This window comes from Diceros bicornis, chromosome 12 (assembly GCF_020826845.1).
Source record: "Diceros bicornis minor isolate mBicDic1 chromosome 12, mDicBic1.mat.cur, whole genome shotgun sequence".
In the NCBI taxonomy this organism is placed as follows: Eukaryota; Metazoa; Chordata; class Mammalia; order Perissodactyla; family Rhinocerotidae; genus Diceros; species Diceros bicornis.
The window spans coordinates 78,067,874-78,212,052 of NC_080751.1; the positions used below are offsets into that span (position 1 = coordinate 78,067,874).

The following is a 144,179-nucleotide window of genomic DNA, read 5'->3' on the forward strand; positions in this document are numbered from 1 at the left end:
CTCTACTTTGTACGTGGGATGCCTCCACAGCATGGCTGATGAGTGGAATAGGTCCAGGCCCGGGATCCGAACCTGCAAACCCGGGCCGCTGAAGCGGAGCACGCAGAACTTTAACCACCTAGCCACAGGGCCAGCCCCCAAAGGCATATTTTAAATTAGGTTATCTAGATGGATGAGATATAAAATCACTACTTAAGGATACATGATTTTTTAAATTTTATTTATTTCTTTGTTCCCCCCAAAGCCCCAGTAGATAGTTGCATGTCATAGCTGCACATCCTTCCAGTTGCTGTATGTGGGACGCGGCCTCAGCATGGCCGGAGAAGGGGTGCGTCGGTGTGCGCCTGGGATCCAAATCCAGGCCGCCAGCAGCGGAGCGCGCGCACTTAACCGCTAAGCTACCGGGCCGGCCCGAGGATACATGATTTGTCATTCAACAAACACACAGAAGAAAGAAAGAAACATAAGAAAAGAACAGAGAAATGGAGAGAAACAAGAAAGACATGAGGAGCAAGAAAAGAAAGAGTAGACAAGAAGGAGGGAAGAACGTAACGAGGAAGGGAAGAAATTTTCCCTCAGAGCCCTGCCCTCGCTGGAGCTGGTAGTGCAGAGACCAGGGAAACAGCCCCGTCAGGAGAGAGCTGGAGCTCCAGCAGACGTCACAGGGGCTGCAGGGCAGTGTGGTAACGCATCAAAAGGCTGAAAACAGACTCTACATACATATATTTAATGTTAATTATTAAAGTTGTTTTAATAGCAAAAGTTGTATACTATGATAAGTCAAATTTTTATAGATAATTATCTAAAATGAAAGGAAATTTGAACTTATCTTGAATTTTCATCTTTTATTGGAAGAGATCGCTTTTTAAAATGTGAAATAAGAATTTCACCCTCAAATATCTTCAAAAGTATAAGAGGAGAGAAGAAAGACATGAATTCAAGAAAATGGATATAAATTCATACGCATCTACCACAATCTTTTAAAGAACATCTTGGGAAAACATAACAACTATTTCAAGAATGATAGCATTTTTTGATAAAAATCCCATATATTATTAACAAAGACATAACAGTAGGATCATTACTTTCGTAATCCAAATGAAAAATAGAAACTAATACCAAAAGGCAAATTAACTCAATAGCTAGAGGCACTATTACAGAGAAAAAGAAAGTCGGTGAACGTTACGCCATGACACATAACGAATAAAAACATACACTCAGGAAACAGAGAAAAACATTTCAAAGCTAAATTTGATTACAACTCACTATTGATAAAAAGAAAAAAGTGATACTGAGCTTATATTAAATCAGATTTGATATGTCCATATATTCTATGATGACGCTAAGTAACGATGACCAATATTTTACTATTCTTATTTTTAAAACCTAGATAAATTTGGTATGAATTCATTGCAGCATTACAGACTTGCTCACCAGGTATAATAAATCATCTATTACAGAGCTGAAAATGCCTAGAAACAGAAATCTACTTTATGTATGTTTACCTTAATATGATATTATTATATCCACTTGTATTTCTCATACCACTTATATTACAATATGATGTTATTATCTCCACTTATATTCCCACCTCTCTGAAATGTCTAACGAGCAAAGGTGTAACCAACAGTTGTAAGTCCAGCGTTGGGTCTTGACCTGGCTCATCAAATAAAGCTAAATCTAAGCGACACGACTAAGGTATGAACATTTTTACAGATTAACATTGCCTTTTAGCAGGCTGCATCCAACAGCACACTGAAAGAATTATGCACCATACAAGGATTATACAAAGTAGGATTTATCTCAGGAATGCAAGAGTAGTTCGATATAAGAAAATCTATCTTTGTAGTACACCACATTAAGAGAATGAAGAAAAACACACACACACGATCACCTCAATAGATGCAGAAAAACCATTTGATAAAATTCAACACCCTTTCAAGATTAGGAAAAAACTCAGCAAACTAGGAATAGAAGAGAACTTCTTTAATGTGATACAGAGCAACTGAAAATCTCACAGCTAACATCGTACTTAACAGTGAAAGACTAAAATCTTTCCCCCTAAGATAAGGAACAAACAAGGATGCCCACTTCCACACTGCTATTCAACATAGTACTAGAAGTCCTAGCCAGAGAAATTAGGCAAGAGAGAGAAATAAAAGGCATTAAAGTGGAAAGGAAGAAGTAAAACTATCTCTATTTGGAGATGACATGATTCTATAAAGAGAAAAATCCCACAGAATCCATGCCAAAAACAAACTAACTAACACTAGAGCTAACAAATCCAGCAAAGTTGCAGGATACAAGATCAACACAAAAATCAGTTGTGTTTCTATACACCAGCATTAAATATTCTGAAAGGAAATTAAGAAAACAATTCCATTTACAATAGCATCCAAAACAAAAGAAATTTAACCAAGAAAGTAAAAGACTTGTGCACTGATACTGCGAACCATTGCTGAGAGAAATCAAATGGGTCACGGAAAGACAGCCTGTGTTTATGGACTGGGAGACAATGTGGTTAATACAGCAATGCTTCCAAAGTGGCCTACAGATTCGGAGCAACCCTTATCCAAGTTCTAACAGTCTGTCTTTGCAGAAATGGGAAAGCTGATCCTCAAATTCATATGCAACTGTGAGGTGCCCGAAATAGCCAAAACAATCTTGAAAAAGGAAAACAAAGTAGGAGGACTCACACTTCCCGGTTTGAAAACTCACTATAGAGCATGTTCGAATTCACCTTCCTGCTAGCACTTATTCATGACCCCAAAGTCAACACTTGCAGTGCTTGCTTTCAGGGTTATTCGTGGACGTGTGCAGAGTGGTGCAAGATTGAGTCGTCCGAGGCCCGTGTCCCAGCTGAGGTCAGACGAGGCCACGCTCTGCCTTCTTGTTCTGTCCTGTCCACAGGGGTGCTGTTTTTAGTGCCACACTTTGCGCATTTTTGTGCCCTTTGTTGGTGACTATGCTGTTTTAAATGGCCCCCCAGTGTAGTGCTGAAGTGCTGTCTAGGGTTTCTAAGCTCAAGAAGGCAAAGTCCGTGATGAAATAAGCCTCACATACAAATTCGAACATCCTTGTCATGAGCATCTATATTTTGTTTTCATTAATTTTTAGTTTCACTCTTTATTTTTATAAAAGTTATTCATGCACAGAGGCAACCGTCTGTTCCTCTTTCAGCTAACACCTTTGTACAATAACTCCACCATTTCTGTACCACATGCTTGACTGGATACTTGTGAATTTTTCAGATCAGGCAGGTTCTACTGTGTTCCCACTGCTGCCCCGTTGGGACCAGCCCACTTCCTCTCCTCCAGGCTCCCGCAAGAGCTCCCCATCTTCCTCAAATAGCTCTCTTGTAATTCGGGTTAGGTTAATATTCAGCATTCACATTTCTGTGACTGCAAATTCAATTGGCATAAGACATGTGATAAACTATGAGTCTGTTTTTTAAAGAAGATTCTGTCGTCTCTAGAGTTAATAATTGCCTTGTTTTTTATTTTGTTGTTATTCAAGTAATACAGCACTAAATCTTCTCTCAAGTCTTTCAGATATGTCAAGTTTTCTCCCAATTTCTTCTTCTTGGAGACAGAACTATCCACACTGGAATCCTCAAAACTGGATGCACAAATGCCGTTCTGGGGTCGCCTCATCCACCATCCTGGGAACGCCTTCTCCTCTCCTGCATGCCTGCTTCCTTCTTTCTTGGTTTTCCTCTCCCAGTTTGGTGAACGACGTGCTCCTTCCTTAGAAAGGGCAATTAGGAGGCAAATATCTAATATCTGAAAATATCTATATTCCACTCTAAATTTTGATTGACAGTTGGAGTGGATATGGAACTTCAAGGTGGACCTCGTTGCTCATGAGAACTTGGGCTGCCTCCTGCCCTCACTGCTGCTCTGTGGGAGGTAACAGTCCCATCGTTGGTCTTCTGGGCGGTGTCTCGGGGTCTTCAGCTTCCCCACTGTCCTGAAATTTCCCAGTGTTATGCTTTGGTCTGGTTGGATTTTTATCCATTGTGCTGGCCCTCGGTTTTTTCTTTCAATCTGGAAAGTCGTGTCTTTTAGTTCTGGAAATTTGGTCTTTAATTATTTCAATGATTTCCTTCCCTTTCATTCCTCTTCCTCTGACCCTGGAATTCTGATTTAGTGACATAATGACCCTCCAGGACTAGTTGTCTGAGTTTCACGTTTTTCCTGTCATTTTTTCATCTCTTTGTCTTTTAGCTCTAGCTTCCAAAAGATATCCTTAACAGTATCTTCTGACTCTTTTACTGAGTTTCAACTTTTAGTTGTGTATTTTTTAATGTCTAAGGGTTCACTGTAGTCCTCTGAATGTTTCTGCCTAGTAACATATTGTTCTCCTTTGATGGTTCTGATACCATCTCTAACCTCTCTCAAGAGGTTATTGGTTATTTTCTGTTTTCTTCTGCTTGCAAAGTTTTCACATTTGTGTATTTGCTTGTTGTCTATTTGTTCTCTATCTTTCCTGCTAGAAAGTTTTCTAATATGCCTGGTGACTGCTGGTGTTCTTTCATCATTAAGAGACAAGTATTAAACATAGAACACCCCATTCTGTGCCATCCACCACCCCTGCGGTGGACCCAGACCTGTCCAGTCCTTCAGAGCAGAGCGCAGATTTGTTGCAGTCACTAATAAGGGCTCTGAGTTCCAGAACATTGTTCCTCTAGGGTCATCTCCAGGGCTAGCTAGGAAAAACACATACCTGCCCACTTTCGTCCTCAGGAGTGAAGACGCCCTGAGAGGCAGGCAGCCTGTCATTAAACACGTCCAAGGACAGCTTTACTCCCCCTGAGGCCATCTTCCAGTTAAAGCCACCGTCAGTGAGCCCCAGACTCTTCTAACCCAGTGTAACACGATGGAGCGCACAGCTTCTCTTACTAAAGAAGAAAAGATACAAGTTTAACCATTCACTGTATAGAGAATGGGCATAGTGGGAGAGAGGAGGGAGCCTGAGGGCCCTGAACATCTGATAAGGCTCAGGAGAACTGAAAATACCTGCTTTCCCTCCTTTAAGAGGAACCAGGCAGCTTGCCCCAGGCACTCACACCACCTGCAGGGAGATGCTGCCAACTGGGAGACTTAGATGCCCAGTCTGTTTCAAAGGAAATAAAATAAGAAATTGCCTAATTTTATATAAAACTCAATATGCACACAAAGACATGAGGAGTTTTGGAATCACGGCTGGGAGGAACATCCCTCAGAATTCACCATATAAGTATGGATCACCGTATGCTGTCTGGAGGTCATTTTGCCCAAGGACTGGCAGTGACCATGCTGCCCTTTGTTCAGAGCGCAGTGAGGGAGGCGTGTCAGTCCCAAAGCGCAGGGGTGCTGGCGTTCAGCACAGCCAGCTGAGAGCTACAGATTGTGTATCCAAAGCAATTATATTTTTAAACATGTTCAAAGTTATTTTTAACCTTTTATAGTCCATTCTGGTTTTCACTGTTCAGAGACTATTTTAAATGTTTTCTGTCTTTATTCAGTTTGGAAATGCAGACAAGGACACTCACTGCAAATTGTGAATGAAAGAGAAAGGGCCACCACCGTGAGGAGAGGAGCCTGTGGGGACAAGAGGGCGGGGGCAGGCTCCCCTTGACAAGCCCCCCCACCCACCTGGGACCCTCTGCCAGTGGCCGTCCTGGCAGATGTCTCACCTTGGCTGTGACCCTTGGTGTCCTGTTTCCACACTGTCTCAGGCACGGGCGACACCTTTATTTGCACCTATAGTAAGTACGTCATGTGAACGTGCCTCAGAGCCGTGGATGCTGTGTGCTCGTGCCTCCTTTCTTGCCCTGCACTCCATCTGGCTCATGGACTGCTGAGTCTCCATGCACTTCCTGTGTGTGCACCTGTGTGGTTCGTGAGCCCGGCCGCCTCTGCGGTTATTCCAGGCTCCCTGGAACCTCCTCACCACGGAGCATCCACTCCTGGCTCTCTGATTCAATGACAACAGAGAGGTCCTTTCTTCTCCTGGAAGTTCTTTAGGAGCAGTCCCAGGCGCATCTCCTCTCCCTGTGATACCGCATTCGCCCTGGATCCCTTCCTCTGAAGGAAGGTACCCTTCCCCCAGGTGACCAGTCGCCCTTCCGTGATGTAGCTTCCATCCTTTCAGTGATTCTGTTCAGAGTCAGCTGAAGGAAGACGCTGTGGGCTTCGACATAACAATGGTGTGTGGAGAGGGGATGAAGGAGAAAGACAGTGGAAAGCTTAGGGAGGAGGAGGGAGGGGGCAGAACAGAGGTGAATCCTACCAGTTCACTGGGGTGGGGGAGTTGACCGACTAATGGAGAGCAGGATGGAAACTGGTAGTGTGGAAGAGTCTGGAAAGTGGATGTGAATATGAAAGCAGGGTTGGTCTGACTCCGTTGCTATGATTTAGAAGAATTGAGATTTGACAGGTTCAGCTGAGGATTGTTTTACTTTAAAGAATAAGAACCACACGAAAAGTGTCATATTTGAACCTCCTCCAGAAGAGCACATCAGATATCAGGGGCACCCATTTTGGTTGTGTGTATATTTCCGTGTCTAAGTCTAAAATAGATGTTTTATTTCTTTTTCTTTTTATTTTTTGTTGTTTTTGAGGGTCTTTTTTTTTAATTGAGGTAAAATTTCCATGCAGTCAAATTCACAGATCTCAAGGGTACATTTTTAAAGTCTTTATTTTTTAGAGCAGTTTTAGATTTACAACAAACTGGAGGGAGATACAGAGATTTCCTATGCACCCCTTGTCCCCTCCCACGCCCAGCCTCCCCATTATCAACATCCCCACAGAGTGGGACATGTGTTACCAAGGATGAACCTGCACTGACATGTCATTATCACCCAAAGTCCATGGTTTCCACTACAGTTCAGACTTGGTGTACACTCTGTGGGTTTGGACGAATGTGTAAGGATATGATTCCACCCTTATGGTATCATCCAGAGCAGTTCACTGCCCTGAAAGTCCTCTGTGCTCCACCCGTTCATCCCTCACCCGCCACCCGCGCCCCCGGCAACCACCTACTTTTTATCGTCTTCATAGTTGTGTTAAGGTGTCCACAGGGCCATGCTTCCTCTGAAGCCTGGAGGGCAGAATCTGCTTCCTTGCCTTTTCGGGTTTGGGGAGGTGGTCCTCACTCTGTGGCTCATGCCCTGCAGCACACGGCCTCCCTCCTCTGCTCCCACCGTCACGTCACCTTCTTCTCTTCTGTCTTCAAACCTCCCTTTGCCTCCTTCTTCTAGGACACCTGTGATTACATTCAAGGCCCATTCAGATAGTCCAGGATGATCTCACATTTGAAGATACTTAACGTATTCACTTTGGCAAAGTCCCTCTTCCATACAAAATAACATCCACAGGCCTAGGGATTAGGACTTGGATATCTTCAGGGGCCATCATTCAGCTACCACACCAGTCAAGATGTAGAAACTTTCCCATCATTCCAGAAAGTTCCATCACACTCCTATCAAGAATGGACACCAACCCTCACAGGCACCACTGCTGTGGTTCTATCCAGGTGGATCGCCTGCTCTTAAGCTTCACGTGAAGGGAATCACGCAATGCCCGCTCTCCTGCGCCTGCGTCCTTCCAGTCAATACGACATTTTTCAGACTTATCTCTACTGTTGTGTACATCAGTAGTTCATTCATTTTTACTGCTGAATAGTATCCCTTGGATGATTGTATCATATTTTTTAAATCTGTCTTCCTGTTGACAGGTATTTGGATTGTTTACAGCCTTCGATGATTATGAGCAAAGCTGCCACAGACATTCTCAGACAAATCTCTTTGTGGACGGGTTTTTTTCATACATTTTGGGGTAAACACCAGAGTTGTATCGCTGAGTCGTGTAGTCAATGTATTTTTACCTTGTAAGGAACTGCTGGACAGTTTTCCAAAGTGGTTGAACCATTCACACTCCCTCCAGCAACATATGAAAGTTTAAGTTGCTCCCCAAACACCTCAGCATTTGGTGTGGTTGAATTTTTAATTTTAGCAAAATGGTATCACACTGTGACATTAGTTTACGTTCCCTGATAGCTATTTTTGGGCACCTTTTCATGTTTTTATTGGACACTGAACATTTTCTTTAGTGGAATGTCTGTATAAATCATTGAATTGCTTTTTTTTTGGTTATATATTTTTTAATTGATTGGTTGGAGTGGTTTATATATTCTGTTTACAAGTCCTTTGTGAGATATATGTATTATGAATATTTTCTCCTAGTCTATGACTTGCCTTTGCATTTTCTTAATTATATGTTTTAAAGAGATTTTTAAATTTTGATGCAGTTTTATTTTCCAATTTTTTCTTTATAAGCTAGTGCTCTTTTTGTTTTCTTTAAGAAAACACGTCAGCTTTCCTATACTGATTGCACAGTATATCTTTTTCCATCCTTTTACTTTCAACCCATTTTTCACATGTAAAATCTCTTGTAGGCAGTATATAGTAAGTCTTGCTTTCCATTTAGTCTATATAGATGATCTCTGCATTTTAATTGGAATACTTCGCCTATTTACACATAACATAATCACTGATATGGTTGGATTTACATCTTGGAACCCTAAGACTGCAGTGCCAATGAGGCTAAGCTATCCTGAACAATGGGAAAGCAGACGGACCAAGAACTAAAGAACCCCAGCTGAGAACCAGCTAGTCCCCGGCCACCAGCAGACCTGCCAACTGTCCACAGATGAAGGAGAGCCCTCAGAGATTGGCTGAACTATCCCAAACCAGAAGAACCCCAAAGCTGACCCACAGAACTGTGAACTAAATAAATGCTATTGTTTTAACTACTACGTTTTGAAGCCGTCTGTTTCACAGCCAAAACCAACTGATACGCTGTCTCACCAACTGCACTTTAGTTCATCGACTGCTCCAGCTATACCTTCCTCTACCTGTCCCATCTCTAAGTTAGTCCAAATATTTCTTTGCCTGACGCTTTTCCCATGTTATATTTCTGTAGAAAATCTGTTAAGCCCACTTCTGGCTAAACAAACAGACAAACAAACAAAAGCTTTTTGCTAAATTTCATTTGGTAGATGATTTCATTTGAATATGTTCAACTTGTGAGATCTCCTCATCTTCAAGAGATGTCATATTTTCTTGAATCATCCCAAATCACCCACCTAAACTTTCATTTTAATCATTAGGAGTCTTATTTTCTCCTTTAACATATTTACTCATTCTTGACCTTTTCCCTTCTTTCAAAAACAGAGAGATCTTCAATAGTCTATCAATTAGATTACTTTCTCTAGACAGCGAAAATCTCACCCATGCCTAATATTGAATGCTATTATTGAATCAGTATATAGGCAGGGGCTATAATGTCCCTATGAAAAATTAGTGTGCTAAAAATCAAAATAGAAGGAAATATCTGTATATTTATATATAGTTATCCTGAGGTTGCTCTAGCAGAGAATGAAAATGTCCCAGGGAAGGAATGGGACCCCTTAAAATATTGCTGGTCATTAACCCACAAATATTCTAAATATAATGAGCTTGTGCATATATCTCATGGGTACCCCATCATCAATATGTATATCTGATGGAAAATATTAACTCTCAAGCTCACTTCTGTCATACAGCTGAAGCAGGAAATGAACCTGAACTTTGCCACAACTTGTGAAGAGGGCACTAAACTGGGGTCACATGTTGTCAATGCTTATAGGAGTTTCTATGCCCTTACTGATTTCAAGGGGAAAAAGAAGATTTTGCACATAAATATTTTTAACAGTTCATGTATAAATAAAAAAGAAACAAAAATTTCAATTTAGTAACATTTTGGAGCCCCAGAGTCATTTTCTAATGTAAAATTCAGGCTTGCTAAGAAACAACTCTGGAGACTAGAATATTAGGTACTGCTGTTGGTTAAACTATATTTGTTTTCGTGCCCTCACATTCTCAAAGCACAATGTTTTATTTATGGGAACTCTATATAAGACTTGGAAAATTGAACAAAAACAAACAGATATGTTTGGCCTTTTTGGCTGAAAGTTCAAAACTTACCAGCTCAACAACGTGTAGGATCTCCTGCAACAACATCAGGGTAGACGTGGCAGAGGTAGGGGACACGCGCCATCTTCACTCCTCTTTGGGCCATAAAATTGTTGTCTTGGACCTGACATAGTTAGAGCTCCAGCTTCAGCAGAAGGTGTCCCAACGGTGTGGAAAATAATATTTCTGGCTTCTAGGTCCTGAACGTACAAACCATAAAATGTGGAACATCTGGAACCATTGAGTTGTGCCTTACAAGAGAGAGGTGGAGGAGGTGATGAGGCCTCTGAGCTCTCTCTCCATCCTTCTTCTCTTCGTGATAGCTGCTGGGCATAACCAGGGGACGTCAGGACTCAAGCCAGAGTCAGCAACCGGAGAGTGGCTCTCATATGAACCTTCATGGATTCTGCTCTGGGGGTTCTAATTATTTATGCAACCTTGGGAAGTCTGGAGACCTGCCTACACAGGCCGAAGGTAGTCACACTTTCCCCTGGATGTGTAGAGCCAGCTTGCACCATGTTTAGTCTCATCCTAGGAACAAAGCTACAACACTCCTGGAGAGCGTGAGAACCCACAGCCGGCCAACGACAAAGGCCACAAAGGAAACAAAAGCTGACGTAAAGCCAGGGGTTCCAGGGGCAGGCGGTGTCCCGAGCTGAGCAGGCACAGCTCTTCAGGAATTCCGTTTCTGTTCACTCTTCTCTGAACACCTTCTCTGCCTCCACTTCCTTTTAAGATTCAGGGACAGCAGTTGACATAACAGACAGTGTGAGTGAGGGGAAACGCAGAGGAGAGAAACAAAATCACTCTATCCTGCACTGGAATCCCCACAAGTTTCTGAAATAAGACGGCTTTTTCACTCTGCACTCACTCCTGATTCGTGCCGCAGCAGCCGCGTCCTGTGTTAGCACAGGAACCACCGAGAGGCCAGAGCTCCGCTCCTCCCCCACTGAAACTCCGCGTGCCCCTAGGACTCAAGAAAACCCTGGTCCAAAGAAATAGGCTGGAGGTTCTTGGGGTCCCTGTGGCTCTGCAGGTCTCTGTCCTCAGATGCTGCGCGCACGCCCTGCCTCAGGGCGCAGGAGGCAGCCTGCGAGGAGCCAGAGCCTGTTGGTGGACAGCTCTGATGGCCCTTCCGCCCAAACCGCTCCGCACAGGTCCACACCGAGCTACGACAGAGGCCGTCGCCGTCTCTAGGACGCTGGGCTGAGGAATCGCCTCACACGTTCTTCCCACGAGGTACCGAGGACAGCTTGTGGACAAGAACCTGAGAATTCTGACTGGACTTCACGGGAATCCACTCATGAGCCTCCCTAAAAAGTGGGCCGGGGATGAAACATCAGAGGACCCACAGAGAGCGGGAGGTGGGGGGGGACACGGACACACGACCTCCGAGCGACCCCCTGATGGTGGGTGTGGGGAGGTGTCTGCACCCCCGTGCATGGCTCAGAGAAGATGAGCAGGGTCTTCAGACGACACATGGAGCGGGTACTCATGGTCCCCCAGCCGAGATGCTGTCTCCCTGGGGCTGATAATCCCCTTCAAAACAGCCTCGTAAAGCAATTCCCTCCAACTGGAGAATCCCCTAGTTCTCACCCGTTTCCCAAAGAAGCAGCCTGTTTTTCTTTCCTCTTTGCCTCATGGGATCTCAGAATCCAGCTCAGATGCCAAACTCCCTCCTCCACGGGCTGTCCCAGGACTGGGCACTCTGGATCAGCTGCACCCCTGGCGGACCTCTTCATCCTTCTAAGACGGTGTTGATGACAGCCAGTCCTTGAATGGGCTCCTTCTCCCCACAAACCTGCCGGGTCCACGGCCCACCTCCCAGGGCTCTCTGGCTGCTTCCTGCGAGAGAGCAAGGTGTCACGAAGACACCTTCCCTTGTAAAGGGGCAGTTTTTGTACTGGTCTTATCATTTCAGATCTGAAATAAATCTATTTTAATGTTTAAAAATCAATACTATTTTAGATGCTTAATATATTTTAAAATTTCTTTTATGACACAGTATCAGCCTGACTGAGAAACACCACTCTGAGTTACGCTGGAAAGAGGATTAATTACCACTAACTGTGCTCCTTACGTAGACACTGAGTTAATCATTCTGTCCTTTGTGAGTGGTGTAAGTGCATGTGTTACTTGAATGAAACTTTCATAGAACTTCTTTTAGCTTATCTGTTTAAATATTGTAGATAAATACAAGAAAACGTTCTACCAAAAGTATGCATTATACAACCCATGATATTCCTCACCTAAAGCTTCAGCCACAGGTAATCCCATGGGTGCACAGGGATTTAGGCTCTGGAAGCTGTGCCACTGGGGGGAGTTCACCCAGCCTTGATGGGTGTCTACATGACCAGCACCAAGCACAAAGGGAAGCAAAGTAGGATCGCATCCACAAGGTTCAGATCCCACGTCTACACTGCAGGATGGAGCGTTCTCCATGCGTTAGCTCAACAGAGTGAAGAAAACATCTTCCTGTCAGGAAACAAATTCGCTGTCAAGGAGAGGAAGAGCCAGCACGTAGAACAAGTTTGTAGGTTTGCGCTTCCGGATTCTCCTCCTGTCTCTTGCTTTCAGTCCTGCTCTGACCCTCTCTCAGCAATGCGTGGGGTTCCTAACTGACCAGTTAGCAGAAGGACATCTCTGTGAGGGAGCCACGCATTCAGTTGTCTGTGGGGACTGGCTCTCATCTCACCTGCTTCTTCCTAAAAGCTGAACTTTGTTTGTCAAGCCCTGCTGGAACCACAGGAAAGGAGAGAGGAAAAGCTGGCAGATTCTGACATTTCAAACACGGCAACTTCTGCACCAGACTCACTTTTGAGGAAGGTGTGTCCAAAAATAATCCCAAGTGACCAGTGACCAGCACGCACTAGCTGGACCTAAACAGGCAGATGGGGTGCAGACTCCACACTGCAGACAGGAACGGGGGCGGGCTGAGTGGCTCTCCGCGGGCGAAGCACGGTCCTAGGGTGGAACCTCCCCAGAGACACAGCCGGGGATGATGGGAGGGCACCCGGTCCACTTCCCTCAGGGAAGACCACGGAGGTCTGCTCGTCCTGGGAACACACGCAGCAGCCCCAGGCCCCGGGGACCAGCCCTGAGCAGAGAAACGGGAAGTCGAAGCAATTACTGTGCTTTCGTTTCTTTATTTTATGTAATTGTGAACGGGAAAAGGGAAAGAGCCACCCAAGTTTATACAAAAGACTTGGGATTCCTATTATTCAAGGGTCTGTAAACTCCTTTTTCTCTCTTTTATGAAAAAAACATTAATCAAACTTTTAAAAGAGGCTCGTGATGTGGAATTCAAAAGGGACAAAGGTTTGGTAAAAAAGAACTGGTCACCGCACCTCCGCATGTGCCCCAGCCACACCCCCACAGTGACCTGGGCGCTGCGTCCTGCATCTTCCTCCCAGCTGGTCTGCTCTGCTGAGCCTTAAATCCCACAGCAGCACCCTTGGTCCCCGGCTCTGGCCTGAGCAATGTGAATCAGGATTTCCCACCTAGACTCTAGTTTTTAAAAACTTAAACGTTTTCTTCCTCTGTGATCTCCTCCTTCACCACGCGGTTGAGAACTTCTGAACAAGATGGAGCTGGCGACCTCGGCCGCATTTGATGAACAGCTCAGTCCCATTGCTCAGTGCCCTTGGAGAACAACTTCTTCAGGATGCTTGAAGCGCCAAGCCTAATCTAAAACAAACCCCCAAATTTTAATCACCCTTTCGTAATTAGCACGCGCCGTATTGATTGCATGTGTCCAAAAGCAGAGCAAGCATGAAGAGGCTGCATTCTGTGGGTCAAATCAGGCGTGCTGGATCAGGGCAGGGGCGGGGCTGGCCTCTCGCCAACCTCGCTGCAAACACAGTGCGGCTGTTTATATCTTGGTGATTTTTCTGTCACTTGCTAAGCCACCGTGGGGAAGATGAAGAATCCTCGCACTGGTGGTGCCTAAGTGATCTGGCCAGACGCCAAGAAAGTGGCCCAGGGACCACCACGCAAAGCTAGCCGTGCAATTTTGCCTTTATTTGGGCACCAGAGGAAGAAAGAAAATGAGCAAGTAAGACGAATGGAAGCTAAGAATATCCTTCTTGATGAAAAACTCACATTTCTTTTTGAATTTGGGTGGCTAAGGGCTTTATCCTTACATTGTGGTGTGATGAAAGAAAACTCCTGTGAGCTCTGCAGCGTCCTGGTCCGTGTTCACTAACACTCTGGGCAGCTGTCTTCCATTACGAGCAGCATGCCTATGTGGCACAGGCTCGTCTAATCAGCGTTCATTGACCAAGACATGACGAGTGCCAGACGCTGGGCCAGCCCCACCCTTCCACGGGCCACGCTCCTCAAGAGCAATGTGAAATGAGAGAGCTGGTCCTAATGGTCCACTGTGACCAGTCAGTTCTTTTTTTTAAGTGGAGAGGGGATCAGTATTTTATTATTTCTGCTCCTTGAAACAAGCTCCTCTTTTTGGCTGACATTAGATTCTATAGGGATCTGGTTGTTGTTCTGTTCTGAAAACAATATAAAAATTAGATTTCTTAGTCTTTTTTTCCCTCATTATCACTATTACAGCATGACTAACATTTCAAATTTATGCATTGCTAAACTTGAAGGTTTATCTCTTGTGAAACAAAGCCGATAAGTTTCAAGGCAATAAGAAACCTGAATCTTAGAGGATAAGAAGCCAAAAAAATTTTTCTTTCACAAAGATAGAAAACCCTTTTGCCAAAATAACAGAGACAAGTTCTCCTGAAACTGACACGGGTGTGGGTGCCAATCAGATGCAATTTGCTATCATCTCTGACTCATTAAACATTTCCCATGCAAGTGTCGAATTAAAAGAAAACATGATGGAGACAATGCAGAGGTGTTGCTGAGAAGCTGGGTGTGGGGACCTGAGGAGGACTGCCAGATGAAAACGAAGATTCCGTTCAGCAATTGGAGACGCTGGAGCAGTCAACGTAGCCGCTCGCAGCCACCGTAGCCGCTGCGTGTCTGCTGAGGTTCCTTCCTCCGTTCGCACCTGCACCGTCCCATCTGCAGCCTCAGGGGCCCGGCCAGGATAGCAGTCAGGAACCTCGTAGCTGGAGATGCCCTCTGGACTCTCTTGGGTCCCAGAACTCTCTACAGAATCCCTGCCACTCGCAGGGCTGGTGGTGACAGGTCCTGATTTTTATTCCATCACCATAAATGTGTTAATCAAATGAAAGCCTCAAACTCTTCTCTCCTGTGTGGGTTGACAGCTCTGACTATACAACAGAAAGTAATTTAGTTGAAAAGTGAAAAATACCATTTGCTTGGGTGAATGGTGAGTCATCAAACTACCCCAGGGAATCTGCATAGAGCATGAATGGGTCCTGAGAGCTTCTAATCTTGCTGTCTTGTTTCACAGTGGAGGGCTCAGAGGCCAAGGAGGGAAAGTCAAGAGGCCAGGGTCATAAGCTAACTGGTGGCAGCTGGGACCGAGACGCGGTCCGGTGTGGTCACCTGCACGGGGCCGCCGTCCCCGCACGGAGGCGGACGGGCTGGGTCTCTTCCCTCAGTGCCCGGAGCTCCGTCCCCAGGACACTCTCACCTGGCGTGTCTCAGTTGAACAAGTTCTTTTCTCACTGTTCAGGAGGAAAAGTAAATCTCCTTTCCATCGTTTCAGCGAGATGGAGCCGTGACGGGTGGTTTAGGAACGTGCGGGGTTTCTTCTTCCTGGGTTGAGTTTCCTACAAGGCTCTCAGACCAGGGTGGGCATAAAGGGAACCACTCCTGGAGCACCAGCCATCCCCACTCCATAAATATCTGCTCAGCAATGAGTCAAAAACCCATTTGAACTCTATTAGATAATATGAGAAGCATGCGCCCTAATTTAGATGTTAAGCATCCATTCACTATGATGCGGGAAACACTGGTCCCCAAGACAGATACAAAAGTTTTGAGCATTTGGTATCTGTTTGGTAAGCACTTGCTGGTAGTCCCAACCAAAGAGAACCTTGCTTTTGGAATATTAACTGCTGTTTTGATTAATTAAGCCCTTCTGAATAATCTTTCTGTGATAACCATTATAACTCTATTTAAATAGCTTTTTATATTAGGGTAGCACTTTCAATACCACTATGTAAGTGGTTTTGATTTGGAAAGAATTAAAAGCCTAAAAATTTCCACTCTTGGTCATTAAACTGAGTAAAGGCATTGATTCAATCATTCAGAAACATTTATGGGGTGTCTACTACATTTCAAGTATTCAGCTAAACAACCAGAGTATCCAAAGAAAACAAAAAAGATGTATTCTTGCTCTTACCATGCTTACAATCTAGAGGGAAGAACCGGCTGGCTTTTCTGATTTCGGACTTTATCGAATGTTTTCGTCATTCAGTCCCACCCTGCGGGCACTCATCTGATGGCACACAGGAGCGCTGCGTCCGCTGATACTGCGTCCACTGTGGAACACAGACCAACCCGAAGACCACAGGGAGGAGCTGGAAATACGTGCCCACAGACCCCCACCCACACACGCCCGGGCTCACTGCCGCATCAGAGACCGCTGGCCAGGGCGGCAGCCTGCGCCCGGTTGGTGGAGCCCTGGGGCAGAAACTCAGAGTAATGTTCACTATTGAAGGCATTGGGTGACCTCAGTTTTATGTGAAAAAATAATCGTTTTTCCTTCTTTCTCCTCTCCTCAACTCCAAGATATCCTTTTCATAAAGCCCAAGGGGAAAAATCAAATAAATGTTAAACAAATGCACTTTGGAATAAAAGCTAAAAACTGAAGCCAAAGGGACACCTCGGGCGCGACTCGTGGAGGCAGTCCCGGGGGCAGAGAGATGTCCCCAACACCCAGAGAAGCTTCGTCCCACAGGCAGGAAGGGGCAAAGGCCGCAGATGCACAGGCCATCGGGAGGAGGAGCGAGGGCGGCTGCCCCAGGCCCAGCGGTGGGTGGCCTGCCCTGGGCAGGGCTGGGCCTTGGGCTGCCGACAGAGCCCTCAATGTGTTTTCAATTTGGGGAACAGAAATGCACATAAAAGCTGTAAATAAATGTGGCCTTGCCCTCTCCACAGAGCAGACCCCGTCTCTGGACACCCTTCACAGTGAACAGCGGCTGTGTCACGAGATTTCCAGGGAGAAGCAGGTTTGACCTGGCTACAGACCAGTGAAATAAAAGCCTGAAGATTCGGTCACTTGAGCCTGGTGACAGAGGAGGTAAGGGGACCTCTCCCGCTCCTGCCAAGTGTACAGAACCGTCTGTCCTCCCCCAGAGCCAGGCCTCCCGCACACCGTGTAATCTTTCTGTTTTCCTTGGACTCACTTAAGTGGGGGATTGCTGCTCAGGGTGAACTACACTAAATACTACTCTCAATAACGACCCTCCCAGGATGAACAAACGCTGGAAAAGCCCACAGGCTGACAAGCCCCTAAACTGAACATGGTCTAAGTGGAGATCACCCTCCCCCACAATTTCTTTTTTTCCATCTGAATTAAAATCCAGATGTTTTGCAAGCACAAAAGATCTGTGTTGGTCCTCTGGTCAGAAAGTGACCCGGCCGACAGTGTGAGCCCCCAGATAGCGGCCATGAGACGTCCACACTGTGGCCGAGCAGCACTGTCTCTGCACAAAGGCTGGGCTCGCTCTGAAAGGCAGCTGTGTACATGGCACCAGCACTCTGTGACAGCTTCCTGGACAAACCCGTCTCGCACCTTTTTTGTTCTGTGTGGTTACACTCAGGATTAAATTTCAGTTCTGCCGCTTGGTCCTTAGTGGGGCCTGGGGACGTTCTCGAGGCTCTCAGACTGGATTTCTGTCTGTAAGTGGGGAGCCCGCAGCCCCGCCTCGGATTGAAACCCCCCCGAATCCCTTCGCCGCTCTCGCCTGGCTTCGCTTTCCTCCAGGCGTTGGATCGTCTGACACACGATGTGTTTTACCTCGTCCGTATGTCTGCCGTCAACGTCCTCTCACTAGAGTGTAAGCTCTGTGAGAACAGGGTTTTCTCCATTTGATCGTCCCCATGTCTCCACACCTAGGACACTGCCTGTCACGTGACAGGTCCTCAGCAGATGTTTGTTGACCGAATGGACGCGCGCTCCTAGCTTAGTGCGGCTCCTGGCACGCAGTGCTCGCCTGCTAACGCCAGCAGTTGAGGAACTGCAGGAGTTCAGCCCTCGGAGGAGCCCTCACAGGGGCGAGACCTCCCTCCATGTCCTGCAGAGTCTGTGCCATTTGGTTTGCACCCATTGTGCCTTGACTCACACAGTCACATCTACCTGGGACATTTGTCTTTATTCTCTAAGTCTACCTCCTGCATCACAGGCTCAAGCGGTTAACGGGAAGCTGAGGTGCCCTGGCCGCTGGCTCCCTCCCAGGACCACCTCCCTGAGCTCTCTCTCTCAGGGCTCAGGGTCCTCAGATGAAGGCAGTGACTTAAACACCAGAAAGGGGTAGACTTCAGTCTGCAGCTGACACTGTACTTGCTGCCTCGTTCCCCACGTGTCTGATCCCTTCTGTTGATGGAGAACCACTGGGCCTTCTTGCGCACTGCAGCAGGGGGCTGATGAGGAAGGAGGGAAAGAGGATCTGTCTGCTCAGACCTCCGGCCGGGCCCCTGCCCGAGCTCACCTCTCACTCCTGCCCCTCCCGCCCCCAGTGGCTGTGGACACGCTGGAGCCCGCCCAGCATCCTGGGAGCACCTGCATGCGCACCTCTCCCCAGGTGCGGCCCCCACTGCCACCCCACCCACCACATCTGAGGAAACACTCCGTTCTCTGTGTTGTGGAGGTTTATTCTAAGTGTATTCTTCAACAATCATTTCCTGGGAAACCAGCAAGAAAAGAAGATAAATCGATGTGTTCGTCTGGCCATCTTAAACCCCAAAGCCACACAATTGGTTTCTCTAAATTGTATTATCACTTTTAAAATAATTCTCTCTTTATTCTTTCATTCTCTCTTTCTAGATAGATAGATACAGGTATACAAATATATCCAGTCAGGACAAATACATATATATTTATATCTATTATATTTCTACCATCTCATACCTTTAACGAGTTACTTTTCTGCTTAAACTAAGCAGAGTCTACTCTCTTGTTTGTAACTAGGAATGAAGAACGATATTCTCTGTACGTGAAACTCTTATCACACATTTATAGAGTAGCTTCTACACAGAACGTTGGAGCATATTTCACAAAATGTGCTCTGTAACCACTAGTGTCAAATGAATTCAGAGAGCTTTAAAACAGACTATATATATACACATACAGAGTCTTCCTTACTGGAGATATATATGTAGAGAGAGATCTATAGATAGAGACAGAGACAGAGATAGACGCTTCTTTACTGAATTGAAGTCCCTGTTGATGGGAGCAATATTTTACTCTCTTTCCTATCATTTTTCGTTGACGTAGGCATCCCCTGGCATACTTGTGTGAAAAATGAAGAGCTCTGGGCCTCGCCAGACACTGGATTCAGCCATTCTGGGCAGGCCCAGAAATCTGCATTTTAAAGCTCCCCCAATTCATCTGGTATAGTGGTTACAGAGCAGGGTTTGTGAAATATGCTCCAATGTTCTGTGTAGAAGCTCCTCTGTAAATACTCTTTAACTGTTTTACATTAAAAAAATACCGTTCTTTGTTCCCACTTACAAACAAGAGAGTAGACTGTAGCTGGTTTAAGCAGAAAAGTAACTCATCACAGGTCTGAGATGATAGGAGTACCTCCAAGGGAGACAGAGCTGGACTCCAGGCTGCATCAAGCAATCGCAGGGTCTCTTTTAAAAGGTGCCACTGCCGCAGGCCACTTGGCGTCTGGGAGGCCGGCCTGGGCACCAGAAGCGTCTCCCCTGCCCCTCCCCAGGTGGATCCACCCTGCCCAACGGAAAGCAGAGGTCGCACACCTGCAGTTGGCGCCCGGGAAACACAAGACGGACGAGGGTACTCAGAGGCCTCACAACCACAAGGGGTAAAGGTGGCCGTGGGAATCTAAAATAATGCCCCGTGACACTCCCCTCAGTGTCCAGAGATCTTGAACCATGTAGAACAACTGACATGCGCTCTGAACCATGACTGCAATCACTGCTCCTTTAAAGGGGTGTAGTTATCCGAAGATTTCATCAAGTTCGGTGAGAAACATGTCAGTCAAAAGACAGCCACTCGCCATAGTGTTAAATGTGTATTGGGTTAATCTACGGGAAAAAACAGCCTGACAAATCATAGAAACCATTCGTTGCTAAATTACGATAAAATGCGTCTGTTTACCAGCATCACCAGCCATCTCTTTAGTAAGACTGAAGGAAATAAAGCTGAACACTTTGAAGTGGTTAGAACTTTGACAAAAATGTAAAGAATTTTTAAAAATATCTTCTTAGAGGCATATTTTATTTCATGGGTGTAATAACTTTGGGTCATTAACTATGAGAGGTGTACTAAAAATATGCAAAGCTGTAGCATAGAGGCCAAACAGATCAACGTGGTCACATAAGTGCTGTGAATTCAGGAAGGCGTGTCACTTGGGAATACGGGAGTCATAATTTAAAATAGGTAGTCCTTGAGTATAGTCACCCAATTCGTTGTTTACATTGAGATTTTAAATCACTGGCTCAAGATTTCCAGGTTTGAACTGATATTGATACTGCCAATGTGTATCAATCAACTAGAAGATCCATTCTTAAGACTAACCCTGGCTGTTTCTAATCCACTCAAGGGAGATCTCTCCATTCTCTCATTGTGGTGGGGGAGGGAAACACTTCTGCTGAGAACAGAATGCTTTCTGTAACTGCTGGCGCTCCGAAATAAAACTGGGAAGTGAAGCAATGCCTCACTCCGGACCACTGAACTTGGCACGTTTCCGAGGGAATGAATTCACTTTGTCAAACCCACAGAGTTATAGCAGGTCAATTATTAGTGACAGTAATAAATGCACTTTTCATTTTACTATTTTGAAATTTTTATGGAATCGTTTAAGATGTCCTAGCCTATAGTAGAGAAAAAATCTTGTACATCAAAGACACATTCTTCAATTAAATGGTCAATCTCATTCAACATGGATTTTCAATCAGATTTGCATCCATGCCTGCTGAGGAAAAATACTGATCTCTGGATAAGCAAGGAATTTCCAGTAGAAACCAGGATCAAAATAAATGAGTTATGTTTTATTTAAACATGTATAAAAGATTCTGGAGTTTATGCTAGAGAGAGACAGAAAGAGCAGGAGAGACACGGAGAGAGAGACAGAGCCGTATCTGTCTCTCTCTTTATGTGAAACGTGTGAAAACAGACCATCAGGGACTCTCCAACTATTAGGAGGCAAGTGGAGTAGGGGGGAGAGCCCTGATTTATTCTCTATAAATAGAAATTGTGTATTTCTTTTACAGCAAAAATGTATCTTTATGTTACCGGTACTATGTAACAAAATATAAAAAAATACTATGTCATACTATACTTTTAGATATATATTAGTGAAGGTTAGCCAGTGACACAGCACAATAAATAACTGTTTATACTGTAAAAAAAAAAAATCAGGAGGCAAAAAAAAATAAAAGTCCCGTGGTCAGCAGAAAGACTGAAGTTGATGCTAATTAAAGCTCCATTAACAGAAAGGATAAATTAACAGAGTGATTACCATAGCAACAAAGGGAGTCTAAGGGTATCAGAGTACCCTGCATCAAAAACAGGTAACATCGTAGCTTGTGCAATAAATTTATCTTGATAATTCATTGCACAGACTAGCACCTGATAGCATACTACCCCATCTTGGAAAGCCTGGGCCGTACAGGACCAATGCATTTTTCATAAATCACATTAAGAAATAAACTAACAGAAAATACTAAATACATATAAGACAGATTAATTTTGTTGACCACCAGTTGGCACTTGGATTTCCCAGACAACCTCAGCTTGAAAACTCATTCACTTCACCTAATACCAGGGATGACTGACCCCAAGGAAGCACGGAGACCTGGGGAGAATTGGCTCTGGATCAGTCTCCCTGACCCAGAGCTCAGTCTCCAAAGCTCCCATTCACTCCAGCAAAGGCTCTTCCAAAGTGGCTTTGGCTTTCATCTTTGCCTTGTGTCACTTCTGTGAGAGGCACAGACCCCTCATCCATCTTTTACCCAGTTGGTACCCAAAAACACCATTATCCACTCAGATACTGAACTCTTGTTCTTTGTATAAAATAAGCCTGTATTCCCATCTTGTTTACATGGTTGCCTTCAAAAAGTCAGCATGAGAAGCTATAAAGCACAGTGGAGGGAGTGCTGGAGAATATATCCAAAGCCTTGAATCTTGGCCTTGATTCTGCTACTTAATAAGCTGTGTGATCTTAAGGAACTGAACTTCTCTGAATACACCCTAGAAAGGTGAGAGCATGAGAACAGATCAGTTATTTCCAACCTTTATTAAGCAGTGAAACACTTCTAATTTTTTTCTAAGTGTAATATTAAGTGGAAGCCCAATTTAAAAATGAAAGTAGAGTTGTTCTAGATTCAGTAAGGGTTGGGGACCTAGTGGTCTAGTCGTTAAGATTCATGCTCTCACCACCACGGCCCCAGTTCTTTTCCTGGTCAAGTATCCACACCACTGTCTGTCAGTTTTCATACTGTGGTGGCTGTGTGTTGCTGTGATGCTGAAAGCTGTGCCACTGGGATTTCCAATACCGGCAGGGTCACCCATGGTGGACAGGTTTCAGCAGAGCTTCCAGACTAGACAGACCAGGAAGAAGGACCTGGCCATCCACTTGCAAAAAAATTGGTCATGAAAACCCTATGAATAGCAGCAGAGCACTGTCTGATAGAGCACCAGAAGGTGAGAGGATGATGCAAAAAGACTGGGCAGGGTTCCCTCTGCTGTCCACAGGCTCCCTAGGAGTCAATGCTCAGACCTCCCAGGAAATCATGGAGCTCCCTAGAGGTCTTGAAACATGGCATTAGTTCCAATGCAATATTCTATGGTTGTATCAATTAACTCAACAACAAGATAAATAAATGGAGATTTTCACACACAGACTTGTCAAGCACAAAAATCCTGCTGTCTATAAAATGGAGATGCCTCAGTTCTTGAAAAAAGACAAAAGATGAGAGCAGGTTGTGATTTCTATGGGGAACAACCTAGATTAGTATTGATAGTAGCAGCCGTAGATCACAGCAATTGCTTGAGTGGCAGGTTGGTTCACCGATACATTAAAGGAATACGCATTAAGTTTGAATTTGGTTACATGGACCAGGAAACCCAACTTGCAGTGGCTTGACCAAATAGAGAATTATTTTTTGCATAAAACAAGCCAGCCCTAGTTAGGCAACCTAGCACTCAAACAGCAAGTCCGAAACATTACCCAAGTCCTACTGCTTTTCTGCTTTGCATGTCCTGGATTTAGCTTTTGTCTTAACGGCTTCAATGTGGCTCTTGCTAGGAGGATAAACACAGCAGATCCTGCTTGAGAAGACTCTCTGCCTGAGAACGGGGACAAAACAAAACTCAGTCTGAGGCAGCCCACTTGTGACCATGAGGAAATGTTCCAACAACGACGAGGTGCTGGACCAAACATCCTTGAGCCACTGACTAACCACAGAAGCTACTAACCTGACTTCCCGCGTGTGTGTGTATGTGTGTAGGATTTATATATATGTAAGTATATGTGTATATGTATTTTATATATATTTTTAAGTCACTTTTGAGTTTTTTGTTACTCATTACAAAAATCATTGCTAAATCATTCATTCTCAACTTTTAGGTCAACCATAGCCAGAGCATGATAGACTTATCAGTGGTTTGAACAGAATGTGTGAGTTATCAACCTTGAAAATAAAAAGTCGAGGCTGAGATGCAGAAGTTGGGGGTGGGGGAGGGAAGAGGATAAAAGGAATAAAACGCTTACAGAGTATCATCTATAATAAATGTAAGATTAAGGTGTGTGTGTTATGAAATCTCCAATGGAATGAATGCAGAAGCAAAAAACAGGGAAATGAGCACGTTGTTATTGGACAGAGGGGAGGAGAGTTGGGAGCAGGGGATAAATCTTTACCATGGCCAGAAGTCAATGGACATTATTTAAAATCGTCTAACATATTTAAAATAATGCAAATCAGTGCTTCTAACCTTTAATGTGCAGGAGAACCACCTGGGGATGCTACTAAGACACAGACTCAGGTTCTCCAGGGGTAGGGAGTGGGGGACGGCACTCTTGCATTTCCAACGGTTCCCAGAGGGTGCCAGGCTGGTCCAGGACTGTGGGGAGCAAGGTCCCTAACGGCATCGCCAGCACCAAGGAGCAGGAATGGAGTCTCCAGAGCTGAACAGTCCTAAGTCACATGTGGAGTGTGGAAGGAACCGCGGTGTGTGTGTTGGTTTATATCTGTTTGAGCCTTGTTTATCTGATCTGACCAACGTAAGCCAACATTTATTGGAAAGGACAGTGTCTACATAGAGAATGTACATATTGTGAAAGTCGTCTCTCCTTGACTTTCAATGAAGATTTTACAGACAGTGATGAAGATGATGATAATAAAGATGCATCTTTCTTGCATAACAAAAAGGAGTTGCAGTAGACTTTTACATATTTTTCCAAAACTTGCCCTCACTGCCCAAAGCTCTAGCCCAGGTTTAGCTAGAGTGTGCTTGGCAGAAACGAGGCTTGGAAATGCAGAATTCCACAGCAGTAAACACAGCATGTTTGTTTATCTGCAACTATCAGAAAGTTCTCATGTAGCTTATTATAACATATATTAATATTAAAATAACCATTGTAAAAGCATAGAGAAATAATCAAAATAATTCTAAAACATCCACAATTGTTTTAAAAATCCACTTCTACATAGTGACATAAATTTAAATTTACAAAAATCATAATGAATAGTAATTTTCCATAGGAAGTACTTATTTGCTTTAAAAATAAATTAACCACAGATTCGTTAAATAACAAATGTCCTTAGCACATTTAAGGTTCAATTCAACTTAAATTTCACCCATATTCTCAGAGATATACATAAGTAATTATGAGCATATTCTCAGGGTCAGCTCTGCAAAAATACTTTGTAAAGAATTGAGCCGGTCATTCAGATGGAATTTCTACAGATGCCAAACATTTGGAAGCATCTGAATGATCAATTCCATTTTCCATTTTTTGTCTGAATGTTCTTGCCTTTTGTAGAGTGGATATTGCCAGAGTATATATGTCAGTTTCTCAAAACTGAGTGCCTTTTAAAAGATGGAGGAAATTATATTTATCAAACCCCTGCATATGGGACTATTCTTTCACAAACCTGCTAATCATAAGGGTTCAAATAAAAGTCAAAACTGTAAAGAGCTCTTTTACTTCTTGTACATACAAATTACATCAGAGAAAAACTGGGCCCAACGGAAGCTACAACTTTGGGATTGATATAAATTTGTTTCCATCACTATTTTCCATCACTCTGTGATTTCAACCTGCTGACGATACAATGGAATTTCTTCCTATTGTTGTGTGTGCATGAAATTCATCATTAGAAATATTCATCCAGATTTGAGGAAGAACACAATCATAGGAAGTAAGAAGAGCTGTCAACCACTTTAAATAGCACCTATCAATTAATTTTAGCAAAAAAATCCCTCGAAAACTGTTAATTGCTAACACTTTAACTAGAAATGCCTTTAAAATTACAATAATCAATTCCAGGTATGGTTGTTTCGGTTCAGACCTTCATTAGCTTGACTGCATCCTCATTAACCCATGGTGACTGACAACATTTAGTGAGGGCCCTATCGAAGAAAGTCAGATATCAAAGATTCTGAATAATGAAACTGGATTTACTTTCTGCTACATATGTCCAGCTACCATTTTATAATATAAATGCAATATAATGTCAATTATTAAAATGTGCAAGGCAGTTAAAATATATTTTGATCTTGTAAAGTCACAGCAACTTAAAGACACAAAAGTAAAGTGCCCCTTTTAAAGATGGCATTTGCTGAATGGATGAATGAATTACCTCATGGAGGCTATAAAAGCTCCAAGTTCAAGTTTACATTCTTTTCTTCCAGTGTATTTTTAAATGCACATATAGAACCATACGTCACTGGGAGTGCTAATCTCAGGATGAAACAGTAAAGAAAAAGAGATAATTCTTTGTGAAGCTAGACTTTCTCTGCTCTCCAACCTCATCTCCACCTTCCTTCTGGCTGCCTCCTCTTTCACTGGGGTGACTGCGAGTGGCTGCTCCCATTCTCTAGATTTCAGTTCAAATGCCACCTCTTCAGAGACGACTTCTCCAAACACCTCAGGAAACGTGGGTTCCCCTCCCCCCTTGTCATCTCACCTCTGTCTCCGCATTTTTTTCCTTCTTCTTTGCACTTTTTGTAACTTGCTAGTATTTATCCTGTCACCCATCTGCTGGTGCCTACTCTCTCTCTGGACTGGGAGCAGCGTGGGGCAGGGACAGTCACCTCCTGTCAGTGGCATGGGACCTGCTGTAGCGCCTGACACACATGGAGCGCTCCACAACTCTCAGTAGAGCGACAGCCTTTGGCTGAAGGAATGGACGCATCAGCGAGTGAACGAATCAGAAGCCTCCTCACTGCTCTGTCTGCCGCTGGCCTAAACCCTGTTGGTCCATTCTCCATCCACTCTCAGAGTGATCTATGGAAAACATAAATCTGATCACGTCTGTTGCCAGCCCAGAGCTCTATAGTCACTTATCAGGAGAGTTCAAAGAACTTAGAATGGCCTCTTCTCTTTTCATTTTCTCCCTTACACTCTGCTCCAGAGAGGAACTCCTCAAATTTCTGAAATATGCTATGATCTTTCACACTTCGATACCCTTTCCCTCCTCACTGCCCCCTCCACCCATAAACTACCTCAACTCCAGCCCAACACACATGCACTCCACTCCACCTGGGCTCACTCACAGGCGGGGACACTGCCATGTGTGTCACCTCAACCAATGGCGGCTCTTACAGAAAAATTCTCGCCTCTATCGCCTGCACATCTAGGGACCTAAAACTGTGGCAGCTGGATGCGTGACTGAATCCAAGTGTCTCAGCATGGACTTCCCCTTCGCTGTTGGAGGGATAGAGCTGTTTTTGTTTGATGTCATATAAACTCCAAGTTCCATCTGGACCAGGAATCAGCTATAGCTGATGGGTGCTGAGTATCTACATCCCCTCTGTCGAACAGATTACATGGTAACAAGGCAAAACACCAGAGGAAGCAGTGCAGCCATGTCCAGTTGTCCCCATGACTATAAGTAAGGGTCGGGGGAGCAAAAACAGACTGTTCTTATAAATTCATGTCCCGAGCCAACCATACACAGAAATCATCTTCACCTACAGCAGGTTGCGTGCTACCTCAGATCGCAGCAGAAGCCCTTGCTCACTGGTGAGCCCTCGGCCACTGGTCTGAGTCCTTGTCCACTGGTCTGAGTCCTTGTCCACTGAGCTGAGCCCTTGGCCACTGGTCTGAGTCCTCGTCCACTGGGCTGAACCCTTGGCCACTGGTCTGAGCCCTCATCCACTGGGGTGAGACCCCAATCACTGGTCTGAGCCCTCATCCACTGGGGTGAGCCTCCGATCACTGGTCTGAGCCCTCATCCACTGGGGTGAGACCCCAATCACTGGTCTGAGCCCTCATCCACTGGGATGAGCCCCCAATCACTGGTCTGAGCCCTCATCCATGGGGGTGAGCCCCCAATCACTGGTATGAGCCCTCACCCACTGGGGTGAGCCCCCAATCACTGGTCTGAGCCCTCACCCACAGGGGTGAGCCCCCAATCACTGGTCTGAGCCCTCAGCCACTGCTCTGAGCCGTCACTCACTGGTCTGAGCCCCCAGTCTGAGCGCTGAGCACTGGCTGGTCTCGTGGACACTTAATAATTCAGGATATTTCAGTCCATTTTCTAACTATAGATTTTCTATGCAGCTGTGAACAAGTCACTGATTCTGCTGCCCCAGACACTGTAGGATTTGGATGATGCTGTCATTCACGGCATATTGTAAGAAATGATGAAATATAGAAAAAAGGACGTTTAGGACAGTACACATTATAAAAGATAGTTATAAATTTTTGATCAGTTGGTTTTTCAAAGTGTTTTAAACACGGTACTAAAAGGTTAACAGACATTTTATTATTTAATGTCCACAAAACTGAGGTAACAGCTACTCTTGTCACCTCCCTGTAGACATGAGGAAACCAGGCTCAAAGAGGTCATCTTGCCCAAGTTCACGCAGCAGTGAGAGGGAGTCAGAACTTGAGCTCATGTCTGCCTTTCGCAGCCACGCTGTTTTTGCTCCACGATGCTGCTTTCCTGACGGGCAGTGGAGATGAAGAAGCTGCCTCCTTCCCCTTTCCTGTAGTCATTCTTTCCATCCAGATGCACTGAGGTTCCCACCTCGGGTTTTGCATGCGCATGTCCCTCTGTCCAGCATGCTCCGCCCCATCCCTATGTGACAACTCCCCTCAACGTTTAAGTGAATTCCAAACATCACTTTTCCTGCAAAGTCTTCAGAGATAGCTCCCATTGGATATCATCTTTCATTATTAACAGTATATTGGTCATATTTTCACTATATGACACGTACTTTCTAAAGAGATGGTCCATGTTCGAATTATCTTTGAAATTCTACAACACTGGTATTCATAGAATAGGTGCCCAATAAATATGTTTCAGTAATGCTTTGTGAGCGTCTGTCAGTAAAAATACATACAAATCATATGCTGATTCAGTTTTTCAAAAATATTTTCTTTGTGTATACGATGTTCCTACGTGATACGAAGCATTGGTGATATAATGGTGAACCAGAGGCAGCCCCTGGCTGCAAGAACATGATAGACTAATGGAAGATACAGAAAAGCAACCTAGGATGTGCTCAGAAACTAAACGGACTAAATGAGGTTGGTGCACGATGGGAAGAAGCACTGGATACGAGGCTTTGGGAGGCCAGGGTGGGGTGAAGACTCAGTGTCTAAGGCAAGAACAAGGGTGAGTTACTCAGTGAAAGCAAGGGGCAGAAAGAAGGAAAGACAGCTGCCTGGACAAAGTGAGCAGTCTGGGCGAAGATCCCGGAGCAAGAATTTGTGACCAGCTCCGTGTGGTGGGAGCACAGATCTTGAGACTGACTGGGGCTGGCTTCCGAGAGACAAGCCAGTGCTGAGTCCTGAGTTTCTGTCCTGAGGATGGCACTCAACTGCTTTATGGAGGGAGAAGGAACATGACGAGAGGCCGCCCACAGCCTCCTGCACCGGTTAGCTGCTGGTGCACATTCCTCCCACCTAACGGCCCACTTGTGGGCCCCGGTCCCAGACTCTCAGCCAGGGGTTAAAAATTGTTTCTTCCTGAACTGCTTAACGGAAAGGAAAACTCATAACAAACATTAGTCTTCTAAAGGAAGCGTATTCCTGTATTCACATTGATCTGACCTACCCGTTGTGAAAGGACAAGCTGTTTTGTGCCGAATGTGACCAATGGCACATGGGCAGAAGGGATGTAGGCACCTCCAGGCCTGGCTCCCACGACTCAGCCAGATGCAGAGGACCCAGTGAGGACTCCCAGGTCCTCAGAAAGGGCGGAGCCTGAGTGAGGGCATGGACAGACCACCCCACCACATACTAGATTGTGACTTGAGAGAAATCTAGTTTTATTACATTAAGCCACTAAAATGTGTGGGTTGTTTGTGAGAGCAGCCATCTTACTCTAAAAAAGCACTACTTGTTTTGAGGATGTCTTTGGGACATGGCACTTTGGAAGTGCCTACATGACCCCAATCATTACGTGTGTCACTCTCGATTAGGATATTAGATCTCATGCAGAAAAAAACATCCAGGAAATATGCAGAATGTGGATACATTGGTGTTGTTCCTTGACATACTGACGACTGTATTTGGTTCAGATATTCCCATGGACTAATCTGACAGTTTATAAATTTGAGATGGACTTTTTGCCAAATAGGAGGGTCTTTTTTTAACATGTTGATTTGGGGTGTGTACATGTGAATTTATTCTCGTTGTTGCCATCAAAAGCTGTGAGATTGGAACCTCAAAGGGCAGGTCTCGTCACCGAGCCTGAAGACCTCTTCTTCAGCTGGATTTTATAACTGAGCTAGTTCCAAGGAACCAAGGAAAGTCCAGACTTCCTGTAAGCCTTTCCCCTATGAGTGGTCCTCTTCAGCTTGGCCATGAGACAAGAAAACTGAGCACCAGTACATCAGTCATGCCATCAAGGATCCCAAGCTTTTATAAAAACCTTTGGCTCGTGTCTCTTCTGGACTTCACTGCAAGGTGGTTTTGCAGATGCAAAAGCGCATATCAAGGAAAGAAAAGGGGGCAGGTGACCTATATATCCTAGAACAAGGGCTTCCTCTACACGTAAGGGAAAGAGTCAGGTAGAAATCTGTATTTCATTGATCCAGAATAGACTGCTAGCTAGCGTTCTCACATTATTACTTACAATGAGTCACATTTATTACATTTACGCTAGGAAGATTGGTCCTGTTAGAAAGCTCATCTTCCTAAATGCTTTCTACAGTTTCTAGTACATTACTAGCATACTAATAATATACCAGTAGTAAAAATAACAAAACTGATAAAAGTTACACATTAAGCAATATTTCTTTATAGCACATAATGTTATTCTTTCTGAAAGGTAATTGTTTTTCTGTCTAATAGGAGTTCAGTTAGATTGCTAAATGACCAGGATAATGGCTGAACAAATATAATAATTCATTTAAAAACACGTATTTAATACATGTCTATTTTAGAAGGCTTTGAAGGTAGTTAATATTCACTTCAAATAAAATATATACCTTTTTGCAAAAAGAGAAAAGTGATTGTAGTTGAAACATTGGAGCTTTATACTGTTTATAAATTGAGAAAATAACTTGTCTGTCTCACAACATAGATCTATAGTAAAAGTAGATTAAATGCAACTTTTCCCCTCTTGTTAGTTTTCTTTCTATGATCCAATGTAGTTTTCTCAGAAGGGAAACAAACTTAAACCCAGAGAAAGAAATTATTAGTTATTTCTTTGCCAATAGTGCTAGAATATAATTTGTTGCTTAATTTTCTCTCATATTTTTGAACATTTCATAGCAGAAAGTTTTTCACTTACTTACTAAATTATTTAATATGAATATATCACCTCTTCTTGCCTGAAAATAGATAGTGAAACTCATAGTGATTATTTAAACTTATAGTGAATTATCGCCAGCTTTTTGCAGGAACACTGTATTTTGTTGTTTTGGTAACAATCATAGAATTATATAGACTTCTACAGACTTCAGAGACCATCAAGTCCAACCACCTCATTTTACACAAAAAGAAGTGGAAAGAGTACACGATTTGCCAAACACAACTTCGCGTTTCCATGTAAACCAGTTTACATATACTTTGCTATGCCTTAACCAGCACAATTAATTTACCCAATCAGATTGTGTTAACAGCAGGTACAATGCACATATTTCTAATGACTGGAGAACGCCAAGGAGTTCATCCTGACAACACCATAAACTGGAAAACTCAGAAGAGATTATAAATCTCTGTTTTATTAGGTTGAAAAAGTCTGTAAAAACAGTTTATACAAAATGAGGGGCACCTACAGTCATTTCAGCACATAGCTTTGCAAAACTGAATGAATTAACACATGAATTGTCTGATCCTTAATTGCCAGATCTCGTGAATCTAAACACCAACAAGCTCCATTCTGTTGCTGCTGTTTATGCATCAAAGGTGGGCCGAAGTGTCGGCATACATGATGGAGTGGTAGGAAGGAGTCAGTCAAGGAATCCACTTGTCTGCCCCATTAAAAACTGCAAAAGGAAAAGGATAATATTAGTTACTAGCAAGGCTTCCTTGGTTGGTAGAATCTGGGGGGATACTTACTGGTAGTTTTTAGAAAAAAAAATGTAGCCTTCGATTTTGTAAAATACTGCCTAAAAGGAAAGATTCTATGTAAATTTAAAATAATATGAGATGAGGGTAATTTTTGTTTTCTTTTTCACCGCAGCAAGATTTTTTTCCAAAAACAATTTTACACCAAATTTTTTACCATAGAAACTTCGCATGCTTCTGTCACGCTGGACGCGCCCGGCTGCATGAGGGATGCCAAGCAGCGCGCAGGACCCTTGCAGTCAGTAGGCGTCGCTCTTGCAAGAGGAGCTTAAATCTCTTTTCACACACAGAAAGGGGAACGGGAAAGAGGAAAAATATCTCATTTTATCTGCCCGAGATCTGTTTGATTTGAATTTTTACTTTTTCTTGAGCATATCTTCACAGAAACGTTCACATTTTAGTTATATTGCTTGCAAAGAAAAATGCTCTTGCTTTCCAAGAGAGCAGAGTATAAATACCTACCCCTAAAAGGTGTGTGTGTGTGTGTGGGGGGGTTAGATGACCACATTTTAGTATCTTCCATCGTATTCCATTCACCCCACTCTTACTCTGCCGCTTCCTCTTCCTGAGGGAAGAGACCTAGGCAAAGTAGGGAGACAGAAATAGAGACAGACACAGAGAGGCAGAGAGAGGGTTCCTCCGGGGCTGGAGCCCGGCGACCCGCGCGCCTGCAGCCTCTCGCGCCGTCGCCGCCGCGTGGCCGCCCTTCTAATGGGGAGGATTTAATCCTCGCCCACGCTCTCCCTTTCTGGGACCGCACTTAGGACACCTTTCCCAATCAGATCACTGGCTTGGAGGATGTCCAGCTGTTGCCCAGAAAGCGCCAATAAAATGGGAAAGCGTGCAATTGATAGATAATACATTTTACAAGAAAAAAAATAAAGGAGATAAATTGTTGAGCTCTTACAAATGCGCCCGACTACGGCCAAAGAACCAAAACTTTCTGAAAGACAGAGGCTGGAGCGAAGGGCCCCCGGGAGGGTCCCTGCGGGCATTTGCAAGGAAGGGGGTAGCGACCAGCCTGCCCAGAGGGGCTGCGGCCCGTCCTCTCGCGTGGGTTGTGGGGGGTGTGGTCCTGCCAGGCAACTGTGTGCACCTGGAGTTTCCCCAGCGCCGCCCTTCCCGACCCTGACCTCAGCCCTGCCCCGGGGGACCCTGCCTCGGGACTGGCGCTCGGGTCCTAGTGGCCCCCAGCCGCCCGGCAGATTCCTCCAAAACCGGCAGCCTCTAATTGACTTATTAAATGTCGAGGCAATCAAGCAGCTCCTTTTTTAATAGCCCGAGATCTACATTTAGACAAAAACAGATCCGAGTTCCTGGTAAAGGCGTTTTCTTCTCATCCTGTCATAAGTGACAGGAACGGAGGGAAATAGACTGAGGGGGAGAAGGGGGGTGAGGGGTAGGGAGGAGGGGACGGGGGAGGGGAGGGGACGAGGGAGGAGGGGGGCGGGGGAGCGGGGGGGCGGGCCTGGTGGGGAGAGGTGGGAGGAGATGCGGTGGGGGGGGTCTGACGAACACGCGCGGGGTACCGACATTTCAGCGCCTTCTAATTAGGGCCGCGCGGAGCCCTCGGGGACCCGCCTGACGTCGGCGCGCGGGGATAAGAAGGGCCCCGAGGTCCGAAGCGGGATCGGCACCGGTGCACCCAGGCGGCCGCGGTCCAGCTCCGAGCGCCGCGCCAGTGCGTCCGCCCCGCGCGTCCAGTGCGCTCCGCAGGCCGGGCGACGCCGGGCATGGAGTAGGGCGCGCGGCGGCTCCGGGGGGGACAGACGCCGGGACAGACGCCTGTCCAGGACGCCCGCGGCTCCGGTGGCACAGGTAACCGGCCGGGCTCGGCGCGCAGGTGGTTCCGCGGGCGGCGCCAGCGGTCGAGGGCCGAGAGGCTTCTAGAACTTGGCATAGCGGGCCGCCGGAGCGAGGGTCCGGGCACTGGGGCTCCTCGATGGGGTTTGGGGACACCGGGCCAGGGGCGGTGGGCGACCGCCACACAAAGGCGCTGCTGGAAACTTGAGCGCAGCAGCCGGCCGGGCGCGCGGCCCCCACTCACCCGAGCGCGCAGAGCTGCTCTCTCCGAGGGTGACGGGTGCGCGGGCCAGACCGCCCCGGACGCGCGTCCTCCTCCAGGAGGGAGAGGGGTGCGGGCCGCACCCCCAGACGCGCACCCCGCGGGGTCTCTAAGGTTAGAGAAAGTTGTGCCGGTGCCCGCGCTGCGAAGTCGGGCCTTCGTGCCCTTGCGAGGAAAGTTCGGAGACCGGCGGCGGGGGCGGGACGCGCCGGGCACTGAGGCTCCGCTCCCGTAGTCGCAGCGGTGGGACCTCGGGCGGGCCCTCGCGGAGCCCGCGGCTCAGCCTCCCGCCGCCCCCTGCTCTGCCTGCCGGGCCCGGGACTGTGCGGGGCGCCCCTCCTGGGGGTCCGCGGGGGTCCGCCGGTGTCCGCAGGGATTGGCACGGGTTCTCCGGATCCGCGGGGGTCCTCGGGGGTCAGCGGAGGCCCTCGGGGATTAGCAGGGTCCGCGGGGGTCCTCAGGGGTCAGTGGAGGTCCCCAGCTTCCGCAGGGATTGGCGGGGGTCCTCAGGGTCAGCGGCAGTCCCCGGGATCCGCGGGGGTCCTGGGCGGTCCTGGGCGGTCTCCGGAGGTTCTCCGGGGCCGGGGCGTCCGGACCGGCCGCGTCTGAGCGGGAGTGGCCTCGCCCAGCCCCCGCCCCGCTCCCCGCCCCCGCCGGCCCGCCCACTTTCTCCCCGGTCCCCCACCCCTGTCCCTGCAGCGCGTGGGATTCTCCAGCCGGCGGCGAGCGCACGATGCGCGGACCCGGGCGCCCCCTCCTCCTGGGGCTGCTGCTCGTGCTGGGGGCGGCGGGGCCCGGCCGGGGAGTCGCGGAGCCCCGGGAGGCCGCGGACGGGCAGACCCTGCTGCGGCTCATCGTGGAGATCGTCCAGGAGCTCAGGAAGTACCAGTCTGGCGAGGCCAAGAGGCCGCCGCTGTGGGGCCAGGAGGACTACGCGCTGGGCCGCAGGGAGGTCGCGGACTACGGGGCGGATCCGGAGGAGCAGAGAGTGGGTGAGCGCCCTGCCGGGTGGTCGTGGGGACAGGTGGCCGCGTCCAAGGACTTCTCCGTGTGTGTGCTGTGTAGACGGAACCCGGCATATCTGTCTGTCTGTCCTGTCTCGGGAGACACTGGAAGAATTCGTATTTGCTTGGAAATAGAATTGTCTTTGAGAAAACATTTTAAAAAGATAAATCCATCTCGATTGTTTAAAAAAACTAGGAAATATTTTTGTAAAAAGAAGAAAATAGCAAGGCGGTGCATGATGGCGGGCAGGCAACTCCCCCTAGTGCAGTGCGCGGAGACACGCGTCCTTACCCGGGTCGGTAATGCCGGCACAGAGCTGTCATCTGTTATTTTGGAAATGGAAGTATTTTCAGCAAAGCAGTTTCAACTGAGGCAGAAATGTTTCAGCTCCCCGCCCCCCCCAACCCATGGCAGAGCCTTCCCAGAGCCGCTGCCCCACGGGAGATTTCCGAGGAAGGCGTGCAGGCGCTAATGCTTTCATGACACAATTAGGTCAAATATGATAAGGTCAGTTTTCTATAGGCTGACTCAAGTTAGGAGAAAATGAAGAATGACATTCGGGAGATGTCTGAACCCGGCAGTGAGTGAGATTCGGATGGAATGTTCCGACTTCCAATGAGGAGTATTTGTGGTAAAATGAGTAAGTCCAGCCATATACAGTCATAGCTAAGTTGCTAATTACTAGCTACAGGTGAGTCAAGAATGGTTACAGATGACTGTCAGGAAGCAGGAAGGCTGAAGTCGGAGCACGAGAGGGAGGCACGGCTTGACCCCTGGCAGCCCCGTGCGTGGGGACAGAGGCGGGCCGGCAGGGTCTCCCGGGGATTCAACCTTCCTTATAAGCCGGGTTCAAGTCTGTTTCCGCGCATTTACACCAGCCTTCCTAACAGGTGTTTGAAAGCATTCAATTCTTTTTCTAAATATATACCTCGAAAAAGTACAGTCCTATGGCAGACTTTTTGTTTGAAGGATCAGGTTTTCTTCATAGAACTCTGAGAGGTTGTGGGATTTGATTCCCAAGCTCTCCAAACTGCAAGTGTCTAAAAGTGACTTATTTACTGGAAGCTAACTGTCAACACACACACACACACACACACACACACACACACACCTTTTTTCACCTCACAGCTTGATGATCACTGTCTCTATCCTAGTGGTAGAGATTGGACAGATGATGTTGGAGCTTTGTGAGTAGTTAATACTATTTGAAGAAAACACGTCTCTGAGTATGTCTTCACCTTACATCATATACAACCACTGAGGGCTCCACTCTGCTTGGTGTGGTGTCACATGGCTAAAGCAGCGTGTCCCATAACTTTAACATTCACTTAAGATCACATGAACAAAACACTTCTTTCAGGCAATACAATAATTAATTTCTTTCCCCTGAAACAGAAATTGTTCCTCGAGACCTAAGGATGAAGGACAAGTTTTTAAAGCATCTTACAGGTCAGTTTTCTCCCCGTCCCTTCCGCTCTGCCCGGCTCCTCACAGCCCGTGAGCCCTCACGGTCTGTCTCTCCTCCCGTGTTCCAGGTCCTCTTTATTTCAGTCCGAAGTGCAGCAGACACTTCCACAGACTCTACCACAACACCAGAGACTGCACCATCCCGGCATGTAAGTGACAGCCTCTGAGCTGCTTTAGAAATGCGGGGCAGCGAGGGTGCGGTTCTCGTGTCCTTTTCCTTACCTAAAACAGGCGCCTGCTGTCTGGAACTCAGTTCTGCTAACATAGATTCCTTCTTAACTATGGAGTCAAGGGCTCGGGGGACCAGACCACTGAAGGAGAAACCTCCATTCTGTTAGTGCCAAACTGAAAATTATTTACATTCACTGGCATCAGTCAACTCTTGGAAGGGGCTGAACTCTCGCATTCACGTTTCCTTTTCTGAATTCTGGCATGCTCCCTGCGTTTGTGTCTGCTCGAGTGTGACAGTTAGACCAGTGTGGAGCATGAGCTGTTTCGGTGGCCACTGCGGAGGGCTGTGATCTGCACATCAGGAGTCAGTGGACCGGGGCCATGCTGGTAGCTTTCCTGACCATCGCCACTGCCCTGACCAGAGACCCTTGGTGTCCGTCAGTAATTATAACCTCATCACCCAGAATTTTATTGCTATTTCAAAATCCTGCTCTGCTGGTTGGCTTCCTCCCTAATCAGAAGGTTGTCCTTCTCCATCCAGCTCTCAGCTGTGACTTTCTGGGTGTTTCTCCATAACAAAATGTATTTTATTTCCCCCAAAGTGGCTCCTTGTACAAAACACATAACGAGAACAAGTGACTTATTAGCTAGAGTGACATCTGAGAGCCCTGGACTGGCTTTTTCTGCAGGGACTACAACTTTCATTTCCGTTGAGGCTCATGGGATGACAGCCCTGCAGACGCAGCAGACCCCCTTGCAGCTGGATCTTCCATGATCCAGAGGGCTGCAGACTAGATCTGCCTGTCCTCCCTTCAAACAAATAAGCCTTTTACTTGAAGTGGAAGTTTTTTCTGCTTGGGCAGCAAAGTTACCCCGAATAGTAACAGCTGTCTTTATGGAGCTGCCTGTCTGGGCGCATCAACGAACTTGCCAGGCAGGCAGAGCGCCACCTTTCCAAGGGGGCCGAGGCTCTCTGCGTTAAAGCTGTCTTGGGCATAGGGAGCGCCAGTCTGGGCCCAGCGGCTGCTCCTGGAGGGACACCAGCAGCACAAGCGTCCCTCGGAGCTGTGTTTCTGTATTTTTCAAGCCCTATGCCTCAGTCCTACCCTCTCATCCAGGCCCCATGGGCCTGGGACATGTTACTCCTCTATTTCCTTCCTCTGAAATGGAATCACCTTCTGTTTGAGAATTAACCTGCTTCCTGGGTCCAGAGAATCTTCTCATATTTATTGTTTAAATGTGTATACATTTTTATATTAATATTGTCTTACAATAATAGGTTTAGAATTTAGATCATAGATTCTAAATTCAAGAGTGACCTTTGGGGTCATTACTTCTGATCCTTTCATTTGTGGATGAGGAACAGGCCACACGCCTCCTCTGCCAGTCCTCCTCCGGGACCTCATGTGTGCCCACATTTGCTGCCCCCTTTTGCTCACGGTCATTCAGCTGCATGCCACCAAGCGATGTGACCAGGACCCTTGCGCCTCCTCCGGGCCTCAGAGGGGTGGAAGGCCCACAGACTGGTGCTCTGGGATGAGTGGCTGTCCATGCGGTTTCTACCTCTTAGCCCACAAAGCGCTGGAGAGCAGAAGCGGGACCACTTGTATACAACAAACTTCCTAGAATCCTGGAAGGTCAGAACTGAGAGGAACCGAGAGCCTCTTACTCAAAGTGTGGTCCCTGGGGCTCCTTGGAAGCACAGGTACTTTAAGTCCCGCCCAAACCTGCTGAACAAAACCTGCACCTTAATAAGATCCCCAGATCCTAGTACATCAGGGTTGGAGAGAAATGGGTTGAGTGGATTGTGGTCAACTTGAGGATCTCTCGACATGTCACAATGGAAGTAGTGACCTCGTGCTCGCAGAATCCGCTGCGTCCACATGTGATCCTTTTAGGAAAACTACATCCTAGAAAGTGTGGTACAACTGAGGAAGAGCCAAAGAGCCAGGAATTCAGGGGACCCTACTTCCAGCTGTTGGATCATTTTATCCTTTGAACCCAAACTGTTATGTCCTCTAGGTATTTGGGAGGTGTGCTTTTAGGAGTAGAGTCAGCTGCTGGTCTAACATGTACAGATTTATTGTTGTCAATTACTCATCCATTCAGAATTTCAGTTCAGTATGAACTCTTCCATTTCTAAGTAGGATTTTGTGACTCTTGAGAAGTAAACTTTAGTGATTTATAAACTGCTGCCGCTTTCCACAGAACTTCCTTCTGGGGAAATTCCTTGGTGACTGTGACCCCTGAACCTCACTTGTTTTCTGTGAGGTGGACTTGTCGGGGTAATGAGAGGAAATTGAGGACGATGTCAGGGAAAGTCAGTCTGCACCCAGAAGTGAGCTCATCGCTTCCTCTCCTCATCCAGCCCAGGTCCTTCTGCTCTGCTACTTGACCGTTGACCCACTTTCTTTACAATTTTTATGCAGAAGGCTTTATGTTACGATCAACTCAAGTGGGGACTCAGCCTGCACATGACCCAGGAGTTAAGTGACAGAGGCCGTGGGAAGACTGTCTGCTGGGAGAAAAACTAAAGCTGTTCCGATGACCCCAGCAGCCAGAGAGAGACGAACGGGCAGGGCAGCCGGGCGGGAGACCGTGTCTGCCCATCCTCCCCTCTGCAGCCCCCGGGGTTGTTGTTTAACCCCTGCCCTGTGGCATGGAAGCCCCCGAGTACCACAAATTGTTACATCAACCACATGGAGCCCACGATTGCAGGTGGCAGTCTCCGTCCCCTGCCAGGGAATTCAGACTATTTAAGAAATAAATGGCTTTAGCAGTTGATATCCTTATTAAAAACATGCTATTTATTTAAGAGCTGCTGAGGTACCTGACTTATGTGGGTCTGTGATTTATTTTCACTGTAGACTATAAAAGATGTGCCAGGCTTCTCACCCGGCTTGCTGTCAGTCCAGTGTGCATGGAGGGATAAGGTAAGCTGACGCGGAATCATGTCGGCACAGACACCAAACACGGGAATCCCGTTTGGGACATGAGAAATTCACGAGTTTAGAAACTCATTCTTTGGCTAAAGTGGCCTTACTTTGAGTAAGGTTGACATTATGCTCAAAATATCTCCAAATATTGGCCATCAATAAAAGGTGCCCCTGCTGGCCTGTACACAGCCCCGTGTGGAGACAGTCCCTGTAAACAGTTCCTATGACGACACCTGGCACCGAGCGTGTGTGAATTTGAAACATGGCCCATTAGTAACTGATGCGAGCACACGACCTTGTGCGTAAATTAGGGTGCCTATCTGGAACCACGCTGTTCACAGGGCTTCCACTCCCCCAGTCACACTCATACCTGAGCATATGACTAACCATACCTACACAGTGTATCGATATATCTGGGAAATGTTTGCGTTGGGTTCTGTCATTATGCCAATAAGCTTATAAAGAATAGCTAAGAACAGCTATCCTCTTTAAATGTCCCTATCAGTTATTTTTTCATAGCCTCTAATGGTAAAAATGTCAACGCACATCAAGAGTTTATGAACTAAGCTTTCTACCTTGGCCTCCTGAGGGCGGATACGTAACATGTAACACCCACATCAGCCACACAGTCAACGGAAGGACTGAAAGGTTTTATTTTCCTGACGCAATGCCACAGAGTTCAGTCACAAGACTGTAATTTCATAAGTTCGTACTTACTGTGTGTGTCTTGTGCTGGGCACTGCCGGATGCCAAGTCTGTCCCCACAGACAAGACATGGTCCCAGAAAACGTATCAGCTGTCCAGAAGCATTAACAGACAAGGGACTGTTCTGCTGTCCTGTTTCGGTGGTCACTCTCACGTCCCGTGAGTGGATGAGGGAGCACTGGTCTTTCACACAGACTTGCTCACTGGACAAGGCAGTGCTGATGAAGGCCTAGCCAGGCACAGGGGGAGTGGAGCCAGCCCTGGCGCTCCAGGATGGGGCACGTGTGGGGAGCCACCAGAGGCAGGACCCACGCTGTCCTTAGCGCTGTCTTCTCCCCGTCAGAAGTCCCGCTAACAAACGGAGGGACAACAGCGGGGCTCGGCGAAGGGCGTGGTTGATGGAGGCCGTGATACCACATCTTACACAGGTTCACTGGAACTGTCATCGCACTTCTTATTTGGGGAAGGGAAAGCATGGTTTTTAATGCCAAAGCTGAGAAATGCCGTGCGTTAACGTGCCACCCACCTTCAAGTCTCCTCTGGATACAGTCCATTTCCTCTTCCACTGCCCACATGCCACACAGAAAAGACTTTCTTTTTAAAGCAGTGAATGGATTCTTTAAGTCTCCCAAAGTGAGATGCTAGAGGAAATGAGAACGTTATTTTTATTTAGCATTTCTTTATACCAGAACACCAGTTTCCAGAAACATCCTTGGAGAACAACTTCCATTTCCCCACAAGTGGGGAGACTGAATGCCCCATGGCTACACCCCTGGAGGGACGACTCCGGCTACAGGCTTCCATCTCTACGCCTGTTAACTGGCCAGCTGCTTCCCACAGGTGACCGCTCCTGGAGAGACAGCTAGTTGTCCTTACAGGAGCAAGATCAGCATCATGACCAAGGAGACTCACGCTCATGTGCATTCACCACCGAGCTGGTCCTACCTCTGCATCAGTCTCAGGATGGGCACATCAGGGCTTTGCCAAATGCAACATGGACACTTAGGGAAAAGCCAAAAACAAAAGGAGTCCAGGCACGTAGAGTCATGTGCCCTTGGACTGGCATTGGTAACTGATGCTGCTTCTGCATCACGCCCTCCCTGAACCCCCAAATCTGAGTCTCACCAGGCAGTGGAGACTAAAGATAGAAATGTGCCCACAAGTGTCGACTCCCAAAAGGCCGCCATGCCCGACAGTCACACTTGTCACAACTGTAACTGTGTTCATTTTAGCCAAGAAATGGGTGAAGTTTAAAACAGGCATTTCTGCTAGCTATAATAATTTCGTAACATTTTTACAAGATTAATTTCTTGTAATTCCAGAAGTTTTAAACTGCAATGGCAAACTCTGAACTGGTTGGTCCAACAGTGTAGACAGTCAGGGCTTCTCTGAACCCTGCAGGCTGTTAGCACATTGGTGAGCGACCTCCTGGAGGGTAGAGCGCCCTGCAGTCCACTCTTCCAGCTGACGGCGGGTTTCCCCGTGTGGCAGTGAGCTGTGTCCAGACGCCCCTCCTCTGCTGTGCTCACGGGAAGGTGGCAGGCCAGGGCTGCAGATCACAGCCTCGTCTTCCTAAGGATGGAGTTTTCAAAGGGGTCCCCGCACAGGGACACTGCACACCTGCAGTCTCAGAGCAAACCCCTTTGCCCCCTTCTTCCTAAAGCTCATGGACTGATCTCCTCCGGCCGTTCCCAGCTACCCTCCCTCCCTCACACACACTTCTTTACCTGACCTCGGCTAAGCTACGTAAAAGCCTCCGCTCTGGACTATTTCAGAGAAACACAGTTTGAGTAACAAGTACAGGCTCAGTCTACAGAGTGAGCCTCATCTTAGTAACCTTGAAGCCCAACATTATCTTAAAAATTAATAAACAGCATACCAATGCTTCAGGTAAACCGCATGGAGTACTAGGAAACAGAGTTTATTCTTGCTGGTTTTGCAGATCCTCGTTCACTCTGTGAGGCCCGTCAGCGTCTCCCAGGATTGCCACCCACTGTCAATCAGTGAGACCAAATCACTGAGCATTTGACACGCACGCATCAAGACTAAGCACTGTTCTTAGACTTTAATAAGCATTCACCTGTACTCATGATGACTTTCATTCCTTTAGCTTAGCAGGCATGTACTAACTGTAGCACTAAGTTATTTTCCACAATAAAATAGACTACTTTTTGGAACATAGGAAATATACATGCAGACTGAGATTCCTTATGTTTATAACACGTTATGTCCCATAATTTAATGTACAGGTCTTCCAGAATGGCTAAGAGAGTGTGACCAGTTACGTGAAACCACATGTCTCTCGGCAGCGAGCAGAGCCGTAAGGAGACCCTGAGAAGTGCCTTGGAAACCCACAGGGACAGAGCCTGCTGCCTTCACGGACACAGCCTGTGAACAAGAGATTTATTTTTGCAGACAGACTCTTCCATAATCCCTTTAACTTGAGTTTTGTGTGTTGTCGACGCTGTTTGCGGATGTATGTTCAGTAAATCAGTGTGACAGATGCACTGGCCACTCGCTATCTTACAGGACAGAAGCAAGCGCAGGCCTACAGGACGCCGGAGAAAGACACTTCATTTTCCTGATTAGATAAACCACAAAGAATATTTCTTTAGAAACATAAGCAGAATCTGAAACTCTATTTTCATAAAGCATATGGTATGATTTAGTATTTTTTATTACTTTTACAATTAAATTCCCAGAGTATTATTTGGAACTGCATGAAAAATAAATAAAAAACCTTCAGTCGTGTTTTGGAGACTGTGGAGTGTAAATCTGTGAAATAAATCCAGGCTAATTTCATTTGCCCTTTGTACAATAAATGTGAAGTAGCATCCAGATACTGTCAATATGTAAATACTGTAAATAAAACACAAGTAATAAACGAAGTGTTTGTCATAAGGAAGTCTTCAAAGTGACTGTTTACTTCTAACAAGTTCACTCTTGGGAATTCACTGCGTACAAATCTGTGACGAGACTGCAGTACTGCGGATCGCCACAGGATATAAAAGGCACGACTAAGTGGAACGGGAGGGCCATGCGTCTGGTAAGGGACAACTGAGTCAGCATGTTTTAAAGGAGAGTCGACTGTACGGTGGTGACATAACTTCTTAGGACAGAACCTGACTTGGGCGGGAATGTTTCAAATGAGGTTCATCATATTTCCCTTATGGCCTAAACTAAGAGGAACCTCCAGACTTCGAGGCAGCTCCAGACTTTTACAGTTACAGGAAGACGTATTTTGTACACATCTGATTGGATCCAACTTAGAAAGACAAGTGAACTCAGCACCGAGTCTCTTTCCTCACATGACCCGTTTGGATCCAGCCAGACGCACAGGGGAGACACAAGTCCGAGGATCTGTGTTTAAGATAAACATGTCAACATTCAAGAACACCATCTGTTACGAACATAAAGGAACAGAGGAATAGGAAATGTCTCTGACTGGAAGACCAGGGCAGCCATACCTTGTCGAGTGTTCTGACTTAATCCTATCTTCGAGCTGCAGTTGATGACTTAACCTGTCCCTCAAGTTCTCCATGTCCTGGCAGTTTTCAGAGTATGGATCTTGCCGGTGATTCCACAGGGAGCCGGGCGCGGGATCAGCCGACCCTCTTCCCGTCCCTCTCCTCGGCCACCCCTGGGGCAGCGCTGCGAAAGCTGCCTTGCTTATCCTTCAAGGACAAGTGGGTTCAGGACTAACGCCCCCACCTGGGACCCTCACAACACTGAGGACTGGCGGCTCCACCACACCCAGAAGGGGTGCCCTGACGGCCGTCCCCTCAGCTGCTCCTCGGGTGGCGGTGGCCTGCCTAGACTCCGCATGAGGACTGATCCCAGGCTTTCAGGTCACCAACCACCAACGGGGATGAAGACAGGGTAGAGCACGCGGGGCCTGACTCAGGGTGCGGCTCCGTAGGTGCCACTCTCTGCTGACCGGGGGGTCAGGACACTTCGGCTGCAGGGCCTGAGCTTCTTCCATAAGTTGACATCACTGTGAGGGAAGCAATGGGCTTATTTTCATCATTTGCTTCCTAACACCGACGATAAATGTGCCCCTGGCATCACAGACCATTTGAAGGGACGAGAAAGGTCGTTTCCCAGGTCTCCTCACCGATCAGTGAGTAAGCAGGCGGACAGCAGACTGCACCTTAGCTGTGTCTGTGTCACTTCCCCAGCTTCTTTCAAAAACAGTCTTTTCTGACATATATCCATATGAATTTTAGACCAGTCATCTCGAAGTGCACCGAAATTACCTGTATTTGCCTATAAATTAAGCATGAATGAAAGAATACTGAACAGATTGACATTTAAGCATTCCAACATAAAAGTTTTCCAACTTTTTATTTTTCCCCACCTAAGCCCGTCTGTACTTGACATTTGGGTTACGTGCGCAGAGAAAGCAGACATTCCTCCGACTGCCCAGGAGATAAACCAGCATACAAGTGTCCTTCTTTCTGGATATGATTCAACTTCCAGAGGCAAAGTGGATCAAAGGGGAGAGAAAAACCTGATTTCCTTACCAAACGAGGCAGACAAAAACTAGGAGGTTTTTGTTAATTCCACGGATTTGTCTCTTTCCTCTCTTACACACAAGTGTGCACTCTGTGTGTAACACTCCTCATCAGGGTGTGAGCTCCTCTGAGAGGGAGCAGGGACTCGGGCACCGCCCATCACGTCGTCCACACTCCAGGGAAGAGGAGCAGCAGGTCCCTGAAGTCTCCCTGGGCTCAGACACTGACCTGGGCCTCAAAGGGGTGTTTTCCCTCATTACGTTCCACTTTGTTGTTCTACTATTTTGTGCCTGGGGAGAGTGGGAGGTTCAACCCGTCTAACGACACTGAATGTAGCCCACAAACTGTCTGAGTCAAAGACTTTTATTATTCTTCTGCCAAACACAACAACTGATTTCCATCTATAATTATGGTTTAAGACAAAAAAGGTAAGTCGACTGAAGACACAGCCGTGGCCTTGAGCTATGGACGGCATTGCACTCTGACCCTCCACTGAGAAATGCGGAGCCGGGTACACGAAGCATTAGCGTACCTTCTCCAGGAAGGCTCTGCAGCACCTCACACACTGCTGGTAGACGGTCTCGAAGTCGGACTCACTACCCTGAAAGGACAGGGAAAAGAAAAAGTAGCAAAACTGTAGAGTGAGAACCTGATGCTGTTACTCCTCAGGCAGGACCTGCCAAAAGGCTGATCTGTATGTCACCCCACACGCACGTCAGAATGGAAATAAGCGCTATACTTACATAATACGGATCTTCAATAATTAATTGTTTCTGTGGATCATAGCTCCCAAGTAGTTCAATTTTGGCTTTGCAGTTTTTAACTTGATTACTTTTTCTATTCAAATCTCTGTAAAATTGAAACATGAACTTAGTTTTCTAATCTATGGTTTCAAGTTAAACAGTGACATCTGCTAGGGTTTTATTAAATATCCATATCAAAATCCAGCAAAAGTGACCTGATTTAAAAGGACACCCAAGCCCACAGAGCCGCAGGGCCCCCAGGCAGCTGCCCGTCAAGGTCTCGTCTCTTAGGCGAGAGTGCCCAACAGCAGCATAAACTTTTTACACAAAATGTGCACCCTTAAGTCAGACAATAATTACATATTTTCCTGTGGAATACGTATTGAGACAATCAAATGAAAAAGATTCTGTTGTAGAGATTAAACAAAGGTAACAGATGGAACTCGAGCAGCCACGTGCACCAGGCCCCAAGGTCATCGACTCCATCCCTCAGCATCTGGACGCCAGAGTTCAGGGAGCAGCCTCACCGTGTATCTGTTCCTGCTTGCATTCCTCCAGCCTCCGCCCAAGCTCTCCTGACGCCCCCTGGCCTCACGCTGCCCCCAGGGGAGGGCGGCTGCACGGGGCTCGATGGGACCATCCCCCCGTGAGCACCTGGGATGAGGCAGGCACGGTGTGGTGTAGGGATGGCAGAACCTCACGACACTTCCCTGGAGAAGTGACCTCGGCTGACCCATGAAGAGCAATGCCCACCAATTACTTCTCAATAAAATGAAAAAACAGAAAAGAAAAGAAATATGCATAAAGGTGGCATAATAAACAAACAAGGAAAAAGAAACACGAAGAACGGTTGGGACCAACTGGCCAGAGCAGGAAGGACCAAGCAGGGTGACAGAGGACCAGAGTCCCTACTGGGTGTGGTGGTGACACCTACACGCTACCAGGAAGTGAGAGAACCTAGAACAAACCAACTGAAACACAAAAATGGGAAACGCATGCATGTCAGTGAAGGTCCTGATGGATGAGACGCGACTGGAAGCCGCGGCACCCGCATCGTCCTCTCCGACATAGGCAGGGAAAACCCGGCGCTTCTCTCCCACAGACACGCGGAGTGCTCGTGAACTAGAATCGGCAAGAGCTAACACGTCCCTGCGCCCGCGCCAACGGCACATCCATCCTCCACATCCATCCTCCTCGGTGCTGGCGGAGGACTGAGGGCCCCGCCAGGGGATGGCGTTAAATCGTGGATCTGCTGTGCGACAAGCAGCACGGCGCCTGGTCTCACAGAGGGCTCTCTTCACACACTCCACCTGCATCTGCTTCTAGGTTTGTAAATACATCGTATTCGCTCAGTTTTGGCATGATCACATTGTATTGTTTCACCCTTACGTTTGATCTTATTTTAATACGTGCAGCCCACTCGGGACCGTACACTTCATGAGGGTGGGCAGCAGGAGAATCTTCTCATTGTCCTCTACCAGTGCCTGCCGCTGTGCCAGGCACACACAGCTGAAGAAATGCCACCAAGTTCCTTCTTGCCCAAATACAACACGTCCCTGGAGTCCAATGCACATGTGAGGCAATAAGGCATGGTGGTGAGTGTGGCTCAGTGGGGCGAAGGCAGGACTCTGCTTCAGAGCCTAGGCTAAAATTCCACCACACACACACCCTAAATCTGTGAACCTCTGGGTGCCTCAAATTCCTCTTTGATAAGATGGGGCAACAGTGCAAACCCACAGATTAAGTGCTTCGGCATGCAGAGCACATAATACACAATATACCATGGTTAGCCATTTTTATCTAATACCCTAGTCTGTCGTGTTTTGTTTTTTAAGTCCATTAAGGCAATCAACAATTGAAATAAAGTAAAAAGTTCTCTTTTTTGTCAGTCTTTTTCGGGGGCAGCAGTAATGGGGGAATAAGACGAGAAACACGAGTCACGACAGTGGTAACAAAACCACTCTCCTGTGCAGAGACACGGCCGACACAGCTGCCTTGCATGCCAGCCGGCCTCTAACTACAGCAGGGCCTCGCCTCAGGGGCACCCTCACCTGGGGTGTGTCTCTGTAAATGACCCCTAAGACAACTCCAGATTACTGGCTGGATCCCGACTGCTCTAGATAGATGATTCTCTCTATGTGACACTGCTGCCTATTGAAGGTGAGATGAAGTCACTCTGGACAACAAACGACTGGGCCCATCACTGCTGAGAGTGGAACAGAAATGCCCTTAAATGTGCTTACCTCAGATTGCTCTCATCCATGCACAGCATGTAATCGAACGTGGCGAAGTCTTCTTTGGTAACCTAAGATTACAGTCAAAAATACAGTGTTTATGTTAAACCAATCAAGCCTAGGGGGTCAAAAGCAGTATAAAGGAAAAAAGCTACATCTGAATCTGTTATTCATTAATTAGTTAAATGACTTGGGGTACTTTACAATTAAAATAGAACTAACCTATTTCCTAAAATTGTATTGCAGAGAAGTTTCATATCATAAAGCTCCTTGGAGTGATCATAAAATAGTGTAATACACAGACGTGAGGTTTACACTGCATCTTCAGTTCTTAGTAACAAAGTACAATTCAGCCAACACATTACAACGTCACACATGTAATCCCTTCTATTTTCATTTTACAAGTCCTTAACATCCTAGGCCCTGGCAACACACACCAGCCTGTGACAGTCCCGGGGGCCTTCCCTCCCATGCCAGGCAGAAAACACATGGGAGGCGACGACGCCTCAGAGGAAAAGGAGGCAGCGAGGCCATGCGTTGGGGAGAGAGGGAGACGGGGCTGTAAGGAGGGTGGTCGTGAGGACCCACCAGGACGGAGACACAAGAGGACCTGCACCTGTGGCTCTTTGCTGAGTGAATATCCGGAATCTGAACACGGCACAGAAGAGGCCACGCAGCATTTTTACTGCGTCTAACCTGAAAACTCAGCGTTGGAGCCAGCCCCGAGGGCCTAGTGGTTGAAGTTCGGCGCGCTCCACTTCGGTGGCCTGGTTCGGAACCACACCACCTGTCAGGAGCCATCCTGTGGCGGCAGCTCACACAGAAGAACTAGAAGGACCTACAACTAGAAGATACAACTATGTGCTGGGGCTCTGGGGAGGGAAAAGAGAGAGAGACAGGAAGATTGGCAACAGATGGCAGCTCAGGGCAACTCCTTCCCAGCCAAGAAAAAGCAGCAGCAAAATATGATAATGAATAGAAAAAAAACAAACCTTACTGCTGTTTTATGACATCATAACTCATAAATACAAGCCCACTACAATATAAACAAAAACATGATCTTGTGATTTTGCCTGTGATAAATAATGACACAATAAGAAAGAAAAGAATACAAACAGGCCACAGAATGAAGGCAGAAATAATTCCTGAGAATGTAATTTCAATCATAATCTTCCTCACTAAAACATCTTTGAAAGGGGCCGGCCCCGTGGCGCAGTGGTTCAAGTTTGTGTGCTCTGCTTTGGTGGCCCAGGTTCGTGCGTTTGTATCTCGGGTGTGGGCCTACTCCACTCATCAGCCATGCTGCGGCTGCATCCCACATACAAAATAGAGGAAGATGGGCAGAGATGTTAGCTCAGGGCCAATCTTCCTTGGCAAAAAAAATCCTCTAAAATACAGTTATACAATGAAACTACAAAGAAGATATTGAAAAGCTGGCTAAACAGAGTGGTGATACGCTATTATAACAATCAGTGTAGAGAAAGAATAATATTCATTATTCTGTGAAAAATGATAGACTTTGGCTCTTTGTATGCACTTGCATTAACTCTTAGTATCACATGTTAATAAAGTACTGAGGACTAAATTTTGTTAACATTCCCAAGGTACTAGCTTATTTCAAAATCTGTCAGAACAAATACTATGATAGGTTCTATAAGAAGTGTCCTAGGATTACATACTGAACGCTGTTTTTAATTTTGGAATGACTGCAATTATGGATTGCAGGAAAGACAGACTCAGTGACTGAGAGCCATCTACCAAACCATATGCGATGTTTAGATGTACAACAACTGGGCAACAGGAACAGCTGTGTTGGAGCTCACAAAGGATGCACAGGACAGGATCTCTGCTTGGAGCTATAAATGAAATAGCTTGTGGTGAACCAACCCTACTGCCAGAAACAACTAGAAAACACCCGTAAAAATCAAAACAGCCCCAGTCATTAGTGTGTTCCTGTGACAGTGAGGCTGGGAGAGGCCAAGTCCCCACGAGGAGCACTCCACAGGCAGGAGGGTCCACACACTCCTGTGGGGGTGGCGGGCACACGTCCCTCCAGGCCCTCACCCCTGCTGCCTGGCTGTGTGCCAGGGAGCTCTGTCCAGAAAGGTAGGCCTGAGGGGCCAACTCCTGCCAAAGGGGCAGCTGGTGGTCCACCCTCCTCCCCTCAGAGAATTTGCTCACACCACGAACCCACTGCAGCCTGGAATAAGGATCCTAAACGTCTTGGTCATAGAAATTTTTAACTCTTAAAAATTATTTAGGCCCTCCCTCCAAACAACTTGTTTACATGGGTTATATCTACTAATATTTATCACAGCTATTAAAAGTGAAAATTTTAAAACATCCATTATTCATTTAAAAATGATAAAAATTCGGGGGCCGGCCCAGTGGCGCAGTGGTTAAGTTCTTGTGCTCCAATTCGGCGGCCCGGGGTTCGCCGATTCGGATCCTGGGCACAGACCTACTCACTGCTCATCAAGCCATGCTGAGGCGGGTCCCGGACAGAAGAACTAGAAGGACTGACAACTAGTACATACAACTGTGTACTGGGGCTTTGGGGAGAAAAAAAATAATAAAAATTCATTATCTGTTATTATAACTTTTTTTAAAATGAAAAACAGCTATATTTGCCCAACTGAAACCTAGTGAGGGCAGTGCACTGCTTTAATTTTTGCAAATCTCTAATGTCTGCTTCCCAGAAGACAGGAGGCCTCTACGTGCTTCTGCGTTTGATCTTCGCAGCATGCTGTCTGAGCTGAAGCATATGAAGTAAGCCCAGCCCACACAAACATGCAGTTTAAAAGCGTCTTTTCACAGCCATTGTAGGGAACTGTGGATATTCTCTGATACTACATCAAAGCTCAGTAAGTGCTAGTTTCTTACAGGTTATTACTTGTAATGTAGAACCTGAAAACCTACCAGGAAACTTTTACTACTCTGTTCAGTCCGCTGGTCAGTCTGACACTTTGAATGGACCCTTGACTCCCGCACACTTTTGACCTCAGGGCCCCATCTTGGGAACCGTATTGCACACTCCAGGGCAGTGATTCTCACATGGGGCAGTCACGTTGTCTGGAGACACCTGTGATTGTCACGCTGGGGGGAAAGTGTGCTCCAGCCTCTCTGGGCAGAGACCAGGGACGCTGCTCAACATCTTGCGGTGCACAGGACAGCCCCACAACAAGAGCGATCCGGACCCCAGTGTCAACAGAGAAACCTGCTCCAGAGGCCGGGAAGCCGAGGCAGAGGCCACTGCGGAAAAGGAGTAGTGAGCAACCTCAGGGGCTCCAGAGAAAAACTGGGGTCAGCGCTGGCAAGAGGGCAGAACTGGGAGAGCAAAGACCCGAGACAGAAGGGAGCCTGCCACCCAGCGTGCTCTTCTCAATCATCTGCCACAGTCCTAAACTACTTGGAGGAAGAAGTTAAGACACCAGTGGAGGCTGCAGCAGGCTCCGTGAGGAAGAAACAGAAATTCTCCTTCCGAAGCCGCCTAGGACGAGGAGCCCGCCTCCAACACCACAGGGGAGGGTCCACCCCAGGGGCCCAGGCAGCGCAGGCCATGCAGCAGGAAGTCAGGACCAGCCTCAGGTCAGCTCCACCCACAGCCCTGTTAAGGGAATCAGCCCTAACTCACTTCCCTGCAAAAGCGAACCCCTCTGGGAGCAAAATACCACCATCCAAGCTTCTACAATTTCTTACACATCACATACTGCATTCAATTCAAACTAGTGGGCAGACCAAGCAATAAACAACAAAAACACAAAACAAAAGCAGGCTCATAGAGGACCCAGGTATTAGTTACCAGCTTTTATTTAAAATAATCATGATCACTATCCTCCAGAAAATATAGGGCAAGATGTGGAATTTCATCAGAAAACTGAAATCTATTAAAAAAAAAAACACAACTTAAAGAATTACGTAAACAAAATAGCAGACACTACATATTCAATGGATAGAGGCCATGGGCTGTTTGGAAACAGGAGAAAGATTGGTGCATCAGAAAATAGGTCAGTAGAAAATCAGAATGACGAACAAGAGTGAAAAGGATGGAAAAGGGAGAAAAGAGCTTTAAGAAATTTATGTTCAAAATACATTTAAGTTGAATCTCAGAAGAGAGAACGAGGAGAAGGAAAGTATAAAAAGATAACGGCCTAGAATTTTCCAAAACTGATGAAAACCATCATGGCACAAAGTCAAGGCAGAGTTAGGCCTACCACAAAACACTGCTGAAAACTCAGTACCAAAGAAACCCCTGAAGACAGCAGGGGAAACGACAGAGCTCCAGAAACAAGGATGAGATAAATCCTTCCACACAGTGAGAGCAGAGGGACGATCACATTCGACAAACTTTATGAGAACAGAAGAGAGGGAACACTGCCAACCTGTTTTATAAGGCTGCACAACCGTGACATGCGTGCGACGCTCGTGTGGACCCAACCCCGACACACTGCGTGTGATGCTGGTGTGGACCCAACCCAGACACACTGCGTGCGACGCTGGGTGTGTATCCAATAGAACCACACACAGACGCTCACCAAGACTCGTGCAGAAACATTCACAGCAGCACTGAGCCCTGGACCAGAAACAACCCAAGTGTCCGTCAGGAGCTGATGGATAAATAAACTGTAACCCAACTGTACGATGACTCTGAATCCAGCCCCGAGAAGGAAGGAGCCCTTGCGACAAGCACCCCAGAGTCTCACAGAGGTGAGAGCTGACAGCAGGAAGATGTGCTGGCGGCCCGCGCCTTCAAGTTAGAAAGGATAATGTGTGTTCAGTGGTGACTCTGGGGAAGTGCCGTGGGTCACACTGTGAACCGTGTTGAGGGCACAGGACACCGAGGTCACTGAGCAGAGGAAGGAGTATGGAACAGAGTGATCTAACACAGCTAACCACTGTGAGTTCACACTCAGGGGAACTGACTGCATGCATTCAAAGGAGAAAAGCACCCTAGAGGTATTTTATTTATTAAACCAAAGTTGAAAGTATTGGGAAAATTAAAATTTTAAGAAATAGACTAGTTCTCACACAAATTGTGACAACTACTAAACAGAAAACATGTAAACATTAGCAAGATGCTACAAAAAACGAAGATCTGATATGATACTGATTTATTAAATATGCCTTACTAGTACTTTGAAATTTAAAAAACAATCATTGTTAGAAAATTTTATTAAAAGCAACAGGAAAAAAAAGGCAAAAAATAGATTATGTGGAAATACTACTTATAAAACCGGTAATTACAAGTGTTCTTAAAAAATAAAAAGTTTCTAGGAGCCGGCCCAGTGGCGCAAGTGGTTAAGTGCACGCGCTCTGCTGTGGCGGCCTGGGGTTCACTGGTTCGGATCCTGGGCACGCACCGATGCACCGCTTGTCAGGCCATGCTGTGGCGGCATCCCACATAAAGTGGAGGAAGATAGGCACAGATGTTAGCCCAGGGCCAGTCTTCCTCAGCAAAAAGAGGAGGATTGGCAGATGTTAGCTCAGGGCTGATCTTCCTCACACAAAAAAAGAAAAAAATAAAAAGTTTCTAGCTTTAGTTTTATTAAGGTAAGTGTATTTAAAATACTTTATTTGTACCCACTTTTATTATATACTTAGTGCATGAAAAATAATCTGATCTTAAAAACAGAAAACATGAAAGTATGATTGCTCATAATTCTGACAGACTACTCAAAATAAATCTACATTTATTAAAAAATAGAAAGTAGAATTGGCAAGGTATGCAAAACCCTGAAGAGATCAGAATGGACAAATGATACAAAAAGTGTTTAATCTTCTGTCCAATGAAACTTCCATTTAAGAAGGGTCAGGTCCTTAGGGTAGTAAATTTAAATACTACATTGTTAACATGCAGAGTCAACTGACACAGCCAGAAATTAGAAGTTCACAGATCTCAGAGTAAATATATCTAAGCCAAAAATAATGTGTGTATTACTAATTTCTGAGACATGATTAACGTATCAAAAGTGTTTCTATGGCAATTTTGTTTTGTGAGTTTTCTGGCTCACATCTCTGTATGTTTTTATTGAAACAAACAAATAAACCTGATCGAATCCCATTTCTACCTCTTTAAAGCTGGGGAACCTCCAATAAGTCATGTATTTTCTCTGCAGAACTCAGTTTCTTGATCTGCAAAATGGGTTTATCAACTACTCCCTTCCCTAAGGAGGTCCTGAAGATCAAAATTAAGAATACAATGCCATAGAGCACAGCAATGTGAAAAACTTTAAGACAAGACGAGACTTAGCACACCCATGATTAAATTACAGCTCTCTCACTGCTGTCCATACTTATAAATGTGTAATGTATTTGACTGATTTTCAAAACACCCGGCTCCTCCTTTTGCAGGCCTCAGAAGCTCATATCTGCACAGGCCTGCTGTTCTCTGGGCCAGGCCAGGGCCTGGCTTGGCCGACAGAGCCTGCACATCCCCTTAGGTTGGAGACAAAAGGAAGTTAGAAGCTTTTAGCTAAGTTTTTAAAAACCCAACTGACTCTCCATAAAATCATATTGATAAAAGTAACTGTCGCTGCAGAACAATATATGAGGCATTTTGTATCAAAAGCAAAGCCGATTTCTTTAGAAGCTGGTCCCTGTGATTACGGAAGGTTCCAGAACACCCACCTGCAGCGCTCCTCGTGAGGGACCTCTACCGCCTGCCTGTGGACCCCGCAGTCCCACTAAGAACGCCGCAGTGACGACCTCACTTTCCCCTGTGGCCCAGGACGAGTCCAGGACCCCGCGGTGCAGTCAGGTGGCGATTTAGAAGAGCTCAAGTTTAACAGCCCGTCCCTCCACCGCACTGGGCACATCTCCCGAGCGCAACAGCTACATGCAGTTAGCGGCGTCCACGCTCCACAGAGCACCTTCTTCACCAGAGAATGTCCTATCGGGCAGTGCTCCAGGATCTAAGCCCGGGAGTACAACTATACTCCATAATAGTATCGTATTACCCTATATTTCTAAGGCACTCACAATGGAAAATATGCTTTTGTATATATTACAGAACTTTATTCTAGCAACAAACTTGTAATGTAAGCAGACTCGTCACCATGGCTTAAATGTTTAAAAATCACACAGATAGAAACAAAAAGGAGACTACGCCTCAGGTCTTCCAGCTCCTAGCCAGGGCTCTCTCCACTACGGATTATGTAATTACAGGTGCATCTTAACATGTGAACCCCAAGCTCACGAAGTCTCTCAGAACTGTGGAACCAGAAGTGAAACCGAAGGGGACACTAGGGCGACTTAAGCTGACCCTAAACAAGCACACTCGTCAACAGTGAGTCTGCTTAAACCCTCCCAAGCCCTTGAGTTACGGGACTCTTTGTCTTAGAACTGAACAAGATTTCCTCTACCTGTCTTGCCTTATGGGCTGTGTTAATGCCATGGTTTCTGAGGCAGCTCACAGCTCTTGGATCTGGCGACCGGCCCACGTTCCAGTCAGAAACAGCGCCGCTGTCAATGACCCACTGCAACACAAAACACACAGGTGCAACTTCAAGGTCGAGTACGGTACCTGGCGGGCAATGTGACTCATGGGGATACCATGCCTCTTCATGCAACTCTGCCCTCGGTAATCCGGAGGGTTTCCTATTTCATATGTGGATGTCGCTGCACTGTCTATCCTCCACTGCAGGAGAAAAAAAGAAGTTTTTTCGCAATTTCCTGCCTAAAGGCATTCAGGCTGGCCTCTTTAGGACAGGGAAAGGTACTTACATTATCTGAAACATTCTGATCCGTTACAAGTTTTCTGAAAACTGCTTCTGCAATGGGTGATCGGCAGATGTTACCTTAAAAAAAGGGGAGGCAGCAAGTGAGCGATCTGGTCCAACAAGGACGGCATTTCCCTAAGCAAAGCAAACCCTCCTCTTCACGTCACAGTCCCACCAGCACACGGCAGGACCTGTGGAGAGCAGCCGGCCAACCCAGGCTCAAGACTGGATACCAACTGTCCAAGTCCTTGAGGACAAATGACAGACACCAGAAAAGCAATGACAGCCACAATCACTGCTTTCCAGGATGCTATCAACAACCCAGAACTGAGTCACGAAATCAATGAAGTGGGTTGTAAGCAGCCTATTTTAAAATGAAACACAATAGAGGAGAGTCAAAAGTATATATTTTCAAGTATACTGCACATAATAAGGATGAATATTGTTTCATAAAATACACAAAAAAATGTATTTAGGTATAAGAGTAATTCAACACAAGGGTTCACTGCAGGGTCTGTGCAAAGTCCTTGCTAGAGTCTGCAGATCCGGGCGTGGCAGCTGAGTTAGGGGACAGTGCTCCCGGCCACCGAGTGTGCCCTGAACTTCCGAGGTCAGCTGCAAGCTCAGGGACCCCGGGGCCACCCTCACTTCAGACCAGCTGGCTACAAGTTCCGGAGTCCCCACAGGCACAATAATTCTCTAGAAGGACTCCGAGAACTCAGGAGATGCTACGTTTACGACTATAGTTTTATTATAACGAAGAGATACAAAGCAGAACCAGCCAAAGTTGGAGAGCACAGGGCAGATTCTGGAAGACTTCCAAACACGAAGCTCTCTGGTCCTGGGGACGTGTCATCCCTGTCATTCATGTGCCAATACTCAGAGTACTGCCAATGCAGGACTCTCACCAGAGCCCCAGTGCCGAGGGTTTACTGGCGTTTCATTAGATGGGCATGGATGATTAAATTACCAGCCTCCAGCCCCACTCTGAGTCACCTCCTCCCTGAATAACAAGACACTCCTGTCCATCCTAGGGAATTCCAGAGGGGGCTGGAGTTCACCACCCAGGGGCCAGGACAAAGGGCAGACCTTTCATCAGGTGGGGCCCAATTCCTTAATACATGGGGCAGGGGAGATAAAAGACATAAAATCTTCTCTCAAAATCTTTCTACCATGTGCCAAGCAATCTATTATGGGAGATGCAGAATTAGCTATAATAAAAACAAGAAAATAAATGCTGACAGACAAGCAATATACTACAGGAGCACAGGAAAAGAAAGACGCTAAAAAGCATAAACAAACAAGGATATTTCTTATCAGAAAAAAGGAAGGAAGATTAGAGCTGACCTTCAAAGGAGGTCTAACGGGCAGAGGCAGGGAAAAGGCATTTAAAGCAAGGTGCATGAATAAGCATGTGAAGCTGACCGGGCGCGGAGGAAATGAGTGTGCGATGACAGGCACGTCACATGGGAGCCCTGAACTGCGCCCAGGATCTGGACTTGGTGTCTCCACAATAGGGAGAAACCGGAGGTTTGGGGGAGAGGAGTTACGAGATTCTTCAACAAACTTGTTCTGTACGCCTACTACTTAGGAGCCACGCTCGGTGCCGGGGCCTGAAGAGAGAAAGCTATTTAAGACGCAGAGCCTTCCCACAGGTCAGGAACACAACCCCACAGGGCTGGGCTTGAGACTGAGGTAGAGGGATGCGCCCCAGGAGCTCAGAGGAAACAGGGAGGAACAGACAGGACCGGAATCGAGGAGGTGGTGCAGGAAGCGAAGGGAGGGTACAGCGCCAGGCGACAGACCTTCCTCTTCACCAGTGTCTGAATCCTCTGGTTCACGAGAAACCTGCAGAATCAGGAGCTTCTCAAGGGCTGTGAAACCCAAGCAGCTTCCTATTGCATGGAACCAACTCACCAACTTGACTACAAGGTTCTTCAGTTTTTACATCACTCTCAGGTCCTATAACCTACTTATAAGGTGCTTTTTTCCCCTAAAGACTGAGGTATCCACAGCAGCAACAAGTCTACCAACCACGAAAGGGAAGAAGACAGGAATTAACCTTGAAGACCCTCCACATGCTAGTTTGTGTTGTGAAGTTTTTCCTTGCAACATTCTAAATTTTTGTTTAGTTTTTAAAACAGGTATTATCATCCCCACTATTTTAATTACTGAAAGGCTTCCTATGCTGTGTAATTAGCATACTTGTCACCATACACCACAAGAATACTTTTAATAGCAATCACTCTATTTCAAATCAAGACAATTGTTATTATTTTGGAACTCTAGAATAACAGGTGCCTAACAGCTCAGCATCTAAAGATGCAATAAAAAGACCAGTCTCACCCTTCACAGATAATTATCATTAACTGTAAAGTAACAGCTTAGTTTCCCACAAGACAAAAACGTGGACTATTTACTGCCTTAAAGGCATACTCATCCACACTTACTTTTTTCCCAGACAGTTATACTTACAGCAAGAAGATGTGTGTATAATGCGCGTGAGTGGAAAAGAGTTTACTACTACCAAGATTAGGAGTAAAGTCACACCTCGTGTACCAGCAATAGGCAAGAAATCCTGCTTGTTTATAACTTGCCCTCCTGGTTCCAAAGCTGACATCACCAAATTAATGTGTTATTAAAAATGAAGCACATCAGAAAATCACAGCACTCCAGTGTCCCCCACGTAAAGTTCTGAACATTTAAAAGGTTATCTTCAGATTTTTTAAGGAAAAAATTTCAATCTGTGAAGTCTCACGTTTGTTTTTCCAAATTAGGTAGCATAATGTATATTCTTACTTAACACCTTCATTTTAAGAGACTCATGAAAAAAAAAAATGAAATCCTCTGAGGTCGGGGCTGCGTCTGACCCAACACAGCACCCCCTACACTGAGCACTTAATAAAAACGGACTGACCTTAGGAAAAGGTAATCCAATATCACCTCCACCCTTGCTGGCTGTGCATGGTAACAGCGCACGTTCCCCAGTGCGCCCCTATCTACAAACACGTAAAACGCTTTCAATATCCTTGCCAAAATAAGTTCAGTTGTTTTCTGCCATTAGCCTTACCAATGGAAAACATTCAGTCTGAAAAGGGTCCAAATGAATGCCCTGGAGGAATAAAATTTTTTCATTTCAAAAATACACCACTCTTCCTGTCGCGTGTACAGGCCCACATGAAGGGCACATGCCAACCGCTCAGCTTCCCCAGAACCCACTGCTCACCACCTCCAACAGCATCGCTCCGCTGCAGCACACGCTCCTCTCTGCACAGCTGGTCTCCTCCTGCGGCCCTCCCCAGTCTAATCTCACACGACAGCTCAACACTTCTTAAACTTCCCTCCTCTGCTCAAAATCCTCCAGGGCTTCTGTCCTTCAGAGTAAGCCCTCATCCTCACACGGCCTCACCAGACCTGTCCTCTGTAGGCCCCAAAACTATGGCTGGTGGTCCACCACCTTTGTGTGCAGCCCACAGAGCTAAGAATAATTTTCATATTTTTAAATAGTTGAAATAAACTCAAAAGTAGAACAACATCCTGCGACATGAGAAAATTATATGGAATTCAAATCGCAGTGTCCTCGAATAAAGTTCTATTGGAACACAGCCAAGGGTCATCATTTCCCTACTCTGCAGGGCTGCTTCGCTCTCACCTTTGGTATGGCCTGCAATGCCCAAGATATTTACTCTCTGGCTCTTTGGAGAAAGAGCTTGCAGACTCCTGCCCCGGAGCACTCACTGTATGTAAGGAATTACATTCTCCCCTCTGCACTGAAAATGGTACTAGTTATGTATCCATGGGAGCACTGAGAAAACAGTCACTCAAGTTATCTTCCAGTCCTCAGGTACAGATGAGAAAGACAACTAGTCACTAGCCCAGCCGGTGGCTCCCCAGCCATCTCTGGAGCATGGCCAGCCCTCTCACTCCAAAACCTCTCACCTTCTTTCCTCTGGGCCCAGGATACTTTTCCAAAATACCGCAGGCTTGCTTCCTCTCCTCCTTCAGCTCTTTGCTGGGATGTCACCTCCTAGGCGAGACCTTCCCTGACCCCCACTTAAAACTGCACTGCACTCCCACCGCCCCTTTCCTGTTCTTAACACAGTGCCAACTGACCGAGCAACCAAGTACTCGACTGTTGACGACACAATGTGGGCTCTAGATTTGCCTATTTTGCTCACTGCTATATCCCTGGCACTCAGAACAGCACCTGGTAATACAGTAGTGGGTAAAAAAATTGAAGATAAATCTACACAAGCATACCCATCCCATTAACAGCCATCATTGTGCATTGCGTCAGCACAATCAACAACACTAAGACAAATAAACCAGGCAATGGAATCTACTAGATGCCCAAGCAGAACAAACTGCAATTAATAAATTTGTTGATTCCATCAGTCAGCCTTCAATGGAGAGCTTAAAAAACAAATGATGCCCACTCTCAAAGTGAGACAAGGTGGCTTTCACTTTTCCCCTCATAAAAATTCAATTCTGCAAATGCCTAGTGAGCATCATATATTATCATAAAGCTGGAAACACAAAGAAAAATAAGCCAGTTACTGCCCTCAAGAGCCTATCATGTAATCACAATAAAATTCATGTAATGAAAGGTGTCCATAAGGGGTCATAGGAACAACTGCCTTCACCTAGAGGATGTGGGAAGAGTGAAGAGGGGCTATCTGGGTCTAACCTTACAGAAAGGCTTTCCCAGCAAAATGCAAAATGGGTGCCCAGAGCAAGCCACCCATGGCGCGCTGAGCATCTGAAGCGCTAGAGAACAGCAGTCACAAAAGGCAGTGTCTGGAGGTATGGGTAGGAAAAGGTAATGGAGGTAAAGTGCAGCAGCTGGGGGACTTCTGTCCTCCTCCTGAAGGCGAAGGGCACACTGTAAAAAGGAGCGGAAACTTTATTCCGTAGGAAACGCAGACTCACTACTGATGATTTAGGCCTTCCCCTCTTGGGAGTTAGGGAGATAGAGTGGAAGTGTTGAGGAATACGACCCTGTGAAGCCATCCCAAAGGAAGAACTCTGAAAACTAAAGGGAAAATGAAATTTTTTTTTTTTTGTGAGGAAGATGGGCCCTGAGCTAACATCTGCCAATCCTCCTCTTTTTGCTGAGGAAGACTGGCCCTGGGCTAACATCCATGCCCATCTTCCTCCACTTTATATGGGACGCCGCCACAGCATGGCTGGACAAGTGGTGCATCAGTGCGCGCCCGGGATCGGAACCAGTGAACCCCGGGCCGCCACAGCGGAGCGCGAGCACTTAAACCGCTTGCGCCACCGGGCCGGCCCCAATGAATTCTATTTTGAGTAAAGGAGGCTAACTGTTGAAACTCTAAGAATGAAAATAACTCTGAGCTGGAAGGTACTTGAAGGACTAAAATTAAAAAATACCTTCATTTTCATGCAGAGGAACCGGAACTTGGCTCCTGAGGCTGATCACATAGAGACCTGAAGAAATCAGGTCTCCGTGGCTGGGCTTTTACAACTAAGAGATCCAAAACCCTTGCCTTTAAAAACCTGAAACTCCATCTGCCTTAAGCTCGGATCCATTTGTACGCATGGGCCAAGAAAACCAGCCAGCAAACCAGTGCTGTCACGGGGTCGGGGCACCCAGGGCTCCTAAGAGAGTACATGAGTCCGGCGGCTTCGGGTCTACCCAACGAAGGGGAAACAGAATCCTAGGCAGGTACCATGGAAAGGACCCTGGCTTGGAATGAGGTTGCTGCAAGTGAGGAGACCCAGCTTGCAAAACGGGCCATGCCGGTGAGAGGCGACCAAGCATGCGGAGCAGGCTGGGCAGGTGAGGGGACCTAGCGTGCAGAGCGGGCTGGGCAGGTGATGGGACTCGGCCTGCAGAGCAGGCCACGCCGGTGAGAGACCAGGCGTGCAGAGCAGACCATGTAGGTAACAGGAGATCAGGCATGCAGAGCAGGCCGGTAGGTGAGAGGGGACCAGGCGTGCAGAGCAGGCCGGCAGGTGAGAGGGAACCAGGCGTGCAGAGCAGACCATGCAGGTGAGAGGGGACTGGGTATGCAGAAAGGGCTGGGCAGGTGACGGGACCAGGCCTGCAGAGCAGACCATGCAGACGAGAGGGGACCGGGCATGCAGAGCGGGCTGGGCAGGTGACGGGATCCGGCCTGCAGAGCAAGCCATGCAGGTGAGAGAGGACCAGGCATGCAGAGCAGGCCGGCAGCTGAGCGGCGCGGCGAGAGAGATTCATCCCCCCTCCAGGCCGCCATACCCGGCCTCCTCCCGATCACCGGTCCTGGCCCAGTGGCGCAGCCCAGAGCGCACGAGGCCCACCCCACCCTCGGGAAGGTCAGAGGGGGGCAGGATCAGCGCCGTCTCACCCAGACACACGAACAGCACAGACTTCGGCACCTGCTCAGCCATCTTCCCGCGCACAGCGGCGCGCACTCACCACTTCCGGACTTTTCCGGGGCTGCGCATGCGCGTTTCAGTCTCGCGCCTGCGCAGTCGAGCTCCAGCGTGGCGGGCGGAAGGCGGGGTTAGAGTCAACAGGAAGGCGGGGGGAGGGGCCGTGGGGGCGGGGCCTGGAGTCACCTGGAGGGCGGGGGGTGGGTAGTGGCGGCCGGGGGGGTCACCCGGTGGTCAGAGGGGGCAGTGGGGGCGCGCCCGGAAGTCACCTGGAGGGCGGTGTGGGGGGGGCAGTGGGGCGGGGCCGGGAGTCACCTGGAGGGCGGGGGCCAGTGGGAGCGCGGCCCAGGGTCATCCAGAGGGCAAGGGGCAGTGGGATCGCGCCCGGAAGTCACCTGGAGGGCGGTGGGGGGGCGGTCAGTGGGTGCCGGGCCGGGAGTCACCTGGAGGGCGGGGGCAGTGGGGGGGCGCCGGGGCGAGGGGTTCACCCGGAGGGTGGGGGAGCAGTGGGGGCGTGCCTGGAAGTCACCTGGAGGGGGGACAGTGGGGGCTGGGCCGGGAGTCACCCCGGGGGACGGGGACAGTGGGGGCGGGGCCGGGAGTGACCTGGAGGGCGGGGGCGAGTGGGGGCGGGGCCGGGAGTCAACTGGAGGGCGGGGGCCAGTGGGGGACGGACTGAGGTCACGCGGCTCCGCGGAGTGAGCACCTGAGGGCGGGGCAGGGCGGCAGCCCGGGACCGGACTGGTGGGGGTGGGGGGGCTACACCGGTACTGGAGGGGCGGCGGCCGGGACGCGTCCGGAGAGTCCTAGGAGTGCGAGGGGCCCGCGGGGCCGGGTCAGGCCGCGCTCTCCTGGGGTTCAGGTGCACCGCCCCTCCGACACACCTGGGCCGCGCGGCCCCAACGTGAGGCCCGCCGTCAGGGGTGAGCCGGTCCGCACGGGGCAGGGGACCTCCCGGGACCCCGAGACCCAGGCCCGACCCCAGGGCCGCGAGGGAACCGCCGTGCACAACCGTCCGCTCTGCGGCGGCGCTGTGGGCCTGGGTCGTCCCGGTTCGGAAAGACGGGCAGCTTTAGAAGCCGCCGCCCTGCGAGCTTCGTGGTCTTCGCCCCGCGAGTGTGCGTTCAGGCGGAGGCGGGCGTCGCCTGCGCCCTCACCTGTCGCAGGTGCGCCCTCGCGGGCCCCGCCCGCCCCGAGGCGGAGCCCAGCGGCGCGCCCTTCCTCTTCCCGGTGGGGTCCGAGCTCGAGGGCGCCGCCGGACCAGGCTCGGAACACGAGTGAGTACGGGTGTCCGTGACGCCGCCGCGCCTCACCTGGGGTCGGGCCAGCCCTCTCCTTCGCGAGTTTTCTGGAGAGGGCGGGTCGTTGGCGCAGAGGCCGAGGGACCGGCGCCGTCCCGGGGTTCTGCTGTCGCGCGTCTGTGATCATTGTCGCCCAGCCCGTCCTCGAGCCGTCGGAGCTGAGACGACCCGCGTCCCTGGGTCCCCGCCCCGGCGGTGCGCTTCGGTTTCAGCCCCGGTCGTCTCAATTCACAGAAAAGCTCTGCCTGAGTTTTTTATTTAGCGACTGCAGTTAATCGTGTGATATTTGTAAAGATCTAACGTCTGAAAAGCCATGCGTCAGTGACTCTCTCTGGTCCCGGTGTGTCTCCATAAAGGAGCTTCCGCGGCTCTGCGGGCCGTGGGCTGTGCGGGCTCCCCGCTCCCCGGCCCTCGCTGCGATCGGCCGCAGCCCGGGGCCGCGGGGTCCAGCGGTCGCGGAGGGCAGCGCGCGCGCCTCCCCGGCGCTGGGAGCCCTGGACCCTGTGGGTCGCGTTCTCTGCTGGGCCTCCGTATTTAAAGAAGCGTGAAACTGCTCTGGATTGGCAGGTGGCCATAATGAAGTGAGGTTTACCCTGCTGTTACTGCCACTTCGTGTCCGCAAATGTTTCACTGTCGCCACTCTGCTGCGAAGGCGGAGTTGGAAAGAATGACACAGACACGGGACCCCTGCCCACAGGGAGTCGGAATCTGACGGGCCCAGAATGTCCCACCAGCAGGAGAGAAGGTTTTCATGTTTTCTTCTGCCTAGAACATGCATGTCTTGCGTTCTCGTTCTCGGGAGTGTTTTACTGCGGCGTGGGAGACGTCTGAGTTAATAATGAGTTAAGAGAATCTGCGCACATGCGCGTGAGAGAAACAGCAGGTCTGCGGGGTGCTGGTTCCCCTTCGTGCCGGCTGGCTGTGGGGTGTTTACAGTTACTATGCTGGAGGTTAAAATAATAAGAGTAAGTTATAACTTCCCTCCTGTTTATCATGTTTATGTTAAAGAGAATTGGTTATTTGGTTTACTAATGCTCTATTTAAACAAAATTTGTGTAAACTAAGTACTACCCCTCATCTTTTGCAAGATTTAAGAAAATAATTTAAAAGAAATCTTTGCTCATTAAGAGCGATTGGATGCTTTTATTACATTTAGGAAATTTTTATTCTCAGGAGATTTCTCACTATTTAGAAGTAAGGATGTGGTGTTCCAAAAAAAAGAGGGAGTTGCTCCAGATCAGAGGGAACAGTTGCCGTCTCTGTTGCTGGACCGACTGGTGGTCACAGAAACCCTTCCACACGTTGCCTTATCTGCAGATGCATCTGATAAGACATAATGCTGCGCAATTTAAGACCTGAGCACACTCAATTTTCCTTTTCTCTGGGAAGAATCCATTTTTTACACAAAATGATGAGACTAGGTGTGTGGTCCTGCTCTGATCCAGGACCCTCGGGTTTGAGAAAAGGTACAGTGACTCTAAATCCAGGGTTTTCTTGTGCTGGAGGTTGGTTCTTCTCGCTCCCTCCTCTCTGCCCACTTCAGCAGCCTGGGGTCAGGGGAACCCACAAGAAAAGAAGCACAGGCCACACCAGTGTTGGGGGTTCAAATGGGCAGTTTGGTGTAAAGTTTGGGTTAGGAAGGTTAATGATCTGACCTGGGACCATTCAGATTTCTAGAACTGACTGGCTTTGTCTCCTTAAGTCAAAGGAAGTAGTTAAACCATGGCCACAGAAAGATGAGAAGCCGTTCAAGAAACAATGGCCACAGTTATCAGGCGGTGGTGCTCAAGATGATCAGGTTCTAATAAAGTTCTGAGCTAAAGGCAATATTTCAACACCTTTTTAAAGATTGTGCAGATATATAAAGTTTCTTTTATATTCACTAAGATTTAATCAGTTAATCTCCTTAGCAGCATTCTAGTTCCTTTGATTTTGGTTGGGATTTTATCAATTTAGTGGGCTAACCTCTATTTCATGTCAATTATAAACCTTAATAATTTGATTAATACCTAATTAATGGAAATTTGGAAAACCATTTCTAAACTTCTAAACTTTTCTCGTGGGTACCCCTCTCATAATCGAGAGTCCATTGAGGAAAATAATGGATGCTTGTTGATGGAAGGAAAGTTAGGACCCCTGAACTCTGGTGGTGAAGAGGTGGGCAACCCTTTGGGGGAGAGCAATGCTGGAAACCAGGCCGTCTCCACTCCCAGTGGGATTGCCCCTCCGTGACTCCAGCCCTCAGTTTATTGCCCGTTGATCAATATGTAAATTATTTCCACGTCTTAAGTTCATTTCAAAGATTTCCCCAGTATTTTATAAACTCTTCTTAATTTTTTTTTAAATTGTCTTAGTCTGCAAATTTTCAAATATTTTAATTACTTTTTAAAGAAAACTTTGCATCTAAGTTTCTTAGCTTGAGGTTTGGCAGCCATCCTCTTCTTAGGAGGAAACTCAAATATTTATAGAGAATTTGCTTTGCCTTGGAATTCAAGAGCCTTACGATTTTTATGAATGTTCAGATGCTAACCAAGATTTAAAATTTAAGAGAGTTCTTTAGTAATGACCTGTATCTTTATAACTTCAGCAATATAATGGTATCAACATTCTGATCAGACCATGCTTTCTCTCCATACCTTATAATATAGCAGAGGAAAAGTGGGTGAGCTGTGATTTGATGCTGAGAACAGGAATTGAAGATTGTATCTCAATTGTTATTATTATTTGTTGGCTCTGACAGAGAAATTCACTATCTATAACTATGACCAGGCAATATGATTTTATCACATATTCAATAGAATCTGTACCATGAAAACAAATTAGCCAGGCTCTTCTGTAGTTCAGCTGAATAGGAAGGTGTCCTCAGCATGACCAGCCTTGTCAACACCCAGTTCGCAGAGACGCAGGGCTGTGTCCAGACAGAGCTCTGGCTCAGTGCTTGGAGCTCTGTGGTCTGCAGGCAGCCTAGGCTGCATCTGAACCCCCAAGTCCCATAGCTGTCCTTCCCGTGTTTACAGAAGGGGCTGTGACCTCCTCCAGGGCCGGATGTTTGCAACAGCAGGTCTCAGCTGTGGAATTTGCTTATTTTACTGGCTTAATTCTGCTTGGTTGATAGAGTTCAAAGTAGAAAGTCTTTTGAGGGGTAAGATTTATGTATTATTTACTATGCTTTATTTGCACGTGTCAGAAAATCTGATCTGGCTTTGGCAGAAAAGGATTTTCCTGGTCCATGGGACTGAACAGTCCAGAGCTCCTTTTGGCTTCAGCTGAGGCCCGGTCCTGGCTCCAGCAAGGCCAGGCTCTCTCTGCATGGCTCTGCTCTCAGGCTCTCCCCTTGGGTGATAAAAATCTTGCAGCAAGTCCAAACAGAAGTGCCTGGGAGAGGCAGTGCTGGCAGCTCCCACACCAGCCCCTGGTCAGATACTGATTGTGGATCCACTTTGGTTACGAAGCTCCACTGTGGCACGAGGAGATTGGTTCTAATGTTGCAGATTTGGGTCACCTGCCCCTCTCCAGGTGCAGCATCGATGGAAGCAGACAAACTGCTGATTCTGAAATAAAAGACACAGATGTTCAGCAGCAAAAGGAACAAATTTCCACTGCAGTTTACTAATTCACTTCAGCAGGATGTACTGAGATATGGGAACGAGGCACGGCAGGGGCACGGAGACTAGTAAAATTGCTGCTTCTGGCTGTAAGGACTGCATTCAGTGGTGAAAAAAGGAGAGTACAAAGCAAGGAGGAAGAAAAGACACAAACCTGAGTGCCCGAAATATAAGAATTTTATTATGAGCCCCCATTTTCCATCAACTTTGGGTCTCTCTGGAGGCAATCCTTTTTCGGAGAGGGGGGAGTCTGTGCCATCACTGCCCACTCAGATTTGCTTTTGGTCTTCAGTTGTCATTGACCATGAAGACGCTGCTAAGTGGACTGTTGCATTAAGGAGCTCCTGACAGTCCAGCTCTCTGATGGAACAACAGCCAGGTTTCCTCCTGCAGGCAGGCCGCTGGGCTGAAGGCGACTTGTGGGGTGAGGCGTACTTGGCACTGGGATGCGTGAGGCTCTTGGAGCAGCCTCCTTGCTGGTCTTGTTGCACTCAGATCTCCATAGCTTGTTTTTCCTCCCTTTCCTGGGAAGGACCTGGCAAGGACCTGTTTGGGGCGCTGTCCCATCCCCTTGTGACTTGCTTCCCTCTGACCCACCTCTCTCTCGAGGTCTGGGAAACTTGATTACTCAGCACATTCTCTTCCAAATCCATCGGATTTTCTATGTAAATGATCCTTTTCGAGTCCTCACAGGGATTAGGCCTTTAATTCTCCAAAGCCACACAAATACTTCATTCATTTAGCAAATATTTATTAGGCACTTAGTATATGTCAGTATGACATGTGTTGGAGATATTATAGTTAATAAAATACAGCAGTCAATGTGCTTATCCCATGATGCTTCCATTCTAGTGAGGGAGACTGCAAGGAAGATCAGACAGACAGACAGATAGATAGGATAGATAGATATGGACAGATAGATAGATCTGACTGAGTGGTTGATTGACTGATTGATAGAGTAGTGATATAGGCTATGGTGCAGACTAAATGTGGGAAAACTTTGAAGGATGTAAGCAATGGAGTAATATTAACTGTGATATTACTTAGCTGGAGCACTTCTGTGGAGAAATGCTCTTAGGGGTTCAAGACTGAGAGCAGAGAAGCCAGCGAGTAGGCTACTGATTGTTCTTTGGCCCAGACAGGTGGCAGGGGAGGAGGAGAGACGTAATCAGATTCTGAGTATGTGTTGAAGGTTTATACTCCGATAAGGTGTGCTGATGGATTGGCACAGGGCGTGAGAGAAATACAGAGGTAGCAGTCGGCCCAGGTTTTGAGCGTGTGCTCCCAGGTGATGAACATACCTGGAGAGGAAGCTTGGGGAACAGTTGGGGAGGAGGTGGGGCACCACGAGTTATGTTTAGATGTATTTAGTTTGAGAGGCTTACTTGATACTGATACCAAAGTCAAGTAGGTAATTGATAATGGTAAGTCTGAAATTTAGGGGAGGTTAAAGGATAGATAAGACTTGGAGAACTATCAGATATAAGTGGTGCTTAGAGACACAGACCTGAGGTTTGAGTGTAAGTAGAGAAGGATGGAGCCTTGGGGAAGACAAGAGGATGTGTCTGAGAAGGATCGTGGCTCTGCTTTTTCCCTCTCTCCTGGAGGCAGACCCAGTCCGTGGGAACAAGCTCGGCGGCAGCTGGGTCCTCCTGGGCCACCTAACTCAGACATGGGGGCAGGTTTGTTGACTGTCTTGTGTGGGCCCAAGTGGAGAAGCACCACTCAGTTGCCCGAGGAAGGGACAGCCCCTGAGCCGACAGGGTATGGGGAACAGCAGTGGAGGTAAGCCGGTAAGGCTTCAGTTACTCGAGGGCGGTGCAGAATGGTTTCACTTAAAATTGGTTTTAAATTTAAGAACTAGCCTTTGAAATTGGTCTTGAAGAGTGAGTTTAGGAGGTCAGAGGTTAGCAGTTTTTTCCTCAAAGGCCAAATAGTACGTATCTTAAGCTTTGCAGGCCAAGAGGCAAAATTGAGGATATGTATAGACACTTATACAACAAGAGAGAAAACAGACTTCCACAAATTTTTTTATTGATGAAAACTGAAAGATAACAATAATTGAGAACTTTTTTTGTAATGCAAGTCTACTGATGAGAAGAATGCGATTCTCTTTGTGGGAGAACATTTTGCTGCTTGAGGTTCGAAGTCAATGACTTTATCATCGAAATAGATCACAAATGTGGAGCTGTTGGTGCAGGTCTGTGATGTGATTTTACCCACTTCATCTTTGAAAATGTGCTTTCACACAAAATATTATGCTTTAGATTTAATCTTTTCAACCATTAAAGATGTACCAACTGTTCCTGCCTCGCAGGCCTAGGAGAACAGGTCGGGTGGCTGGTGTGGCCCAGGCCGCAGTTTGCCAACCCCTAGATGTCCCTTATCAGTTCCCTGCCTCCAGCTCCAGTGTGCCCCTCCCATACGCTCTGGGACAAACAATGGAATTCTCTAAAGAATTACTTCCTTCCAAGTGGGCACCTGGGAAGCTTCCTCAGTAGAGGGTGCCTGAGGGACTTTGCAGGAGGGAACAGGCAGGGGTCAGCAATGTGGGGAGAGGACATCGGTGGAGTCCATCTGGCCACGGCCCAGGAAAGGGCTCTCTGCAATCTGGAAGGCTGGGCCACAGCCCCGTCCACTCAGAGACCAGACCCCACAGCTCTGAGGACTCTTGTCTTGCCAGCACCCCAACTCTCACGGCGTGCCCACGCCGCCAGCTGCTGAGCGCCCGCACCCTGGGGGTGGCTCTGCTGGCCCAGCGACCCCTGACCAGGTCCAGCCTGGCGGGACGTGTCTCTCTGCTGCATACGGGCTGAACCACACGTCCTCCAAGGAGGCCTACATCTCTTCCAAGCCTGTCCTTCCCAGGACTCCCTCCAGCCTCGGTGCCCTGCAGAGGGCACGAGTGTCCTGGTGAACTTCCCCTCTTTGACCAGCTGCGTGCAGTCCACCTACTCTCGGGACCCAGACTGCTACACCTGCTCTCAGTGAGCGGGAGGTGTTGGAGCCAGAGGGGACAGCGTAACTAGGAGCATGGTGAGGAAAGCATGGGATAGGGTCCTGTCACGTTACATTGTTTTAAGGCGTGCGTAATAGGAGTACTTGGTATAGCAAAGATACATCTTTTTAACAATTTTAATATTTATTGAAAAGGCGAAACCACTGCTTTGCTTTTTTTCAAAGCACTTGCAGACAGTGTGTTATGAATACTATGTAATCAGAGAGAGAAAAATATTAGCATATGGTGTAATCACATTAGATAAGTGTTTTTACCCATTTTCCACTATCCCTAACTAAGTGATTACAATGTATATAGAACAGGTCAAATCTAGTCCTAAGTTAGAAAAGGAAAATACTTCTCTTCCTTCTTGCTTCTTCAGCAAATACCATGGAGAGATCAGAAATAATTTTTAAATGTAATAATTAGGGTAATGTTAGCTGTAATAGAAGCCCCGAAATCTCGGTTACTTAACACTGAAAGTTACTTCTCCCTGTGTGATGGTTCAGCGTGGGTGTTCCCGGTGGGGAGCAGCTTGCCCGCATGCTGATCCAGGGATTGGCCCCCATTCCTCTTGAGGCTGTGCCTTCAGATACCTCATCAGCCAGCCAGCAACAGGGGGAGACGGTGGAGGGGACACCACTTCTCAGCTGTCTTGGCATAGAGATGACACAGACCCTGTCTCTGGGCAGCTACCTTGAGGGGACAGCACTGCACTGTGACATGGGAGGATGACACACGGGGACAGCACTGCACTGTGACATGGGAGACACACGGGGACAGCACTGCCCTGTGACACGGAGGATCACATATGGGGACAGCACTGCACTGTGACACGGGAGGATCACATATGGGGACAGCACTGCGCTGTGACATGGGAGACACGGGGACAGCACTGCACTGTGACATGGGAGGATCCCATACGGGGACAGCACTGCACTGTGACACGGAGGATCACACACGGGGACAGCATTGCACTGTGACACAGGATCACATATGGGGACAGCACTGCACTGTGACATGGGAGACACGGGGACAGCACTGCACTGTGACGTGGGAGACAGATGAGGACAGCACTGCACTGACATAGGAGGATCACACACGGGGACAGCACTGCACTGTGACATGGGAGACACATGGGGAAAGTCCTGCAATGTGACATGGGAGACACATGGGGACAGCACTGGACTGACATAGGAGGATCACACACGGAAACAGCACTGCACTGTGACATGGGAGGATCACACACCGGGACAGCACTGCAGTGTGACACAGGAGACACGGGGACAGCGCTGTGGTGTGACATGGGAGGATCACATAGGGAACAGCACTGCGCTGTGACACGGGAGACACGTACGGGGACAGCACTGCACTGTGACATGGGACACACATATGGGGACAGCACTCTACTGTGACACGGGAGGATCACATATGGCGGGCCATATCTGTCCCTGCCACACAGCTAGTAAGGCAAACCTCCTGCATGAAACTTCATCTTCCTACCAAAATCGGGTTATATTACGTCATCTTAGATACCAACACAAATTAAGCAAACTAATACCTTATCTAGCCATACTGCAAATTTCAATCATGTGTGTGCTTTATAAACAGACAACATCACGTGAGTCGGTTTTCTTGCTGTGTTCCAGTTTGCCGTGCTGACTCACACCAGCTCAGGACCACCTCTCCGTTTCAGCATCAAGATGGAATGGAAGGGCCTGCCCCGTGGCTTAGCGGTTAAGTGCGCGCGCTCCGCTACTGGCAGCCCGGGTTCGTATCCCAGGCGCGCACTGACGACGCACCGCTTCTCCAGCCATGCTGAGGCCGCATCCCACATACAGCAACTAGAAGGATGTGCAGCTATGACATACAACTATCTACTGGGGCTTTGGGGAAAAAAAGGAGGAGGATTGGCAATAGATGTTAGCTCAGAGCTGGTCTTCCTCAGCAAAAAGAGGAGGATTAGCATGGATGTTAGTTCAGGGCTGATTTTCCTCACAAAAAAAAAAAAAAAAGAATAAATTCCTTAAAAAAAAACACAACAACAATATTTTATAATTCACCTCTTTGGTTAAATTTATTCCTAAGTATTTTATTCTTTTTGCGATTGTAAGTGGGATTGTATTCTTAATTTCTCTTTGTTATTTCATTGTGAGTGTATAGAAGTGCAACTGATTTTTGTTTGTTGATTTTGTACCCTGCAACTTTACTGTATTCATTTATTATTTCTAACAGTTTTTTGGTGGATTCTTTAGGGTTTTCTATATATAAAATCATGTCTTCCGCAAATAGTGACAGTTTTACTTCTTCCTTTCCAATTTGGATCTCTTTTATTTCTTTTTCTTGCCTGATTGCTCTGGCTAGGACTTCCAATACTATGTTGAATAAGAGTGGGGAGAGTGGGCATCCTTGTCTGGTTCCTGTTCTTAGAGGGGATAGCTTTCAGTTTTTCTCCATTGAGAATGATATTTGCTGTGGGTTTGTCATATATGGCCTTTATTATGTTGAGGTACTCATCCTTCTATACCCATTTTATTCAGCGTTTTTATCATAAATGGATGCTGTATCTTGTTGAATGCTTTCTTGACATCTATTGAGATGATAACGTGATTTTTAGTCTTCATTTTGTTAATATGGTGTATCACGTTGAGTGATTTGTGGATGTTGAACCATCCCTGCATCCCTGGAATAAATCCCACTTGATCATGATGTATAATCTTTTTAATGTATTGTTATATTCAATTTGCTAGTATTTTGTGAAGGATTTTTGCATCTATGTTCATCAGTGATATTGGCCTGCAATTTTCTTTTTTTGCATTGTCCTTATCTGGTTTTGGTATCAGGATGATGTTGGCCTCATAGAATGAGTTAGGAAGCATCCCTTCCTCTTCAGTTTTTTGGAAGAGTTTGAGAAGGATAGATATTAAATCTTCTTTGAATGTTTGGTAGAATTCACCAGGGAAGCTGTCTGGTCCTGGACTTTTGTTTTTTGGAAGTTTTTGATTACTGTTTCAATCTCTTGTGATTGCTCTATTCAGATTCTCTGTTTCTTCTTGATTCAGTTTTGGGAGGTTGTATGTTTCTAGGAATTTATCCGTTTCTTCTAAATCATCCAGTTTGTTGGCATTTAGATTTTTGTAGTATTCTCTTATAATAATTTGTATTTCTGTGGTGTCCATTGTAATTTCTTTCATTTCTGATTTTATTTATTTGAGCCTTCTCTCTTTTTTTCTTGGTGAGTCTATCTAAAGGTTTATCAATTTTGTTTAATTTTTAAAGAACCAGCTCTTAGTTTCATTGATTTTTTTCTTTTTTTTTTTTTTTTTTAGCAATACAGGCCTACTTCAAGAAATAAGAAAAATCTCAAATAAACAATCTACCCAAAGGAACTAGAAAAAGAATAACAAAGCCCAAAATCAGTAGAAGGAAGGAAATAATAAAAATCAGAGCAGAAATAAATGAAATAGAGACTGAAGAGATGTCTTGAGACTCCTTCCCCATCTCACAATTATGTGTTTCCGAGCGTCTTCTGTGTTCTGCTCTGTGCTTTGTATTCGCTGCTGTGGAAGGAACAGACCCAAGAGTCTGAGGCTTTCAGTGTCTCACTGCTGTTGTCAAAGTGGGGTCGTTTGATTTTACACAAGTACGTGATTGAGAAGATGAGGAATAAGTTTGTTTTAGTTCCTAAATATTTGAATTCCAAAATTATCAATGTTATAAAAATGCGTACAATAACAATTAAGTATTTAGTGTACAGACTCTCACCAAATCTCTGTCCTTGGAACTTTGTTTGTGTTTGTGTGCATGCATTTGTGTAAAACATAAGTATACATTTTTTACTTTTTCGTAACTCTTCCTGCAAGGCATGTTGTTGGCCCTGAGAGTTCTGATTTGAAATGAAGGACAACTTATGAAGTAATTATCCATGATATACATTTTTACAGCTAGAGTCAGAGTTCCCACTAATACATTAAATATTTAATTGTACAATATTCAATATGTGTGAACAATCTTTGTTATATAATATTTCAGACATACAAGAGACTAATGAGAATAAGATAATTTACGTCCATGACCTACTACACAGCCTAAGTACAAATTTCAAGTAAACCTCCTATATAAGCCTTCTCCAGGGCCACCCCACTCCCTAAATCAAGTGTCATTATACTTTTATTATGTATTTATATATTTATTTTTGTACATGCGTTAAAACATTTACGTGAATGTGTGATACTCTATATATCTTCATGCAACTTGTTTTTTCTCTCAATATTATTCATATTTCCCATGTTGACACATATATACCTAGTTTATTTGAAGTTCTGTATGGAATACAATTTTAATGCTACACCAAACTATTTATCCATCTTCCTCTTGAGGAAAATTTGTTTCCTTTTTTGAATGTATTTATTTTTGTTTGTTATTGCTATGGTTTTGCTATTAAAAACGTTGCCTCAATGAATAATTTTATACATGTTGTGTTATTTTCTTAGGCTGCTGTAACAAATTACCACAAACTGGTTGGATTACAACAATAGAAATTTATTCTCCCACAGTGTGGAGGCCAGAAGTCAGAAGCCAAGGTGTCAGCGGGGCCACCCCTCCCCACCCTCCCGGGCACCCTTCCTTGTCTCTCTCAGCTCCTGGGGGCCCCAGGTGCTCCTTGACTCCAATCTCTGCCTCTGTGGCCACCTTGCCTTCCCCTCTCTATATCTTCTCTCTTCTCTTCTGTCTCTTACACGGACACTCGTCATTGGATCAGGACCCACCTGGGGTAGTCAAGGATGATCTCATCTTGTGATCCTTAATTATATCTGCAGAGACCCGTTTTCCAAATAGGGTCCTGTTCACAGGGTCCAGGTGGACATGAATTTGGGGGCCATCATTCAGCCCACCAGAGAGTGTCTCTGTGGGCATGCCTAGGAGTAAAATGGGCAGGTCATAGGAAATGCACTTCTCTCCCATCCTCAGTACAGCCCTCGGAAGTAGCTGTCCTGCTTTACGTCCCCACCTACAGGGTACGAGCTTCTCTTTGTGCCACAACCCTGCACACACTCTTTGGCAGACTTTTTAATTTTTGTTGATCTAAAGGATAAGAAACAGTAACTCGTTGTGGACTTACTTTGCACATCCCTAATTCCTGGTGAATTTGATCAACTTTTCATATATTTATCAGCCATGGAGTTTTCCTCTTCTATGAAGTAAGTAATTGAACACTTTGCCCAGTTTTCTATTGTGCTATTTGTGTTTTTATTGATTTTTAAAAGATCTTGATGGGGCCAGCCCAGTGGCATAGCAGTTAAGTTTGCGTGCTCCACTTTGGCGGCCCGAAGTTCATCAGTTTGGATCCTGGGCACAGACCTACACGTTGCTCATCAAGCCATGCTGTGGCAGCACCCCACATACAAAATAGACGAAAGATTGGCACAGATGTTAGCTCAGGGCCAATCTTCCTCACCAAAAAAAAAAAAGAAAAGAAAAGAAAAAGATCTTTATATATTCTGGATCCTAAATCTCTGTCATATGTATATGACAAATATCTTCCAATCTGTGGCTTATATTTTTATTTTTTAAATGTATGTTGATGCAACTTTTTAAACTTCAATGTAGTTGAACATATCTACAGTTTTCCTTTATTGCTATGCTTTGTTTATGGCATTCTCCATACCCCAAATCATATTCTCTATTATTTTTATTATAAAAGTACTGAATTTTGCTTTTAATATTTAGGACTTCAATCACATTAAATTTTATGATGTGATATTGTAATCTAATGTTATTTTGTTTTCCTTTGAATGACCAGTTGTCCTAGGATAATTTATTAATCTACCATGTCATCTCTGTCATATATTTTTAAATCTATGAGTATATATATATGAATATTCTTTTTGTCATGAAGGTGGCATTTTTAATTAAGTGCTGTGGATTATTCAATAAGTTGTGTTGTATATTTAAAAAATATTAGCATCTTATTTCACATTCTGTACCAATATAAGTTTGAGGTGAGTCAAGTATTTAATGTAAAATGAAAGCTCTGAAAGGAAATATAGGATAATAGCTGTATAGTTTTTTTAAATTAAGACCTTTAGTGATGATAATAGGTAGAAAGGTGGTGATGGTAGAAAGCCCAGAGAGATGTTGCTATATAAATAAAAATTAATGCTGAAGACTATAAATGAAATTTAAAAACAGAGCTGAGATGCAGACGTGACATGATTAGAATTATGGACACAGGGAGGTTGGCACCAGAAAAATAGGCAAAGAACATGAACAGAAATTATGCAAAACAGGAGACGTAAACAAACAAAATAAAAATTTGCTAGTATTCAGATAAATTCAAATAAAAATTTGTCACCCTCTACCAGCCTCCCCAGTAGCAGTGGAAATGGTTTATAATAATACTCAGTGGTTCTAAACTTGGATAGTATTTTTAGATGGCAACTTGATAATGTAATAAAAACCTTAAAAAATTTGAATTTTTTTGATTCATCAATTCCAACTCTTAAGATTCTATCCCAAGATAATTACCATCCAACAGTGGTATCTATAAAAGCTAAAAATGGAAATAACACGTATGTTTAGCCATAGGAATCAATTGAGGCACACAGTAACATACAGACAGTAGTACTGGTGGATATTAGTATAGAGATGCCTTTTTTCTTCAATATTTGCCTATCTGTACTTTTCCCCTTATTTTTACAATGCACTTATGCCATAATTTCTGATCATTTGAAAATATAGAAATTTTTTTGCCATACTTGGGCCTTTTGCACTATGAATTTGAGAAGCGATTCTCCCATAATTTCTGGTTCTTTTATGGTTTGAGTTTTTGCGTTTTAAACTGTCAATGAATCTGAAGTTTATCCTTATGTGACATGAAGCTGTCGATGATTCTTTATAGTCTTTTCCCCCCCAAAAGACCACTATTTGTTGTGTGATACAGCTTTTCCACATTGATTTGAGGTGTTATCCTTATTATGCATTCAATTCTTTAGGTCAATTTCTGAATTTTCTATTTTGTAAAGTTGACGTTTCCATCTGTATTTGCATCCAGTGTAAATTACTGAGGTTTTGTAATACCTTACAGCTTCTGGCTCAGCTTGCCCCCCCACTCTTCTTTGCTTATTTTTTCCCAGCTTTTCTTGCTTGTTTATTTCTCCATATAAACCTAAGAACTACTTTGTTCAGTTAAAGGACACTTGTAAGACTTAAAAGAGAAGATGGACTTGAATTTATTAAGAAAAAAAGTAGAAAAACCATCATAAGAAAATTCAAGACAGATGGCAGAGGAAATCAATATTTGCAACTAATATTCTCAAAAAAAGGTTAATTCCCTTAATATGTAAATCAATAAGAAACAGAGAAATACCCTCCACAAATGGACAAGAAATATGAAGAATATTTGACAGAAATGGAAAGATATTTAACATTACTCATCATAAAACAAATTAGAAGCACGCTGAGAGCTTCCTGACCAAGAATCTAGTCCTGGAATGGCCATTTGCTGTAAACAATCAGAAACTGTGCAGAATATACAGAGCATCTGTTTCCACATGTTGGGCAATAGACGAGTGGGTCTGAGGTCCCAGAGAGGAGGGAAGGTGAGCTGATCTCTGTGATCGCTCCTTTTCCTGCCCGGAGGCACCTTCCACACCGCAGCACAGGGAGGGAGCACTGGAGCATGTGTTCTTGCTGAATGGAAGAGACAGATTGAGTTGAAACTTTGAGGCATCCGGAATTCACAGAGCAGATTACCAGAGGAGAGGGAGTTAAAGAGAGAAAGAGCTCAAGAAATCTGCAAAGGGACCCCTCAAGGCCTTGGCTGAATACTAAGCATTGTGTGTGTGGGGGGTGAAACTTTCAAGGCAGGGCCAAGAACAACTACCAGGAAGCCGTGAGGCCAGCAGTTCCCGCAGTTCACACAGGGTTGGGAGATGGCAGTTCCAACCAGCCAAAGTGGAAGGAAGCAGTCAACCTGAGGACTTTCAGGAGAGAGCCCAAGGAGTTGCTCCTTAACTGCAGGGCTAACATCACCCTAAAGACTACGCTACACACACCCAAGCAAAACATGAAAGCAGATCTTGAAAAGATGCAGCTGGTCTGCAGGTGACTCACTGCCTCTCACACAGTATCAACACTGTGAAAAGGAGACAGCAAAATCTAGACACTCAGCGTGGCAGTATTCACTCAACTGGCAGCCATCAAATTCTACCAGACATGGGTAGAAGGAGGAAGATATAACCCATAACTAGGAGAAATATGAGTCAAAAACAGACCCAGAAAGGATAGAGGTGGTGTAATTATCAGACAAAGATATGAAAGCTTTTAAAATATGTTCAAGGATTTAAAGAACAACATAAACATAATGAGGACAGAAATGGAAGGAATGAAAAACAGCCAAAGGGAACTTTCAGAGCTGAAAACACAGTCTTTGAAATGAGGAATACATTTGATGGTCTGCACGGCAGGTTTTACACAGAAGCCTCTCATTTCTTTGGTTCTTCTGATTCCTTGTCCCTTGAAAAGGGGATGATCTAGCCCCACGTACTCCAGAGCGAGAAGGAGTATGTGAGCATTGTTATGACAAATAATCGCTCCTTTGAGTTTGTGAATACCCAGGCAGTCCTGAAAATGTAAAATGCTATAGAAATGCAAGCGTTCCATACTTGGAGTAATCACTCAATTCCTGAATCTCCTAAAGTTTTACTAATAAGGGAAATCCATACAGACAGTTCAAATGTTTTTGAAAAAATAGCCAAATATATTAAATTTTATATTATCTATTATACACAGTTCTAAAATACATCTTTTGTTAATTCTTAAAATTTTAATGTGTTTTTATTATTATTGAGGTGAATTAAGAATTACAGGGAGAAAATACTTAATTAGGAATGTGGAAAAAAAAATTCAACTGAGTGAATTTGAGATCTTATTGGCTTTATTCAGTGAATCAGGCAGCAATCCCATCTACCCAACAGAAAGGAGCTCCCGGGCTGCATGCTGGGAGGCTTTCACAGGTGGGAGGAGGCGGGGCAGGGAGGTCACGCAGGCAGAGTGGATTGTTTGTGGGAAGGCGGTTATCTCACTAGAGCTGACCAGGTAATTCCAGATGAGTGGGTTAAAGGTCACAGTCCTGGGAGAGGTGGAGACTGCAGGTGGGTTAGGTATTAAGTCTTGTTTGCTGATGTGGGGCTTAGCATTAAGGACTCCATTTTGGGCCTGAAGTCTCTTTTTTTTGGCGAGGAAGATCAGCCCTGAGCCAACATCTGCTCCCAATCCTCCTCTTTTTTGCTGAGGAAGACTGGCCCTGGGCTAACATCTGTGCCCATCTTCCTCTGTTTTGTGTGGGACGCCGCCACAGCACAGCTTGATAAGTGGTGCGTAAGTCCGCACCTGGGATCTGAACCTGTGAACCCCAGGCCGCCGAATCGGAACGCATGAACTTAACCACTACGCCACCGGGCTGGCTCTGAAGTCTCTTTTTTGACAGGAGATTGGACCAGATTTTGTTTAAGATCCTTTGGAATCTCATGATTTTATAATTTCTGGGATTTTAAGAATTTAGGGCTTCCCGATCTCAGAGTGAATTTATTAGGAAAATAGAGATGAACGATCAATAATTGAAGATTTCTAATTTATTTCCTTTTTTTGGTAGGATTCAATTTGTTAATGCTCAATTTTATATGAGACAAATGAAATTACAGTAAATTTCTAACTTCTTAGATTTTTTCATCAAATCTATTTTTTTTTGATCTTTCAGTGAATAACCCTATACCTTCCAATTTGAAATCAGAAGCAAAAAAGGCTGCTAAAATTCTGAGAGAATTCACAGAAATAACTTCCAGAAATGGACCAGATAAGATCATTCCTGGTAGGTAAATAAAATACATACCGTACTTTTCTAAACTTGCTTTGTTTTCTAAATCACATCTTGTGTTCCTTGACTTCAGGCCATCGACCCCCTGGGAGCAGCAAGTCCCCAGCCCCCCTTTTTCTCCTGGTGATCTTCCCAGCTGGTCTCTTGGGAGCCTTCTGCCTCCCTCTCCCGCCTCCCCTTTGGGGGCCCATGGCCCTAAACTCCACATGTCCGTCTCCACTGTGGCTTTCCTCAAACTCACCTGTTCTTATCCTCAATTTCTGAGAACTTTGCAAGCTTATCTTGCAAACTCACTAGTTAATCGCATAAATAAATTTTAATTTTGTGTTTTGCTTTTCTTGATAAAATGTTTACATTTTATGTAGTTTAAGAAGACATTGATCAATAGTTCCCAACACTGCTGCACATCAGGATTCCCTGGGTCATTGAAACACAGTCCCTAAATTCCCCCAAACCTGCTGAGTCAGACCCTCGGAGCAGTGTGGCCAGGAGTGCTTTTTTTTTTTTGGTAAGGAAGATTAGCCCTAAGCTAACATCTGTTGCCAATCCTCCTCTTTTTGCTGAGGAAGATTGGCCCTGGAGTAACAACCGTGCCCATCTTCCTCTACTTTATATATGTGACGCCTGCCACAGCATGGCTTGATAAGTGGTGTGTAGGTCTGCACCTGGGATCCAAACCTGCGAACCCCAGGCCACCAAAGTGGAGCGCGAGAACTTAACCACTACACCACTGGGCTGGCCCCAGAAGTGCAGATTTTTAACATGTTTCTCATGTGGTTCTCAGCAGGCAGGCTAATCGAGTAGGACCTGGTCCAGAGGTGAGCCTCTGGGAGTGATTTCTGAAGCATGTTTCATAGAGCACTCATCTCATGCAAATGAGCTTGGGCAGTGTTGCAGACTAGCCTCCCTCTTAGTTCGTCACAGTGCATGGCTGATCCTGTATTAAAATACAAACACCAGTTTAATTTCTTAAGCCAGATTTTCTGAAGTTATTTAACAGACCTTTAAATGTTTGATTTTTTTAAATTTGTTGTTGTTATAATAATAATATTAATAATATTAATTATTGTTATGTCGCCCCAGCCACTCCCCCCCTCATAAGAAAACAGCGTTTCATGGAGCGTTCCAGTCCGAGTGCAGACTGGACCAGCAGCTGCGCTCACCTGAGAGCTTGTTAGAAATGCAGAACCACAGACTCCGCTTAGGCCTAATCAATCAAAATCTGCATTTTTCACAAGGTCTCCTGAGTTGTATTCACATACAAGTTTGTGAAGTACTGCTTTAGGACTTGAGGAAGATTCTACTAGAAAAACTGAATTTTCGGTAGCAATATTCTGAAGCAGGAGATGGCAGATATTTATTGATCTATGATAGCATCTACATATTTCTATGTCAGGCTAGCCCAACTTATGGAGAAACTGTATTTCCTAACATAAAAACAGCTGAGTATGGATTATTCCTCACGGATTTTGTACAGCCAAATTCCGTCTTGCGTTTCTTCTGCCTTCAGACAAAGGCCACCCGACTCCTTTTCAGTGGCTGTAGCTCAGAAAATGAAAATCAGTTCACACAGTAGCCTGAGGAAGAACTTACTCCTGAGGGTGTGCAGGTGTGTGTTATGGGGAGGAGAGGGCCCCACAGCTGCCAGAGGACCCAGCCTCAACCTTCCTAGAGCCTTCCTTGGGATGAGGAGGGAGGGGCATTATGTTTACGTTAAAACGAGGGTGATCTATTATGTAACAGAAGATAAAATCTGCAAAACACTTTAAAACAAAATGCCTAGACTTTTAGATCTTCTTAGCGGTGTGAGTTCACCCTGCTCTGATTGAAGGGTTCTGAGACGTAAGTGGAACTAAATTTAGAGAGTAAATCTGCCATCAGTACATTCTAATAGCTAACTGGCAAATTACTTAGGGACTATTGGCATTTTAGTGTCCCTGAATTTGGGTAGACAATCTATAAAAATATACTTGACATTTAAAATATGTTCATTTTAAAACATACACTTTTGTTATCTGTAGCGTTTCTAAACAGAGGCAGTACTAACTGTAAAAGCGTTGAGTGAGAATGGAAGACAAGGTGTTGAGGATGATATTCTGCCAACGTGTGGTTGTAAAAACAAACCTACGTGATATGTAATGCAGCTTTCAACCTCAATACAACATATCATAACCTCTGAAAATGCAGAGCTGAGGTGCACTGTGTCGGCCGCTGTCTGGGAAGCCAGACTCACTCTCTGCGCTCTGCTTGGTTACGAACAACTCCACCGACGATCTGCATGCGAGCGTATTCATGCTCTTGGATGAATTATCTCTGAGAGTCTGCCATTAATTTAAATTTGGAAATGGTGTGCATAATTGTGTTAGAAATTTAGTGTTTTTCTAGGAACACCTATAAAGCCTTTTGTGTGTTTGGGTATAGTGTCTGGTTTGACTTCCTTGACAGAATATTTGACTAAAGTGATGATAAATTAAACCACCTTAACAGTGATATTGGAGTCCCAGAACAATGTCCAGTGTTTAGGCTTCTCCTATTATTTGAAGGAAGTTCCATTGTGTAAATAAATCCACAGAATAGTGGGGCACGGTGTTTAGTGGGTGCATATGTTAATAACCCTCATTTTATGTAGTGAACTTCCCTGAAATGGGAATAAACCAATATTTTGTAAATTGAATTAGGTTTTCAGTGCACTAGTAGTTATGTGTTACTCAAATTCTATAACAGATCATTTTATAAAGCTAAAACACTTTAAGTGGCAAAATCACTTAATTTTTCTGTGTTGGAATACAGATATTCATGTTAATGAAAGGTGAACTTGACCGTGTGGCTTTAAGATCAAAGTTCTGCCACGTGCTGCATGTTGTCATTTTTTAAGTTTCTCCTTAATACTGAACTTAATAGATCTTAGTAGATCTTAATAGAACTTAATAGATCTTAGTTTCTTTGAAAACAGTATCTCGTTTTTTAAATTATGAATTATGTTCTAAATTAATTGAAGTCAGCAAATTATTTGTCCTGCTACTGGATGTCAATAAAATCTCATCCAAATATCTCATTTATTGTGGCGGTTGCAGGATTTTTGAGCACTTATGATGTTACATTCAGCCCTGCAAAAATAACAACACGAAAGAAGAGGGAGGAGCACGCAGGCTGCAGGCCCATCTGCTACCTGACTAGGTTTCATTCATGGCTCGTACGTGCCACTACGACTTCTCCTGAGAACGCAGGCCGCCTGTCACCAACCCCGTGTGTACCGACTGTTTAGCGCATGCTCTCTCTCCAGGCGTGTGCGTTAGGAATGCTTGCTTGCCTCTTGTCTTTGTCTTTTCAGCCCATGTAATTGCTAAAGCCAAGGGCCTTGCGATCTTGTCTGTGATCAAAGCTGGATTTCTGGTAACTGCGCGAGGAGGCAGTGGGATCGTGTTGGCGCGTCTTCCAGATGGAAGTAAGTTGTTATTTCTTCACCTGGAGGAGAAGAGAATCTTAGTTCTTTTCTTGTTCTGTTTCCATTTTGAACACATTTCATAGGGAGCATGACAGGTTCCCAGGACACTTAGAATTGCCATCCTAAGGGCTGCTCCCTTGAATGTGCACCATGGGTGTCAGATAACTGAGGGCAATGAGCCTCCCATTTCTCTCCTCTTAAAGTACAGTCACGTGTCGCCTAACGACGGGGTCGCGTCCTGAGAAATGCGTTGTTAGGTGGTTTGGTCGTGTGAATATCATAGGGGGCACTGACACAACCCTCGATGGTGTAGCCCACCACACGCCTGGGCTGTGTGGTGCTGATCTTATGGGGCCACTGTCGTCTGTGCGGTCCGCTGTTGACTGAAATGTCGCGATGCAGCACATGACTGCATGAGACAAGACTCAGTGCGTAGATCTGGCTTTGTCTTGTATACGTGTTGGAATTCTTCCATGGAGAAAGTGTTAAACCTGACAATATTTGCATTTTATTGTTAAATATGAATTCTTATTCCTGAACTTCATGGTACAACTGTTTTCTTTTGTTCTATGGAAGTTGATAAGAAAATAAGGACCATCTGTAAGCTTTTCTCCTGTTCCTGTGGGAGATAATAAAAACTGAAATATTTTAAACAATATCCCCAATGCAGAATCATATCAAGATCAATATAATTTGGTTTTACTTTCTGGCGTGAAATCTAATACTTGACTTCTCAGGGATGAAATTGAAATATGTTTGACTTGAATCCCAGGAAGCAACATTTATAGTAGTATTTAAAATGTATATAGGTGTGTCATGACCAACTAAAATGCTTTTTATACCAGTTTAACATTTGCTGTTCAGTCATGTAACTGAACACATTTCTCTGTTAATAGCTATTTTTTAGTGTAGATAATTTTATTTTGGGAGAGGGCCTGGAACGTTCACTGACAATAGATGCACCTGGGTGTTTGTGGGGCACACGGCCCGTACACGTCAGCCGATTGGATCCACCGTTTTTCCTGTGAGGCGTCCCCACAGTCAGGAGAGCCTGTCCCTGAAGCTGTGAGTCAGCGTTCATGGCTCAGTACTTGGCTATGAAACAGAAGCGACACAATTCTCTTCCTCTCAAGCATCACGTAAACTTTCATGGGCAGACTTCTCAGCAGTACAGCCAGAGATGGCGGAGGCATGTGCAGAGGGGTCCACGTCAGATGGGCTCAGGGTCTGTAGGACGCCCTTGGGGCTGCGGGTCCCACGCCATTGACGGGTGACCATCTGAAAAGGTGGAGGAGCTGCCAGCCTCCGGGGTATCTCTCAGAGCCTCAGGCGGACCTGCCCACTGGGTTCCATGCCTACGCTTCTCTCCCCGTCTTCCTGAGCAGCAGCGCTCACTCTCCAGAGGGTGATTTAAGTCTCCCCAAAGGAGGCCCGGCAAGTCCCTGGATCCTGGCCAGATGGGCGGTCTTGAAACAGGGACAGTTGCTGACATAGGAAATGGAAAACAACTTGGGATTATAAAACACTAATTTCTGTCCTCAAAACTCCTCTAAGCCCAGATAGATTAGTTGTGGATATATTCAAGCAATATCCTATTGTCTAGAATACATGGTAGCATGGAACACCAGGTGTAGGGAGTTAAGAACCATTTTCAGAAAGTATTTTATCTAGACTATCTCACCCTCCCCTCACCAAAGTAGTTTTTTTCCTAGACTTAACATACTGTTTCTATATAGGAAAAATAAGCATACAGTAATCCTGAAATGTGCATGAATGCTGAATAGTGGCAAATGGAATGTTTGTACTTAGTTTCCAAATGTAAGGAAATTTATCTTGTTAGAATTTTAATAATCTTGAATTTATAGCCTATTTCTTGTGCTTCTACTGGGCACAAAGGGTGTCAAAGCAGTTTTTGCCCTCAGAAATTAATAATAGAAACAGTTTAGTATTGTGTTACTGTTAGAATGATTATAATAAACTCGTATGAATCCTTTTGCTCTCATATTTATGATAAAATTCCAGCTAAAGGCTGGAACTACAGCTCAATTTTGTAAAACATTATAAAAATGTTGATAGTTGAGATTATCAAATGCTAGTATGTTTAGTTGGTGAAAATTCAATAGTTTGGTATTATGCATGTTTATCGAGAAAGATTAAAAACGTGAATTTGAGAGTCTATGAGACCCATAATGAAGATCTAATACCTTTCAAATATTTTTAACTTAAAAAATTATATATGTTTGTTAAAAAGAATTTAAAAACATAGGGGAAAATGCCAAAGTCTCATTATTTAAAAGAGAAACACTCTTCACTCACATTTTAGCATTTTTCCTTCCCATATTCATGTGCCACGGGGTTTTAATCTTATCGTCATGTTTGGCCGCTTGTTTTTATTAGAATGGTCTGCACCTTCTGCCATCGGGATAGCCGGGCTCGGTGGAGGATTTGAAATAGGAATTGAGGTAAGTGGGTGACGTGTATGCACACAACTGCCACATTCTCTAAAACAGCCAGAGCTTAATACACGAAAGTTGAGAGATTTCCTACTGTTCTTATTTTACCACCTCTGGCAACTGTTCCCTTTTATTTTCTTGATGAAGCTCTACCTAAAACTATCTAATGTTTACCATTTTTCTTTCCTTTTCTTTCATCTAGAGTAGATGTTTTCAATCACCATTTCATCTGGTCCATCTTTAGCACACCTGTAGAATAGATATGTCTCAGGTCTGACGAACTATAATTGGCAATTTATGGCTTGCTAATTGCAGAGTTGTTTATCTCCTCAGTGGGCAGTTGAACAAGCCAGGGCTCAGACAGTGTGTCACCCTTTGTGGCAAAGTCCAGTTTTGTTAATCTGATACTCAAATTACTTCACTTCGTATTGTTTCATTTTATATCTTTGCTCCTAATGATTATGGCTTCTATCAAATGGACTAGAAATTGCACCAGGATATACTTGTTTACAGAGGTCTGTTACATAGGATCATCTTCTGCATGATATTAATCTTTCGTCTGTTGCTTTATTGCTAAGTGATAAATCAAATCTCCTAAATTTCTCAAATCATTTTCTTCTCAAATTGCAGTCAGTTTCTTCCTCAGCTGTCCTGTTATGAATTTGCTCTGTTGCCGTTGTTTTAAGTTCCCTTGGCCTTATTAGGAGGATATATTTCCACTCCTCTCCTTCCATCTTTATCTGAACTTCTTTACTTGCTGCTGCATAAATCTGTTTTACGAAAAGAGGAACATACTTTAGTTTTGCTTATCATGACTGCCTTTTTGTTGCATATTCAACCAAATCAGAGCCTTCAAAAATGTCGCCCTCCTGTGGAACATGTATTTTCACCAGCTGCTGGACCTTGCTGCCCACACTTGCAGAATGACTGGCAGTTTTCTCGGCACAGATGAGGCTCTGCTACGTTGCTGGTTGTCCTGGGTCACAGCCGAGTCTGTCCACTTCTGACTCCATGCACGGCTGAGGGGCATGCTGTGGGGATCTCTCTCAAATAACATTGATTTCAAAAATGATGAGACACTCAGTAATAATGACTGCCGTAAGTTTAGTATATTAAAGATTAAAAATGAGAGTCTCCATGATGATTCTTTGGAAATTGTGGATTTGGGGCCATAGTTCACGTTAATAGCCTTGAAAAGCAAGTACAAGTAAAAGGTAGTCCTATCATCCAGTAAATGACATAGAAAGATTTAAAATCAACACCCTGTAAAATGATCACTTGGTTATCTTCCAAAGGCGACATGGTACAGCGCTGTTGGAGAAGACGCCCAGGCTTCGGCTCTGACCCGAGCACCTTCCAGCTGTGTGGTCTTTACCACCTCCCTTTTCCTCTCTGCACCTTAGTTTCTTCAACCGTAAAGAGAGAGGAAAAGAGCCTTCCCTCTGGGCTTATTAAATAAATGAATTTATACATAAAAAACACTTGGAATGGCATGAACTATTGTAATTTTTATTGTTAATATCTTTTTTATCTTTGCAATACTTATTTATTCTTGTGATTTATAGAAACTTTTGATTGCAAAGCTTACCCTCATGGGAAGTATAGAAATTAACTCTGGAAATGTGTTTAAATAACGTACATGGAAGATAATTATTAACTTTTTAAAATATCTGTTTCACGTGGAGATTAGAAGACTGTCCTGGAGTTGGTGACCCACAGATCCGTCCCTGAGTGTGGCTGTGATGGTACAGCCGTCACGCACTTTTCAGCGTCAACAAGTGTAGGTGTAGCTCTCCGGGAAGATTCTCGGGTCTTATCACGAGCCTGTGTCACCTCCTTTCATAACCACTGCCCTCACACAGCACTTCCTCCTGCTCTGTCAGGACCTGTAAGGAAGCTGGAGAATTCTCAGGATGTGGCGGCTATGACACGGCAGCTCCCATGACGGAGAGTGAGGGAGAGTGAGCATCTGCCTGAGGACGGTGTTGCCAGCAGCAGCTCTGGCTTCCAGGAAAGAGGCAGCAGCCTGTGGCGGATGGGGCAGGAGGACAGACGTCCTCAATTAGGGAGAGGAATGAGTCCAGCCCCTGGCTGACTTGGGCTCCTCTTCTTCCAGCGCCTTGCCACTGTCCTCACGGAGCTTCTGACACACGGTAGCCTGTTACCCCTCCTGTGTGCCCCTTACTTAGATGTGAGCACCTCGAAGGCGGAGACTTTCCTTCACACCTGCCCCTCAGACTGGCCAAGGATCAAACGCCAAGTAGACACCCAAAATGATCTCAGTGTCTTTTGTTCTGTTAACCCTTCTCTTTTTGCTGAGGAAGATTGGCCCTGAACTAACATCTGTTGCCAATCCTCCTCTTTTTGCTGAAGAAGATTGGCCCTGGGCTAACATCTGTGCCCATCTTCCTCTACTTTATATGTGGGATGCCTGCCACAGCATGGCTTGATAAGCGGTGCATGGGTCTGCGCCTGGGCTCTGAACCTGCGAACTCGGGCTGCTGAAGTAGAGCGCGCAAACTTAACCACTTTGCAACCCGGCCAGCCCTGGATCGTTTTTTGTGTTGTTGTTGAGTTGTATGAGTTCTTCATATATTTTGGAAATTCACTCATTGTTGGATATGTGATTGCAAATATTTTCTCTCAGTTGCTGGGTTGTCTTTTTGTTTTGTTGATGGTTTCCTTTCCCATGCAGAAGCTCTTTAGTCTGATGTAGTCCCATTTGTTTATTTTTTCTTTTGCTTCCCTTGCCTGAGTAGACATGGTATTTGAAAAGATACTACTAAGACCAATGTCAAAAGCGTACTGCCTATATTTTCTTCTAGAAGTTTTATGGTTTCACATCTTACATTCAAGTCTTTAATCCATTTTGAGTTAATTTTTGTGTGTGGTGTAAGATAATGGGCTACTTTCATTCTTTTGCATGTGGCTGTCCAGTTTTCCCAGCACCATTTATTGAATAGACTTTCCTTTCTCCATTGTATGTTGTTGTCTCCTTTGTCAAAGATTAGCTGTCCACAGATGTGTGGGTTTATTTCTGCACTTTCGATTCTGTTCCATTGATCTGTGTGTCTGTTTTTGTGCCTATACCATGCTGTTTTGATTATGATAGCTTTGTAGTGCATTTTGAAATCAAGGATTGTGATGCTTACAGCTTTGTTCTTTTTTATCAGGATTGCTTTGGCTATTCGAGGTCTTTTGTTGTTCCATATAAATTTTAGGATTCTTTGTTCTGTTTCCGTGAAGAATGTCATTGAGATTTTGATAGGGATTGCATTGTATCTGTAGATTGCTTTAGGTAGTATGGACATTCTAACTATGTTGATTCTTCCAATCCATCTGTGTGGAATATCTTTCCATTTCTTTATGTCATCATCAATTTCATTCAATAAAGTCATAGTTTTCATTGTATAGGTCTTTCATCTCCTTGGTTAAATTTATTCCTAGAAATTTTATTCTTTTTGTTACGATTGTAAATGGGATTGTATTGTTGACTTCCCTTTCTGCTAGTTTGTTATTAGTATATAGAAATGCAACTGATTTTTGTATGTTGATTTTGTACCCTACAACTTTGCTGTGGTTGTTGATTATTTCTAATAGTTCTAATAGCATCTGTTGTAATTTCTCCTCTTTCATTTCCAAATTTTATTTATTTGAGTCTTCTCTCTTTTTTCTTAGTGAGTCTGGCAAGGGTTTGTCAATTTTGTTTATCTTCTCAAAGAACCAGTTCTTAGTTACATTGATCCTTCCTATTGTTTTGTAGTCTCTATTTCATTTATTTCTGCTCTGATTTTTATTATTTCCCTCCTACTTACTTTAGGCTTTGTTTGTTCTTTTTCTGGTTCTTTTAGGTGTAGTTTAGGATTACTTATTTGAGATTTTTCTTGTTTGTTGAGGTGGGCCTGTATTACTATAAATTTCCCTCTTACTACTGCTTTTGCTGCATCCTATAAGAGTTGGTATGATGTTTTTTCATTTTCATTTGTATCCAGGTATTTTTTGATTTCTCCTTTGATTTCTTCATTGATCCAATGGTTGTTCAGTAGCATGTTGTTCAGTCTTCGCATATTTATGACATCCCTCCCTTTTTTCTTGTATTTCTAGTTTCATAGCATTGTGGTTGGAAAAGATGCTTGATATGATTTTATTCTTCTTAAATTTATTGAGACTTGCCTTGTTTCTCAGCATATGGTCTATCTTTGAGAATGTTCCATGTGCACTTGAGAAGAATGTGTATTCTGCTGTTGTTGGATGGAATGTTCTCTATATATCTAGGCACATCTGTTCTACTATTTCATTTAAGGCTGCTGTTTCTTTGTTGACTTTCTGTCTGGGTCATCTATCCATTGACATAAGGGGAGTGTTGAGGTCCCGTACTAGTATTGTTGCTGTCAATTTCTCCCTTTACGTCTGTTAGTAGTTGCTTTATATACTTCGGTGCTCCTGTGTTAGGTGTATATATATTCATAAAGGTTATGTCTTCTTGGTGGGATGTCCCTTTTATCATTATTTAATGCCCCTCTTTGTCTCTTGTTATTTTTATCTTGAAATCTGCTTTGTCTGATAATGGTATGGCAACACGTGCTTTCTTTTGCTTGTTGTTTCCTTGGACTATTGTCTTCCATCCCTTCACTCTGAGCTTATGTTTGTCTTTAGAGCTGAGATGTGTTTCCTGGAGGCAGCATATTGTTGGGTCTTGTTTTTTAATCCATCCAGCCACTCTGTGTTTTTTGATTGTTGAATTCAGTTCATTTACGTTTAGAGTGATTATTGATATATGAGGGCTTAATACTACCATTTTATCGCTTGTTTTCCAGTTGTTCTATATTTCCATTGCTTCTTTTCCTTTGTATTTCTGACTGCCATTTCAGTTTGGTGGTTTTCTGTGATGGTGTTCTCTTTATTTATGATTTGTGACTCTGCTGTGATTTTTTGTGTAGTGGTTACCATGAGGTTTGTATAAAAGATCTCATAGATGAGCTAGTCCATTTTCTGATAGCCTCTTATCTCCATTAGCCTAAGCAGGTTCCACCCACTTCCTCTTCCCCTTCTAGGTTTTTGTTGACACAGATTATTCTGTTTTGTGTTGTGTGTTTGTGACTAAATTGAAGTGTTTATTGTTATTTTTGATGCTTTCTTTCCCTTTATCTTTTATGTTATAATTGTTTGCTAGCCTATTCTGATAGACAGCTGCAATTTTATGATTTTCTCTGTCTGTTTATCTCCTTGCTCAAAGCTTTGTAAACCTTTGCTTTTTATTTCAGGTAGGAGGGCTCCCTTCATCATTTTTTGTAAGGCAGTTCTAGTGGCAATGAACTCTCTCAGCTTTCATTTATCTGGAAAAGCTTTTATTTCTCCATCATATCTGAAGGATAATTTCACTGGATAGAGTATTCTTGGCTGATAGTTTTTGTCTTTCCATATTTTGAATATTTCATCCCATTCTTTCCTAGCCTATAAGGTTTCTGCTGAGAAATCCACTGAACGCCTGATAAGGGTTCCTTTTTAGGTTATTTCCCTCTCTCTTGCTGCCCTTAATATTTTTTCTTTTTCATTGACTTTTGAGAGTTTTAATGTTATGCCTTGGAGAAGGTCTTTTTGCATGGATATAATTAGGAGTTCTGTTGGCTTCCTGTACTTGTATGTCCAGTTCCTTCCCCGGGTTTGGGAAGTTCTCAGCTGTTATTTCTTTGAACAAGCTCTCTGCTCCTTTCTCCCTCCCTTCTCCCTCTGGGATACCTATAATCCTTATGTTACTTTTCCTAATTGAGTCAGATATTTCTCAAAGAATTTCTTCATTTTTTTAAAATCTTAGTTCTCTCTCCTCCTCCACCTGAAGCATTTCTAGGTTTCTATCTTTGAGGTCACTAATTCTCTGCTCCATAAAGTCTATTCTATTTTTTATGCTTTCTACATTATTTTTTGTCTCATTAATTATGTTTTTTTATATCCAGAATTTCTGTTTGGTTTTTTAGAGTTTCAGTCTCTTCGGTGAAGTATTCCTTCTGTTCATTAATTTTATTGCTGAACTCATTGAACTCACTTCCTGAGTTTCTTGTAGCTCATTGAGTTCTTTTATGATAGTTATGTTAAATTCTCGGTCAGTTAGATTGTAGTCTTCTGTGACTTCTGGTTTGGTTTCTGGAGAGTTGTCATTTTCTTTCTGTCATGCCATGTTACTGTAGTTCTTCATGGTATTTGATGAACTGATCCTCTGCTGGCATGTTTGTGGTAGTAACCACCTTTTTTTATTTGGGTAAGGCTTTGGTTACTTTGGTTCTGGTCACCCAGGTCTTGTGTTCCTCCACTGGCTCTCCGTGAGCTCAGACACTGCTGTCCCATGCACCACCTGCACTGCTGTTCCTGGGTTGCCTTGGGGTGCTGGTTGCACTGCTGCCAGGGGTGCTGGGTTCATGGGTGTCACTGTCACTCACAGGGCCCTGGGAACCTGGGGACTTGCATGCAGCCCCCACGGCTGGTGGAGATGGTGTCAGGGTTGCTGCCACTAGGGGCTGGGTCAGCGGTTCTGCTGTGGTTCCTGTTGCTTATGGTCGCAGATTCCCCCAGCCACCGTTGGTGGAGGGGCAGGGGCTGTTTTTTCTGTTCCTTCCCTGTCTGCTTGTAGTTGTGCCAGTCGGCCCTTCTGCGTTCATGTGGTCCCATCCTCTGTGACATGGTGGGCTCTCCCAGGGGCCAGGCTACTGCCGCTCTGCAAACACTCACACGTAGACTGGGCTGCCCCTGCCTCCACTCACAGTCATGCTGGCCACTGTGTGAGAATCCACGTCCTGGATTGCTGCTGCCAGGGAGGGTGAGGGGGCTGCTTCCTGGGTCTAGTCCACCTGCCTTCAGATGTATGGCTGCATAGATCTCTCAGGCATCTTGTTGTGCTGTCAAGGGAATCCTCTGTTGGTTAATGGATGTCCATTTAGTTGTAACTTAGAGGAGGAGACAAGGAACAACTCACTCCACTGCGATGCTGATGTCACTCGAATCTCAGTTTCTTTATCTGTGAGATAGGATATTAATAGTGCTACTGCCACACAGGGCTTTGTTTCCAAGCACATAGACAGCACTCACATAATTGATTCATGCTACTAAATATTTGCTGAATAATTTAATTATCTGCCTTTCTATTTTAGAATGGAAAATTAACAATAGATAACATTTTTATAAAACTTTCACATGTGTTCTTATAGCATCACTCCCATGCCATTGCTGTGGAGGGGGTTGTTCCTGCTCTCACTTGTAGATAAATAACTCAGTTATGTGACTTCTCCATAGGAGATAGCCAGAAAGTGACAGATCGGTCATTTGGAGGGAGGCTTCTGGTCCCAAAGCCAGTCAATGGGTTGTCTGCAGCACTGGGTGGTATTTCCCTTCTACGACTTTTTGTCTAGGCCTCCTTCTGCAGGTGAGGAAACAAGGCTCAGAGAAGTGAAGTTATGTGTTCTTGGTTCCACGGGTGCCTGGGTGGAAAGTGAACCCTGAATCTCTTCGCTACCAGTGCTCTGTCTGGTCCTGACTGAACTCTATCTGTGTAACACGCCATGGATTTCAGGAACTGTGTGAGGTAGGCAGGGGGCATGTGATTATGTCCAGTGCACAGAGACATTAAGTGTCCTACCTAAGATCACACAGCTAGCGTGTGGTTGTCTTTGATCATGTCCACTGGAGGCAGAGCCCAGGACAGGGCTTTGGGTGCATGTGATTTATTGAGCAAATGTTCTGGTTGAAAAGACTAAGGGGCTGAGGGAAGCAGGATGGAGAAGGGGAAGGGACCAAGCAAGGCTGTGGTCCAGGTAAACTGGCTCTCATGTGATGACAGAAGAGAAGGCACATCAGGCCACAATGTGGTCCTGCCTCAGGGACAATAGTGCCGCTCTCGCTGTCCATCAGCAGTGAGGTGGTGTGCCTACTAGCTCAGGGCCCACAGGGCCGGGGAACCCACCGTGACTGCTACAGTGGTGGGACCAGAGCCCGTCTCCTGGGTCCTGGGTCACTGTCGTCTTTCAGCCCGCTGTGCCACCTCCCATAGGTGATGACTCCTTTAGTGCGTGTGAGACGTGACTGTGATCATCAGGAACTCCAGATCCATGCTCTGTTTTGGAATCTAGACTGGGTTAGGGTTCTGAAGACATCTGAAGTTAGGAACTGGGTCATTTTTTGACAGAATCTGATGGACTTTGTTAGCTCAGACGTTAGTTAAGTCCAGATTATAGCACTGGTCCTGTTATGAGAACTGCTGAGAATTCCCGAGGTTCTATAACTCACACACCCAACAAAAGCAAAAACAGCATATTTGGAAGTCAGTGGTCTAACAACAGATAATGCTAAGACTTGGTTTAAACGTGTTAATTTTTCTTTTCAGGACAATTACAGCAAACCCAAAGCTCTGAGAACCCTGATACCTGGCTTGTCCTGGGATTGTCTAGTTGTCGGTTGTACACCAAAAGCAGGAGTCCACACTGGACCATCAAGTCTGATCAATCTTGCCTCCACCCACGACTGTAATTTGAGGAAAATGGCTCAGCTTTTTCAGGGAGAATTTGGATGAGCTCTTTTATTTTAATGATGAGGAAGGCACCTAAGCTTAAGTTGAAGAGAAATTATTGTTAGAGATCAGAATTCAATTTCTAAGCCCTCCAAGACTATGTGCAAGGAAGGACCTGCTGGTGTGAGGAATGGAAGGTGTTGTGGGATGGAGGCCCCAAAATTTGGTTTGAATGTTGAGACCGATGGTGCCACATACTGATAAGAGTTTGAGAAGGTTATTACCCAGTAATGAGGCTTTCTGGGGAGATTGGGATAGGCTTCCCAGCACGTCCAAGAATGGCTGGAGGGAATGGGGAAGGAAGACTGTCTCAGCTTCTAGGGCGGGTATGGGGTTGGGCCGGAGTGAGGGTTCCCACCAGACCCCAAGAAGGGAGCCCCAGGCTTTCTCACCAGGTTACCCAGATGTGAGGCTTGAAAGCTGTCAGCAGTCAGACATCAAAAATGGCGTCATACTCTTCATTACAGGAGGACAGCACAAGGGACTCAGCTGCTTGGGTTTGAAGTAGGCTAAACACCTAGAGGAGGTGGGATGCCACCACGTCAGGGGACAGGGTTTCAGGAGATGCAGTTGCAGAGAAGAGAAGGCCAGTGGTTCCTGAGAACGTTTCTCCCCTGGCTTTTCCTGCGTGATCAATGTGTTTCTTTAACTCTTATGTTTAAGAATTGAATTTAATTGGAAAACTTGTATCTTATTTATAGTTAATTGTGTCTAATGCAAACTTCTTAAGAAGGCTGTATCAGATTCTCAAATGTCTGTCTTATGATGTTTATTTGCTCCATTGTGCCAGTTTTCAGGAAATTTGCCTTCTGTTTTATTCTGTGGATGTCAACCTAGAGCTGGTGCGTTTCTGCTGGTCTTCTATCCGTCTGTGGAGGTTTTGACCTGGTTCTCTGTCTAATTAGTGGTATCAGCAAAGACACAGGATTATCTTAACTCTTATTTCAGGAGATCAGACAGAAAATTAAAGGATTATTTTTTTCTTTAATTGGCTCCTATAGTTTTGCCTTACTTCACTGCACTAAGATGTGCTGAGCAGAAGGAGACGTGACAGCTAGAGCATTCACAAGGTCGTGGCTGAAGACTCATCCTTTCTGAGTGTGTGTGTACCAAGCATTACGTAAAGCAATTTTATATGTGTTATCTAAAAATGTATGTAAGATATAGGTTATACAATCATGGGCAAAATTGCTTAACTTTGCATAAGAAATGGTAAATCATTCTATATTGTTCAACACCATGATCCTCAGAAATTGTCCATATATAAAATGAAAATGAGTCAAGGTGAAGCATTTTGCATGAGTCCATTAGCTGGTATATTTAGTTTGTCCTATGAGTATATTGACACTTGTAAATACACTTACAATTTCAGTGTATTTTTTTCATAAAATTATTCAAATTAAACATTTATTAAGCATCTGCTTGTATCAGGAACTTCATTAGGTCTTTTCAAGTGCAATCTCATTTGGTAATAAGAGGCTTCTTCTGTGGGGCAGATGAAACCATTGATTTGAAAACACTTAGAAGAATTTAAAGAACTATATAAATTAAGGCATCTTTTAAACATCAGTCAGCTTGGCCTTTGCATATTTTATTGGGATGTAGTAAACATGCCAGGCGTTACAAATTATTCCAAGCACATATACATATATATATATATACATATAAATGTGGTTACTATTATTATACCCATTTTACAGAGAAGGAAACTCAGGTTTCGAGCTGCTCAGTCATTTCCCAAGGTCACACAGTATACAAGAGACAGAAGTGGAATGCACTCCCACATTGTGTCGGTTGTGAGCCCACAGGCTTAGCCCCATGCCACACACCTTCCGTCTCCCGGGGGCACTGACACCCGCGCATGATCTTCACCAGAGCCCAATGAGGTGGGTCCTGTCATGTGGAGTTTACATGTGAAAAGATCAGAGATCCAAAGGCAGTCAGAATACCCCGGTCATACAGTGTGGAGAGGAGGGGCTGGGATTGACACCGGCTCTGTCATCCCCACGACCGCCCTGGCCTGTGGCCTCGTTGGGTGGGCCGTGCGATTTTCCATTCTCACTGCGGGCCCCACCACAGCGGCAGTGAGTTTGGACACAAGCGCTGTCTCCACGTGTGCACTCCACAAGCACCCTCTCATTCCAGTTTCTGCTTTTTCTTAGTGAATTTGCTTGTAGTGGTAGGCATTCACTAATGGTCACCAGTTTTCTTCTGATATTTTGAACTTCTGTGACCTTAAATGAAGTGTACAACGTGCAGTTTGCTAGCAGCAAGCACATGGCCTTGCAGGGACCTAGTGTGGGAAGGTCATCAGGACCTGGCCCCTCTGCTCCTTGACTTTCTGACTTCCCTCCTGCTCTGTGTTCTTTGACTTGGCTTTCTTGACGGGACTTTTGACCATTCCCACCTACCTATGGGTGAGCTGGTCTAGGTGTCACTATGACAGTTTACTCAACATCAGAAACCTCTGTCACACCTGTGCTGCAAGGTGGTTGGGAGGACTGGAGGAGACAGCGTGGGAACCTCGGAATATGCGTGGTGCATGGTGAATGCTCAGAGGTGTTGGTGAATTACCTGTGGAAAGATGAGTTGCCTATATCCTCAGCTCAAAATAAAAATATGACTCTTTTCATATTCTTTCTCTGTCTACATTGAAATTCTTGTTACATTATATATAGTATATTTGACTTTTAATATATATTTTAAGTGATGTTTAGGCATAATTATTTTTAAATAAATGGATTTCTACATTTTAGGTATCGGATTTGGTAATAATTTTGAATTATGGCAGAGCAGTAGAAGCTTTTGCGAAAGGTGGTAACCTCACACTCGGAGGGAATTTCACTGTAGCAGTTGGGCCCCTGGGAAGGTAAGTTCTGTAAATACTTTTTGAACAGCTGGTGGATAGTAAAGTATTGTTAAATAAAAAAGTATGTATTGTTTTGCATTAAGAGGAAACTTGAATTAAAATAAAACAAATTTATGATTTATATACCTCCCAGAGGGTTTGAGGTTGCCTACAAATAAGAAATTTACAAAACACAGCCAATGTGAGAAAGTGAAAAAATTTGAAACTGGCACACACAAAAAGAAACTAAATATTTCAGAAACACCATTGTGTTCAGAAACACAAAGGCCATTGTGTTTACTGGAATTGAATATAAAATTTACCTTTGAGCTTTGAAAGAACTAAATTAAGTCAAATTTAAATAACTGATAAAGGGTAGCATTGATCAGGAAAGAAAAAGCTTTTTTTCAAACTAAATTGTGAAGAATTGAAATGGAAGTGTTTTACTTGAGTGATTTCACAATACTCGCAGTGTATTTTTCTTCTCTATTAATGAAGAACTATTCTTGGGTTAATTGAGCAATTTAGAAATATTTCAAACCCAGACTGTTTGTAGAAGTTACACAGTAAAATCGTCTAAAAAGGTTTCTAAGTTCCATTGAAAATAGTCAGTGTAAAATGATCCCCAGCCTTGGTACTCTTGAGGTGTAGTTCTCTGTTTTAGGAAAGGAAGGCATTGGAAAATATCAGCTCCCCACTTTTGCTCTACAGTGTATTCCTCTCTATGATCACGTCCTTCCATGAGGATTTCTCATCACCTGTCCTTCCCTGTGACCTGTCTTTCCTCTAGACCACTTTAAACACCCCTAGTTAGGCCATTGGGAAGTAAAACATATGCGAACAATTGAAGTGAGTGTAGACCGAGATCATTCCTTCCGGTCAGAGGTACAGTTTTCAGGTGTAGAGCCTCTCACAGCTCTGTGATGCAAAATCGTCTGATTTGCAGGAATTTAGAAGGAAATGTCTCCCTAAGAAGTTCTGCCGCTGTCTTTACGTACTGCAAATCCAGAGGACTCTTTGCTGGCATATCTTTAGAAGGTAGCTGCTTGATTGAAAGGAAAGAAACTAATCGAAAGTAAGTGCAAGCCAGAGAATTTTAATTGATTTGAAGAAAGTGTGATGAGAAAAGAATGCCTCATAGACTCATATAGTCCCTAAGAGTTTACAGAGTACCTTTGTCTGCTCTTTTTAAATGCAACAGAATATGTCTCTAAGTGTATATTTCTTTTTTTTTAAAATTCCATATAAATTAATACATATTTATAGAAAATTTAGAAAACACACAAAAAATGAAGAAAAACAGTTTACCCCTTTAAGATGAACACTGTTCATCTTTTGCTTTATTGCTGTCCAGCGTTTTCCTAAGCATAATTTTCCTTTGTTTTGCCATATATGATTGTAATCATAATAGGTTCAATTGTAAATCCTATTTTTCCACCTAGCGTTATCATATATAAGAATCATAAATGTAAATTAATGGCTGTATAATATTCTATTAGTTGGATGTATCGTATTAAGTATATTTTTCAAACATTTGTGGAGGTCCATACCAGTTACAACTTGTGGGTCAATCAGAATGTTCCTCATTATGAGAGGTTTTGTATTATTACACTCTGCCTTTGTCTTTCATAAAATAGACACTAAATTTTTTTTCTATATTTTTATTGAAATATAATTGACATACAATATTATATTAATTTTAGTTGTACAACATAGTGATTCGCTATTTTTATACCTTACAAAATGATCAGCACGGTATGTCTAGTTACCACCTGACACCATATAAAGTTTTTACAATATTATTGACTAAATTCACTATACTGTACATCACATCTTCATGGCAATTATTTTATAACTGGAAGAAGGTGAACCCCCTTCATCTATTTCAACCATCCTGCCAACCCCTCTATGCTCTGGTAACCACCAGTTTGTTTTTTTGTATCTGTTTTGTTTTCTTTGTTCATTTGTTTTGTTTTTTAGATTCCACAAATAAGTGAAATCATATGATATTGGTCTTTCTCTGTCTGATTTATTTCACTTAGCATAATACCTTCCAGGAACATCTACGTTGTTGCAAATGGCAAGATTTCATTCTTTTGTATGGCTAATATTCAATTGTATATATATAGCACATCTTTATCCATTCATCCATTGACAGGCACCTAGGTTGCTTCCATATCTTGGCTACTGTAAATAATAATTCAATGAACATAGAAGTGCATTTATCTTTTGGAATTAGTGTTTTCATTTTCTTTTGATAAATACCTAGAACTGGAATTGCTGGATCATATGATAGTTCTAGTTTTAGTTTTTTGAGGAACTTCCGTACTGTTTTCCGTAGTGGCTGCACCAATTTACATTCCCACCAACAGCGTACGAGGGTTTCCTTTTTCTCCACATCCTTTCCAACACTTGTTATTTCTTGTCTTTGATAATAGCCCTTCTAACAGGTGTGAGGTGACATCTCATTGTGGTTTTGATTTGTATTTCCCTGATGATTATGGATGTTGAGCATCTTTTCATGTTGGCCATCTGTATGTCTTCTTTGGAAAAATATCTACAGCCATGCATCTTTTAACAATGGGGATACAGTCTGAGAAATGCATCATTAGGCAATTTTGTCATTTTGTTAACATCAGAGACTGTACTTATACAAACCTAGATGGTATAGCCTACTACATGCCTAGGCTATATGACACTAATCTTTTGGAACGACCATCATATATGCGGTCCATCATTAACCAAAATGTTGTTACGCGGCACACGAGGTCAGGTATTCAGGTCCCCTGTCCAATTTTTAATCTCAGTGTTTGTTTTTTTGATATTGAGTTGTATGAGTTCTTTATTTATTTGGATATTAATCCCTTATCAGATATGTCATTTGCAAATATCTTCTCCCATTAAGTAGGTTGCCTTTAATAGAGACTAGTTTTGAGTTAAAAAAAAAGGATTTGGAAGTATCATAACAGGCAAAGAAGAACTTCCAATTTAAACTGGCATCTGGCTAATTTTTCCCAAAACCGCTCTTCCAGATTTCCACTAAAATATGTCTGATTGCCCAGAAAAAGATAAAAAGCTGAGACTGACATAAGGACTACTTCTAGAACTTGGCAGAAATGCCACTAGTTGTGAGCCTGATGAGCCGACACTGCTGGTGGTGGACATTTACAGCAGACAGACCCCCCCACTGCAAGAGAGAAAACTGTGTGCAAAGTCGCTGTGCCAATTCACTCGATAATTCAACAGCACATTCAAAATAGTAAATGTAAACCACAAAAACTAGAAAATAGGAGGAATGGGGGAAAATAAATGTTTGCAGAATTCTTCACCTTATAAAGTTGAGAGATGTTTTTACTTCTAATTTTATTAATTTGAGAAATTTAAGAATGCTTTTAGAAACTTCTGATTCTAGGCCTTTGAAAGACTTTCCCACTAAAGTTCACCTGAATCCTGAATAAACTAAAACAAATATACTTCTTTATGAATTGTAGGGCTTTCAAACATGTAAAGCAAGTCTTTACATGATTTTGATACAAATAAACATTTTAAAGAAATTACAAAGCCATATACGTTGGCACCGTTTTTGTAAGAAACAAAAAGTAAAAACCTATAAAAATGTAAGTGCTTGTAGATATATTTGCATAAGTGTTGATGTACATATATGTATAAGTGTTTGCATGGATGTGTGATGTGCTTTTCATATTATTGGAGGAAGGGTATGCATTTCAGACTATTCGTAGTGTTTGCCTCTAGAGGCGAGCTTGGGGGTGAGTTTAGGGCTTTAACATGGGTTATGGCTTGTTGTTGTTGGTGTTTGGAAAGTAGTTTATATGAAGTGCTATATATGAATAAACACACACACAGCTGTGTGCTCTGCGTTTAACTCTAGAAAAAATCTATGTCTATAAAAGCAATGTTCTTAACTTGATGTTTCTTATTAGGTTTTACTGTCAAGATATCCGGGCTTATGACATTTTATTTGGAGACACACCACGGCCCGCTCAAGCAGAAGATCTTTATGAAATTCTTGATTCCTTTACTGAGAAGTATGAAAATGAGGGACAACGGGTCAACGCGAGGAAAGAGGCGAGGGAGCAGAGGAAGGTGTCTGTATGCGCGGTGTCTGTGTTTCTCTCAGTGGCCACAGGAACCTCTTTGTGTGAACTGTTCTGTCCGTGATTCGCGCCCCTAAGAACCCCCTAAACTCCCCTGCCATTTCACTTACATAGTTTTGTGGAAACGGCACAGAACCCTGCCGTGTCACGTACACAGATTTCAGGGAGAAGCACAGTTTGTTTCCGTGATTGCATTTCTCCAAGGATAGAACTTTGTAATATTAACTAATATGCTAATAATCGCTGCTGATACCTGGCCTTGAGGTGCCTTCTCCTCTAGCCCCACAACAGGCCTGTGTGATCCCCGTCACACAGAACAGAAGCTGGCGCATAGAGCCCCCGCGGCCGCTGCCTCTCCCAGTCACCCCACTACGGCACCTGCCTGGGTGGTCGGTGCCGGACGAGGCGAGCGTCCAGTTGCAGAAGAGCGTCCCCGTGGTCACCCACCTGTCGTCGTCCAGTGCAGCTAGTATCTCCCAAAGCAGCACATACTAGCACCTAGGGTCTTCCACAGTAAGGTGTGGGAGGAGGTCTGCCACGTCCACTCATGAGAAGAGAAAAGCCTCATGTGCTCCTGAGTAAAAACAGGGTTTTACAATTATGTGCTTTTTGTTTGTTCCTCCCAGGCTAAAGAGTTACCCCCAAAACCATCGTGGCAACCACAGCCGCCTGCACAGGTGCGGCTGAACTCTGGCTCTCCAAGTAAGTATTTCTCTTGCAATTATTAAATATTATCATTGTTAAGAATTCAAGCTACATTGTTAAACCTTGAAGTCAAATAGAACTAATGGGTGTTAAAGAGAGAAGAATAAATACTCGACCTCTTATACGCACATAAGACAAATTCTCATTGCTGTAGTTTGTGAAAACGGCTGTTCTCCTTCAGAAGACGCTTTCTCCAATTTACAAACAGATTCACCTTTAAAGTTTTTCTCATTTATTTTCATTATCATTTCTTTCAAAGACTGTCAGTTGGGTTACAATTTTTTTCTACTTGTATCTTTTGTCTGTTGATCTTGTTTTTTGTATATCTTACTATATGAAAGTTTTAATCTTATTTAAAAATATGTCTTCATCTATGTTTTATAGGTTTGGTATTATTTAGTCACGGTAAAGGTCTTCCCACCTCCTATACAAGGTTGTATTCATGGTCTCCTAGATTTTCTTGCAGTTTGTTTATTTTTGCAATTACTGGACACTTATTCTTCACATACTTTGAGATCATTTACCAGTTCTCCCCTCCTTCCTCAATATGCAATTCTAGCTAAAATAATATCATGTACTTATGTTAATTCTATGATTTTTGGATATTAATTGCAATAACACTACATGTATCAATTAATTAATTTGGCATCTGTGTAATAATCCTCTCATTTTATGCTTTCCATTTGTTGAGAGATTATTTTATGTCTTTCCTAAGATTTCATCATTTCTGTGTCTTTCTTGTTAAATTTATTCCTAAATACTTTATAATTTTGGTTTGTTATGGTGAATGGAGTGTACTTTCCCATTTCTATTTTAAAATACTTATTTTTATAGTTGAGAAAGTCTTAATTGGCATATATTTTGTCTTATATCTGGTCAGCTTCCCAAAATCTCTTATTTCTAGTCAGTTTTTAGAAATGGATTCTCTTGGGATGTTTGTGCCCTCTTCCCCTCCCTGCCAATGTATATTTCTCTGTTCTTGTGTCCACTGTCCTTCGGGGGTCTGCAAAGACTGCCAAAGGGTGTATGGGCACAGATAACTTCAGAGAGACCGTTTCCAGCTCTCCTGCTGCTCCCAGATGTGTTCTTTCTTAAAGCCAGTCCAGCTGAGAACTGCCACACAGGCTGTGCTCTCTGTCTTCTATTCTTTCACAATCGATTTTTTCGCACTTGAATAAGAAAAGCAAACCCCCAAACCGTCCTGATTCATACTACCCTACATTGTCCCCAAAACGTCAGCACAACAATCCAATGTGAAATATGGAGGTTGATGTTGGTGTAGTTAGTGAGTGATTCTGATGAGTCGCAGATACTTTCTTAGATCACATGATTTTTGTTTCTTTGCTTTCATCAAAACTGAAGAGGGACCTAATGGAATGGTCATCTGAATTTATAATAAGAATAGTAATTAATATTATCATTATGTCGTAAGAAACACATAGCTATCACCAAAACAAAAAATAATAATAGTAATACTTGATTGTTGTTTCAAAGACAGATAACTATTGATTTTTTGACCTCTGTCTCATCTCAGAAGGAATATAAAAGAATTCTGTTACATCTCCTTCTAGCCCTCTTTAGTTTTTATAAGAACCAGATTTCTTAGCACCTGTATCTTTAAAGAAGAATACTAAAATACAATTTGATTTTGAGCCTGTGCCATTCTAGAAATAAGAAATATTCATCCCATGTACATGAACTAATTTTAAAAAGTCTCATCCATCTGTTGAGATGTATTTCAAATCAAATTTTACTTTCATGTTTAGTAAGTTAACAAATTCATAATATATTTAAGATTTTGATCAACTGTGTACTAATAATGATTCCAATGATAACTCAATCTATAAGAAATCATTTAATAGAGTCTTGTGTTTACTTAAAATAAAATTTAAACAATAAATTTGTGTACAAAATTTTATTGTAGAAACTTACATAAAAATATGATATTAATACACTAGTATAAAATCTTTGGGACAAATGGAATTAAAATATGATTTGAAGGTTGAAAATAAACATGACATAATTTCTGACTATTAAAAAACAGCTTGTTGATTTTCTTTAATGAATGATGGTGGGTTTCAGATCACTATTTTATTCAGATTCTTTTATCCAAAAAAGGAGAGATATGATTATTTAATTTAAATAATTGCTATTGAAATATGCTAAAATGTATGCCCTTTACAACTTTTAAGTTATAGTGGACAATTTTAGGTGTCAGTTAAAAAATATACAAGTGAATACATGCTATTTAAAAATTATTTTAGGGGTTAAGCAAGCAAGAATGTTTGAAAATTGCTGGCTTGAGGGTGATAAGCTTTTTTTTCAGGTATTTTATGATTGCTTCTGGAAAAGGATGTGTCTGTGTTTTCCATGAACGTGTAGTTGCCCGGCCATGAGCTGTGGTTCACGAGCTTCTGATCATCCAGGGATCAGATACTTACCATCTGCCTTAAGTTTGGTGTATTCCCTGGGTTTATTCAGGCATTCCTCTTGATTTAAAGCATGGTAAAATAATGATATTTCTATCAAGTATAGCAGCTTAAAATATTTGCTTGGCAAGGGCGAGATTTGGCTTCTTGGGTTTTTTATATTCTATATACTCGTAAGTTTTCTAAATGTTCCCCTGTTTTTTTTGCAGGCAACAGAAACGAATATAAGCTCTATCCTGAACTTTCCAGCTATCATGAGAGAGTTGGTAAATAAAATTATCTGTCTGTTAAAAATGACCCATATCCATCTTGTGATCACAAACTTCCTGATCAATCTGGCAGGTTGTGGAAACCTCTGGGAAAGTGTTGGGCGCCCTTTCTTTGATTTACAGGATGTCCATGTTATTGTGAGAAGCACTTCACTTAAAAAATGCCATGCTTTTGTTCTCTTACTTGCTTTTAATTTGAGATAACGGGAGTGATGGGGAAGCCGGCAAAGACCCCGTGGGCTCAGGACTGAGTGGCTCCCGGCCACAGGCTTGTCCAGACACCCGACCACAGGATCTCTTCAGAACTCGTCAGGAGCAGGACAGAGTTTGTTAATTGTGAATGACAACTTACTTCTCATTGCATTTCTCTGGTTCTTAGCCCCATGAATATTTTTACATTTTTAAGGAATTTTTTATTTTTCATATTCAAATATTTTGCTGTTACTGGGAATTACTTCGAAAAACTTATTAGGGTTTCCTATAATAAAAATAGTCCTTCAACCTGTTTCACTTCAATATTCTTTAGAAAGTGTTCTTTGACAGAATTAAGCAGTTATTTAGAGATTGGAGTGGGAAACAAATTGAGGGCAAAGCTTGGATACTTGTAATTAGCCTATTTTCCCATCGTCTCTCGATCCTGGAGTCAGAACCACATGCTGCTGGGTTAATAAACTATTGGACAATTACCTGTTTCCTGTAAATAGAGTAGGAAGGTAACTAGGTACCCTTTTTCTTTAGTTTATAAAAATACTTCAAAAATGTCTCTTGAGCAGAATCCCCTGAACAGAAGCAGCCGTTTCCTGATGGATTAGGGTCCCTGACTTCCCCTTGTTGTCAGCCTGGCAAGTGTTCGGAGCCGCCTCTGGCTGTCCCTTCCCGGTGATTCTCCTCTGGGCGCTGAGGTCCCGTGTTCAGAGCTGGTGCGGGGCCCGGGGCTCTGCTGTGGGCAAACGCGGTGTGTGGTCTGACGTACTGAGGAAGCTCTGAGAGGTTTTGAAGACTTGATTTGCTGTCTGTGACTTACGGCTGTGGTCAAGGTGAGATGGCCAGAAATCTGACCAAAGGCGCACATCCTTTAGGAGCAGAAGTGGTAACAGGAGAATGTTTACACCGAGTAGCGCAGACATCCAGACTTGCGTGTGAGCGTCGTTTTCCTTTAGAGACTTGGTTGGGCTTAGACCTAGACTTGGGTATCCTACAATCAAAGGCGTTCTTAAACCTGACGAGGTCACCAGAGGAGCTGAACCCGCTTGGGAAGGGTGCCCAGCAGGGACCCTGAGGGGTAAGGCCGAGGCTGTGGACCCCAGGTGCCTTGGTGACGTGACACTGGAGACTGGAGGCCCTTTTCTCAGGTGTCTCTAAAGTCTGTTCCCGTAGCCTAGGTGCCTAATAAATCGTACTAATATCTCTTAAAAGGCACTGAGGGAGAATGTTTAATGATAAGAAATAAAACCCTAAGTGGGCTCTGGAGACAGGCTCCGATTTAAATCCGATACGTTGGTTCACTGACTGTGATCCGAAGGTAATGTCGCCTCCCCGTGGGTGGCTGGTTTGTGTTTTTATATTTGAGAGCAGGACAAGTTAGGTTGTACAGACAGTAGGTACTAAGTTAATATTAATATTAATTTATTTTAGTCCTTTCTCTAAATACAAGAGATTTTGAAGAAAAAAATGAAAGGGAAGATTTAAAGTCTATTTTTAAAATAAAACTTACTTTACATTACTGTGTTGTTTGAAGAGCAGCCATGAAACCAGTTAAACTCTCACCAAGGACTTCCTGACCTCCCGGCTGACCATCCTTGCGGAGAAAAGTCACAATACACCGGCCTGAGCCTAGGTTGAAGCCCCGTTTATGCAGGACACCCAGGCCCCCGTGGGCTAGCTCCTCGGCCCGCCCCAGGCCCACAGGCGAGCTGCGGTCATGCATAGGCCGTCGGGCATAATGATCATTCTCCAAATCACACGTACTTTTGTTTAGCACCCTCTAGAGACTCCAGCTACGTGGCACTCAAGCCTCCCAGCCAGACAAGCCTGGAAAGTCCACAGCCCTATTTACTTATGTTTGCATAACTGAAAGCCTCCTCCTGTGTCAGCTTTTGTGGCCTTCCTCTTATCCACGCTATAGCTGTCAGTGAAATCTGGGCACTATGGGTAACTCTCTGCTCGGGGGCTGACCTGTGCTATGTGGGTGCTTAGCAGCATCTGGACGATGTGCATTCAATGCCCATAGTAGCCTGGTGGTGACAACCACAAATGCCCCAGACTTTCCTTTTGAGAACCGCTGGTCCTGTGGCCCCCTGGTGGCCTCATCTAGCTCACTCACCATTGACAGTCACCCCCTACAGAGGATGGACATGGTCCCCAAAGCTATAGACCCCAGCACATGGCCTGGGGGGACCTGGGTGCCAGAGTCGAGTCAACACCCCAGCTCGTCTCTATGGTAGATGTGTAACAAGACCAACGCTGTGTTCTCCCAGTTCTTGTCCCTTGAGGTGGACCTTCCAAAGGCTATGATTATTCTCCTGAACCGTGTCTGGGGCCCGACTGTTGGCCACACCTGGGCTACATTGCGCAGGCTCCGCTGAGCATCCCGGACCCGACCGTGCTCATTGTGAGCCTCAGGGTGGCTGCCAGTCACTAAAGCTGATTGTAATCTGCTTCCTGTTCAGCATGGCCCTGACTGGGAGAGAAAAATAACCTCTATTTGAATTAAACTTGAATATCATGATGAAAATGGCCAGTTGCTTCAGAGATCCTCCAGGTTCTTTTAAGCACAGAAATACAAAACTTGAAGGCACATATCGCTCAGAAGGGAGGTGTCTGTGAACGTCTGAGTAACCCGTGGGGTTTGGGTGGTCCCCTTCCTGAAGGACATAGCTCCTTGGCTCACCTTTCTTTTTCTTTTTAATAAATTATTTTGTGGGCATTAAACTTCTTCTTATGAAAATTATCCCTAATACCTACAGTAAAGAGAAACTTTAAGTCATTTTGAGCTTATCGAAGACGAAAACTAACAATTGGGCCTGGCACTGAATGGCTGTGAACTGTGCCCCGGGAAGGCCTGCCTTCCCTCAGGCTTGGCTCCCACACGCCTCTGTTTTCATATGGACGAATTTTCCCAACAACTGCTGAACTCTAGGCTCCTATGCTTCCCCCGGGAGGTGGAGGGACCTGACTAGTGAGACAGTGAGGAATTTGGCACCTCTCTTGGACTGTCTGAGCCACCTTCTTTACTGCCTCTGCTCAAGACGTGGGTGGGGGAAAGGAGGAAGGCTGACTCTGACCTCCTCAAAGCCTTTGTCTGCTGCAACTCAGAAGCGTCTGCTTTGCCCTCACCCCCAGCTTTCCCACCATGGCTTTATCCTATTTCACTGGGAAACTACAGTTTGAGGCAATTAGACAACATCTAAATGGGAGGGATTGAACCAGGGCTGCAATCCTCTCTGTCTTTTCTCTTCTTTAGTTCATAATATCCTTCTTCCTCTAATTATTCATCATAAAATACATTCCTAAAACCAGTAAGAACCAGTGCAGTTATCATTGATTACCCAGGGTCATCAGCATCAGATATTCTTATTATTTGTATAGTCTGGATAACAGTGATACAGGGAAATATACTAATTCTCCTTGAAAATGTGCCCAACAAAAGTACAATGCTCTGATAAATCCAAGTTCAGTCTGTTGAGCAATTTCACACTGTGGTTGTGAGGACCTTGGTGTGGCATCAGTAGTGATGAGAGCTCCTGGAGACAGACTTCCAAGATCAGATCACCTCCTTGGACGGTCACGTGACACCTCCAAATCTCAGTTTCATATTCATGTTCTGTAAAGTGGAGGATGACATTAGCCGCCTTGTTGGGAGGGAGGAATGGGCGGAGTGCGTCAGGCGCTCATCGCAGAGCCGGATGCAGCCAGCAGGAGCTGCTGTCACTGCAGACACAGTGACTGCCGCTGCCGCCACTGTGGGCACCTCCCTGTGCACGCTGAGTGCTGTGAATAGTGCTGCAAGTGTATCCGCGTGCTGCATCTAAGCCGGCTGTGGCTTCCTGAACATTCCCTGATATTCACGAGCACTCCTTTCACTTGCTTCTTTCTGTTATCCAACAAGCCTGGGAGACAAGAGGGAGGAGGAGGAGTTCCTCGAGGGTGTTCATCGCTAAGTTTGGTTAATTGAGATTGAGCTTGATATATGGAGATTGTAAATATAATTATTGATAAGAAAATAATTTTCAGAATGATTTTTTTAACATTAACTTCTTCTGATCTAATGACAAGAGACATGACGTGAGGACTCGCTGTAGGTCCCATCTCAATGTGGCCCCACGGCCACTTTTCACAGCAGTGGCTGTTCCTGAATATGTGTCAGCAGTTTAACTGGTTTTGATTATATCCAGACTATACCAAAATTGTATTCTTTTTGTGCCATTCTTTTAAACTTATTCTTAAAATTGACAGGGTAAAAGTAAATACAGTATAAAATATTAAAATATGCAGAAATTCTTTGTATTATAGAGAAACTAATTATACTAGTAATATCTCTCACGCGGTTATATTGGTTATCAGAATTACTTCTTTAGGAGAACTCGAAGAATGGGATGGCGCAGGCTTTGTAGATAGAACTGTAGCACCATCTTGTGTGAGCCACAGATTCAGTGTTTCAGTCAATGCAGTTTAATTAAAGTGTGGGCATTGTTATTCCTTACTGACAGGGCAACTTCTGTTTATTTTTTATTGTTATAGTATTATAGGTTCAAATAAGTTACTGGCTTTAGAATTTAGGTATTTATGTTTTCAGTATATCTGCACTTAGGTGCATTTAAAAAGCGTCTAATTGCCTGATTTTTGCACAAAATTATATGAAACATAGAAATATAAAATTCCACATAGCTGAGTACTCAGAAAGTATCTGTTGCTTTATATTTCTTATGATGCTACACAGTTTATAATATTTGATGTCGTTTACTCATGTTAACCACTCAATTCTCAAAGTAATTTTTCCCAATATAACATGCTAAATTCTACACATTGTGTTGAAATTCTTGTTGAACATATGTGCACAGGCTTCCTGACGTGCTAATATGAATTTCATCTCTGTACTGAGAGAAAGGATCAAGTAAGCACAGGAACGAAAACAGACATGAAGCCTGGGGGGAAAATGCTGATGAAACAGCAAAATACTTCCGAGGCGGAATCCTCAAAACCAGTGACTACAGAACATGGTTTCTACATAGAATCTTTTATGATACGATCATGAGCACAAATAGCCGCTTCTCTCTAACAGCTCTAGTTCACAGAAGCCATCATGACTATTGTATCAAAATGGGAAAAATATAGTGTTATCTTATAGGTTATTCAAAATTTAAATCAAACAATTATTACCACAAACATTTGCTAAATATATAGTAAGAATGTAATAATGTGCAGTCTGACTTGTGTGGATTTAGGAAATATTACTGCCAGACATCTGCTCTTTTCAAAGAAGAAAAACATAAGTTTAATAACATGATGATGATCACACGGATCCTCTGCTGTGGGTCCTGCCGGCCTCCAAAGCATCAGAATACCAGCCCTGGGTCATTCACTTATGTCTCACCCACACATACTCTCAGTTTTTCCCCCAACAAGTGTGAATAATTTAAGTACTTTTTTTGTTTTAGGCAATTTGAGTCAACCCATAGAAGTCACAGCACTGTATTCTTTTGAAGGACAGCAGCCGGGGGATTTGAATTTTCAAGCTGGAGACAAAATCACCGTTATATCAAAAACAGATTCACATTTCGATTGGTGGGAGGGAAGGCTTCGAGGTCAAACTGGCATTTTTCCAGCCAACTATGTTACCATGAATTAAAGTTTATATTATTTTCTTCTTTGAGAACTACCAAAAGATTATTTCTACACTGAGAGGATTTGCCATTCAGTTAACCCATGTTTAATATAAGTTAAAAAATACTTCTTGTTTATTCCATAAACTTTTAATCCAGTATGTAAAAAATTTTGTTTTACTATGTATAAGTAAATGATTAACTTACATATCTTTAGATACTTTGTACTAATTTTATCACATATACTATTAATAGTTAATATCCTCCAATTATATGGCTGGTTCTTTTGTGTTAATTTTCAGACATCACAAATGTTTGATTTAGCTGTGTCTGTGATAACTATTTTAATTTCAGAAGTGTAAGGGTGGGGCATGAATACTAATTCATATATTTCTATTTGCAAAGTGACTCAAGAAGGAGAAATCAGCTTAAGTAGGGTATTAAGTAATATTTAGAGTTGTAGGTATTAACTAGAATATGAATCCTTAAAAAGTATCTTTCTACCTTCAAGATCGTATATATACATTTATAGTAGAAACACACTATTACAAAGGAGTTCAACCACTATGCGTTAAAAAACAATGACATCTATTAACTTTTCTTCATGAGGTTATATCTGTTCGTTTATAGCAGTAGAATCAACTTCTGTTGACATGGTTCAGTTGTCCCTAAATAAATGTTTTTAAATGCTAAGTTAATGTCTTGATTTTCTTTTTCTTATTTTCTTTTTGTAAAATAGGCAGAGGTCCTGTGGTTGGTCTGCAGGTTAAAACCCACCTCCATGATTGGGCTGCATAACTTCTTTTTTTTTTTCAGCTTTATTGATGTATTATTGACAAATAAAATTGTAAAATATTTAAAAGGTACAATGTGATGTTTGATATACCTATACATTGTGAAAGGATTCCTACTAAGTTAATTAACACATCCATCATCTCGTATATTTACTTTTTTTTTTTGGTGGGAACATTTAAGTTATACTCTCTTAGCAAATTTCAGTTATACAATACAATGTTATCAACCATAGTCACCACGCTATACATTATATCCCTAGAACTTATTCCCCTTATAACTGGAAGTTTGTACCCTTTGACCAACATCTCTTAATTTCCCCGACCCTTATATTTATACACACCAGATTTTCTTTATCCATTCATCCGTTGATGGACGCTTCGGGTTTTTTATATATAAGATCATGTCATCTGCAAACAGAGATAATTTTACTTCTTCCTTTCCAATTTGGATGCTTTTTATTTCTTTTTCTTGTCTAACCACTCTGGCTAGCATTTCTGGTACTGTGGTGAATAGGAGTGGTGAGAGTGGGCATTGTTGTTCATTCGTGATCTTAGAGGAAAAGCTTTCAGATTCTCACTCTTGACTATGATGTCAAGATGGTGGGATGGTCATATATGAGCACGTGGTTTAATCTCCACATGTTTGAGAATTTTCCAGTTTTTTCCTTGTAGGTGATTTCTAGTTTCCTACCAGTGTGGTCAGAAAAGATGCTGGATATGAGTTCAATCTTCTTAAATTTATTAAAACCTGCTTTGTGGCCTGACATGATCTATCTTGGAGAATGTTCCCTGCGTACTTGAGAAGAATGTGTATTCTGCTGCTGTGGATGGAGTGTTCTGTGTATGTATGTTAGATCCATCTGGTCTAATGTGCAGTTCAAGTCTAATGTTTCCTTATGGATTTTCTGTCCAGATGACCCATCTATTGTTGAGAGTGGGCTATTGAAGTCCCCTGCTATTCCTGTGTTACTGTCTGTTTCTCCCTTCAGATTTACCGATATTTGCTTAATATATTTAGTGCTCTGATGTTGGGTGCATAAATATTTACAATCGTTATCTCCTCTTGATGAATTGACCCCTTTATCATTATATAATGACCTTCTTTGTCTTGTTATAGGTCTTGGCTTATAGTCTGTTTTGTCTCATATAAGTATAGCTACCTCTGCTTTCTTTTGGTTTCCGTGTACATGGAATATTTTTCCCATCCCTTCACTTTTCAGTCTGTGTGTCCTTGAAGCTGGAGTGAGTCTCTTGTAGGCAGCATGTAGTTGAAACTTTTTTAAAATCCATTCAGCCACCTTATGTCTTTTGATTGGTGAATTTAGTCCATTTACATTTGAAGTAATTAGTAAAAGATATGGACTTACTATTACCATTTTGTTCATTGTTTTCTGGCTGTTGTAATTCTTCTGTTCCTTTCTCCTCTTTCTCTCTTCCTTTGTGATTTGACCATTTTCTGTACTGGCATGCTTAGATTCCTTTCTCTTCATTGTTTATGTATCTACTATAGGTTTTTGCTTTGTGGTTACCATGAGGCTTACGTAAAACATCTTGTGGTTATGACTGTCTATTTAAGCTGAATGCATAGAAAAGCTGTACATTTTTACACTCCCCCACGTTTTATATTTTTGATGTCACAATTTTCATCTTTTCATACTGTGTATCCATTAAAAAACTATTGTAGTTATAGTTATTAATACTTTTGTCATTTAGTCTTTATACTAGAGTTATAAGTGGTTTTCCGACCAACACTACAATACTAGAGTATTCTGAATTTAAATATATATGTACCTTTACCAGTGAGTTTTATACTTTCATGTTTTCCTGTTACTAATTAGCATTCTTTCATCTCGGCCTGAAAAAGCCCCTTTAACATTTCTTATTAGGCTGTTTTAGTGGTGATGAACTCCTTCCGCTTTCCTTTGTCTGGAAAACTCTATCTCTCCTTCAATTATGAAGGACACCTTTGCTGGGGAGAGTATTCTTGGTTGGCAGATTTTTTCATTCAGCACTTTGAATATATCATCCCACTTCCTTCTGGCCTGCAAGGTTTCCGCTAAAAACTCCACTGATAGTCTTATGGGGTTCCCTTGTACATAACAAGTTGCTTTTCTCTTGCTGTTTTTAAGATTCTCTCCTTGTCTTTAACTTGTGACAACTTAATTATAACATGTCTCAGTGTGTGGCTTTTTGATTCATCCTATGTGGAATTCTCTGGGCTTCCTGGATCTGGAAGTCTGTTTCTTTTGCCTATGTCAGGGGAGTTTTCAGCCATTCTTTCTTTGAATAAGCTTTCTGCTCCTTTCTCTCTCTCTCATTCTGGAACCCCAATAATGTGTAAAATCATCCACTTGTTGATGTCCCAGAAGTCTCTTTAGCCATCTTCACTCTTTTTCAGTTTTTTCTCTTTTTCCTCCTCTGATTGGATGAATTCCACTGCCTTGCCTTCAAGTTCACTGACTCTTCCTTCCACTTGATCTAGTCTGCTTTGAACCCCTCTATTGGATTTTTCAGCTCAGTTATGCTATTCTTCAGCTCTGTGATTTCTGTTTTGTACTTTTTTGTATTTTCTATCTCTTTGTTGAGATTCTCACTTTGTTCGTGCATTGCCTTCCTGACCTCGGTGAGCATCTTTATGACTGTTATGTGGAACTCTCTATCAAGTAAAACACTTACCTCTATGTCATTAAGATCAGTTTCTGGAGTTTTATCTTGTACTTTTGTTTGGAACATGCTCCCTTGTTTATTTATTTTCCTTGACTCTCTGTGTTGGTTTCTGCGCATTAGATAAAACAGCTGCCTCTCTCGATCTTGACAGAGTGGTCTCGTGTGGGAGAGGAGCCTTGTCAATTGGTCCAGCCCAAGCTCCTGGTTGTCTCTCAAGCCTTTATGATTGTCCAAGCTGCCATCTTTGTTCTTAGTGACTCCCAGCAGTTGAGGGTCTGCCAAGACCCTGTGTCTCAAAGGGTAGGATTGCAGTCAGCGCCCAGATGCAGGCTGATTGGAAGCTGGACCCTCAGGCACCATTGAGAAAATATGTAGTTAAGTCCTTTCTATGGAGAAACAGAGATGAGTGTTTTTACTGGCTCCCTCTGCTGAGCCTGGGTGTAATAGCTGAAGGGTGGGGAGGGGGCTCTTGTACCCATTTAAGAACTGTTTCTCTGTTTGCTGCTAGTCTTGTGGGACTAGTGAATGCAAGCCCCACTGGCTATCAGAGCTAGGTGACTTGGGGTCCCGTCCCTCAGAGGGCAGCCATAAAAGATGAGGCACTAGATGTGTGGACAAGCTTCTTCCAAGGAGATAATGGTGACTTGGTTTTATTATTGGCTACCCCAGGGCTCTGGGGAGGATCACAGCCAGCACCTAGATGTGGCTAATCAGGTATTGGGCTCTCAGTCAGCAGCTTGTGCAAGATACAGTCAGACCCCTTCCAGGGAATGATGGGGAGATGGGCGTTTTTGTCTCCTCCCTCTGAGCTGAGCCCCAGGGTGAGAGCCATGGCAAGTGCTCATGTTCCCAGTAAGACCTGCTTCCTTGTTTGCTATTGTGCTGTGGGACCCGTGAAGGCAAGCCCTGTTGGCTTTCAGAGCTTGGTGGCTTGGGGGCCTATCCCTTGGTGGCAGCCCTAAAAGTTGGGGCACTAGATGTGTGGTCCTAACCCTTCACTCTTAGAGAGAAGCTGGGATTTGGAGGTTCCCTCTTGATTGTATGGTGCGGTCTTGGGGCGGGGTTTATGGTGAGAGTGTCTCAGCCTTTCCGACCTGTTTTGATGTGAGTATTTTCCGAATGTATAGGAGTCACTCAGCTAGTCTCTGGATTTCTCTCAGAGGTAATTCTCCTTGCATAGCTGTATATTCAGTGCATCTGTGGGAGAAGGGAAATTTGGGAGCCTCCTATGTCATCATCTTGGTCCCTCTAACTTCTTCCTTGAACTCCAAACTCATCTCCAACTGTGCACTTGACAGCTGTATTTGGACACGAGGTAGCATCTCAAACCTAACTTGTCCAAAACTAAGCTTTTGCTTTCCCCTGCTCTAAAGCCTGCCCCCCAACATTCCCCTTCAGTAAGTGGAAATTCCATTCATCCACTTCCTTAGGCCTCAGGATTACTTAGGAGCCATCCTTGATTCTCCTTTTTATCTCATGCCCTGATCAAACTCACCAAGGATTTCTTTTGGGTTCAGAATACCGGACCTGACTACTTCCTACTACCTCCATCACCACCTCTGTAAATTAAGCTGCCGTTAGCTCAGCCCTAGACTATCATAACAGCCTCCAGCTCGGATTCCTTTCTTCAGCAGAGCAGCCAAAACGATCCCCTTAAAATAGTACTCTCACTCTCCAGCTTTCTCTCCTGCTGTGCCTTCTTCGTAGCTTTACATTGTCTGCACACATGTGTTAACCGTTTTTATAATGCAATTCTTAAGCCATGGAAAAAAAAGAATGAAGACTCACATATTATCACCCAGCAAGAAATAAAGCAGAGTGTGTTTTTTCCCAAACTCTTCCCAATCTCCCCCTCCTTCTGACTCAAAGGTAATCATCATCCTGACTTCGCTGTTTATTAGTTCCATGTATTTCTCTGTTTCTATTATATATGTGTGTGTCCCTAAGCACTATGTTTTTGCCTTGCATGATTGTAAGCTTACAAAATTTAAACTTTTAAACTTGTACAAGTCATTCATTTGCAATGGAATTGTCATAAACAAACTATGATATACACATTCAAAGAATTAAAAGATAAGGTGAAGAATCTCAGCATAAAGTTAACACTATAGGAGAAAACTAGATGGAAAATTTGGAATTCAAAAAGAAATAAACCAAGGAGATAATAAATGTAATTTAGATACAGCCAAAGAGAGAATCATTAAATTGAAGGTAAGTCAGAAACATATATCCAGTCTAAAACAGAGAGTTTAAAGGATTGAAAAATACAGGAAAGACCAAAAGGAATATATAGAATAAGAAAAAGTATACTAAATGAGTAATTAAGGTTCCCATCAAAAAGGAGAGAGAGAATCAGGCAGAAGCAATATATGAAGAGAGAATGGATGAGAATACTCCAAAACTTTAAAAAGACATTAAGTTATAGGTTTAAGAATTACTATGAACTCCAAGCAGACTAAACACAAAGGAAGCCACACATGTGCACATCATTATAAAGCTGCTAAATACTACAGACAAAGAGAAATCTAAAAAGTAGATGAGAACTGTTACAATTCCATAATAAGACAGACAACCCAATTGAAAACCAGACAAAAGATTTGAAAAGCCACTTCACCAATGAAAATATACAGATGCCTAATAAGAACATGAAAAGATGCTCAATATCTTTAGCAATTAGGGAACTCAAATGGAAACTGAGAATGAGATACTGCGACACAACCTCTAGAATGGCTAAAATCAAAACAATTGACAAAACCAAGTGTTAGTGAAGATGTGGAGCAACTGGAAGTCTCATACATTGCTGTTGGGAATGCAAAATTGTACAGTCACTTTGTAAAACAATGTGGTGTTTTAACTTCATAGGAAGTTAAATACTCCTTTACCATATAGCCCAGAGATTTTCTTCCTGGGTATTTATCCAGGATAAATAAAAATATATGTCCACACAAAGTCTTGTATGATGTTCATAATAGCTTTATTCATAATAGCCCCAAACTGGAAACAATCCAAATGTTCATCTTCTGTTGAGTAGATAAAAAATTGTACTCTATCTGTGCCATGGAAAACTACTCAGCAATAAAAAGAAATGGACTGTTGATACAAGCAACAACATATATGTATCTCAAAAGCATCTTGCTAAGTGTCAGAATCAGTCACAAAAGACCACATACTATATGAATCCAATTAAATAAAATTCTACAAAAGGCAAATTAAAGAAATAGAGAACAAATAAGTATTTGCCAAGGGGAGAAGATTGACTGTAAAGGTTGAGAAGGGAATGTCGTAGCATGATACTAAATCTAATGAATCTAAAATGAAGACAATGCTATGCCTATCAATGGATCTGTTAACAAAGGGTCAATATTCATCACACTAAACTATATTGGATAAAAGTAGAAATAGACAAAAATAGAAATGGAAAAGGAGAGATAAACCCACCTATCTCAGTGCAGGGCTGGTCAAGGGGACAAAATGTAACTATATACATTCTATAAACCTAATAAGATGATTCAAATTGATTTATTTTGAAACTGTACTCTGAAATTACATGCCTGTTCTTAACAAATATACATGGAACAGTACAAAAAGTTCACCATATTTTAATGCCACATAGAAAACATCATTTCTGCTACAATAAGAAATAGTAGAGATAACATTTCCTGGCCACAGTGCAAACAAAAAATTCATACGAGCTTGATATATTTCAAACTCTCTTTTAAATAAAATATTGATAAATGACTATGTTGCTTAACTATTTGCAATTAAATTCAAAAGTAGAAAAAAAGTCAATTTTATAATACCAAAATTGACTCAGAAGATAGCAAAAGGACAACTTGCAAATACTTGAATGATGTAAACCTAATACTAATAACAATAGAAAACTATAGTCCTATCTCAGTTACGTATATTGATACACAAATCCTGGCAACACAAGGATGGAATGCATGAAGACTCAGTATGGGTCCTAGGCTGGTTTAATATTAGGACATCCATTCATACCACTCATTCTCTTAATTGGTCTGAGGATAAAAATAAGATCACCCCCAAACATTCTGAAGAGGAGTATGGACAAAATTCAAACTCCATTTTTGATAACCATACACAAATAGTAAATGGGCTGGATACTTGCTCAACCAAAATAAAATAAACTTGTTCCATCACTGAGAAACACAGAAAGCATTGCTAGTATGTTAGAAAGCAGGTATCTCTCACCACTATTATTCAGCATTGTCCTGGAGGTTGATGGCATTAGATAAGAGACAGAGAAAAATGAAGAGCAGGGGGAGATAAAACAGTCCTTATTTTCAGGTTATAAGATTGTATTTCTGGGAAATCCAAGCAAATCAACCAAAACAAACAACAACAACAAAATATACCAAAAATATTGAAGAAATATAATGACAATGAGGTTCCAAACTTGTATTTAGAAATTAATAGGTTTCATATTTACAAAACACAACCAGTTAGAATATGTAATGAAAAGAACACCTCAATTTTAAAAAGCCACCAAAAAAGTTAAGTACCTAGAAATAAATAAAATGGGAACATTTTGAAGACTTTATGAGGAAACACTCCTGGAAGTCACAAAGACTTAAAAAGACTGGCCTAGCAAGATTCGGGTTAGAACCCTCACAGAGAAGGCAAGCTTCTTTAGGTTGATTAACTATTTTTTCTGAAAAATAAAAACTGAGGGTGACTAGCCTGCCAGGTAGTGACCCCACTCTAAAGCTTCAGGAAGGTTAAGAGGGTGGTCCTTTCTTCTATTATGGGTGAAGATGAGCATTTTCCTCTTTATTTGAGGATCAGTTTTTATAACCATATATGTAACTTGTTTGTTTTGCCCATTGTTATAGTTTTTCTTTTTATTTCTTTCCAAGTTCTTGAGAGTTCTTTACATATTAGGGAGATGAGCCCTTTTTATGTGATATGTTACAAACATTTTCTCCCAGTTGTCATTGTTTTTTGAGGTTTTCTACAATGTTTTCTTCTGTTCAAAAACACCTGTATTTTTATGTAGTTGAATTTATGGGGCTTTCCCTACTCCCAGATTATAAGGAAATTTATCCTTTTAAAAAAATTTAGTACTCATAGAGAATGATTTTTACATTGGAATTCTGACCCACATGGCGTCTATTCAAAGCACGAGGTGTGGGATGTGGATCCAGCTGCTGCTTCTGAGGGCTCTCCAGCTCTCTCCCCCGGACTAGAAAATGAGTCTTCCCTGACTTGCTCTGTGTTACATCTCCTCTCGCAGTTGGATCTGCATCTGGACTTTCTGTGTGTCCGGGGTCTGTCTGTCTGTGCACCTTCCCATACCACACCAACTGGATCATGAGACTTGACTGTATGTTTCAAATTTGGCAGGACTAGCAATTCTTCTCACTGCCTTCCTGGCAGGTTTCCCAGCTGTTCTTTTTGTTTATTTTCACATGTAAACTTTAAAACCAACTTGACTATCTCCAGAAAAAAGACTTACTATTTTTTATTGGGATTATGTTAAATTCTTATATTCACATAAGGAAAATTGGCATCCTTGTGACATTCACTTGTCCAAAGCAAGGATGAGGGATGTCTTTCCATTTGCTCAAGTCTAATTTTGTTGTTTTAGGAGTGTTTTAAAGTTTTCCCACATGTGATTTGCATATTTCTTGTTAAGTTTACATCTTGGCACTCCATCATTTCTGTGGGTATTTAAATTTGGCATCCACCTGCTCTACCTTGTCCACACCCTTATTGCATTTGCTCACACGCCCCGCTTCATTGACGCTCCTTGAGGGGGGACAAGTCTTGTTCAACTTTGCATTTCCAGTGCCTAGGAAAATGCTCTGTTAGTGAGTGAGTTTTTATTTCTCAATTGAGGAGAAAATAGAGACAAGGTATAGGAAAATTAAGCAGTTTGCCAAGGACCGCACACTCTTAAAAAGAACTGGAACTTAAAACGTATTCTTCTGAGTTGATAGAAATATTCTATATTTAATGGAAGTAAATTAAATTCTCCAGCCATTGTTCATGTATCATAAGGTGTTTGCTTTACATTTTACACTTCACTAATAGTCAACTTTCGTAAAAAAGATAAAATATTTTTCCTCATCCAAAATACTCAGACTATTTCTTCAATATTATCCACAATTCAGAAACTTCATCAAGGGTTTCAATTAGAATTAAAAATACTTTTTAAAAAACACTAGAGTCACTAAACACCTTTTGAATTTTGTCTTTGTCATCTATAGTGCAAAATATGCATTTTCTAAATGCTCTCTCCTCAATTTCAGTATTCTCAATTTCCTGCTTATTTGGTTACCAAATTAATTCAAGGTCACATTGAGTTGGTTAGGGCTTTTGAGACTCGGTGTTGTGTGCTGTCAGAGCTGCTGACATTTGGAAGATCGCAATAAGTTTTAACAGCTACCCACAAAAGGTTCCCAATATCACAGGCCACTTCCTTTTGCGGGTCAGTCTTAATTTTGTTTAAATGTGGTTTTACCTCACTGCTTCTAGGAAAGTTAAAACGAGGCCACAGAATTTCCTGAAAAACCTCTCCAACAAAGTAACTGACTCAGACAGCCTGTCAGTTAGGGGGGAGAGAGAGACAGACAGACAGACAGACAGACAGACAGCGGTCAGGAGAACTGGTCAACCAGGCAGCCAGCTGCTTGCCCCTTCTCCACCACATAGTTAGAACGGCTGATCCGAGAGCTTGGACACTGATGTATCTTCCACACCAGAAGTCCCATCACTCTGCCTGAAAATGGGCACATTTTAAATCTGACTGTCACAGAGAGTTTATTAGATGGTCACTCTTCCAGAAGTTTGAAGTGTAAGTATTGGCCTTCGGTCAGGTTCCTCACTTGCTTTGGAGTGTGTTGTGGGCACACAGTGGGCTTCGGGGGGTCAGCCCAGCACACACTGTGCTGGCAAATTACCTGCTAAACTAGCTCAGAAATCCCTCCTGACTCTTCTGAAAATATCTGCTTGACAGGACTCCGAGGAGGACTGCGGGAGCAGAAAAGTCCAGCTTCTGGTGCTTTCTAAGTGTTCACCCAGCGTTAGCTCCTGCGTCTTCCCTGGGACGGCACAGATGTCACTCAACTTCCCTATCACCAGGCGCACACCGTTTTCCATGCAAAGGCAATGCACAGACTTCTTTTAAAAGCTAAATTGAAAATTCAGTAAATAATCCTCTCATTGCATAATGAAAAGCCTTGTGCTTACCAACCTATTTTATTTGGTATCATCTGGAGTCCTGGAAATACTGGGGTGAATGAGGCTCCCCCAGTGGAGGGGAGCACAGTTCCTAAAAGAGAAAAAATAACTACAATAATTTTAGGTAGTGATAAATGCTATAAAGAAAAGAAAACTGAGTTCAGGGATGGGGTAGGAGTACTGCTGAGCTGTGGGGAGGCCTCTTTGAGGGGAGATAACAGTATCTACTACGTATCTACTGTGTATCTACTATATGTCTACTCTGGTAGCAACATCTACTATGTGTCAAGCACCTTTTGGGTACTGGGGATACATGAGTTGATGAAGGAGACAGAGAAATTTCTTCATGGAGCTTCAATCTTCTCAGGAAAGACACACAATAAAATATACACAAATAAACATAAAAATATTAAAATGTTTTTAAAATAGAAAATATTTATAAGATAAAAATAAATATATAAATATACAATACATACACAATAAATATTAAAGGACAACTATAGCAGATCCAATTCCGACAAGTGGTTTGGAGAAACACAAATCAGAGGAGGAAGCAGGGAGAACTGCGGGGTCATCAGGGAACCGAGGCCGCCGAGTGGGCGAGGAGCATTCCAAGTGAAGGGAGCAGCAGCAGGAACGAAGCCCCGAAACCCCAGGGGCTGTGTGCTGAGATGAGAGTGGTGGGGAGCAGGGTGAGGCAAGAGAGGCGGCAGAGGGAGCACTCGGGGGCGGTTTCAGGCCGCTGGCACATTTTGAGTTTCACTCTGAATGAGATCTAACCTTTGAGGTTTTGAGCAGAGAAGTATTGTCACCCAATTTACCTTTTCAGAGGATTTTCCTGGCTACAGCGTTGAAAAGACTCTAAGGGAGAATGGACGGGATAGGAGGGAAACAAGCAAGATGCTGATCACTGGTCGGATTCTGAGCCTCTTCGGAGTATAGACATCATAAGATGTGCTGATGGATTGGCCCCAAGGTGTGTTGTCTGTGAGATAAACTTGCCACTAATGATACAGGCAAGGCTGGGTGTACACACTGGAAAGCTAACTCTGGACATGCCAAATATGCAGTGCCAATCAGCCAAACAAGGGCAAAGGTCATGTGGGCATTTTGGTATGTGATTTGGAGTCTGGTGGCTTAAGATTCAAATTTGGGAGTCATTGTTTCTATGATATTTAAAACTGTGAAACTGGATGGAATCAGCTAGGGATTGAGGACAGAAAGATCAGGGAAGAGGACTAAGGGCTGGTCCTAGAGGAGAAGAGAAGGCACCTGCATGAGAGGCTGTGAAGGAGCAGCCGTGGAGCGGGAAGGAAACTAGAGAGGCTTTCGGCCATGAAGGCTCATCATTGGCATCAACGCTACAGATGTGCCAAGTGCCATGAGGACCGAGAAATCAGACTTAACAAATGGGGTCACAAGCCGCTTCCACGGCAGCAGTTTGAGTGGAGTGGCAGGGGTTGTGAGCCTAACTGAAATCAGCTCAAGAGAAAATGAATATTTTTGTGTCTTGCATTAAGGATATATATATCCCTTCTGACACTCCTGCTGGAAAAAAATACTGAATAAAGTGTATTTCAAAAATCTTTTAAAATGAATTCTTCTGGTCTCAAGAATATAAGGAATTCTCAGAAGCCAAAATTAACTAAAAGTAGGAAACCCAGAAGGGTAATTAGAATACTTTATCTTTAGATTATTAGCCAAAATGGGTGAACTTGATCTTTCATTGTCATTGCCTTAAGATCCAAGAGGTCAAGAGACACAGCACAGGACTGATCAGTTTGATGGAATTAATGGTCACACTGCCCCTCTCTGCCCCACGAGTTCAGTGTATAAAGTACAGGGATGAACTAGAAACAAATCTGTGCAATACCTTTAGAAAGGAGTCACATAATTAAAATAAAAAACTTAGTGGCTGGTTTAACAGTAGATTAGACTTAGATGAGGATAAAATTATTCAACTAGAAACATAGATCTGAAGAAACTATTTCAGGACAAAGAAACTAAAGAGATGACAAATATAAGGAAATATATAGAGGTTTAAAATAAATGAAAATGCATAGCGTATGTGTAATTGGAGTTCCAGAAGGAGAGGCGAGACTGGGAAGGTATGGGGAAGAGGAAATATTTGATTAGTTGTTGTTGAGTATTTTCAAAGACTGATTAAATATCCCAACCCACAGATTCAGGAAGCCTAAAAATTCATAAATGCTACCACAGGAACAAAGAAACCAACAATTAGACAGATGATAGCAAAACTGTAGATCATCAATGACAAAGAGATTTTACGTGACCAGAGTTAAAAGGCTGATTACCTTCAGCAGACTGAAGCTGCTGTTTCTGTGGTAATGATGAAACATTTTACCTCAGGTGACATCAGTGTGGTCGGAGAAATAACTGATGAGTTAGATCTGTGTATTTGGTGAATATCCTTATAAGTAAAGAGTAATAACACATTTTATATAAACAAACAAAAACATAACAGAGCAAATTTACCACAAACTCTCATTAAAAAAATTCTAAGGCAAATACTCCACACAGACAAAAAAATGATCCAACTTGGAAAGTCAAAGGTATAAAAAAGAAAGATGAGAAAGTATAGTGGTAAATAGGTGAATAAATGTAAACAAACATTATTTTAAAATAATAACTGTAAATTGGGGTTAAAAATGATGAAATGAATGCACGGGACAGCAAACTCAGCTAAGCTGTGAGGGAGGCGATGTGCTTGCTCTTATTCGCAAGGGGATAAATTTTGAGTAACTTTAGACTTGGAGAATTTATGTATATAGTAGTGGTTTCTAGTGTAAATCCCAGAAGAAAAACTATACATATGAATAAATAAACGATAACTTCTAAACTGGTGAAGTGATAAAAAGTGAAACAGGAAAAATATTTTTCCACAGAAAACAAAGGAAGAAAGGAAAGAAATAAATGGAAAACATGAACTATGTAGAAAGCACAAAATAAAATGGTATATATTCAAATATTCCAGTAATTGCAACGAATTTAACAGGACTGAGTGATCTAGTTAAAATATAAATTTTAAACTAAATTAATGCTATATTTAAAAATGTAGTTCTATGTTGTTTACACAAACTACATCTAAAATATAAGAAGATGGAATATTTGAACGTAATGCATTGAAAGTTATATACATGCGTGAAGACTGTGCAAAGTAAGATGGTGTAGTTATATTTATATCAGACAAAATAAACTTTAAAGTTAAAAAAACCAGAAATAAAAAGAATAACATCTTTATATGACTAATGAAATATATAAAGGAAGAAAAGATAGAGTAGGAGATAGTGAGCAAACCTACAGGCTTAGAATATTTTAATAACACTACCTCAGTAACTGATAAATGAGGAATAAGATTACATAAGACTTAAAAGATTATAATGATATGATTTAAAAGCTTGACCTAATAGTCTTATAGTAAACACAGTACCAATGACTTCAGAATGCACATTATTTTTAAAGACATATAAATTTTAAACAGTGACCACAAACTGGGTCATGAGGTAGGTTAGAGAAGTTTCAAAGGGCTGGTAAATCATATTACAACTACGTTAGAATATAATTTAAAAAAAGAGAATTATTAAAAACCTATACGTTTGAAAATTAAGAAATAACTCACAGATCAAAGAGTAAACCAAAATATATACTTGAAAACATTCTGAACTTAACAATGAAAACACTACTTATTAAATACAGTGGCTGCAGCTAAAGTTGTATTTGGAGATATATGTATACTTAAAATGTTTCTATTAGAAAATAAGAAAATCTCAAAATTAATGACCTAACATCCAATAAAATAAATTAGGAGACGAATCAAAAAACCTGAAAATTGTAGAAGGAAGGAGAGCATACATATGAGAGCAGAAATTAGTTTAAAGAAAAAAACTTAAAATAAAGAGGAAGAGAGAATCCAAAATTTGTTTCTTTGAAAAGACTAATAAAATTTACAAACCTCTGGCAAAAACTGATTAAAAAAATTAAAAGAAAGCAGCCCAAACAGATAGGATCAGGATGAAAAGGGAGACATAAAATAGAGGCTGCAGACATTGAAAGATGTTAGAAAACTCTACAAGTTGGTAAATTTTGACATATGTGAATCCATAAATCACATAAATACATAATTCCCCGAAGTTTTCTCATGAATTTTGTAATCTCTCCCTCCTGCTTTTTCTGATCCCCTCATCTCCAGGCCACCACTCATCTGCCTCCTGTCACTATGGACCACTTTTGCATTTTCTATAATTTTATATAAATAGAATCATTAGTATGAACTCTTTTTGGTCAGGTCTGGTGTACAATAATCAGCATAATGTTTTTGAGATTTACCCATGTTGTTGCATGTATCAGTAGTTTATTCCACTTCATTGCCAAGTAGTGAGTAGTATTCCACTGTGTGGATGTATCACAATTTTATCCTTTCACCATAGACATTTTTTCCTAGTTTTTGACTGAAATAAAACAAAACAAAAGTGCTATAAACACTTTTGTACAAGTCATTGTGTGGACATATCCTTTATTTCTCTTGAGTAAATATGCAGGAATGAAAGATGTGTGGTTTAGTGATAAGAGACTGTCAACTGTTTTTCGAGGTGGCTGTACAACTTTACATTCCCAACAGCAGCGTGTGAGAGTCCCAGCTCCTCCACACCCTGGGCAACACTGGTGTTGCTGGTGTTATCAAGTTTAGTCATGCTAATAAATTTGAAGTTCTATGTCATTTACTTTTAATTTTATTGGTTCCATTTCAATTTTTATTTCCCTAATAACTAATGATGTTGAGCAGCTTTCCATGTGCTTATCTGCCATTTGTGTATCTTCTTGAATAAACTGTCCAATTCAATTTTTTTCCATTTTTATATTAGTTTGTTTCTTATTACTGAGTTTTGAAACTTCTTCATATATTTTGGATAAAATAAGATAAATGATTTGCAAATATTTTCTCTTAGTTTGTGGCTTATATTTTCATTCTCTTAACAGTGTATTTCAAAGAGCAGATGTTTTTAATTTTGATGAAGTCTACTTTATCATTACTGTGTGGTTATGCTTTCGATGTTTCATCTAAGAAGTCTTTGCCTAACATAGGTCATGAAGATTTTCTCCTATGTTTTCTTGTAGCATTTTATAGTTTTAGATTTTAAATTTAGGTCTATGATCTATTTTGAGATCATTTTTGTACATAGCAAGAGAGATGGATCGAAATCCTTTTTTTTTTTTTCAGTGTTGATTCTTTTCCTTATATTATACTAGGAATACACTGGGGTCCCTTCACCTGGGAGCTGCCGTTTCAACAATTCTAAAATAATTCTAAGCACACTTCCTTAACATATTGTTATATTCCCGTTCTCTCTCTTTTTTTTCCTTTGAAACTCTCATTAAACGCACACTAAATCTTCTCACTTTGACCATACCCCTTAAGCTCTTTTATATTTTGTATCTCTTTGTCTCATTAGACTGTACTTTGAATAATTTATTTAGACATATCCTCTGGTTTTCTGATTCATCTACAGTTGTGTCTAACCTGCTGCTTAATGAATCCATCATGTTGTAATTTCAGCTACTATATTTTTCATTTACAGAAGATTTATTAGTTCCATTTTCAAATATGCTTCCTTTCTTTATTGTCTCTTGTTCTTGCTTATATTTTCAAGCTTCCCCTTTATTTCTGTGACCATAACTACCTTACATTTCACGTCTGATCATCCCAGTTCTGGAAGCCCTCGTAAGTCCAGTTCTGTGATCTGTAGACAGTTCTTGGCTGTTTTTCATTCATACTGCCTTGCTTCTTGGTTTGTTTTGTGTTTTTTGATGGGAAACTGATCAATTTCCTGGCAACTGTACTTCTGTCTTGGCTTAAAGTTGCAGATCTCCAGAGAAAATTTGTTTCTGCTAGTCACCCAGGGGCTCTAGCAGCCCAGAACCACTTCCACCGGAACACCTGACTGAGGGGTTTGGACCACAAAGTAGTGTGAACCTGGACCATGAGCACACACCCTGTGTGTGAACTGATGCAGGACTGTCTCCTCCCCGTCTGTGTGCAGAGGTCACCTCTCTCTTATTTCACTCGGAGCGCAGAGTCCTCTGGACCCTCACATTATTGGAGTCTCCTGTTAGTCTTCTCACTAGGACAGGCCTCTGCTGTTTCTGCTCTATTTCATATCCAGTTCAGCCTTCTGGCTGGGTTCCCTGTGGTGTAGGTGTCACCACCTCGCCCCATCCCTGCTCTCACTTTGATGCAGCCTCTGCTTTCCCCGTGTTTATGCCAGCTCAGCATCACTTTGAAAATATCCTTGATTTTTTCCTGTGTTCTCATCGACATGGTCACTAAGAGTATGAAATCCAACTTACTGCTGGAAATCAGTCTTTTAACCCTTTTTTCAGTTTTATTTTGTTAGTTTTCTTTGTTTTCATTTTTAAATTTTCTGTGTTTTCTGATGAGTTTCCCGCCGTCCCGCACCCCTGGTGCTGCCTCTATGTTTGTGATCCTTTGGAGATGCACTGACTTTTCCTCCACTCATTTTATCATGTCCACCAGCTCACTCCCCACCTTCTGCTGGCTCACCATGTCTTCCTTAAAGTTTTCATTTCTGCTTTATGATCTTCTTTTACAACAGCAATTGTTTCATTGATTTTTGTGATTGATGAAATATTTAATTGCAATATTTATTTTTTGAAACAATTTTGGATGTTAATTAGTTCTGCAGTTTCTTTCCTTTCCTCCTTATTACGATTTCCTATTTTCTTTCATGTTCCTAATCTTTGGATGAGTTGGGGTTTCACAGGCCAATGTTTTCCACGGTTTCCTGTGAAGTTGGAGAAACCCACATCGTTCCTTACGTAGTTTTCACAAAGCAACGGCTCTGTCTTTCCTTCCACCACAGAAGGACCCTGCTTTCTGCGTGTGGGGCTTGTCTCTGCTTCCTCGTGTCACCTCATCTCTTCTGCTTTGTGACACCAGCTGGCAAGAGGACTCGTTGCTCAGCGGGCCTCCCCAGAGCCCCTCCTCCAGTGCATCCTCCTGCCCCTCAAGAGGTGGTCCGTGGCTCCTCCACACCCTCCCTGAGGCTCCCTCCTCACTGAGTTTCTCCCCACACCCTGCGTCTGACGTTCCTTAGATCCCTACGGAGTCTGCAGACTCCACCTTTCCCTTGTTTTGCTGATAATAGAGTTGACATCAATTTAAAAAATTCATTGCCCTTGTGGCTCCTTGGTGACTTTCAGGAGGAGAATGGGAGAATGCTGACTTATGTTCAACCTGGAAGTCTGGATAGACAGATTCAAATTTTGATGTGTCAATATTTTCATGTGAATTAGAAAAAATATATAAATATCACATCAAACACATTGTTTTATAGATCAGTTTAGTTAGGACAAGACAAAAGGTAGTCTTTAAAAACTCTGTATTACGTAGATTATAGGGGCCAGTCTGGTGGCGTAGTGTTTAAGTTCGGGTGTTCTGTTTCAGCAGCCCAGGGTTTGCAGGTTCGGATCCCGGGCACGGACCTACTCACTGCTCATCAAGCCATGCTGTGGCAGGTGTCCCACATACAGAGTAGAGGAAGATGGGCACAGATGTTCACCCAGGGCCAATCTTCCTCAGCAAAAAGAGGAGGATTGGCAACAGATGTTAGCTCAGGGCTGATCTTCCTCACCAAAAAAAAAAAAAATCTACATTACATAGATGATATAAACTATAGGCATGTGCATTTAAGAATACAGGTAAATGTTTCAAAACTTCAGTAACTAAGTCATCTGCTACTTATGTTCCGAATTTTGGGTAGTATGAATAAAACAAAATAAAAAAGCATATTCTCTAAGCTTCATTTCTGTGCACACCCTAAGATCTGTACCATCATATGTGAAAGATCAATTCTGGATGCGGACAGTTTTTATGATGAGAAGTTGTTTCACAGTAATAAAAATCTACTCACTTTGATATACACAGAGAGACCCTTGCCCCTGGAATTATGCTGAAGATTTGATATGAGAGTGAAAATTGCCAATTATGTTAAGAGCAGGGACCATGTTCTCAATTTTATAGAAAGTCACATGAAACATTTTAAATTTGGCCTTCATAAGTATTTTCTCAAACCAGGTGGCAGTCGTGAATGAAAAATAGACCTTTTATGCTCTCTTTCTGGACATTATGAAATAGCTTAACACAGTATCATCCATTTTTCTAGAAGGCTTTTGGAAACAGAAGTATTTACAAAGATAGTTACTTTCTTAACTTTGATTATAAATTAATGAGAAATAAGAAGAAGTGGTAAAATAATTGTGATTTTTCAAACACATGAGTTGGTATTTGGAAAATGGCTTAACATCAAAACCAAAAAATTTCTCTTCTGAAATAGAAACAAATTTATCTTTATTGTAGAGTAAATGACATCTACGCAAAATCTGTTTGCTGCTAACTCTTCATAAATCTCCATTTTTTCTCATTTGGGAAATATCTTTAAATTTTCATTTTGTAAAACCCAATAGGTACATTACATATGTTTAATTCTCTTTATTTATTAAAAAAAAGTGACACTTTTCGGTACTTAGGCTTACACGTAAATATTTGCTTTTTTATTTATGTCAAATGACACTAATTTTCCATTTAAGATACCAATACAAGATTTCCTTTTGAAAAGTGTTAAGTAACAGCAAGGATGGTTCTCTAATGTGGTTAAAAAATTGTGAAATTATACATGAACGATCGATATTTAAGAAACAGTACCTTAGGAGATCTAGGCACCTGTTTTTAAGAAAATATGGCAAATATCTGGATTCACGTGATTCTCAAAGCTAGCATCACAGGAGGAAGAAGTTGTTACTACAGTGAAACTGTTTAGAGAGTTTCCATGAAAATGAATTATAGATGAATCTGAAAGTCAGGTTCCGTGTTTGACTGATCTTCTCTAAGTTACAGAACAGATGGTGCTATGTACAATCAATAAAACATATTATTGACTTAATTTCACTTCAATTAAATTTGGGGGACTTATAAAGTAAACACAATCTGAGAAATGTAATGCTACAGACTAATACTAAGGTTACGGGAAATGAGAATAATAATTGGCCTTCCTGGGCCTCTCCCTACTCAAAATTTTCATTAGTATGTTGGGTTTCACTGTACATGTCTTGATTACCATATTCTCAGATTAAGCAAATTTGGCAGGGATTACACACATGTGAAACCAGCAGACAGTCAGCCATTAATGACTAGGCAGCTAGTAACTAAAGTGTTTTAGGCATTGCTAATTATAGCCTTTAGTCATTCTCCCTCCTGCTGTCAGCTGTGCTGCTTAGGCCATATATTACCTGACCACACAGGATTCCTTAGATAATGTCCCTGAGGCTGGGATCGCCATGGTGACAGAAGCCTGTGTTGTTTTTCAGGAACTAAGAGTTGACCCCTATCCCGTTCAGGCCAGTCAAGACCACCAGCCCACCAATGGGGCCTGCGCAGGTGTCCAGTAGGTGAGCTCCTGACATCAGGGAGCCAAAAACTTCACCCTCAGATCACGTTAACACCGCCATTTTGTGAACGGGTTCTATGAAGAGCCAGAAAGCCTGACCACACTTGCACAGATCATCAGCTACCTCCCCTCTCCTTACCTCCACTCATCTGTCCTTACAATCAGACCACCCTGACCCTCTGCCCCATACTAACATGTGGTGGGCAAAATGAACCTGGCTCAGTGACACGTGAAGTGACAGTTCAGAATCCAACTGTCTTCATGAGCTATAGCAAAAGGTCAAACCTAATACGATGTGAGTCAACTAGGAAAAATATGAGTCAGCATTTTCTCCCTCTCCCACAGCCCATTCCCCAAACTGAATAAATACAAGTGGCAAAAGAATCGTTTAAAAAAGTGAACATGGTGATTTAAGAATTTCCATACTCTTAACTCATAGTCAATCTTCAGTGAAACATCTATCTTAGGCCAAGGAGGAAAAAAACTGTATTGGCTGGGGATTAGCAAAAAGGCAGAGCAAGAAGCTCAGCAAACTCTCCAAAAAGCAATGAAAAGCTTGACAAAATTGTCAACAACAACCATTTCTGAACTCTGAAAATTAACCAGAGGCATCCAACAGGCTGAGAAGCATTTATTCAGGAAAACTACTGACCCTTGGTAAAAACAGAGGCTTCTGAGTGTTTTTATGTCGCGCTACTCCCATCCTGTCCTCACCCAGACCCTGGCTGCGGGGCTGCCACTGGAGGCCCCCAGAAAAACCCCGTAATCCAGCACTGGAAACAATAGGCTCTCACCCAGACACTCAGGGGAGGTCACATTGCACTGCCTGCGGGATGGAGTTATGGGAACATAGACAAGTCAAACTTCTGAAAGGAAAATCTAGGAGTGAGACAGAGCCTTGACGAGCTCCCACGTATTCCTGGAGATCTGAAAGGCTGCATGTCCGTGCAGGGCTGAGCAAGAGGAAAGCCACCTTCACAAAATACACTTTTCCCCTCTTGGGACCCGAGAGAAGTGGGCCAGCCTGACACTCCCTACCCTGGGATTTTATCCTTCCTGTCTCCCTGTGACTGAAGCTGAGGTTGTTAAATGACTAATGGAACATCAAGGCATTACTGAAGAAATATGCCAAATGGATAAAGGTGGATGTGGGTGTCAGAGGCATTTCCGGGGTGCAACCAGGAAAAGACGAGTTGTGTCTGACTTGGAATGGCCTGTCTGGGATCCACTCTCTGTTACATACTATTTTTGGAAATGCCTCTATATTACACAAGAACCCAAAGGAACATCTAAAGGGCCATGATATTAACATTCACTCCAAAGAGCAGTTTTCCACTAAATTTACCAGCAGTCTTTGGAGAGCCACCATGTAAATAAAACGTAATTTCAAACAGTTATCAAAGAGCATAAAAGTGACATAAAATGAGAGGAAAAACCACACAGTGAACCTAATTGTACTACAATAAATGACAAATCCCCACTGACGGAGTGGGTAGAAAAAGAGCCAAACTAAGTAACTGACAGTATTTTGACTGAATAGTGTAAGGCTGAAAACACAAACAAATTTTGTTTGTTTGTTTTATTTTGGTAACATTGGTTTATAACATTGTATACATTTCAGGTGTACATCATTATACTTCTATTTCTGCGTAGATTACATCATGCTCACCACCCAAATACTAATTATAATCCATCACCACACACACGTGCCTAATCATCCCTTTCACCCTCCTCCCTCCCCTCTTCCCCTCTGGTAACCACCAATCCAATCTCTGTCTCTCTCTGTTTGTTTGTTGTTGTTTTTATCTACTACTTATGAGTGAGATCATACGGTATTTGACCTTCTCCCTCTGGCTTATTTCACTTAGCATAATACCCTCAATGTCCATCTATGTTGTCACAAATGGCTGGATTTCATCGTTTCTTATGGCTGAGTAGTATTCCATTGTGTATATATACCACATCTTCTTCACTCATTCATCTCTTGATGGGCACTGAGGTTGCGTCCAAGTCTTGGCTGTTGTGAATAATGATGCAATGAACACAGGGGTGCATGTATCTTTACAAATTGGTGTTTTCATGTTCTTTGGATAAATATCCAACAGTGGAATAGCTGGATCGTATGGTAATTCTATCCTTAATTTTCTGAGGAATCTCCATACTGTTTTCCACAGTGGCTGCACCAGTTTGCACTCCCACCAGCAGTGTATGCGACTTCCCTTCTCTCCACATCCTCTCTAACACTTGTTGTTTCCTGTCTTGTTAATTATAGCCATTCTGACGGGCGTGAGGTAATACCTCATTGTAGTTTTGATTGGCATTTCCCTGACAGTTAATGATGCTGAACATCTTTTCATGTGCCTGTTGCCCCTCCATATATCTTATTTGGAGAAATATCTGTTCAGGTCTTTTGCCCATTTTTTAATTGGTTTGTTAGTTTTTTTGTTGTTGAGTTGTATGAGTTCTTTATGTATTTTGGAGATTAAGCCCTTATCAGATATATGGTTTGCAAATATCTTCTCTCAATCGTTAGGTTGTCTTTTCATTTTGTTGATGGTTTCTTTTGCTGTGTAGAAGCTTTTTAGTTTGATGTAGTCCCATTTGTTTATTTTTTCTATTGTTTCTCTTGCCCAGTCAGACACAGTATTTGAAAATATGTTGCTAAGATCGATGTTGAAGAGCATACTGCCTATGTTTTCTTCTAGAAGTTTCATGGTTTCAAGTCTTACATTCAAGTCTTTAATCCATTTTGAGTTAATTTTTGTGTATGGTGTAAGGTAATGGTCTACTTTCATTTTTTTGTGTGTGGCTGTCCAGTTTTCCCAGCACCATTTGTTGAAGAGACTTTCCTTTCTCCATTGTATCTTCTTGGTTCCTTTGTCAAAAATTAGCTGTCCATAGATGTGTGGGCTTATTTCTGGGCTTTCAATTCTATTCCATTGATCTGTGTGTCTGTTTCCGTGCCAGTACCATGCTGTTTTGGTTACTATAGCTTTGTAGTATATTTTGAAGTCAGGGATTGTGATACCTCCAGCTTTGTTCTTTTTTCTCAGGATTCTTTTGGCTATTTGGGGTCTTTTGTTGTTCCATATAAATTTGAGGATTCTTTGTTCTATTTCTGTGAAAAATGTTGTTAGAACTTTGATAGGGGTTGCATTGAATCTATAGATTGCTTTAGGAAGCATGGACATCTTAACTATGTTAATTCTTCCAATCCAAGAGCACAGAATATCTTTCCATTTCTTTGTGTACAAAAAAATTTTTAAAATTGTACACAAGTACTATACTCTAGTTAGGAAATTTCTCTTTAGCGGTGTGGGATAGTAATTATGAAATGGATTTATGTGTGTACTAGGGTTGAAGGAACAGGAAAACACGTTGTAGGTAATGATTTCTCATCATCAGAAAAAGAAGCTGCAAGTAGGGCAGTGGCAATCGGTTCTGGGTTAGAGTCAGAGGCACCAACATGAACTCATGGTCTTTTAACATGTATACAGACAGACACAGAAATGTGTGCATGCAGGGTTCATCGACACACATGCCTCTCCTAGCTCTGTCCCCTGAGACAGCCTAGAAGCAATGACACCCCAGTTGTCATGAGCGCACTCAGCCCCCAGATCCTGGTTTCTAAATACCATTAAAATATCATCTAAATATCAATAAAAGGAACCAGAGCTCCTTGGAGAATTGGCTGATTCCAAGCTGGGGCAGGGAAAACACAAGATGAGCCTGGAGAATCTGTGGTGCCAAAAACTAAGGAAGAGCTCAAGAAGCTTGTGGAAATGTGGAAAGTGCACAGGAGTGCACCTGACAGAACTCCTGGTGACCAAAGCTGGAATAATTTAAGCAACAAAATAAATAACAAAAGCATTCTACTATAACCCATAAAATAAAATATTCATGAGTCCATACTTATGTACATAATTGAATAAATAAATAAATGGGGGAGAAGGGAAGCTCTTCTTCACAGAAGAATTCCAATTAATAAATGTAGAAAGAATCAGGGAACTATAAAGTCGCCATGAGAACACCACAGTAATAATTCTTGCTTGCAAGATCCACTTCTGGATGCAAAATTAGCAGGCAAAGGATACATAAATAGCTTCAAAGTATCTCCCCAAATATTTATTGATTATAAAGGGAAAAATAGTAACCTCACAGTAGAGAAACTGAGTAATAGTACTTTAGCCAGGTGATCAGGGTTAACATCATCAATAGTAAGATACTGAGGAACAGTCTACAAGGTACCTGACCAGTACTCTCTAAAAGTACCTGATCAGGACTCTCCAAAAGCACCTGAATACTACTCTCCAGAAGTACCTCACCAGAACTTTCCAAAAATACCTTACCAATACTCTCCAAAAGTACCTGACCAGGACTCTCCAAAAGCATCTGACCAATATTCTCCAAAAATACCTCACCAGTACTCTCCAAAAGTACCTGACCAGGACTCTCCAAAAGCACCTGACCAATATTCTCCAAAAGCACCTGACCAATACTCTCCAAAAGTATCTGACCAGTACTCTCCAAAAGCACCTGACAAGTACTCTCCAAAAGCACCTGAATAATACTTTCCAGAAGTACCTCACCAGAACTTTCCCAAAGTACCTGACTGGGACTCTCCAAAAGCACCTCGCCAGTACTCCCCAAAAGTACCTGACCAATACTCTCCAAAAGTTCCTGACCGGGACTCTCCAAAAGTACCTGAACAATACTCTCCAAAATATCTGGCCAGGACTCTCCAAAAGCACCTGACCAATATTCTCCAAAAGTACCTGACCAGGACTCTCCAAAAGTATCTGGCCAGGACTCTCCAAAAGCACCTGACTAATATTCTCCAAAAGCACCTGACTAATATTCTCCAAAAGTACCTGACCAGGACTCACCAAAAGTACCTCACCAAGACTCTCCAAAAATATCTGGCCAGGACTCTCCAAAAGCACCTGACGGGTGGGGCCGGCCTAGTGGCTCAATGGTTAAATCCGGGCGCTCCACTTCGGTGGCCCTGGGTTCGCAGGTTTGGATCCCGGGCGAGCACCAATGCACCACTTGTCAAGCCATGCTGTGGCAGCGTTCCATATAAAGTAGAGGAAGATGGGCACGGATGTTAGCCCAGGGCCAATCTTCCTCAGCAAAAAGAGGAGGATTGGCATCGGATGTTAGCTCAGGGCTAATCTTCCTCACCAAAAAAAAAAATCACCTTACCAGAACTCTCCAAAAGTACTTTCTCATCGTGAAAGATGTGGAGAGACTGAGGAACTGTTACATGCTGGGGAAGACTAAGGAGACACGACAACTAAATGTGGTATGTGATCTTCGGTTGGATCCTTGAACGACAAAAGACATCGATGCAAAAACGTGAAATCCAGACAAAGCCTGTGGTTTAGTTAATAGTCTTGGTAACTGTACTATGGGCACATAAGATATTAACATTAGAAGAAGACGGTGAAAGCTATGTGGGAAATCTATGCACCTTTTTTGCAAATTTTTTGTAAGTTTAAAATTATTCCAAAATAAAAAATACACAGCTGCAGCTGAATTTTGTGCATAAGGAGTTTTGAAGAGGTTTGCGTGTTTCTAGCCTTGTGTGCCTGTGCCTGTGAGGCCGTCTCCACTCCGGTTCTTCGGGTCAGGCCTAAACCGCTGTGCTTGGCTGCGTCACTGTTGCGTTTGGCTTTTCTGTATGTTTTTACATGCACGTTTACATTATTCCATAATTGTGTTTTATTATCATAGCAGTGAAAACAAAGCTGTCTGTCTTCAGACAAGTTCTCGTGGGACTCCGCCAGCACAGGCTGGAAGGTGGAAACCAGGGAAGGAGCCTGAAGGGTCCTTCTCGCCGAGTTTAGCAAGGGTCACCTAAAGATTTCCCGCAGTGCTTAGGCTGTTGGCTCAGGTATTAAATGGAATTTCTGGGAAAGCTACCCAGACTCTGGCATAAATTTGAAACAAAAAGAAATCAGTCTTGCTTGGTTTCTGTCTGTTTTCTGGTCTGGACTAAGCCGTGCTGTGAACACCCTGTTCCCTGATCAGATCTCCCTGCTGGGCCCTATCTCCAGACATCATCTGGTCTCCACATTCGAAAAGCTGGCATTTCTCTTTAGTTAAGGCCCACTTCGGATCAATTCTGCGGGCCAATTCAGTCTCTGATAGACCGACCTCTCCATCAGATGCCTCAAAAATCCCTATTGGTCACAGAATCAATGGATGTGACTTGTGTCATATTAGAAGGTGATTAAAGAATTCAGTAAAAAACAACAATAAAATAAAAATGTTAAATCTCATATAATTATTTTATGTTAGTTAAAAATGGTGAGAAATGTTATTTCTTTAACATGTAAAAATGTCCATACTTTCATTTAAATCAAATAAAAATATTACATGTGTGTTTCAGGCCTTATGGTTTACCAGGTACTTTCGAAACCAGTCTCTCATTTAATCCTCACAACTGAACGAGTATACTATTATTGTGCAAATATTAGTAATGAAGAAACTGTTTACTGCCCAACCTCACACACAAGTGGCAGAACGGAGCTCCAAAACGGGCGGGTGTGCTGGTTCCACACCCACACAAACTCCCACTAGCTCTGAGGCTGCGGGAACCAGCTCTTCTCACCGGTGTTTCTCAACCACCTACTGCCTGGGGCCTTTTTACAGTGTCCCTTCCTGGTCCTGCATTTGAAGTAATTTAAGTATGGTCAAGTAAATTTTAAGTCAACATGATATGCTGTAATTAGACTGCAGAGCATCGTGGTTAAAGGAGAGACCTGGAGCTCGACCATCTGGCTCTGCCGCCAACCAGCGCTATGATTTATGTAAGAGACTTATCATCTCTGAATTTCAGGTTTCTCATCTCTAAAATAAGTATAAAATAAGATAATGCATGTAAGTGATCTCACTGAGTGCTGGGCACATAGGAAATGCTCAGTAAGCATGACTGAAGTATTATTGTTATCACTATTTCACACAAAATTTCCAACTTAACTGGTGATCATCATTGGTCAACATGCTTCAACACAACTGGCCGCTCAGATTCCAGCCAATAGTACTTTATAGTACTAGTACTATAGTACTGTAGCACTAGTACAATAAAGTTCCAGCCCTGGTACTTTATTCAGGTTTTGCCACTTTCCAGCATGGTCATCAATAGACTATTTGCACCATGGAACATAAAAGTGGGAGCCCTTGGGCGTCCACAGGTTGTTCATCCAGGAGTCTCTGCCCAAGGACTTCGTGGACACCTTCTGGTTCCAAGCAGTCTCTGTGATGTGTTTGTTGAGGACTGCCATGTGCTAGGTCCCCTGGGGCTCGTCTACTCTAGCTGAACCTTCCTTGGATGCATTTTCTATGCCCATTCCATCTTCATATGTCCTACCAGACAGCAAAGCTCCCTGAGACGACAGAGCTGTGTCATCGTGCCCTCAGACCTTCATGTACTAACTGACCACATGCGGTAAATGCCGGTTAATAAATGGAAGTTGCGAAAGTCTTGTAATTCCCATATTAAAATGTTATACCTGCATATATTTTAAGACCACTTCCTACAAGAATTAAATACAAGAATCCATTATGTTAAATGGCAACAGGATCATCTATTCATTCAATTAACATGTATTTATTGAAAACCTACAATGTGCCAGACACCATTCAAGGCAGAGAATAAAAGAAACAGAAACCCTGCCCTTGGGCAGTGGTGTGATAATTACTGAGAAAGCAATGGAAGCAAGATATTACTATGCTTGTGCAAAACAGAGGCTGCTTGCCTGCTCATCACTTATGAGAGTCTAGAAAAATAGCACAAGGATGCGTTAGGAGCAATACTTGGTGAAACTAGCTCTGTGACACTGTTCAGTGAACTAACACTGGAACTCACCCACGTTTCAGTTAGGTCTCAGCCCTCCATGACGTCTGCCTAGACCACTTCCCTCCTGCCCTGGATGCTGTGCGGCCAGAGGTTTCCCACAGCCAACAGAAGCCTACTCGGTACCAGTCTCCTCTCCTGCCTGTCTCCCTCACGGACTGTGAGCTCTGACGGGCAGAGTCTGTCTCCCTCCCCTCCCTCCTCACGTCTGTCACAGCACGCATGTCAGGTCAGCAACACCCTCATCTGAACCGAGGCAAGTCTTGTACCCGCATTCTTGCAAAGAAGTTGACAACAAAATTAAGGCAGAAAAAGACATAAATACAGATGGGTGTATTTTGAGGAACTCAAAAAAACGACCAACAGACTGGCAGGACTAATTTTTACTCAGTATTTTGGATTTTTATCTCCCTAATTATTCTAAAATGATCATATTGCTTTTTCCCGAGAACAAGCACAGACGGAGGAGGAATACCTCCTTCTACAGACCTTGGCTGTTCTGAGATGCACCCATGCCTCCAAAAGGCAGCCTTGATCTGAATTTATTTTCATAATTACCTGCACGTTATCTAAAAGAAACCAAGAACGTGGGAAAGGATGAAGTTTAAAATAAACTTTAAACTGTGGGAATGCAGGGGACCCGGCCGGAGAAAGAGAGCGACAGGGAGAGTGAGCCTCATGTCTCTGTTTTCATAGAATAACCTCAGCAACATGATCCGTGCAATGCAGAGTTTATGTCTGCTGACTAGAAGTTAAGGATTCAGAAACAAGAAAAACTGGGTTAATCTAACATATTTAATGACTTTCAAAGTCTGTTAGCATAGAGACAAACCAGCTATTGTTAGCCATGCAGGTAATAATATTTTACTTTTTAAATGTCTAAAGCTTAGCATTGTATTGCTTCTGTTATGGTACAATATTATTTTATTCACAGCCATATTAACATTTTATTTATCAGTATTGAGAAACTGAAGTATTGCTCAGCCATTAAACTTATAATTATGACAGCTAAATAAAAACACAGAAAAGTGCTTATGATGTATTGTTCAGAGAAAATTTAGGATACACAATTTTACACCACTATGACCGCAGGTGAGTAAAATTTGTAAACATTTAGAGACTAGAAGGGAAAGTGAAGGTGAGAACATTTTGCACGTTCAGCTGCTGAGGTTGTGCACTGAGATTTTTCTTTGTCAGACATTTTATATCATGTCTATTTTCTTAATAACAGCTAAAAAAAGAATTCAAGCAGAAATCAGTTTTTTTCCAAAGGGTAACAATAAACATAACCAGGATATCCATTTGTTCTAGCTTTGTTCCGACTTACCTTTGCCAAACCAGCTGGAATTTCTCTCCTAGCACCTCCAGGGAGATTGTGATTATGATGTAGATCCTGAAAAGAGTCCTCCCCGTTGGTGACCCTTAGAAGCAAGGTCAGAGGACCACAACGAGGACTGGTTAACAGGTTAAGTCCTGAACCAGAGTTAACCGGGAAAGCGTCCACATCAGTGCACACACCTGGACAACTTTCCGGGAGCTCACAGCAGCAGATACCTCTTGCTTTAAATCACTGAGAGTGAACTGCCCTCTACTCAACAGGTGGCAGTGAATGTCGCAGGAACGACTCTTCTCCGCCTCGGATTGTGTGATGGACTGAAGGGGTCACCCCGCTCAGTCTCTCCTCTGAGAATACCGCCTCGCACTGGCCAGGCTAGCCCCCGGTGGCTGCAATAGTTAGGTGGAGTACACTTGGTCCAGGGTTTTAATTTCCAACAATATTTGAAGGGTTTCTTAAATACAGGACTTTTAAAATGCTGTAAAATTTAGTTGAAAAAGATTGAGTTCATGATATATGCATACAGGCACGAACCACATAATTCAAGAAATAAAGTGATTAAAATCCTTAAGCCTCTGTTTCCCAGGAGATTATAATGGTTTCACTAAGGCTCCCATGTTCTACTGAATGGAAGTGCCATTTTCAGTTTAGATCTACCAAGAAGAGTTCTTTCCAGCAAGGACAGAGGCCCATTCCACCTCTGCAGTGAGCACAGCATGACCCTGCAGAGACCAACCACCCCTCGGCAAGGTTATGGACACATTATGGGCTAAACGCTGCTGAGGTTGGTAATAAGGGACTGAAATGAGAATTCAATAAAATTATAACATAGAGAACTCGTAAAAAATTAAACTCTGGACACAGAATGAAATCCATCCTGGACAAAAATTATTTCTGTAACTACTGACGATGCTGATCTCTGCTCCAGCCCTGCACTCCTGGAAAACAGTGAAGGTTAGGCATCCCCCACTTTGTGTTCTAAGAAAGGGCTGACTGCAAAGAGCACCTTCCCCACGTCCTTGGATAGGACTCACGGATGACCCCTGGTTGACCAGCCACAAGACCAGATGCAGACCCTCCAAATTTCCATTCTTTGTCCCCAAAATGATTAGCTGAACTGCTTTGTCTCCACTGATCTATGGAACAAAATGCTTGTTAACCAAACTTTGGCTAAGATTCTCTTCTCTCCCAGGCCCCCGAACCTGGCCCTCCCCTCAGCGTTGGAATGAAGCACAACCCCCAACTGCTTCTCTGGGACGGCTGACCGGGCGTAAAACATTCTCTAATCTCCTGCCTGTCAAGCTTGTCTGCTGCCCACATGGTTCTTTCCAGCCCTGCTCACTCCTCCTCAGAAAGAACAGCCCTCTTCTGCCCGGGCAGGAGACGCCTCAAGGTCTCGGGTCAGAGAATCTTCCCTGTCACCATGCAGTCCTCCTCCTCTTCTTGAAATAACCTTCTCAGATAAAGCCTCTCTCACCAAGTCTGGGTTTGTGTTTCATTTGAGACCACGCTGGTTAAGAATTACACCACGTCCTGAAGCGACGGAGAGGGCTCCCTCTGCACCATGGCAACTGCAGGCTAGGGGACCCCTCCCAGCACAGGAGACACGAAGATGCCAGGAAATGAAAACATTACCTCACAAAGGGCACGATCTACTCACTGCAAGACAAAAGCCAGTCGTCAAGAGGCAAGATGGTGGCAGAAAAAGGGCAATTTTTTACAGCTTACTGGCAAGGAGGAAGATGGCTGACTAATGTCTGAAAGAACCGTTTTAAGGGGGCACAAAGTCTTACAGCAGTTACATAGGCCAGTGGGTTATAGGAGAGGGGGTTAGGAATGTTGACCTTCTGGTGTTACAGACTGGGAGTCGCCACACCAGATCTTTCAGTTTTCACTGATGATGGCTATCTGCATAGAGTCTCTGTTTGGGGATCATCACATTCCTAAGGAACTCAAAAGAACAAAGTTATCTTATTGCAGCTGGGAGGTACATGCATAAGCAGGGGTCGTAAAATCTACAGAGCAGTTAGATCTCCTGGAGGGTGCATATCCAGCTGGGTTAGTTAGTCAGAGGTCTTTCAAAGTTACAACAGGGCTTCTTTTCTACAATACGGCTTGCCTCATGTCAACCTTGTCTTGAGCCAGTATCAGAAACAACAAAACATTTTAAAATTCATGGCTGAACACATAGAAAAATAAGGCAATCCTTGGAAGTCTAATCCTTGAGAACAGGCAAGTCATGATTAGCTGGAGGAAAATGTTAATCCTTGTGGCTGGAAGTGTGGGATTCTCAGGGCTCATGTGGCGGGACGTGGAAATGGCCTTTGTAAATTCAGGTTCTCCAAAGGGGGTCAACCACAGCTCTGGAAAAGAAAACCAACCTGTGGAAATACTTACCTCACCTTGAATCCTGGCGGAGGGGAACCAGACAAAAGGGAAAAACATCACCCCGGAGTCTTCCCGAGCACGATGCTTCAATTTGGGGCTTTGATTCACATTCCCCTGTAGCCCCAAAACCCTAATTCTGAAATGTAAAGATTGGCACCATGCAGAGCAAACACACATCCTCTTTGGGACAAAGGGTTTTAAAGATGGCCTGGGTTTGGGGGCCATATGGGCCAAGATCCAAAGTTTCAGGCCTTCTCAAGGGTTTTGGCAGAAGAGTGACAGTCTGGCGGGTTCTAGCGCAGGGCGTGGAGGACAAAGAGGGGCGGGGGGGCTAGAGGGGCCACGGAGGACTTATTGTAAGAACCCCGACTTCCTAAAAGATGGAATGTTGAAGGTGAGCGCAGGGGAGCAACAAGCACTAATCAGCGGGAGGAAGCAGCACCATTTGCTCAGACGGGGGACTTGCAGAGGGCTCTTCTCTGGTGTCTGGTAGACACCAAGGGTGTAACCATGGGCCCTCCAGGAGCAGTTCAACTAACCCCATCTTGTCCACAGAGTAACTCAGAATAGTTTTTCAGGAACAGAGACCTCTGTCCAGTTCAGGCCAGTTGAGACGACCAACCCATCAACTGGATCTGTGCGAATGCCCAATAAGTGATTTTTTTACACCAAGATGCTGAAAATCCACCCTCAGACGACGCTAACACCACCGTTCTGTGAACATGTGTCCTGTGAAGAGCCAGGAAGCCTGACTACACTTGCACAGTCATCAATTACCTCACTACTCCTTACCTCCAATCATCTATCTCCACACTTCAGACCACTCTGCCCTTCATCCCATAAACTGTGCCCCAAGCCACGGATGGAGGAGACAGATCTGAGAGGGTTGCTGCCCGTCTCCTTGCAGATCAATTTCACAATAAACGTGTATTCTTTTCTCAAAGGCTGATCCCGTAATAATTGGCTCTTTATGCACGTCGGGCAAGAGAACCCACATTTTGTGTGTTACAAGGGGACTCTGGGTGGAGAGCCCGGTCTGCACATCTGAAGCTCAAGGAAGAGATAAGGGTGGGATGCGAGCATTCACCCCAAGAAGGATCTAGAGGAAGAGAGAGATCAGGTCCCGGCGGAGCTCTGTGACGATTGGCAGAGGTCTGGGGACACGCGTGGCCAGCAGAGCAGGGAAAAACCAGGAAGATTTAATAAAGTCAAAATCAGGAAAGAAAAACAGTCAAAACGAAAGGTACTGGTCAGCGGGACCTGCTGCCACTGGGCTGTCAAGTAAGGGAAGGAGGGAGAGCTCCTGGGGTGTGTGGTGGGACCACAGCCATTCCAGGAACGGGCACAAGACCCCGGCGTGTGCCGCGGCCAGGATGGGGGAGTCACGTGGAGGAAGACCCAAGAGCCAGGCAGGCGAGGAGTCGGCTGTGCCTGCGGACGTGGGCGCGGGGCCCCAGGCCTTCTCCGCGGGGCGTCCGGTGACAGGAGGGACGCCTGGAGAGGGGCGTTCCCGCAGGGCCAAGGGCAGTCACGGAGGACCGAGGCCTCCACGCTCTCAGACCCGTCCCTGGGCAAGGGAGCGTCCGGGGTCCAGCGCTGGCAGGCCGGGAGGTTCGGCGCGAAGACCGGACCTCTCCTGCCTGACTTGTTTCCCAAAGAGGAGTGCCTCGGCCTCTGAGTGGGATGCGGGAGGTCGAGGAGCACAGACGCGTCGTTGCGGAGGCGGGGACCGAGTTGTAGGGAAATGGTGCGCGTTTCTGGGCAGCCGTGGTGTGCGATTGAGGGGTGTGGTCTGAGGGTCGATGGTCTCCAGCACCGTTGCCTCTCCTCGACCTTCGGCTGCATGGGACGGACGGCCAGGGGGTGACTGCAAGGAGGGACCCCGTGCTGGGGGGCGGGAAGTTCCTAGATGAAGTGCACGGGTGCTTACTGTTGGAGCTGTCATCTCACTTGATTCCATCCAGAGCTGATTCTTTTGTTATTTATTATTCCCCAAAGTTCCCCTGCGGGGGCCAGCTCTTGCTTAGAAGGAGCTTGGAGGCCAGGTAAAGAGCAGACGGGGAGAAAAGATGGAGATGGGAGCAGGACGAGACACTTGCAGAGGAGAGATGGGAGGCTTCGCTCTGGTGCTGGAGACAAACAGACCAGATAGGTAGAGAGATAAGTAGATAGACAGATGATAGGTAGATATAGATGATAGATAGATAGATGGTAGATAGATAAGTGACACACAGAGAGATGATAGGTAGGTAGGTATAGATAGATAA

At 43.7% G+C, this 144,179-nt stretch overlaps 3 protein-coding genes and 1 long non-coding RNA gene across 14 annotated transcripts; 2 read left to right on the plus strand and 2 right to left on the minus strand.

The window, feature by feature from the left end:
• Positions 1–34,588: 34,588 nt before the first annotated feature.
• ALKAL2 (ALK and LTK ligand 2) lies at positions 34,589–39,461 on the plus strand. The gene is made up of 4 exons (XM_058551890.1): positions 34,589–34,878; positions 36,287–36,340; positions 36,427–36,507; positions 39,397–39,461. Exons 1-4 carry the CDS (start codon positions 34,620–34,622, stop codon positions 39,459–39,461), a joined length of 459 nt encoding a protein of 152 aa, XP_058407873.1. The 5' UTR covers positions 34,589–34,619.
• A 5,570-nt stretch (positions 39,462–45,031) lies between these two features.
• ACP1 (acid phosphatase 1) lies at positions 45,032–61,830 on the minus strand. 3 transcript variants are annotated; one of them, XM_058551888.1, is made up of 6 exons: positions 61,733–61,830; positions 55,384–55,457; positions 55,023–55,136; positions 47,671–47,732; positions 45,428–45,533; positions 45,032–45,285 (listed from the first exon to the last, which is right to left on the minus strand). In XM_058551888.1, the coding sequence occupies exons 1-6, from the start codon at positions 61,773–61,775 to the stop codon at positions 45,208–45,210; spliced, it is 477 nt and encodes a 158-aa protein (XP_058407871.1). In that variant the 5' UTR covers positions 61,776–61,830; the 3' UTR covers positions 45,032–45,207. The 3 variants fall into 3 exon arrangements, with proteins under 3 accessions (XP_058407871.1, XP_058407870.1, XP_058407872.1); XM_058551887.1 differs by lacking the exon at positions 55,023–55,136 and adding an exon at positions 55,184–55,297; XM_058551889.1 differs by lacking the exons at positions 45,032–45,285; positions 45,428–45,533 and having other exon boundaries at positions 55,023–55,297.
• Positions 61,831–62,420: 590 nt separating this feature from the next.
• On the plus strand, positions 62,421–111,053 carry SH3YL1 (SH3 and SYLF domain containing 1). 8 transcript variants are annotated; one of them, XM_058551884.1, is made up of 11 exons: positions 79,471–79,535; positions 81,052–81,150; positions 82,616–82,734; positions 82,873–82,986; positions 85,384–85,448; positions 96,750–96,862; positions 97,788–97,916; positions 100,783–100,945; positions 101,583–101,658; positions 104,300–104,356; positions 110,017–111,052. In XM_058551884.1, exons 3-11 carry the CDS (start codon positions 82,728–82,730, stop codon positions 110,205–110,207), a joined length of 915 nt encoding a protein of 304 aa, XP_058407867.1. In that variant the 5' UTR covers positions 79,471–79,535; positions 81,052–81,150; positions 82,616–82,727; the 3' UTR covers positions 110,208–111,052. The 8 variants fall into 8 exon arrangements, with proteins under 8 accessions (XP_058407864.1, XP_058407863.1, XP_058407862.1 ...); XM_058551881.1 differs by lacking the exons at positions 81,052–81,150; positions 82,616–82,734 and adding an exon at positions 62,421–62,458 and having other exon boundaries at positions 79,425–79,535; XM_058551880.1 differs by lacking the exons at positions 81,052–81,150; positions 82,616–82,734 and adding an exon at positions 62,978–63,037 and having other exon boundaries at positions 79,425–79,535.
• A 6,993-nt stretch (positions 111,054–118,046) lies between these two features.
• Positions 118,047–140,393, minus strand: LOC131412246 (uncharacterized). Of its 2 annotated transcripts, none has more exons than XR_009221740.1 (3): positions 139,516–140,393; positions 123,161–123,256; positions 118,047–120,936 (listed from the first exon to the last, which is right to left on the minus strand). It is a non-coding gene; the product is annotated as an uncharacterized LOC131412246 (long non-coding RNA). The 2 variants fall into 2 exon arrangements; XR_009221739.1 differs by having other exon boundaries at positions 123,161–123,276.
• Between the last annotated feature and the right edge of the window lie 3,786 nt (positions 140,394–144,179).

Coding starts and splice junctions, on each gene's coding strand:
- ALKAL2 (XM_058551890.1), top strand. CDS start 34,620: ATGCGCGGACCCGGGCGCCCCCTCCTCCTGGGGCTGCTGCTCGTGCTG. Junction 36,341..36,426: donor GTTTTTAAAGCATCTTACAG/GTCAGTTTTCTC, acceptor CCCGTGTTCCAG/GTCCTCTTTATTTCAGTCCG. Junction 36,508..39,396: donor AGACTGCACCATCCCGGCAT/GTAAGTGACAGC, acceptor TTTTCACTGTAG/ACTATAAAAGATGTGCCAGG.
- ACP1 (XM_058551888.1), bottom strand. CDS start 61,775: ATGGCTGAGCAGGTGCCGAAGTCTGTGCTGTTCGTGTGTCTGG. Junction 45,534..47,670: donor ATGGATGAGAGCAATCTGAG/GTAAGCACATTT, acceptor TCAATTTTACAG/AGATTTGAATAGAAAAAGTA. Junction 45,286..45,427: donor TTATTGAAGATCCGTATTAT/GTAAGTATAGCG, acceptor CTGTCCTTTCAG/GGTAGTGAGTCCGACTTCGA.
- SH3YL1 (XM_058551881.1), top strand. Junction 101,659..104,299: donor GCTGAACTCTGGCTCTCCAA/GTAAGTATTTCT, acceptor TTTTTTTTGCAG/GCAACAGAAACGAATATAAG. Junction 104,357..110,016: donor CAGCTATCATGAGAGAGTTG/GTAAATAAAATT, acceptor TTTTTGTTTTAG/GCAATTTGAGTCAACCCATA.